Raw genomic sequence first — 144,179 nt, 5'->3', positions numbered from 1 at the left:
AAATGTCAGAAACAAATGAAATGAAAAAGTACTTGGAGATGTGTGGATGAATTTATTTACAGTGAAATAAATTACATAACTGTGAATATGTTTTACCCCCTCCCATAGATGTAGCAACGGGCACTATGCTGACATCAGCGACCCAGCCAGCTCTCTGTGGTAAGAACAGGCCTCTCGGATTTTGTTACAGCACAATGCACACCTTAGAGGCTGGAAAATGGTAGCACAGATGGAATCATTTTCCCCATAGAATATTGGTGATTTTAATGAGGCTTGAAAATTGTCACCTTCATAGATGAATGTATTTAACATTTTTCTATTTATTCACTTAAAACTAGTTCTAATCCAGAGAGTTCTTCTTGTCCTTCTGATAGTTTTACTAATCATAACTTCTACTTACATAATTCTAAATGGGTGTGAAAAATTCTTTTTCTGAACTCTTACTTTTACCAACATCCTGAAATAAAAATTTTATATGAAATTGAATTATCATGTTATTAAGCAACTCGCTGAAAATCTCATTTCTAGTATGTCAGAAAAAAAACTCAGATGTTCCCATTTTTGGTTCAGTGAACTTTAAAATATTGCGCTTTGTTTCTCATTAAAATGTTTCAGCTCATTCTTCTCTTATCGATTACCGTAACTTAAATTCCAAAACCTTCTTTTTATTTATTCTACTTCCTGGACTGAATTTAAGTTGGATTCTTTTAATATACTTTGCCCAGTAATTTTCACTTGATGAAAAGAAAGGAAACTTTATATATACGAATAGTATAAATATCACTTTGGTTGTAGTGCTCTGATATAAAAGATAACATTTTAAATGACAGTTTTAAGCCATTTAAGGTTGAAATTTCCATGTGTGACATTAAAATATGTTTTGTTTTTTTGATTGAGCTTTCATCTGATGTTCACATATGTTTTGTTCTCTTTTCTTTATGTCTATACAATTTCCTGGCACATAAAAGACACTCAGACATTTTTAAAGATTTTTTTCTTTTCTTTATATACTTTTATTGGTGCATTGTACTCTCACAACATAATATAGTTCAGAGTGATAGTGACATTCACGCCCACAGCACCTGATGAGCTTCTTCCTTGTTCCCTCCTCACTCCCTCCCTTTCCTCAAACATGTTATATACATAACTATGTTTTCTTTAAAATATGATGAATAGCCAGGCGTGGTGGCACACGCTTGTAATCCCCGCGCTTGGGAGGTGGAGACAGGAGGATCGCGCAGGTTTGAAGCCAGCCGCGCTGGCTTAAGAGACCCTGTTTCCAAATAAAAAGTGTAAAATAGGTCTGGGAGTGTAGCCCGGAGGTAGAAGGGCTTCCAGGAACCCCAGTACCACCAAAATAAAAAAAAAATAAAAAAGTAAAGTGTGATTAATAAATAAATGAATAGGCAAAACTAGAGTTAAGTTTTGCCTGTTTTTAAATTAGCTATAAAATTGTGGAACATGTGCCATTTTTAGCATACATCTTTCGATTCACATTACATATATGAGATTCATTCAGATTTTATTTAGCTATGAAGTTCATTTATTTTCAAGAATAATTGCATGCCAATTTACAAATTAAAACAACTTATCAGTTTCCTGCTATATGTATTCTTCCCATGTGTAATTCTTTTAAATAGTACTGCTATGCATAATCTTGGATATGTCTTTTAATATACTGCTACCAAGATTTTAGTTTGATACGTACCCAAAAGTGAAATTGCTGAATCATAGGTCGTGTGAAGTTTCATATTAGTGATGCCGGCTAGTTTCTGCAAGAGTTTCTCAATATTCACTCTCATTAGCACTGTACAAAATTTACTGTTAATCTTGAAATCTTAGTCCTACCTGTAAGAGTATCGTCTGCTTATTTTTTTTAATTAATCTAATTACTAATGCAGTAAAACACCTTTCCAAATGCTATATACCATGCTTATTTCCTTTTTAATACACTAATTAGCTTTTGCAGTCTTGATTCTTCTAGTCACATTTTCTTTGCTAATCTTTTATAGGAGGCTTATTAAAAATTATAGTGTTTTCTTTAATTTGAAGTTCTCAGCTGCTTTATTCGAGATCTAGTGTAAATAAGCTTTCAGTAACTACTACAGTGAGTACAATAGAGAGATCTTGGGTATCTGAGTATCTGGGCATTTGCCTACATGAAACATAAAACCTTATTAGATATATAAAGTACATTTTATTCATACAGAGGTTCTTTTATTTTATTCACACACTTAATTCACCTTATCTGTGTACCCTCTTTAATTGGAAAATATGTTGGCCTTATATAAGCCATAGAGACTAGTACTCCAGCCTCAGTGTTTCTTTTGTCCTCTTAGAGTTTACTTAATATTTGGCTATTGCATTCTTTATATTTTAATGGTTAAAATAAATATGAAATGATTGACTAAGAGAAAGATAGGAGCTTCCACAGTCAAGCAATGAACTACTTTGGTCACAGAAAACAAGTTGGATCACACAATTCAAGTCCTAAAAGCCATCTCAACCCTCTGTGTCTTTCTAAGAAAATCACTTCTAAAATGCTAAGATGCTTCTCCCAAAGGTGAGCCGTTAAATATCCTTCTAGATTAGTTGATTTGGTTACATGTGGTTCACAGAGGAAAAATAAAAAGCCAAATCATCAGCTGCAATTAAAATACAAAGATCAAACAGAAGAACAAATCCCTTAATAATTCACCATATGCAAAAATTAAGTCCACTTTGATTTTCCCAAAGTTGAAATTATTTATACCGTAGCCAAATAGAGCATAGAATAGAAACCTTTTTTGCCACATTAATAAAAGTAAGTGGCTTACCACAATTAATTTTATTTTTATAATTTTATTTGTGCATTATGGTTACATATCATCATGTAATTCATAGTGTTGGCAACATACATGCACACAGCCCTTGGTGAGTCCTCCTGGCTCCCTCCCCCATACAAAGTACTGAGATTGACATTGGTGTCTTCATTTATGTCAGTGAAAGTATTGCGTTCATTAATTCCTTTTTTCCCCAGCCCTTCCCTCCCCAAGACCACCTCCCTCGTTCCACTGGAGTTCCTCCTCCATTATCCAAAGTCTCTCTTATACCCCAATTACTCCCTAGATTCCACATATGAAATAAAATAAATGACCCTTCACATTCTGTGACTGGCTAGTTTTATCAACAGTGAAATTATTATAGTATCAATATTTTTTATCTGTTTTCTGTGTTGGTATAGCAAAACCTAAATTATTCTATTGTCCATATTTTCTAATTTACTGCATACTAGTGTGAATCTGGGCTTCATATTTTAGCATTAAAATATAAAAATATGTTGCAAAAATAGCAATAGTATATTTATTGCTCTGTTTAGAAAGAATATGTAAAAGGAAAGCTTGAATATAAATACTTATACATATTTAAGTAAGATATTAAAGTCTTTTTATACTTTTCAATTTTTTTATTGTAACAAAATGTGAGAACAAGTTACTTATGTTCCAAGAAAAACAGAAAAACAATCTATTAATGGTTAGCTCAAATTTTAAACTCATTAAAATTTAAAATTTTAATTATGATTTCACTTTAAATTTTAGCTGCACCTGCAAAACATAACAGATTTATGAGAAATTGGTCAAAACTAAAAATTATTAAAAAGCCTCACTTGATCCATTTATACTATTTGGCAAAATCTTTCACTATTTGTGTCTTATAAAATGAAGTTTGATTTTCAGTTTGAAATGTTGACCAGGGCACATTGCCAATGCATATTAATTTCTCTTTAATGTATATATTATACTCTAATTTCTCCACATAGCATAAGAGTTATGACCTTTATAATTATCATGGCTTTTTTTACCTTTTATATGAGTGTCATTGATCTTTAATAAATTTATCTATTGGATATTTAGTTATTACATACTCATATATATGTAATCCATAGATAGATAGATAGATAGATGATAGATAGATAGATAGATAGATAGATAGATAGATAGATAGATAGATAGATGGATAGATATTGGGGATTGAACCTAGGAGAGTTCTACCTCCAGGTTATAACACCAAGCCCTTTCAAAACAGGGCCTCCATAAATTGCTGAGGACCTAAGTTTGCTGAGGCTGGCCTTGACTTGAGATCCTCCTGTCTAAGCTGAATAGGTACTGGGATTATGGGCATGCACCATGTCTGGCTCCTTATATTATATTTAGCAGACGACTACTCATAATTCCTGATTTAATGTTCTTACATCTAATACTTCTGACCAGAGAGCATTTATTACCTTATATTTACTTAGTAAAATCTCTGTTAATACTATTAAATTTAGAATATATTTTTATTGACCTTCAAATATCTATGCCTATAATTTTAAAAATTGTTTCAAATAAACTAAGAAAGAAATTAATCTATTCATATTTTATCTAGACAATGCTATCTTACTTATTGTTTACACACATTATCATTTATTAATTATAATGTAGCACTACTGTACCTGATGTATGCCAAAAATCTTATGCTCTAGTAACTTCAAAGACTCTGGTTTAATTACCAGGTCTTTGATTCATCTTGTGTTGACTCTTGTACAGGGTGAGAGGTAGAAATTAATTCCATATTCTCTATGTGGATAATCAGTATTCCAAATACAATTTGTTGAAAAGAGTATCTTTTCTCCAACATATGTGTTTGTCTTTTTTGAAAACTTGTCTATAAATGTGTGAATTTTTTTCTTTATCTTTTGTTCCATTGGTCTACATGTACATTTTTATATGTAAAACATATACATAAAAACATGAATCCCATGTTGTTTTGATTACTATAGCTCTGTAGCACATTTGAAGTCAGATATTGTGATGCCTCCAACATGGTTCTTATTTCTAAGAATCACTTTGTCTATTCTGAGACTTTTATTTTTACATATAAAATTTAGGACTGATTTTTTTTTTAGCTCTGAGAAGAATTGGTATTTTGATAGAGATTGCATTGACTTTGTAGATCACTTTTGGTGGAATGGCCTTTAATCAAGAAGTCAAACAACCAAAATACCAGCAAGTATGTAGATAAACAGGAACTCTTGTATACTATTTGTGGGATTACAAATTAGTGCATCCACTATGCAGATCAGTGTGGAAATTTCTCAGAAAACTAGGAATAATCCAGCTATACCACTTCTATCTTACCAAACGGGATGAAATCATAATATTATAGTAATACATGTGCCTTCTTGTTTATAGCACCACAATTCACAATAGCCAAATTATGCAACCAACCCAGGTGTCCATCAACAGGTTAATAAATTAAAAATATGGAATATTCACAAAATGGAATTGTACTCAACAATAAAGAACAAATGGATAGACCTGGAGAATACTATGTTAAGTTAGATTAAACAGTCATAAGAATGAGAAGAACCGGGCGTGGTGGCTCAGGCTTGTAATCCCAGTACTTGGGAGGCTGAGACAGGAGGATTGCCAGGTTCGAAGCCAGACTCAGCTACTTAGTGATACTCTCAGCAAATTAGTGAGACCTTGTTTCCAAATAAAATATAATGTCCAGGAGTGTAGTAGCCCCGAGTTAGAAAGCCCTGGGTTACATCTCTAGTACCAAAAAAAAAAAAAAAAAAAAAGAGAGAGAGAAGGATTATATGTTTTTTTCATATGTGGAAGTTAGGAAGTAATTGGTATACAAAAGAGACTTTAAATAATGGTGAAGAAACCCCACTGGTGCGAGGGAGATGGCTTTGGACAGGGTGACATGAAGGAGAAAGAGAATTAATGAAGAAAACTCTTCCATGGACATTATGTGCATATGGAAGAATACCAATGGCTACCTTCATATCCTGTATGGGAAAGGGGGGAGTGGAGAGAGAGCTGAGGAAAAACTCACCAAGTGCTATGTACATGTATGTCTCCATCACTATATTTTTAAATTATTATTCATTTGTGATACTGGAGATGGAACACAGGGGCATTCTACCTCTGAACTATACCCCCAGCCCTATTTTTTTTTATTCTTTATTTTGGAACAGGGTCTCACTGAGTTGCAAAGGGCTGTCCTTGAACCATGATTCTCCTGTCTCAGCCTCCCAAATGCTGGGATTACAATCATGTGCCACCACTCCCAGCTCACCATCACTATAAACTACATTAAGATGTGACATTTTACTGTACCAATAAAATTATAAAAAATACTACTGATTTCATTTTAAGATTATAACATGCCCATATAATAAAAGAACTTATTATCACCAGGCACAAGAAAGAAATAACAAATGAAAAGAAAAATGTGATTTAGAGTTCCCAAGCCCATACTTCACTTCAGTGATATTTACTATAAAGACTAACAGAACTCAGAAAAGCTCTTATGCTCATGGTAATTACCTATTGGAGTGAAAGTCCATACATTAGGATCCAGGACAGAGTAGGCACACATGTCCAGTTTCCTTACTCAGTGGAATCATATACACAGAATGTTTAATTCTCCTTGCAATGATGTGTGTGACTACAAGATGGGGCATTGGCAATCAGAAAAGTCCACCCAGTCCTTGACATCCAAGAATATATTGGGTCAGTCCCATAGACATGGTTGACTTCTCAAGTCATTCATCTTCAGTCTTCAGTTCTCCTACAGTCAAAATGACATCCCATATAGTAAGCTCTCAGCATAGATCACCCTGCTAACATAACCTATCTAGCATGACCCAAGAAAGCCTCCACAAATCACTTTGCTAGCATGAATTATCTGACCTAGCCTATGGACAAGGGTAGGTAAACAGAGGCCCTGTTAATATTCACTACACTTCAAGGGCAAAGAGGTTTTATCCCAGGAATCACACAAGGAGAAAACCTTTCTTTGACACATGCAAATTTTGAGTAATCCAGACCTGCTCAGTTAATCTTTTCCTGTAAAACAGAAGACCCCAAAATAGTTTGGACCAATATTCAGGGAGTATAATAGAGGTTATAGTTTGATAAAAAGCTGAAATATCTCTTAGTGATATTTTGCAACATTCTCTGTTTCTAGGAAATAAACTTATTTATAAATCAAACTGTTCTATAGAGCCCAAAGACAGCAGCTTGACCTTGGTTGCTGTGCTAATTGTCATGCGATATCTTGAGACTCATTAACATTATCTTACCTTTCCAGACCATCTGGTATTTGATAGAACTAGATACAAAAAGTACAAATAAAGGATCTTTCTCTAATGCTAGGTCACTCTGACATAAGAGTCTATTCTATTTTCATGCTTCTGCACATACAGTAAATGCAAGTATTCATGAACAAAAGGAGACATTTTTGTTATAAAAGGAAAATGAATTATTCACTGATACAGTGCAGCATGGGATTCAGTAATTTTCATTACTTTGATAATAAATATTCCTTAAAATATAGCTCAACTTTAATATACTTTTTCAGGAGAGCATTTGTTAAATGTTGACAAATACAAATGACAAAGGTAACAATGTCATCTTCAGAAATCAATGCTGTAAAATCTTAGATGATGTTTTTATTCCTTCAAATAATATTTATAGAAAGATAAAATTCACTTTTCAAAAAATGTGATGAGTGGTTATTTGTGAAATTAATTAAATCATTCTAGCTATCAAGAAGCTCATTCTGATAGTGCTACTCAAATTCCAGGTGTATCCATCATTCTTGAGTATTCTGAAAGTTTGTTTTATCAGAGAAGAACATGCTTTCCAATTTGATGGAGATATCAATATTTGAAGGTTACAATATTTTGGTAGTCTTACGAGCTATGCCGTTTACTATTATGGTGACCAATGTTTTTCTAGGCACTTTGTACTAACGTATTGTGTAGTTAACAAGAGGTAGAATAACAGCATAAAAATCAGTTATGGTGTATACCTGATTACTGAGATTTTAATGCTAGATGCCTCCTTGTTTAATGCTAGATATCTACTCCTGGATTAATGTGAGACACAAAGATCTATATGCATATACTCTGATCAGTGCCTTATCTCAGATCTTCCTGAAAATTCTCTTTCATTTATTTAAAACTTGCACCTTCCACATTATTGGCAACTACCCAAGACATTTCTCATTGCTCAAGATTTATGGTATATAACCTCAGTCTAACTTTCCTTTCCCACAAACTTGATTATTTAAGCAACATGCTTGCAGCTCTATTAGGAAGATTTTGCTGTATAATGTTCCTCCCAAACTATTGAAAGTGGGGCTATGTCATATCTATAGTCTATTTCCAGGGTTCTTGTAGTTCTTCTGGAATAACCTCTATAAATTCCTATGTATGAATTGAAGTAGGGGCTCATATATCAATAATTGGGGCCACACTTTCTTAATCAAGTCTCGACAATCCTACAAATTTCTGCAATTCTTCCCCAATACATATTACTACCTTTATTCTTCTGCCACCTAGAGGGTGAAGAATAGAGGTGGGCTGTTTTAGGAGACCTAGTTGACAGGTCAGAGAACCAAGGGATATAGAAGCTGCTAAATACCTTTCTTCCAGTTATATATTTGAAGACCAGAAAAATAGCCATAGGACCCATTAAGAATTAAATTTAGACAAAAGATCCAGATACAATCTGAGTTTGATAAGCTAGCACTATAATTGGTAGACTTTTGAGTTCCTTTATGTTAGAATAACTGTAGTCACTGCATCAAAGAAAATTTCAAGATGTTAGTACATTGCTCTTTATCTAATGTACTGTAACAACAGAAAATGACCAGAGGGCCCTTTGGAAAAGAGTTATGGTATATTTTACTAGTGCATGTCACCATGTTTCCTCTAAAGGGAACAGCCTCCTGGTCCATCACAAGCTTATGGGACTTGAAAGTGCTTGACATTTATAAAAGTGTTGGCAAGTTCATGGTAACTTAGCAAGATTCTGTTTCAAAATATAAAAAGTATAAATAATGAAAGAACTTGGGAGGCTGAAAAAAAATTTTTTGAGCTTTGCAGGTTTGAGGACAGTCTCAGCAACTCAGTGAGAAGGAAATTCCCTAATGGATATAAAGTACATTCATAAACATACCAAAGTCAATCAGTAAGCCAAACATAAGAAAGAGGGAGGGGGAGGAATGGGATGGGAATTAGGGAAGAGTTAAATGAGTGATGTTTGCATGTATGCCTCTATCATCTTATACCACATTAAGATGTGCGACAATAATGCACCAATAAAAAATAAAATAAAAGCATGTCTTTACATTAGAAAATAAATTAAAAAAACCAAAAAAATTCTAAAAGACCTGAGGTAGAGCTAGAAAATAGAACTTCTTGTGTACTATTCCCAGTATCACAATAAATAAATAAGTATATAGGGCTGGGTCTGAGCTCAGTGGTACACCCTTAGGTTCAATCCCCATTACCCCCACAAAGCACACACACACCATGGTGATAATTATAGTTGTCTTTCTGCTCCCCAGATCTTCATATTATTTATAACAATCTAGTTTTCTGCTCCATTACATAAATCCTAAAAGAACAATAATATTTTCACAATTTGCAAAAGACTCTTGTAGATCAGGCCATATCAATTATAGACTCCTATTGCTGCACACGGCAGTGATATTGTGTGAAATATCTGATATTCAAATGATGCTGTCCCTGTTATTTCAAAGTTCTTTCATAATCATTCATATTAAAAGAGCCTAGAATCATGAAAATTTTTCACCATCATGCATAGACTATAAGAAGCCAATATGGCCTTCATCAAAGCACCACAAAATGCCTTAGTAAAGAGAATGTACCCCCAGAAACTGTTGAGGAACTTAGTCAAGTGGTTGACACTTAATCTGACAGAGAGAATTAATGTTAACATCTCTGTTGAACTTCCTGGACCTTTGCCTGACATTGTAACAGATGTCCTGGTGCTAACACCATGTCCTAAAGTCCACTACTCAATTCCAACTTGATAGCAAACTGTTAAGGCTGTTCCTGGCATATCTGCAAGACCCAGAATTCTAGTTATGAGTGAGTTTTCTATGTCCTTCAAATATTTTTCTCAGACTTATATTCCACGTATTCTAACCTAATATTTTAAGACCAACTTGTGTATGTATTTGGGATTAGATTTTCTATGTGTGCAAATTACTTCAATGGATTTTGGCCATACCCTTAATTACCTTATACTTTAATTTACCTGTCTGGAAAAGCATAATTATAAATAAGTTCCTAACACATAATGGTAGAAGTAATGGTATTAACTAAGAAAACACATGTGAAAAGACTCAGAAAATTGACTTTAAATAGTAGGCATCTATTTTGGGGTTCGAATGGGTCCTCTGTAAAGTTTTATTGAAGCACTCACTCCCCGTAATTGTACATGGGATCTTATTTGGAAGTAAGGTCTTTGCGGATGGAATCAAATTAAAATGAGGTCATGCTGGATTAGGCTGAGCCATAACTCAATGATTCCTTAATAAGAAGAAGGAATTTGGAGAGGGAGGAACAAGGCCCACAGTGAGGAGAAGTCCCCGTTAAAGTACAGGAAACACAGGGGAAGGTCATGAGACAACAAAGGCAGAATGATGTATCTATAAAGCAAGGCATGCTGGCAGCCAGAAGTGGCTGAGAAGCAGCAAGCACAGCTCCTCCCCTACAGACTGCAGAGAGAGCACAACACCAGGCCCCTGCTGTCTGATTTGGAGCCTCCAGAAATACAGGAGAATACACATTTCTGTTGTTTAAGCCACTATGATTGCAGAGCTCTGTTACAGCTGCCTTGGAAAAGACTATGACATCCAAGAGTGTTAGTCCTTCAAATTACCCTCTGAATACAGAAAGGGGACTTGGGGTTTTCTTTGCAGTATTTCATGGTCCTTATTAAAATAGAACTTATCAAAATATAATTATTTGCATGTAATATTTCTATGGCAGGCTTAAATTATTTCACATTCTTAAACCTAAACCCAAAATATATATGTTATATAATACCATATTTTAAATTACAGTTAGCATTTAGTTCTGGGCACTGTGTTAAATCTTTTATACATGGTATAATATGTATACATTATATGTACTCATATAATGAATAATGTCACTATTTTAAAAGTAAGAAAATTTTGACATTGAGAGAATAATATTCAAGCTTTCACATGATGGAAATAACAGAAATGTGATGAGATTCTGCCTCATCCTTTTAATCAAAGCAATAAGTTATCTCAAGGAAATCTTTAAGGCATAGTACAAATAAGATAACAACATTCAATGATACTTTATTGATCTGACACTGAAGGCTTGCTTCTCTTATATATAACACAAATTAAGTTCCTTTATTCTCCTCTAAATCAGAAAGTTTCAAATGCTATTATTATCTTAATTATACAGATTAGAAAATAAAGTATATAGAATCTTAATTTACTCAAGAAAATATGACTAGCAGGTGACGATTCAAAATAAAGATTTAAGAAGAAACAGACAAAGAAGTAGAGGCAATGAAACCCATTACCAGACCCTACGCACTTGCTATGAACTCACTTGATACCAATTACTCTTTTTCTCACATCAACTTTACTTGCATAGATTTCTATTCCATGGTTAGTCCCTTCTAGACGGACAGTTACAGGAAGATGAGAGATGTAGCTCTAGGGTCTAGCAGTGTGTCCATGACTTTTATCTGGCCCAGATGCTGAAAAATAGGTGAATCTCAAAAAATAAGTGCAGTGAGGAGGGCATGGTGGCAAACACATGTTATCCCATTACTTCGGAGGCTGAGACAGGAGGATCTGGGTTTGTGGCCAGCCTCAGGTACTTAGTGAGGCACTCTACAACTCAGTGAGATCCTGTTTTAAAATAAAGAACAACAACAACAATAACGGCCACAAAAATTCAGGCTGGGGGTGTAGCTCAGATTGAATTCAAAATGCCTCTGGGTTCAGTACCTCCCCCCACACACACACGAAGTACAGTGATGGCTATCCCTGGTTGGTGGTTTGAAAGAATGGGGAGATATTGGTCACAGAAGATACACTTTCACATTCAAAAGGAATTGATTCTGGAGATCTCTTGTACAATATAAATATAATCATATTGCTTTTACTGTTTATGTGAAAATTTATAAACATAGATATGTCTTCACCCCCTACAAATGATTGTGGCAATCAGTATAAAATATATTCCTATCTCAAATCATCACACTATATACCTTGGATATGTACAATTTATATCTGTCAATGAAATAGTTTAAAAAGAAAAAAGAAAACTTAGCCACTAACCACTAAATAAACTAAAAGTTGATAGTCATTGATCTTTCTCAAAAAAATTTTTTTTTTTTGGTACTGGGGAGGGAATCCAGGGACTTTCTACCTTTGAGCTACACTCCCAGACCTATTTTATATTTTATTTTGAAACAAGAAACAGGATGTCACTAAGTTGCTGAGAGCTTCACTAAGTAGTTAAGAGGCTGACTTCAAACCTGAATGATCTCAGCCTCCCAAGTCCTGGAATTACACCCCTGCGCCCCCTTGCTTGGCTTCTCCAACACATTTAACAAGCTGTAGCCAGGCATGGTGGCACAGGTCTGTAATCCCAGTGCTCAGTGGGGGCTAAGATAGGAGAAATGCAGGTTCAAGGACAGCCTCAGCAAATAGTAAGACTTGGAAATCTAAAGAGACCTTTTTATTTTATTTTTTATTTATTCATTTTATTTTATTTTATTTTTTGTTCATACTGGGGGTGGAACCCAGAGGCTTTCTACCTCCGGACTATAATCCCAGAACCATTTTATATTTTATTTGGAAACAGCGTCTCACTAAGTTGTTGAGAGCCTCACTAAGTAGCTGAGGCTGGCTTCGAACCTGTGCAATCCTCCTGTCTCAGCCTCCCAAGCGCGGGGATTATAAGCGTGCACCACCATGCCTGATTAAGAGACTATTTTAAGGCAAGCAAGCAAACAAATAAACAAAAATCAGGGCTGGGGTATAGCTGTGAGGCTGACAGTAGATTACCCATGGGTTCAATTCCCAGTACTGAAAAAAAAAAAAAAAAGTTGCTTTGCTCAAATAAATTGAATAATGAATACTTCAGGATTTTGACACAAAATATATGGCAATTAAGTTTGACAGTAGAAAGAATATATGAACTTGGTTTGTCTGGAACCAGTACAACAAAACTTTTGTGTGTATGTGAAGTGGATAGCATTTGAAATTTGGCTGGGGCTACTTCTCCTGTTTGACATTTCACTGCCGCAGACGATACAGAATTTTTTTTTTAGGTCTCTGGCATTAGACCCCTACATTCAAGTAGCTCTGTTGCTCTGTAATCATCAAAAACATTGACTTCCAAATACTGTTAAGGGAGTTGGTATGAATGCTAGTTTGAAAATCACTGAGACAGAAGGCAATGGGCTTCCATGAAGCAGGAGCTTCTCGTGATCAATTTGCCATTGTCAGACAGTGTTTTCTTTGTATCTTATTCTCATCTTTATACTCACACTTTGTTTGAATTGCCAATGAGAATGAAATATGTGACCCAAAAAGAGAAAAATAAAATGCTTCTCGCTTAAAAAATATGGGAAGGAAAATGTAAAACTACGGTATAACTTAAAACAGGTTGTCTTTCTGGAAATATTTCATAGGCTAGTGTTATCTCGTGGAAAAGGCCTGTGATCATTTTTACGAAGTCTTCCAAGCTAATCTAAGAGGCTATAAACTAGAAACTGTGAATTTACAATGTGCTTAGTAACTTGTATTTGTTAAATCATAAATTGAACACTGAAAAATGCATGTGTTACATTTATAAGAATTTGAAATTATGTTACTTAGAGTACACTGGATTCCTGAGTTTTTATCAAATCAAACTTTATTTTTGCTGCTTGGGAATGTATTGATAAAGTGAGAGAAAAATAATCCAAAATAAAGGGCCAAAGGAATAAATTGTATGTATTATCAAAGGAAACAGAAAATGCCTGCAAATTACAGCATCTATAGACAGCTATGTTTGCAACGCTCCTTTGACCATGCCATGATATTTGCCATCCATGATTTTGCTATTTGTTCTTATTACAGACACAGATGGTCCAGGTTGATCTTTAATTTGCTAGGCTCAAAATAAAATATTGTCCTCTCCAGAGTTTAACAAAGGTTGCCCAATGTGAGAGTTTAAGACATTCTAAATAAATCTGTTTCACACTTCAATTTAACCAAAGGCTGGATATAAAGATTAGCACTTTCTCTTGGGTCGTCCCAGCTGCTCGGACTTAAATACCTTTATTTCTACCACTCTCCTTTATTCTGGTAGAGTTGTCTGTCTTGAATCATTGAGAAACTCAGAGAGAGAGAGAGAGAGAGAGAGAGAGAGAGAGAGAGAGAGAGAGAGAGAGAGAGAGAGAGAGAGAGAGAGCTATTTAACCTTTACTTAAAATGGCTTCATAACCCTAATGGAATGTTTTTTAATGAAAAATCATACTCAATCATATACCCTCTTTCTTTTCCCTTTCTTTGGTGTTGATTTATTTCAAATGGTTCTGTTTGGTTAGATTTATATTTTATTTAATACTATTCCTTTTTAACATTTTTAATGTTATAGAATAGAGGCTTAATACCCTTAAGATAATGTAACCCATTGATATGAATTCCTTGGAACAACATACAGAATTTGATTTGAATGATAAAATTATTTCAACTATGCATGAATAATTTTTAAAATGTAAAAACAATAAAGAAAGTAGATTTCTGGATGTTCAGACAAGTCAGGACTGGAACACTATTTCAGTAATACTGTGGCCTTGTTTTTAGTTGTAAATATGTAATGGAATTATACTGATTTATTCAATATATTTTTCATGGAAATCTGTTAGGTTCCAGGAGCTGTGTGAAGTGTGTATAATAAATAATGAGCAATGTTGTAATAATCAAACAAAAATAGTTTAATATCTTGAGAAATAATACATAATAAAGAGGCTGATAGAGAATAAAAAGCTTACCAAGTTCAAAATCATTCTATAGATGAATAATATAAAATAGAAACCTAGGAAATATAGAAAGGGCACCAAGGGAAGAGAAGCTAACTTTTGATATGCAAGAAAGAAGTACTTTTGCCTTTTTATTTAGGCAAATGAATGTAGAATATTTTGACAGTAGAATATTTTTTTAACTTTAAGTTGTATTTCTCAATTTTACCTTGTATTCAGTTGTGGAGAAGCTTCCTGGAGAAAATGGTTATATCTTTTATCTTTCTTTCAGTGTAAATAGCCATCTGAAATTTTCTACTAATGGGCAAACGCATGCAAATATACCTCTAGAAACTAGATTAAAAAAAAATTGGCAGCTGGTAAAATAGTATAAGTGACAAACCTGATCGCAGATATAGAATAAACTGAAAAGGTAACCCCCTTTCTCCCTCCCTCCTCAAAACACCCTGCAAAAGCGTACCTCCCACACCACTGCTCTTACCACTTATTGTCAACATGATTATTTTTCAAGCTTCCAATTTCACAATTTCACAATGATGTGTACTTCATTTAGAATTACATCTTTTCTAGTAGAATTTATTCAGATTCCTTTCCACTGAGGTGGATTTTTCAAATCATGTCACATGTGATTATTTTCATAATTGTTCTATCTATTATTATTCTACCGATATGTAGTAACCTTTACACTTCACTCACAGTCGAGACAAATGGTTCTCTCACTCTACAAATTCACCTCTCTGTCTATACCACACAACTGTAAATAAAAGAATCAGCATAAACAAATCGAGTGGAAAATAATTTACACAGATGACAAAAATGTAAACTTTTTAACAAGTACCTGGACTTTGAATGAACTTATTTATATGCTTTTGTATATACTTGTCTTTTAATGGAAAGTACAAAAATTTGCAATTTCCCCATCTTACAATGGACATTCTTTTTACAATGAAAATTCCTTTCAACCTTGCACATGGGAAGAAAAAATAACTAAATAGCCTCTTCAATACCATTATTTTCAATCTCAAAAACATGTAGTCATGCCTTTTGTTACCATATATTATCACCCTAATAGTATAAGGCAAGGGAGACAGGTTATTTGGATTTATGCTAATTTATAAATATTTGTAAGCATTCAACATGTAACTTGCAGTTATGGGCTGGAAAAGCCACACTAACATACTTTAAAGCTTTCACAATCAATGGTAGGTATGTCAGGTAATGCATGTGTTAATTAGCTTCTTTGAGCCATTTTATACTTTATACTTATTTAATTAGCTTCTTTGGGCCATTTCACAGCATATACTTATTTCAAAATATCATGTACATAATAAATATATATGATTTTAATTTTTCCATTCCACTGAACAGTAAAGAAAGCTAAAACGTATTATCTCATAATTAGAAGGCAAATACTTACAACCTGAACATTAAGCTTGTGTGACAATAGAAATTACATTAAAATTTAAAAATATGTATGTTTGTTATTATACTCTATGTTCTTTATTTGACATATTGTGATTTACTTTTATTCCAAGATTTTCCAATGGATTTTAAACTTGATCTTGAGAACAGTATATACAAATTAGTTTAAAAAAAAGTAACATTGAAGCCAGTTATGGTGGTATACAAGTGTAATTCTAGTACTTGGAAGGCTGAGACAGGAAGCTCACAAGTCCTGGCCTAAAGCCTATGTGTGATATATCGAGCCTGACTATTGGGATTTCTAAAGTCTTTACCTTTTAGGCTTCACAGGGAGAGCTGGCTCTCCCACTCCACACTGGCTGCAGCAAGCATGGGTACAGTAAAGGATTTCCCGCACCCTGGTAGTGTTCAGAGACCTCCCCAGGCACCTCTTTATCAGGGGGAAGAGAGAGGAAACTTACAGATTTCTTTTTCTCACTCTGATTCAATACTTAGTACTTTTCTACTTTTAACTGTCCTCTTTTCCTCTAGACCCTTGGTCCATAAAATTATAGAAGCTACTAGTTCAGGTCTCCCTTAGTAAGGATGCTCTATAAATTGGCCTTAATCTCCCTGACTATTGACCTCTGTGCTGTTCTATGGGGGAAAAGGACCAGGGAAATTGGAGCATTTATCCAGCTTGTCTTCCTACTGATACTGTTGTAATCAGTGATTAAAGTCTCGGCTGTGCCTTTCACTTTGGGTAGGTGCTTTAATCAACTATTCTGACATTTGCTGCTTGGCTTTCCCTAGCTCAGCCCAGTCCTTGACATACTTTGTGTTCTCTATATTTTAAAGCCAACAACCAGGCTAATATGAAACAAACAAATCCCAATGAGTTAGTGTTTTACAAAATACTTTATCACATGACAACACAACCACATGTAATATCCTGGACGGAGTCCTGCGACAGTAAGGGCATTAGATAAAAAGTAAGGATTTCTGAATAAACTATGGCTTGTATTTGATAAGAATGCATCAAGTCCAAGTACAATGCATCAATTATTCTCTAATTGTAATAAATAAATAGCACTAATAGATGTTAATAAAAAAAAACAAAAGGCAGGTGTGGAGTATTTGTCAACCCTCTATACCATCTGTTCACTTTTAAGTAAATCTAAAAGTGCTCTAGAAAGTAAAATCTATGGATAATGAAAATGAGTAAATCCGCTGTACTTGAAGTAACATAAATAAGTCTACTTTCCTAAAACTTTTATTGTAGATAACATAATCATATTTACATTTGACGTGCTAAGTGCCTCCTGTGAGAGCTCCTTTGTTCAGTGACTTTATTACACTCTGGATTTGCCAGCTTTTTGTCACTATGATGAAATATCTGATGGAGGCTACCTACTACCTATGGAGAAGAGAGGTTTATTTAGTTTGCTGTTCTGGGGGTTCAAAGTTCAAATGGCAGAGGGCAGGCTCTGCAGGAGGGCCACCCTGTCACTGTGTCTTCACCTCATGGCCCAGATAGCATTGGCCAGAGTGCTCTCAAGAGCAAGAAAGTGATTACACTTTGAACCAGAAGGCTCAAGCAAAGAATAACTATGCACAGGGTTCCCACCCTCCGCCTCCCAATGACCTAGAGGCCTCCCGCTAGGCTCCATCTCTTAAAGGTTCACACAACCTCTCAACACTGCCAACATGGGAAGTCCTCAACCCCATTAAGGGGACACAAACTTTAGTGTACTCTTTATGAGGTTTATATGCAAATTAAGTAAAATTTATCCAATGAAATATTGAAAAATACTAGGAGTAATACTAGTATTTTGCTTTTGCTTTTGATTTTTTTGTTATTGTTTCTAAGAAACTTCTATTTTCTGTTCTAGAAGTTTACAGGAGCTATTTTAGATTTTGCTGCTATTTTTAAAATACACTTTGTTCTCTTTTTTGGGGGTCCTGAGAGTGAAACTCAGAGGCATTCTACCTCTCAGCTACATCCCCAGCCATATTTTTTATTCTTTATTTGAAACAAGGTCTCATTGGGTTGCAAACAGCCTCATTAAGTAGCTGAGGCTGGTCCAGAACCTGAGATCCTCCTGTCTCAGCCTCCCAAGTGTGCACTACCACACTTAGCTCATTTTATTCTTTTTTTAAATAAACAAGATAGGCATATAAGTAGATGATAGTTGGTAAGATAGATAGACAGATGATAGTTTTGTGCTATTCTTCAGACTGAATACTTAAATAATGCCACTGATAAGAGCATTATATAATTCTCAAGAAAGTATCTACATAATTACAAGTCTATTTCATGGACTTCATAGACTATGAAGATTGGAAAGCCTTTTTATTTTTCATATGATGAGGCTGAAAGTAGAAAATATAAAGTCTTTGTTACCCAATATCACATAAGTAAGGAATGAATATGTTTTTTATGACTAGATTCCCTATAAAAATGCCCTCCACACTGGGAAATTCATAAACATCTAAGTATAATATAGCCATCTGAACTATGTCTTTGACCTTATCTACATCCAAAAATATGGCACTTATTTTATCTATACTAATGAAAATGGGTAGAAATAAATGTATAACTTTGAATTTTGTGGTTAAAAACTACCATTATACATCCATAGAATTTTGCATTGCCATAAATTATAAAATTACCTATTAAAGTTAAGACTGGAAATTAGAATGGCAATGAAGAAGCTTTAACATGGATTTCTGAAAATGCCAAATGTATCTTAATTAAAAGCAAATAGAAATTTTGAGCTCCTAATATCTTCAGCTTGATTAGTGTGTATACTAGGACTTAAGCTGTAAAGTACATATCCAAATTTGAAGACGTTTTCAATGAGCCTCTATTACTCAGAGGAATCATTGCTATATCTAGCTGGATCAACAACATAAGCCACGCTTCAGTCATAAAGATATTATACAATCGGGAATATATATTAAGCACAAAATCTACTTAATCAATAAAATTCACTAGTTGTGAAAAATCAGTATCTTGAACATTTGTTTTTACCAAAAAGATATGATTAAATCCCTAAGATATGTAGTAAAATTGGAAAAGCAATTTTATACAGACAAATGTGTAATAAGCTGTATTGTTAACATGTTTTGAAAAAAATAATGAAAGGCTACAATTAAAAAGAGAATAAAGATAAAACGCATTCAACTGCCATGTTCAGATAATTGGAAAACTTGAACACTTATTCACTGTCATTTTAATCCTGACAGACACATGCTCCATGATGCTCAGCTCAAGGGAGGCCTATTGAGGAAATGGCAAAGGATCTTGGTAAATTCCAATCTTGATTGACAGAAATCTCTTTGCTTGCTAGTGATCTACCCAATGTCTAATTCTGTGTCTTACTACATATCTATTCTGAGACGTGGGCATTTTCTGTTATCAAAATAAACAGCTGAAATTGACTAAAGGTTCAGCTTACATGCAATTTGTTCATCCAAATACAACTTCACCTTGCAAATTCTTATTAAAACTAATCATACGTTTGATGTTCAAATTTACTTTTGAGTAAAATGAAAGAATCTTTTGAAAAACTCTATTTTCAACATTTGATTTATTATCTTTTTCATTGACTCTTGTCTAAAAGTACACTGAGACTATTTGCATTTCTTATTTTTAGTCTCTTTCTGTAAAATACATAAATTCCTAAATAATATGGAAAACTGAATTATCAGTATATGCTTAAAGTGCTTGTGTTCTCCAAAGAAAGTTTGTTTTCTTATATAATATTTTCAAAAGCATTTTAAGAAATGAGAAAAACTAAATAATACTGATCTATATTTTTGTCAGTTTTTTGGTTTAAATTAAAATTTATCTCAATAACTTATTTCCTAAAGTCTAGCTCTCTAATTGCATAACCACACAAAGCATAAGAAAACAATGCAATAAAGACAGACACTGTATATACTATTCTGACCACATCTAAGGATCCTGTGCATTGTTTTTGAAAGATATATTCTGTGGCCGGGGATAGCACAAACTTCAGCAAAGTCAACTTATCTTGATCTCATGCCCCTTTTGTTCTGTGTTTCTCTATCTTCTTCTATTATTATTTTCTGGTTTCTTAGGGCTCAGCCATCATTATATCTCCCGACCTTTAATGACCCCTTTAAAAAGTCTCATGGACTCTTTCAGTTGTTTTTGTGAGCTTTTTTTTTTTTTTGTTATGTGTTCCATTCTCTTTTATGTGTTGAGGTACATTTTCTTTTCCGCTCTGCGGTTTGCTTTCTTCTGCTGTCTTGTTATTTCTCTAAGGCCTCTCACTGGGTTCCCTTTATACCCACGCTTTCTCCCTGTGACACTGCCTAATCCCTGGTACTCCTTCTTCTCCTTCACTGAGCTACTGCTGTGCTCTCCCTTTCTAGACAGAGACTAACTCCCTTCATGCTATTTTTAAGACCTTCACTGAAATGTGCACCCTGATGCTTGGTTTGGCACTCTAATCCTGCTCCTAATACTTGGAATTATGACCATATCTTAGAGAAAAAAGATGAACTTCTCAGATAATGATCAAAAAATAAAAATATAAAACCAAAGGTAAAAACAAATCTTTTAATTCAATGTAAAATCCTGTTCCTAATACTTGGAATTTGACCATATCTTAGAGAAGAAAGATAAACTTCTCAGAAAATGAAAAAAAAAAGAAATATAAAACTAAAGGAAAAAAATCCTTTAATTCAATGTAATTTTTTATTTTCTAAATTAAAAATACTAAGGTATAATTAAATGTTACCTAGAAACATGCTCTCTACAGTAATTAAAATGAGATCAGAGATAGTTTGGTCGTTCTTTTCAGTTTTGTTTCTTAACAGTGCTGTTTGTATTTTACTTTGGAAACCTCCTTTCAACACACTCTGGGATGGCGTATGTGGCCCTTTCAACTGGCTGCTCTACCTGTCCTTCCAGACATATGAGGAGAGTATTTTGTTCCATGAACCCATCTTCAGGTTGATGAGTTGTGTCCTTCATTATTTTTGGACCCACATAATTCTTAAAAATATCTGTTATTCTCTGTGATATAAAATAATAAATGTCATTGATATCCTAAAGGACATGATCAAATGAGATTAAAAAGCCAAACTTACTTAACTTTTATAAATATTATTATGATTAGCTATTGTATTATTGATAACTAAGGCATAGTCATAAGAGAGAGATAAAGAACTGGGTAAAATTGTGTGTACATATATTTTGTTATATGTCAAAGTATGCATTCAGTGTTGAACGTTCATATGGGCATGTATTAATTAATGATGAGGATATTTTCTGAGAATTGGGTAGTTGGGCCATTTCATTATTACGCACATGTATGTACAAACCTGAGACAGCTCAAGCATCTCAAAGAGATATCATCTGTGGAATCATCATCACCTATATGGTCTTTTCTTGACAAAAAAAGTATTATTATGCAGAGTATGGATACATTCTCGTGTGTTTTTAATGTGTAAAGCTGTAAGTATATATTTTGCACATATTTGATAAATTATATGGAATGCTTCATAAATATTCTGTCATGTATACATAGGGGTAAGGTTAATTTATTTATTTTTTATCTTATTTTTTGCAGGTCTGGGGATGAAACCGAGGGGCATTCTACCTCCGAGCCATACCCCCTGCCCTATTTTTATTCTTTATTTTGAAACCGGGTCTCACTAAGTTGTGGAGGGCCTCACTAAGTAGCTAAGGCTGTCCCCAAACCATGATCCTCCGGTCTCAGCCTCCCAGTGCTGGGATTACAAGCGTGCGCCACCATGCCCGGCTTAAGGTTAATTTCTTTACTGTTATTATTTTAGAATATATTCTGCAGGAGAAAATAATCTATGTAGTTTTTCTATTTTTATAATTACCATTACACCAAGAAATGTTTAATGCTATTAGATTTTTTTTTTTTGTGGTACTGGGGTCCCTGGACACCCTTCTATCTCCGGGCTATACTCCCAGACCTATTTATGTATATTTTTTTATTTGGAAAAAGGGTTTCTTAAGCCAGTGCGGCTAGCTCCAAACCTGTGCGATCCTGTCTCCGCCTCCCAAGCGCTGGATTACAAGCGTGTGCCACCATGCCCAGTGCTATTAGATATTTTAAGACATGATTATTAATAACTGAGATTAAATTACCCTGCCCTCTTCTATTTTTCTCTACTTTAACATGGCTGTGTGTATTGCTAACGTAAAAACTAATTCTGTAACTTCCTAAGTTTTTTTAAAAAATATGTGAGGTGGTTTCATGAAAGAAGGAATGACAGAGTTAATCCATGTCGGGGTGACTTATCTCAGAGAAAGTATCTAACTTTTCTATCAAAAATTGCTTATCTTTCATACTAAGGTCTCTCATCCACTTCTTCATAAAATATGGACACTAAGACCCCTCCTGTTTTTTTTTTTAACTATTTTGGTTAAAGCCTTAACAATGAGGATAACATATGAAAAATTTCCTTCATACCTAGAGCTAAATATAACACCATGATAATTACAGGGAAAAAGATTTGGAAATAATCAGCCTGTCCTATAGTCAAATTGCAGAGATTAGCTGACATCATTTCCTAACCTGTTTAGTGGCAACTGATAAAGTGTTCTCTGTGCCAAAATACACAGCAGTTTGGTGAAATAGTTGTAGAAAAAAATTAGGAAAAGCAGGCAATGAAGTGAGAGGGAAAGGAGAGTGAGCCACCATGAAAGGCTGTGGAAAGTCTTTCGAGATAATGATGATGGAGATTTCATTGAATGGCACTGATAGGTCAAAGAAGGTAAAATACAAAAGCGACCATTTGACTTGACAACATTAACACCATCGGCCTTCTCAGTATAGTATTTCATTCTTAAATATGTTAATTTAAATCAATATTTTATTAGGTAGTCTTCATTTGTTGTTGTTGATGTTAATGGATAGCAATAATGAGACTGAAGTTCAAACCTCTTAAGAAATTAATGATGCAGTTCTCTTTGCATTATTTACCACTTTGTCTTTCAAAATTATTAATACCACTAAAGTATCTCGAAAGGCTCGACTACTACAGCCAAGGCCTGGGATTTCATAGAACATACTTCCTTGCTTTCTGTATGTGAAGGAAGTTGCTATAGGTTACAGGCATGGGAGAATTTCCATAATCATTCTGAATTCCCATTAAATTTCCTCCTTCTCCCTAACTTTGCTCTTCCTCAGTTTCTTCTCTAACTCTTCCTTGCCTTCCTCCCTACTTCCGGTTTTAAAACTTTTGCAATAATGGAGACTGAACCTAAGGGTATTCTACCACTGAGCTACACTACCAGCTCAGTCTTTTCTATTTTTTATTTTGAAACAGGGATGCCCTAAGTTGTTGAGGCTGGCCTTGAACCTCCAATTCTCCTGTCTCAGCCTTGCAAGTGCTGATATTATAAGCATGTGCTACAGGGCCCAGCTCTTTTTCCTTTCATTCCTTACTTTCTTTACTCTCTCCTACCTTGTTCTTCTCCCATGACACTATACAATTCTCACTCCTCTTTGTTAATAAAGTAAAATGAGTAACTTTGCCCATTACATTTCCAATCCCTCCCCCGTTTTTTCTTTTATCAACCCGCTCTTCCTTTCACAAATTTTGGAAACATATCCAAAAATGAATATGACTTTAAATGCTTCACTCAGACTGTCTGAACGCTATTTTATTTTTATGAGATACAGAAAAATATTCTTTTTTTTTCTTTTTCCTACCACACCACCCTCTACATAAATACATAGGCACTTTTATAATCAGAGCTGTAATGCCACAGGGAGCCAATGTGTTGGAAAATTAGACCTACTACCACCCAGTGATATCAAGACAAATAAAATTATTTTATACTTCTCCCAGTAACCCTTGTAGCTCAGTATCCGCACTTACTTCCTTTTCCTTCCTTGAAACAGTGATAAAATAATAAGGAAAATGAAGGACAATCCTATTTTGTGATATATAATAGTTTAGAAAACCTGAAGTTTTTCACTACATTATGTAGTAAAATCTTTCTTACCTTACATACGGTGGACATGGTTCAAGATTGGGCTAATTGTTACATTTAGCTGATGACATTTCAGCATTACTCATAAAGGACAGAGAAAACCAGCACTTAGAGTAGAAAGTTAATGCTTTTTATTTATGCTTGGTATATCTCAGTATTTATTTCACTTTCTACAGATTTTTAGTTTAATTGTCAAAGTGGAATTTTTTTTAAAATAACAAGTCCAGTGTGGTCTACTGTATATCAGAATTCTTGTTTTTCACTTAGTAGCCAACAAGTTCATTTTTGCATGGACACAAAGCATAGTCTACTGTTCGTGTTTAGAAGTCTATATCCTGAACCTCAGTTAATAAATTATGCCAATAATATATATTCTTATGAAAGTTATGTGACACAGTTCTTATTATTTAAGTCTTATATAGAACCAGTTATATTACCTCCTAGGATTCATAATTTTAAGAGTTGAAAATAAAAGCTAGATTAAGTTGAGCAAGACTCTGGGTTACTCTAGCTATGAAACTTTAGAATTATGTCTTGTACAGGTAAGAAACAGTTATCACTGTCAGACTCAAGGATGTGTCAGATACAGCTCTATAACTCAATAACTGCACATTATAACTCTGGCAGAGATGGAATGTGGCAGAAAAAGACCTGTCTTTTTATTTAAAATTGTGAGTGTAATAATAAAAGAGCTCCATGTGGACATTTCTTTCAAATAAGCTGAATATACTTCTTAAAAAAGACAATTTTATTAAATATTTATTTTTCTTAGACTTAAAGTAAATTCCATCTCTTTAATATAAAAATTTTGTTTTTATGTCAATCTATCCATCCAAATATGTTGATTGATTTTGTTATTCTCAAGGATTTCCCATCAGCCTAATGTGTGTGATATACTAATTTTACATAAAATTATAATGGTAAATATAATACCATATATGCTCAAAATTTATTTTAGAGACAATTTAAGAAACATAAATGTCAAAAATTAATGGAGAAAGATATGTTAGCCCCCATACATTCTGCATCTGTAAAAACAAGGTAATATATATTTATTTATTAATTCGATAAGTATTTTATTTTAATATATGCCATAGGCGAGTTTCTCTTTTTTCCTTCCTTCCTTCCTTCCTTCCCTCCCTCCCTCCCTCTCTCTCTTTTGATACTGAAGGTTGAACCCAGAGGTATTCTACCTCTGACCTATAACCCCAGTCCTATTTTATTTTATATTTTTTATTTTGAAATAGGGTCTCACTTAGTTGCTGAGGCTAGCTTCAAATCTGCATCCTGTTTGAGCCTCCTAAGTACTAGGATAACAGACATGTGTTCCCATACTTGCCTCTGCAAGTCATTTTTCAAGAAATCATAGACAACAGGATAAATATCTATTCTCATGGAGCTTACATTCTAGATGGAACAACTAGGTAAGAAAATACACACCTATAACCCCAGTACTCAAGAGCCTGAGACAGGAGAATTATAGGTTCAAGGCCAGCTTCAGCAAGTCAGCAAGACTATCAGCCATCTAATAAGTATGTTTCAAAATAATAAAATAGGGCTGGGAATGTAGCTCAGAATTATATTATTCCTGGACTCAATCCTCAGTACAAAAAAAGAAAATATAAAATATATCATGTACACTCAAGTTCCTAGAAGAAAAGTATAACAATATGATGATGACAAATTGAATTCTGGACAATAGCCAATGTTGACCAAATGAGAAACCACCAGAATTCCCATTCACCGCTGGTAGGAGCAGAGGAAGGAAAGTCATTTGGAAAACTGGAGGGCATGTTTGACTAACACTGAGCATGTGCTAATCTGAGAATCTGTGAACTCCATTCCTAAACATTATTCCATAAAGAATGAATGTATATGTTTACCAAAAGCTATGTAGTAAAATGATCATAGAAACATAAAATGTATTGGCCCCCTCAGAAAACAAATAAATGCCCACTAATAATAAAACAAATAAATGAATCATGGTTACCCACATCAGGGAATATTATACAGTGAGGAGAATGATTAATGAAAAACTTCATGACCCAAAGGACAACATAGTGGACCATCCTAGTTTTAGAAAATACTAAAGTCAGTCATCCTAATCCATATTTTAAATGATAGAGCATTATCATGTTGGGGGTATAAAAGGTGAGTGTAGAAAAAATGATGTGTTGTTTACTGATAATGTTTAGTTTCTTAATTCGGATGCTGGCTGATGGACATGGATGCATCATGTGTCTCTGACCATGATCTTGCCAAAAGGTAGCTTTCTGCTTTATTCCATAGTGTGTTTGCCAATAACTTCATTTTTCTACATCGTGGAGCAGTGGGTTGAAATGTCTCTTCTTTTCAAAGTCTGAGGAGGTGATTTAATCTCATTAATGCTCACAACAGGGGGTAAATAGAAAGTGCTCTTGAATAATGAAGCAACTGAGATGAAGTAGGATTACATTCTGGAAACATGAGCTGGTACCACAAATAACAAAGAGAGCCTCTGGTGTTCCTGAATTCCAGTCTGTGGATTTAAAAACCTACTGACACTTGAAAGCGTGTCCACATATTATTGGCATGAGGGATTATTACTACCACTTTTAATTTCAACCTAACACCAGGTTATATGTGAAAAGTAATGATCTTCTAAGTATAGAAATTCAAAATTGGAATGACTCTATCCTCTAGATTTACAATAAGATCAGGGCTAATTATAATATAAAATATGTTTTATATTATTTTTATTTCTTTCAATTTTACCAATAACAGTTATTCCTGGCATTGCTTTCCGTTAGATATATTGACATTGTATTCCTATTGCTTGGAAACTTTTCTTATACTTTATGTTTTTCGAAAACCATATATGTCAAAATCAATTTGTGTTAAGTAAAAACAGTTTTGCTTTTTAAGATTATTTACTGCAACTAAAAATATATAATGGTCTAAATTGTTAACATAATAAAACAAAATTAAGAGAATCTGAAGATTACTGGGGAAAAATATATAACCAGAATTGAAAGAAATATTGTTTCTGAAAAACTGAATTCATGCCAGTTCTTCTAAAGTCAGATTTAAGGATCTGTACATACAATATTGTGTCAGATTATACTTGACTAACATCTCTATAGATAGCAAAAATAATCTAAAAGATCTTCAACAAAGCTATTGTGATAGCTGATAGTTACAATTAGTAGATTTAAATTTGTAAATATTTAAAATCATTAGCCATATAAATAATTAAGTAATTTTTATTATTAAAAAGGCATAATTAGAACTTTTGTGCAAAATTTGTGGCATATACTTTGTATTTGATACTCTTTGGTCTATGTAGAATAATAAAAAGAATAGTATCAAGTAATAGTTCCAGTAACAATATTTATCCCTCCAACTAAGCTATATGAAGCTTGACGACAAATGTTATATTTAATTCAAGTCTGTGTCTTTATGATGTGCAACACTTTCTACCCACAATAACTAATTAATAAAAATATGGTTAATAAATAAATCTACACCTGTATGAATGAATAAATACAAGTGCATATAGAGTAGAATGTTTGCTATAGAAATATTTTTATTTTTTATTATTTTTTATTTTGGGGGGTACATTTTAGTCATACATCTTAATAGAGTACAACATGGTAGAGGTATACATGAACATGTCACTCATTTAGCCCTTCTCCAATTCTTACTCCATCCCTCCTCCACACTTCTCATGTTTGGCTTAATAATTGATATGTTTGGAATAAAATCATGTACATTAGAGATTTTCCCTCTTCTCCCCTTACATTACCCTCAGTTAAGTTGCCTTACTTACTCATCTATGGTTTCTCCTTCTTCATTTAGAGTTCCTCATATGAGCCTTTTTCTCCCTAGGTTCTGGATATTAGGAATAGCATCGATTTTTTTCTTTTTGTGACTGACATCTCATTTATAACAATGTTCTCTAGTTCCATCCATTTTTTCACAAATGACATAATTTTGTTTTTCTTTATGGCTGAATAAAACTACACTGTGTACACATTCCATAGTTTTGTAATTCATCCATCTGTTGATGGGCATCTTGGCTGGTTCCATAGTTTGGCAATGGTGAATTGTGCATCTATAAACATAGATATGCATGTATTATTTTGGTAGTTTGGTTTCCATTCTTTTGGGTAGATACCCAGAAGTGGTATTGCTGGATCATATGATAGATTAATTCCTATTTTCTGAGAATCCTCCATACTATTTTCCAAAGTGCCTGCACTAATTTTCAATCCCACCAACAAAGTATTAGAATTCCCACTTCTCCACATCTCACCAGCATTTGTTGTTACTTATGTTTTGAATGATTGCCATTCTAGTTGGAGTTAGATGAAATCTTAAGGTAGTTTTCATTTGCATCTCTCTGATTGTTAATGATGTTGAAAATATTTATACATCTATTGGTCATTTAAATTTCTTCTTTTGTGAAGTGCCTATTTAGTTCACTTGCCCATTTTTGACTGGGTTATTTCTTTTTATAGCTGTGAGCTTCTTGAGTTCTTCTATATTCTAAATATTAGTCCTCCATTGGATGAATAGATGGCAAATTTCCCCCCCATTCTGTCAGCTCTCTGTTGAGGTTCTTGATGGTTTCCTTTTCTGTACAGAAGCTCTTCAGTTTAATGCAAATTTATGGTCAGCATACAGAAAAACTTCTGATGTTTTAAGATTGATTTTTATCAAGACACTTTCCTGAATTTATTGATCAGTTCTATAAGCTTTTGGTTGAGTTTCTTGGGTCTTCTAAGTATAGTATCATGTCACCTGAAAATAGGAATAATTTTAGTTTTTCTTTTTCTATTTGTACTCCTTTGATTTTCTTCTCTTGTCTTATTGCTCTGGCTAGAGTTCCAAAGACTATATGCAAAGAAGTGGTGATAACAGACATCTTTGTTTTAATTTCTTGTGCTTTTGAGATCTTGTTAAGAAAGTTTTACCTATGCCTGTGTGTTCAAGTGTTGGAATTATGTCCTCTTTAAGAAGCTGCATGGTCTCTGGTCTGATTTTCAAGTTTGTTTTATTAATCTTGAATTGACTCTTTATAACATAAGAAAGTGGAGTTTATTATCATTTTTCTGCGTTGAATCTGTAGATCACTTTTGGAAGTATGGTCATTTTGATGATATTTATTCTGCCTACCAAAAAACCTGGAAGATATATTTATTTTCTAAGGTCCATTTTGATTTTTTTAAATGTTTTATAATTTTTTGTAGAGGTCTTTTACCTCCTTGGTTAGGTTTATTCCTAAGTATTTTTATTTGTGAGATATCCTGAGTGCAAGTGTTTTCTGGATTTCTTTTTTTCAGTGGATTTATGGTTGGCATACAGAAAAGCTTCTGATGTTCTAAGATTGATTCTATTTTATACAGACATTTTGCAGAATTTATTAATCATTTCTATAAACTTTTTAGTTAAGTTTCCTGGGTCTTTTAAATATAGTATCATGTCTCCTGCAAATAGAGATAATTTTAGTTTTTTGCATTCCTTTGATTTTCTTCTCTTGCCTTATTGCTCTGGCTAGAGTCTCAAATACTATATGCTAAGAAGTGGTGATAATGTGTATCTTTATCTTGTTCCTGTTTATAGGGAGAATTCTTGCAGCTTTTCTTCATTTAATATGATGCTGGCTGTGGGCATATTTTATATTACTAATATGATGTTGAGATATATTTCTTCTATTCTGATTCTCTGGAGTGCTTTTAGCATAGATGGGTGTTGGATTTTGTCGAACCTGTTTTCAGCCTCTAATGAAATAAATGATCATGTGATTTTTGTCTTTGGTTCTGTTTATAAGTGCTGAATTACAGGGATTGTTTTTCATATGTTGAATCTATAACCTGAAAAAATTACTGTAGCTTACCCATATTTTTATTAAGTTACCTGGCCCTATATAACTTTGGAAATAGCAGACTCTTAGATGATGGATTAAGAAATTATAACATTTTTATCTTTTTATCTTTCCTTTGTGTGTGTGTGTGGGTCTGGGAATGGAACCCGAGAGCATTTGACCTCCGAGCTATACCCCCTGCCCTATTTTTTTTATTCTTTAATTTGAAACTGGGTCTCACTAAGTTGCGGAGGGCCTCACTAAGTAGCTGAGGCTGTCCACGAACTGTGATTCTCCGGTCTCAGCCTCCCAAATGCTGGGATTACAAGTGTGTGCCACCATGCCTGCCTGTCTTTTTTCTTTATCTTCCTGAAGGCCACAGATGACAAAATTGGATGCCTCAGTGATTATATCAAAAGCTAATTTAACTTTCAACCAGAATAAATATTAAGATACAAAATTTTAAGACTATGTAGAATATAATATAAATACTTTTTTTTAGAAAAAGTTCTAATCTCATATGAATAACAAAGTAGAACCACAGAAATAGATTAATTATCTTAATTATTTTTAAATTAAAGGAATTCCACACTTCACACTGTCACACTTTATAAATGAATTTAGGAAACATGATTAAGACCTGATATTACAGAGTAAATATTATATTCTTCATAAATTTCTGTTGCAAATTAAATATGAGAAAAATTTGCCACTAAAAAAAGAACTAAGGAAAAATATAAACAATGTAAAATTATATATAAGTAATATAATCAAAATTTCTAAAATAAAAATGCAAAGTATCTGTTGGATGTTTCTGTGTTCACATCTTTCCATATGTGTGTGCTAAGATTATGTATTTATCACAAACTTTAGATACCCCACTTTTGTCTTCAGTAGACTATTGTTAACAACTGATATCCTAGAACTTTGAAATAGGGTAATTTACTGTTATTGTATACATTTGGCTGACTCTACTATATATACCTATATAGTAGATTTATGTATATCTACTATATATATATATATATATATATATATATATATATATATATATGATTTTTAGAACAATAGTCTTAGGAAGAGCATTAGTGGGGGGCCATGAAGTAAATTCACCTATAAAAATCGATGATAGTGAGTGAGGGTGATTAAAAAGAGCTATGTAGAGAAGCTCTTTTGGGAAACAATATATGAAAATAACTTTGGGAAACACTGCATTGGGAAATGGTAATGGTTTTTGAAAGGAAATAAATATGAAAATTAAGGTAAAATTTACCCTTTTACTAATTTAATACTTTTAAAATTATTCTATTTTGAGAATGGCAATTCCCATGACGCTAAAATAGAAAAAATTTAAATGTATTAAAAATCCATCATAAAATTTAAAAAATCAAAAAGAAAATTTAAAAATTGAGGTAAATTATAAGTATATATGCAAATAATAGTATACATACTAACTAAGTGAGATTAGCCAGACTCAGAACACAAAGATTTATGTGTTTTCTCTCATAAGAAGAAGCTAGAGAGAAATTTCGAAACAAAAGGTACTTCAGAGAAAGAGATATTTCTAGTAAAAAATTGTGGAAGAAGATTAAAGGAGAAAGATAGGAGGAAGACTTGAGGAAGCAAATAGTTCAAACAATATTATGTATACGTGTGAAATTATCAATACCAATCTCAACAGTATGTACAGGGAAGAAAGTAGGATCTGGAGGAAAACACCCCACAGCTGTGGGCATGTATGTCCCCTTCACTCTGAGCTTCATTATGATGTATAATGTACCAGCTTCATTATGATGTATAATGTATAATGTACCATTATGATGTACCAGGAAGAGTATATCAAAAATAGTAATTTCCAATCCTTTATATACAAAGGGAAGTATATACATGTAAATTTGAAGAGTGAATGGCAACTAAATGAATCTATAAAATCTATTGGCTAAAATTACATGATAGTATATGACTACATTTTATGACTTTAGGAAGAATGTGAACTGTTCTTATGACATTGACATATATGTTATTCCAGGAAATTATATATTTTACTTAGCAAAAAACAATAAAATAATAGTATTACTCAGCAGCATAAAACAATAAAATAGTATAAAGAGAAAAAAACCAAGTGAAAAGAATTCCCACCAGCTTTTCCATCTTAGAAATGGGAACGGTTGTCTTAACCCATCACTCAGAGCTGCATTTTCGAGAGAAAGGAAAAATGGAGTGTTTGCGTGGGAATTTGATGGTACCATTATAAAAAAAATGAAACAAAATGTAAGCTTGACAATTTTGTGATTTCCCTGTGAGACTAGTAAATCCCTTGAGAGAGATAGTTAAGCAGCATTTGGTATATGGAAACATTCTCTAGAAGACTGTAGCCAGAGCTCTGATAACATGCATCTTATAACTAAAAGCCAGTGACTGCTGAGAGTCCTGCAGGTGTACCACTTACACATCTTCATCACATAATTATAAAATCCAAAATTGGGTAATGCTTAGTGGAAACAACTCATACCAAAGGAAAAAATAAGACAAACAATTCAAAATTGTAGCAGCACTATAGCATCTCTATCTGATCACATACAACTTGAGACACCCTAGAAATCCAGTAGATAACACATGTGTATATCCAATACATGAGGAGAAGCATGATCTGAAATAACTGAGCTAGTGGTGACCAAGTAACAGGTATTAGAAGGTGAATAACGTGGACTCTTGTATAATATTTGTTTTCTACACCATTACAACCATAGTATTGTCATTGTTTTTGAGTTCCATCCATTTCCCTGTAAATGTAAGTGTGTTTTTATTTATGGCTAAGAAAAATTTTTTAAGAATCACAAGATGGCTAGTACATCCTTATGCATTGTCTCGGGAGGTATTTATTTGTTTTACTTTTATTTCCTTTACCAGCATTAAGATAGTTTTCTACTATAAGTTATATCCACTTTTCATTCACAATTACATTAGGAATGATATATTCGGGGAAATCATATTTAAGGGGGTATCTACTATTGGGCACCTTGTGCAGCATTGGGTTGTATTCTCATATCCTTTAAAATACATGCGATCATCAAAACAGAATTTCAAGCTAGTTGTGATGGTTTATACCTATTACCCCAGCTTTCTGCAAGGTTGAACCAAGAGCATTGAAAATATATGGCTATCCGGGGTGACTTAGGAATACCTTGTCTCAAAATTAAAAATAAAAAAGTCTGGGATTATATTTAAATTGTAGAACACGCCTAGGTTTAATCTCTCTCTCCAGCCCACCCCTGTACAAAAAATAGAATAAAATAAAAGCAAAACTTCACTGTTTCTAAATTTACGGCAGTATTCATTCAAAATGTTTATGTTGACGCCTTACCCCCAATGTGCTGCTGTTTGAAGGTGGGATTGGTGCCTATTAGAAGAGATGAGAGAGCAATGGTCTTTCTCTTAGTCATATGAGGAGACAGTGAGAAGAGGGAGACTACAGCAGCCAGAGAACCTCCATGGGACACAGGATCTACTGCTCCTTGGTGACAGACCCATCAGCATTCAGAACTGTGAGCAGCTGAGTGCACCATGGTACTTGAGAGGCTGAGATGGGAGCTTCACTGGTTCAAGGCTATCTAAGCAATTTTTGTCGAGATTCTTAGCAACTTAGACCCAGTTTCAAAACACAAAAAGAAAATTTAAAAAAGGGACTGGGGTAATAGCTCAGAGGTACAATGCCCCTGGATTTATTATCTTTTTCTGTTTTTGCAGGTCTGGGGATGGAACCCAGGGGCATTTGACCTTTGAGCTACACTCCCTGTCCTTATTTTTTATTCTTTATTTTGAAACCGGGTCTCACTGAGTTGCAGAGGGCCTCACTAAGTAGCTGAGGCTGTCTGCAAACCACGATTCTCCAGGTCCCAGCTTCCTGAATGCTGGGAATACAAACGTGCGCCACCATGCCCGGCATGCCCCTGGATTTAATCTGCAGTATTAAAAAAAAAAAAAAAAAAGGTATACTCATTCGAGTCATCCCCACATGCCATCTTGGCATGGGGCTGTATTTCTATTTTCTATATTTCTATCTTTCTAATAAACTTCTTTAAATCTTCAAAAAAAAACACTGTGAGAAATTAATGTTTAACTACCCAGTCAATGCTAGTTTTGTTATAGCAATTCAAACTAAGAGTCAGTATAAAATGATATCTCCTATAGATTTATTACCTCCCAGAGTTCTTACTATTACCATGATTTCAACCTATGCAAATTTATTTTTTATGACAAAACTGTATTTAAATATTCAAATGGAAGGTTTGGTTGTGATTTATTTTCAACCATACTGTCATTAATGGGTAACTTACTCTCATGTAATCTGGGTGGCTAGCTAATGCATGCTAAAAAAAAAAAAAAAAAAACCACTGATTTCTTCAGTTATCTTTGGCTTCTCATATTAGATTTTGTCAACATATTATTCGTGTACATAGTTCATTTAGATTACTACGTATTTGTGGTCCCTCCTTGTTAGACATGTCAGACAATAGCCTTCTGGAACGTTCAACTGTTCCAAATTCTCAGGTCATTTACTTACAATAATGCATCTAATCAATCATTTCACTTGACAATTTGTATATAGGATTCTTCCTTCATATGAGAGAAGATCAATGAATGGAGAGATATTGAATACACGCATTAATCTGCTAAACTATTTTGCTTAGGGCTGGTCCTGCATGTAACAGTGTATATTTTTCATTAAGTAGAATAATAAAAAATCAAATGCAATTAACTGAACTAATAAGAAGGGACAAGATAAATGCTATATCGTAATAGAATTCCAATGCTAACAACTTCAAGCCATCGCTGTCTTATTTGTGGACTAAAGCAAACAATGTTTAGCTAAAGAACCCACTAATGGATGATAAATGTTTCTTATTAAATTAGATGAAGGAAAATAACAATGTTTAGTTGTTAGCAAGTTACCAAAGTAGAGGGGGGAAAAAGAAACTTTGACAAGGATATTTTTTTCTGGATGTTTATTCTATAAAGATGGTGAATATAATTACCCAGAAAATGGATTTGTCTATTATTTTCTTTAATTTTATATGAAAATAGTTTATGACAGGGGTGTTTTCATAAATGGATAACAGGTATACCTATGCAATATATTTATGTGTAATATATATGTTATATATATGTATATATACATATATATAGCTCTTAAGATTGTTTTTGAAGATTTCACTTCTCTATAGTAACTTTATAGCCTTTATAGGTAGCTTTGATTAAAAAAAAGATTTGTGGCAGAGTCTTAAAAACCAAAAGATTTGTTGCTTTTTTCCTTCACTTACTGTATTTATTTATTTATCTACTTATTAAGGATTTACTCCAGGGTCATCTATTTCTGAACTATACCTCCAGTCCTATTAAAAAAAAAAGTAGGGTATTTCCAAGTTGCTGACGGCCTCACTAATTGTTGAGTCTGGCCTTGAACCTGTCAAGCCTCCCAAGCCACCACACCCAGCTTTCTTTATTGAACATTACTTTTTATAATTTTTATTTAATTTTTTTTTGTGTGGTACTGGGGTTCCTGGAATCCCTTCTACCTCTGGGCTACACTCCCAGACCTATTTTTATACTTTTTTTCATTTGGAAACAGGATCTCTTAAGCCATTGTGGCTGGCTTCCAACCTGCTCGAACCTCCAGTCTCCGCCCCCCAAGTGCGGCGATTATAAGCGTGCACCACCACGCCTGGCTACTTTTTATAATGTTTTTTATATAATTATTTTCTTTATGATATTTATCAAATAACCAAATATGTATCAAATAACCAAAGAGAAAGCTGAAATCTTCTTAGCACTGCATCCATGAATCTGCTTTTGTGTATAATTATATAATGAATCATAGGATGAGGAGACTTACAATGTCTTCTTGCTAGAATAGGATCTAAGCTTTCAGAATAGGACAGACCATATTTTTCCCATTAAACAAACTAAAAGAGAGCTCATGAATGATCTTTGCTTCCTTTCTTCCCTTAGGCTTCTGGAAGTTATGAAGAACTAGGACAGATAAATAGGAATTTCTTTCTATATGGCAGAATAGTGACTAACTTCTCATAGCCTCTATATTTGCATCATTTCAGACATGCTCTGTGCATAGATATTATTATCCCTTTGAACCTCACTATGATGTTTAAGTCCAGTGCACCAGTAAGTGATTATTAAATAACACAAAAGTTTGAATAAGCACAATTAAATGTTTACAAGAAAAATTCACATAAGCAAATATAACTTTCTATATTCTGAAATTACCAATTTTAAATATATGCATTAAATTCACTTTAAAACATAGTGTTATCATGATTATCTTTTTCCTGAAAACTTATTCTGAATTTTAGTGTGTTAAGTTTTGCTTTACTTATTTAAGTGTGTCTATACATACAATATGAGTATTAGCATTTGTTCTATTTGAAAATATACTACTGTAACAAGAATTTCCATGTACTAGATAATATTATTGACTCGTAATCTATCTTTGATCATGTTAGGTAAGCAATGTACAGAAAATTAGCATTTTATTCCATTGTAAATCGAGTCACAATATAAATGTGATATAAGCTTTTTTTTAATATTAATGAAACTTTTTTGGCCAAATACATTTTGCTATATTTACATATGTTTATATTTAATAAAACAGCATCCAATTTTTGTCTTCCATTATTATTTAATTTGACTATTACTTTCTATTTCTAGTTTTAAAACATTTATATGATAAATATTTTCAACTATAATTAAATAATATTTAATTTATTTTATAACTTTAAAAATTTAGAAAATTTTTCCAATGCATTAGTACTTAATTTACATAAAATGTTAGTGTCATTATATGGTTATGTGTAAAGTATTATGCAAATATTTGATTAATCAAATAACTAAATATATGATAATATCTGATAAAATGTGAGAGAAAACTTGTGAAAATAAATTTCCAACTTTAACATTAGCAAGGCTTTTCAATTTTAATTACAATGAGATGTTCATGATAAAAGTAATATTTCATTTAATTTTTCCCAGATATTTGCAAATTGTTTCAACTTTTTACTTTTCAGTATTTTTTTTTTTTTGTCTTCTCTGTATTGGCTGCTAGGAATCAACTTTTGGTATTTATCACAATGAGAGTGGGTGTTTTAATCCCAATTAGTCTGGCTCTATATATTATTTTCCGTAGGATATAACAATGTATCCTCCTGAGATACATTCTCCAAGCGTATCTTTTATCTCTTGCACCTGTGGGGACTCTGTGGGAGGCAGTTTAATTCTATCATTCCCATAAAATCAGAGAGCTTCCATCCCTTAGGTTAAATATTAAGTAAATCATTAAAAGGATAAAGACATAGAGCTTATGCTTACAAGATTCAGCGCATAAATAAACATGAAGAACTTAAATGGGAAACCCTTAGGTACTTGGGCTGTTAGGGAGTATTTAACAGTAAAGCCTGCTAATAACAAAGAAAAGTTCTTTAGAACAGCAGGGTTGCCTATTTTAGCCATTCAACTGAAAAGTGTTCTCGACCAGCCAAAACTAAAGTGTTCTGCAAAAACTGTCCCTATAACCAGGGCAGGGATTTCGGGAACAGGAAAGGAGATAGAAGGGAGGGATGCTTATCTTTAAAGAGATGAAGTAGGCCTTTTTATAGGCCAAAGAGTTAAACCCTTATAATTTTAGCATTTATGTGAATGTGTGCAATGGGAGTAGGCACAGAAATCCTCCAATAGAGAGCTGTTTTACATTCCAGAAAGAAGATGGTTTTCTTAGAGGTTTGATTCAGTGGGATGGAATTATTGCTACTCACATAAGCCATTTGCAGTCATTTCATAAACACAAAAATATAGAAGGCAGGTATTCTTTGATATTATACCACTTAGAGATAGATTACTATGTGATACCACTTAGAGATTTTATTTTATTCCATTTTAGAGGTGAGAAACTTGAGACATGAGTACTTTTTGTAGGGTCATGAAATAAGTAGAGAAGAAAACTCTTATATTTGGCAGCATGATGGAGTAAATGCACTGGGCTCCCTCACCCTGAGGAACAAGGAGATTCTGGGTAAAGTGTACCCTGAAGAGTTGCTGTACTAATATTGCTATCAGGGCAGGACAATATTTTAGATCACAATTTCATGATTAATTTAAAGGAATTAAAATAGCCATTGAAAACCCAGCAAGGACCACATTTACCCACAACATTCTAAGAAGTGTACACAGAAAAATCAAAAGAAAACTGGTGCCCTTAATTATTGGAAATAAGAAAATGCTGAAAGTGGGATTTCCTTGAAGATAAAAGCTAACATCAAAGATGGTCAGATTTTTTAAATTATACCTACATAAATTAATACAAGAGAGCTCATAAGTTATGCAAACAAAGAAAATTTTAAGCTATTAAATGATCCATTAAATTTTTTATCTAAAGAAAGATGAGGTAGCAATGTAAAATCATAAGTATAAACCATAAAAATAGAAAATACTGTTATAAATTGGATTACCAAATGATGACACAGTTCATCAATAAAATTTTCTAATTCTCAGCCAACATGTATCTAATAAGTGGCTTCAAATTACATAAATCAAAAAATGAGAGCACTAAATGGGAAAATTGAGTTATGCATCAGGATATGAGTCTATCAATAAAAATTTTCACCCAGTAATAGGAAAAACATTGATAGGCAAATATAGGTCCTGAACTCAATAATTATAAAATCCATATACTTATTTGTACAGAGAATGTACAAGGGCAAAAAGCTTTTCTCCAAATACCGGGTACTTGTTTCCCTGAAGACTAGATTCTTAAGCCATTATGCAATGATGAATAATAATGAGGTAAACTAATTAAAGAGCAAAGGGTTCTAAAGTACTCATGTATCAACTAAAAATCATCATGGAAATTAAAAGTATTTTAAAATAATACTACAGAGAAACAAAATCGTAAGGAATAATGCTTGTTTATCAAAAGGAATAACTAAATATTGGCAGAGTTGACCACAAAGAAGAAAGGCCTAAAGAGAAATTATAGATCTATTATTTTTTTCTATTCCCCTGGTTTCTCTCTCTCTAATCTCATCTCTTCCAAATGATCGCAGCCACTTTATTGCTATACTCAGAAATGACTTTCAATTTTTATTTTATATTATTTTATTATACTCAGTGGTAAGATGACACCCCTAAGAGGAAACATATACACATGCAGACATTTCCCAGGCACACATACATGCACACACACACACACACACACACGCACACACACACAAGCACATACACGCACAAAGAAAGTCTCATTGTAAACACTCTCAACAACAAGAAAACAAACCAATTTAAATCAAGCCAAGAGCTTTAACAGACATGTGACCTGAGAAGATATTCAGATAGCAAAGAAGCTCATGAAAAGGTCCACTCATCATATATCATCAGAAGTTATAAGTTAAAACAATGTGATACCATGGCATACTTATTAGAATAGCTTAAATCTGAAATACTCACAACATTAAATGTTGATAAGGTAGCGTTGTGAACTCCCTAAGGATTCTGTTATTACTCTTAAAAAAATTTTGTAAAGACTAATATATGCATTCCTTATTAGATTTTAAAAACCAAACATTATTCTAAGCAGGAATCAGTAAAGGATGAGTGAGGGCTTCTTAGAAATTTAAAGTCAAAAGGAGCATGGTTTCTGAAAATTTGCTGCAAATTATTTTGATAAGAACTCTGTATGACCGGATATATGGACATGTTAGAAAGTAGGATCTCCATCGCCTTGTCCTGTATTTAATCCCATTTTTATAGTTTTAAAAGAATTATTTGGAGACCACTGAGCTGGTGAAAGAACAAAGATACTGCCATCTTTATTTTTATTTTTTTCCACAACCATTTAGGGGATACCGAAGGCTGAGAGGCATCATGGGGCTTTTGAGGGTCTCCTTGTTAACAACAGGGAAAGCGTGAGCTTTGCAGAGAGTTTTTAAATAAGCTTTAACGGGAGCCCGAGTCATAAAGATGGTTACTGGTACTTTTATTCTATGACAACAATGTTATTTCAAAGTTTGTCCTACCTGATCCCACACCTCTGGATCTACTAGTCCATCTTCAGGGAACCAAAGGCAGGTGTCTACGACCCAATCTAATAAGTTTTTTTTTTTTTTTTTTATAATCTGCGGCTTGTCAGAAGCTCCCCCATGCTTAAGCAGACTGTGAAGCAAGTCACATTAATATGATTTATAAGATGAATTCTTCCCCATGATACCTGACCTAAAAACATAAAATAATGTTATCCCTTTCAAACTAGTCACGACATAGTGGTTAAAGGGGAACAAGTGACTCACTTAAGCTTTGAAGTTTCCACAGAAACTGTGGGGCTTTCAGTCCCACACCGAGCCTCTGTGTGATGGGCCCCACTTATTGGTGGCTCTGGTGGACGGTGCATATTCCATGGTTCCGCCATGGAGGGTTGCTGCTCCATTCAGCTGCCTAATAATTACTCCACAGTTCCTGCCGCAGAAGGTTGCTGCTCCCTGTAGCTTCCTGATGATTGTTCTGTGGTTCTTAATGTGGAAGGTCACTACTCTAGGGCAGCTCCCTGGCATTAGTCTTTCTTGCACTAAAATGACACGAAGCCTGATGAGATAATTTTAAAAGAATTTAATAATTAGAGGGCTGGGGAGAAGATAGAGATTAAAAAAATACCCACTCCTCCATAACCACCACCTTACTTTTATAGAAACTTTAGACAAGGCATCATAAAACTTAATCAAAAACAGAAGTTAATAATTGTCATGAGTTACAATAAAGAAGATCCATGTGGCAGGCTGGTGACAATCTTGGAAGAAGGAGGGATTAGACATTACTGGGTGGAGAAGACATCAAAGGCTGAACCTTAGAGATTATCAAAGAGTGCACCTCAGAGGTTATACCAGTTCCCTTGGAATTTGGCCACGTGCAGACAATTCCTACCTAGCCAAATACCATGTATTCAAAATGAGCTGGTCCAAGATGATAATCTCCCTGGAAGTCCATTCTAAGATGGCCCCCAACAAGAAGGATGTGTAGCGACAGTTTCTCAGTCTTTTCTATACATAGAGAAGGCAAACACTGTATAGTCACATGGAAAGAAAATTTGGGAATTTTTACAAAACTAAACAAGCCATTACATATGGCCCACAATTGTGTTCCTTGGTATTATCTAGAGGAATTTCAAACCATTCCTCTACCCAAAACTTAAAAGTTTACATAAATGTTTTAACAGTTTTATTCTTCAGTGCCTAAACTTCGACGTATCTAAGATGTACTTTAATAAGTGAATAGATAAATTGATACCTTTAGACAATGGAATATTATTTAGCACTAAAACGCAATAACCTATCAAGCCATAAAAATATGCAGTAATTTTAAATGCATCGTACTAAGGAAAATAAACTAATCTGTGGCGTCTACGCCCTGTTCGATTCTACCTGGACAAACTCCTGAAAAAGGCAGAACTGTGAAGACAACAAAAAGATAAGTGGTTGTCAGGGCATTAGACAGGTATTCAAACCCACAGAATACACACCGAGAGTGTATGCCAATATGAAGGATGGACTTTGGTTATGAGGCATCAAAGTAGATTTATTGACTGTAACAAATGTACTCTGTGTGGGGAGATGTTGACAATGGAGAAGAAGGCACATGCATGAGATATGAAGGCTATGAGAAATCTCTGGGTCTTCCTCTTAGTTTAGCTATATATCTAAAATTGCCCTTTTAAAATGTCTTCATAGCTGGATGTAGTGTTGCACGCCTGTAATCCTAGGATTCGGGAGTCTGAGATCAGAATATCATGGTTCCCAGAAAGCCTGGGCTACTTAGCAAGGCCATTTGCAACTCAGTGAGACCCTGTTTCAAAATTAAAAAGACTAAAAAAAAAAAAATGAGGGGGCTGGAGAGGCAGCTTGGAGGGAGAATGCCTATGGGTTCCATCCCCAATGCGGAAAAAAAAAGTTTTTACAAAGGATCAAACAATCAAACAAAACACTGCTTACTCTTCTCTACATAACATTTTATCCTTTTATACTCTATTAAGTTCCACTTTATTTTGAAATACTAGATATGACCCAGTAAACTGATCTGAAAATATGCTAATATGCTGCGATTCTTATGCACAACCCTTCTAAAATCACAGCAGCGAAAGCCCTACAAGGTAGCACTCCCTCCTGTCTCTCCCACTCATTCCCTTCAAAGCTGTCACTCCAACAAATTGTTCCTCAACCTCCTATCTTCATGTTCCTGCATTCCAAATTTAATCACACGATCTGACTTTCTAATCCTACATCTACGGAAGATGCACTGTGTTACTCTGCTTTCTTCCCGATATTATTTGGATGGAGGCCAAAACTTACCAGATTAAACTTTATACCTATTTTATCTTTGTACCCGCATCCCTGCATTTACATTTTCTGAGGCAAAAAAAAAAGTAACCATTCTTGGATTCATAAAATTCAAAACCATCAAGATCTAACATTTCAACAGTATAATACCAAATGATGGCCTTTTGTCCCACTGAATCAAGAAATTAGAGAATTTCTCATGAGAAGAACTCAAAGGTACTACCACAAACTTATGAGTTCAGTTATAAATACATAAGAATGTTACCTCAAATTATGGGATTTTTCTTAATTAAATTAAGAAAACAGAGACCTCAAATGAGGACAAACCAAAGGTTCCACCACCATATCTACCTGCTTATTTTTATATACAGAAATAGACTGCCTTTTTTTTCAATATTCCCTGTAAGCAGGATACTCGTTATCTGCATGACACACCTGACTTATAAGCACTAACTTTCCTTACCTGACAAGTCATAGGTTTTTATCAGGTTTTTCATTCCTCCAACAAAGAGTGTCTGGTCCTTATTCAATTCACAATGAGTATTTTTTAATAAATGCATGTAATTATTATCAGTGATAGTCTACATTTAATAAAATGGATACAGGGTATATTATCATTTATTGATACTGTTCATAATCTCTACGCACTGAATTTTTCAAATAAAAATACACTATCTGAATATGCACAATTTGGCTCAAGCATTATTTATCCTAATTTTAGGAAAGATAAATTGGTACAGTGAAATGCCCACTTCATTTGAACATTTTCCCTAGAGCTGTCTCCTCAGCTAATTTTAATCATGTCATAGCAGGCAACCAATGTGTGGTATCTATGTGAATGGGCATACAACTTGTATGCATACATACGGTTTTATAATTTAGAATTTTTTGAGAATATTGCAGTAAAATTATGGATGTTCCCATCATTTGGGGTCTAAACCTGTAAATTATATCTTGTTTCCTGTCATTTCAAAGGAGATAATTAAATTCTAAGCTTATTAGACAGGGGTAAGTCATAAATTGTCATTCAAAGAAAATCTGGTTTTGAAACAAAAGACATTGAGAAGTTAAAAGAAGAAAATGCATTCATATTATTTAAATTGTCATTTAAAATATTTCTTTAAAATATGATACATACTACTTATTTTCTTATACTAATATGGAGTACAAGAAAATAATTTACCATCAATCAAAATAATAATATATTAACTGATGCATGTTCTATACTCATGACCAGTGGATTTTTGGTACTAGAAATTGGGCCAGAAGCATTTGATCTCTGAAACACACCCTTTTTATTTTCTGTGTGTGTGTGTGTGTGTGTGTGTGTGTGTGTGTGTGTGTGTGTTTAGTTTTGAACAAGTTCTCACTAAGAAATTGCTGAGTCTGACATAAAATATGCAATTCTCCTGTCTTAGCCTTTCAAGTACTAGCATTACAGACATTTACTATTGTGCCCAGCTCCCCTCGCCCCTCTCTCTCTCTCTTTTGCTATGGATAATTTTGTGTTTTCATTGACAACATGGTTTATATTCAGGGCTGAAAAATCTAGTGGTTTGTCAGAAATATTTTTGTTTCTCATGCTATGATAATAATGGATAAGATTCTTAATAATTCTACAGATTTTTGCCACTATCATTTATTGTTTTATTTATATATTTCTACATAAATATAAAATATAACTATTTTCTTTTTGTGTGTGTGTGTGGTACTGGGGTTCCTGGAAACCCTTCTACCTCTGGGCTACACTCCCAGACACCTATTTTTTATATTTTTATTTGGAAACAGGGTCTCTTAAGCCAGAGCGGCTGGCTTCAAACTGAACCTTCGTGATCCTCCTGTCTCGGCCTCCCAAGCACGGGTATTACAACCATGCGTCACCACGCCCGGCATTAAAATATAACTGCTTTTAATTAATGAAAATAAACTACTAGGCATCATTCAAATTTTAGAACATGATATAGTTTTAGTTTGTTACTCTTCTGAGTTTTAGCTCTCTTTAAAATAATAATCACACTTAATGAACAATAATATGTGTGCAAACTTTGCACTTCTTTCATTTAATTGGATTCTTGGGCCTCAATGATGTTATATTTCCTTTTCTTTTTTGTGATATTTGGGATAGAACCCAGGGGTATTGTACCTCCAAGATACAGCCCCAGCCCTATTTTTATTCTTAAATTGAAACAAGGTCTCACAAAGTTTCAGAGAGCCTCACTAAGTAGCTGAGGCTGTCCACAAACCGGAGATCCTTCTGTCTCAGCCTGCTGGTAGAGGGATTACAAGCATTTTCCATCATGTCTTGCTTCAATGACATTTAAGGGGAAAGAAGTGAATATATTTTAATCAATGAAACAAAACATTATTTGTTTTTTGGTGTATATTCTTAATCTACTTTTTCAAATTAATCTGTAAAAGAGGGAAAGAGAGAGAGAGAGAGAGAGAGAGAGAGAGAGAGAGAGAGAGAGAGAGAGAGAGAGAGAAAGAGAAAGCGCGCAAGTTCAGGAGGAAAGTATTTCACTTGCCTCTACTGAATGTCCTTGTGATTACTTAAATACATATACATCCAATAACACAAATAAGAACACACATACATACACACTCCCAGATTGCCTTGTCTAGTAGACATTGCAATTCATGTTTGAATATTATGAGTAATGAGATAATATTTCCTCTTCTTAACCCTCTAGAAAGTATTATTACACCATTTCTAGAGTTTCTACCTAGAAAATGCAGGTGCAAAAGTCTACCTCAAAGTCTACTTTTAGGTAGAATTTTTCACATGCCTGGTAAATACTATTAATATAGGCTAATGAAATATGAAATGACAGAAGCAGGGAGCTTAAATTTAGGCTTTGTTTGGAGTCAATGCATCAAACAACCTGAAACACATGAATGTTGAATGTGACCTGGTTATAAGCATCTTAGTAGATTGACCATCAGGATTCATTAAAATGCTTTTTTGGCCAAGATAATGTCAATTTTCTCCCTTGCCCCACTATTTAGTTATATTTACAAGTTCCTTTTTTCAGTATGTAGACTTTTCTGAAAGAAAAAGTCTGCATAAAGAATCTAAGCACAGCCAGGTATGGTGGTGCATGCCTGTAATCCTTGTATTTGGGAGACTGAGACAGAAGGATTATAGGTTCCTGGCCAGTCTCAGCAACTGAGTAAGTCCCTCTGCAACTTAGTGAGACCTTGTTTCAAAATAAGAAAAAAAATAGGGCTGGGAATGTAGTTCTGAGGTAGAATATCTCAGGTTCCATTCCTGGTAATACACACACACACACACACACACACACACACACACACCCCAACATTTATACATATACACATGCAGAAACACAAGCACACACTTTGGCCAGACTAACTATATATATTGTGATAATCTTAATAAATTTCAAAAGACCTTTCTTATAATTTAAGGCTTGATGCTTTGTATAAAGTTGTAATTATTTCAAGGGATACTTATTCAATATTCATGTAGCTTTTATAATCTACTTTAATTATAAAGTCTGTGTTTCTATTACATTTTTATGAAATTTATAAAACTGAAGAAAGCAGAAATTTAATTTCACAGAATCATTAATTCTTTGTTCTAATATGTCCTCCTGATATTAACTTTGTATAAGGAGATGATGCTAGTGTGTATGAATGTGTGTGTGTGTGTGTGTGTGTGTGTATGTGTGTGTGTGTGGCTAACTTGCTAGTTTGCAAGCAGCATAGTATTTCATAAGTTATAAATTTCACCATTAAATTAATCATCCTTTCTCTTTCTTTTTATAAACTAAAAAGTATAAAGTGTATTATGTTAATGTCATCTTAATATATATGTATAACTGTAGGTTTAAGTCATACTGTTTAAAGAAATAAATTAAATATAAGATAATATGATAAAAGATTATAATCTGAAGAGGGTTATATAAATCTGAAAAAAAATAAGCATAGACATGATAGCTTGGGGATTGCGTTGATGTGGAACTCAGCTAAAATTTACACTTAATTTTGCTGTATTTTTTAGGCATACTTTCTTTTGCACTTATAAAATGTTTACATCGCTTTTATATACCAAACTTTAAGTACCACACATACCAACACCATCTGGGATATTCTTTTGCTACTCCTTAACATTTTCTTGAAGTATAATCAGAAATTCACAACATAACTAAATATGTATCTACATGCCTATATGAATGCATAATGCCTCGATTTGGGAACAATGTACGATATTTATATTTCCCCTGAACTTTAAAAAATAGCCTACTTATCTAAACCGAATCTTAGTTTATCCCTTTACAAGTAAGAAGAATCATAAAATACTTCAAGTGCCTTAAAATGAAGTCATAGCACACCCAAGGAGTAGGATGTGTCTAACATCTCCTTAGATAGAGAATCTTCTTTGAACACACCTGTGCTCATAAAGTGGAACACACCTGCTGCCAGCTAGCTTAGGTGAGCTTAGATTTCATATTTATCACTTTTGAACTCTTATAAAAATAAACTAGAAAACAGGATGAGCTTCTGATACTAGCATGCAGTAAGCAAGTGAGTTATCTGGATAGCCAAGAGAGAAAAGTGAAGATACTCTGCGTTGAGGGTGAGATCCCTGAACAGCGTCTGCTGCTATTCAGTCTGCTACTGAACAGAGTCTGCTGTGTGTTGACCCTGACACTCTTATGGTGCAGTGCATGTTGGAAAGGTTCATTTCTCACAACTGCTTTGTGGCATGCATTCCCAGTATATTAAGATTGAAGAAGCTATGTACAGCATTGCTTATCTCCTACTAGATAAATACTGCTAAATACTACACAATTTCAAAGAACCCTCTAAAACTGGTGCCAGTTTTCAGGACTACAGTCATGACTTCATGACATTCCAAGTTATGGTAGCCTTGTGGTCATGGAAAGTGTGTAAAAGTAGTAAAAAGAATTTTCCAGATTAGAAGTTTTTTTTAATAAACTAAATTCGTTAATTAATGCCTTCAATGTTCAATATTTGTATCAGCAAGTGAATGTGAGCTAAATATATCATACATTATATAATTTATAATCATGTAAATACAGTATAAATTATTAAATAATATAATATAAATATTAATGTATAAATATTATTTGATACAAATAATATTTAATATAGTATAAATACAATAAGATAATATAAATGTATAATTTATAAATATGTGTATTATTTTTCAGTCTCCAAAAAGCCCACATTTTATTTTCTTTTTCTTTTTTTTACAATTTCTCAAACATTCAAATATGAAAAGGCAGTTAGAAAGATTGATAATATTTGTGTAATTTCTTAGAAAACTGGAACTATATCCCTATAAATACATGGTTTGTTTTTGTTCTTATGTCAAAATTCTAATGATCCTTTCATCTTCACATGGGAAACTTGCATGGGAATGCACTTTTCCTGAAAATTTTTTCTTGATTCCTGAAGGTTTAGGACTATAACATGTACCACATCATCATTTCATTTATAACATTTTCTTCTAGATGGATTTGAAGCTTAGCCTCCTATTCTAAGAGAGGAAATTATGAAATTGAAGCAAATGTTTCAATAACAGTAACAGATGTTTATTAAATAATTGTTATGCTCTGGACTCTATGTAAAGTGCTTTGAGTAGATTATTATAACAATCTTTAGTAATTATATTATTATGCCACATCCTTTTAGAAAATACTTTATTTTTAGAGAAGTTTAGGCTCACAGTCAAATTGAGAAAAAGTTACAAAGATTTCCCACATACTACCACCCAACATATGCAGGGGTATATTGGCTACCATAGATGAACCCACACCGACACTCCATAACCAACCAAAGCCTGTCTCTACATTAGAATTCGCTCTTGGTGTTTCACATTTTACATGCTTGGATGAATAGAGGGACCACAGATGTTTTTAGGGCACTGAAAATATAATACTATAGCCAAGCATGGTGGCCCACGTTTGTAATCCCAATACTTGGGAGGCTGAGACAGGAGGATCACAGGTTGGCAGCCAGCCGTAGCTACTTAGTGAGGCCCTCCACAACTTACTGATATCATGTTTCAAAATAAAGAATAAAAAATAGGACTAGAGGTTTAGCTCAGAGGTAGAATGCCCCTGGGTTCAATTCCCAGTACCACAAAAAAATGAAAATATGATACTATAAAATATGATACTATAATGATAGTATTTTGCCATTTTGCCTTTTTGCCAAGCATCCTTTGTTTAGATGAGGATATGGAAGCTTACAATAAGTGTCTCTTAACTAAGTACACTTTACTAAAAAATAAACTAAGCTGTGGAATCTTTAAAAGCAAAAGTCTTTTTGCAGTTTTCTCTTAAGAAATCAGTACAGATGCAGATGTATATATTTTCAGCTTTAATTTTACAATATTTTTAATCACACAGTGTATTAGAATTCTTATTCTAAGACCACTGCTTCACTTGGCTAAATATGCAAGAAAGTGAATGAGATCCCTGGAAATAGTTACAGAATCTTAAAAAATAAGTAGCTAAACCTAAATTCACAGAATTTGGTTATTATGCCATAAGTTTTGTCTTGAACTTAAAACAAATTTGATTGGTAGAATAAAGCATAAAACAGTTGGCCTCAACTGGTGATGAGTGATAATAATCACAGCCATATAAGTTTGTGATAAAAAATCAGAGCCAGGTATGGTGGCATATGCCTGTAGTATCAACACTTGGGAGGATGAGATAGGAGGATTGCAGTTTCAAGGACAGCCTGAGTAAGTTAGCAAGACCCTTACAGCTTAGCATTAACCTTAGCCAAAAAGAAAAGAGCGTTAGAGGTGTAGGTTGAAGGTAGAATGTCCCTGGGTTCAGTTCTTAGTACCCTGCCCCCTTAAACACATACACACACACACACACCACCACCACCACCACCACCACCACCACCACCACCAAAACAACAACAAGTCAAAATAATTAGTCTATTTTCTGTATCGCTTAAACCCTCAAAGGATAAATGATGACACAGCAGTTCATAGAATAAACAGATGCTGGACCAAGCATCTAATTTCTTCTTCGTGAGGTAAATTTCAATTAGGAACATTCTACACCTATATCATTTAAAAAATGTGCTAATACTTTTAGGAATAAAAAAATCACATATCTCAAAGTGTATGCATATATGTGTTTCTTAAAAAGCACAGTAAAAGACAAGACACTTTTAGAATAGTTTGACATTATTAAAGAGATAATTCTGAGGAATCATAAATATATTCCAACTATATTAAGCCACTTTTAAAAATTCACTAAGACTTGTAATTCATTTAGAAATTAAAAACATTTAAGCCTCATATTTATGATTGTATGCCATATGTCTTTATGAAAATTTTATCATTATATATTTGAGAGACATTTTACCATGTCTAATCTAAAAAGATTTATTCTGTGGTTTGGTTTGATGTATTGGGTGCTAGGAAATTTGGAGTGTTTCTTAAGCCTTCTGCCAAGAATTTAGTTCAAAACTTAAGTGATGGGTAGAAGTAGATAACTTTACTTTTGATAAAATACTGGTCTGGCAAAATTATTGCTCAACCAATAATACTGTAAAACTTTTGAATTTGATATTCCTAATACCTGGCTAACTCAGAGTTATACTGTCACCTGAATAATAAATTATGTAGCAAAAAATGTTATGAAACTTAAAGTATTATAAAATGTATTTGACTTGTTATTAATAAGTTTATGTTATTTGATTTAGAAGATAAGTATTTGCTTTCATGGTATCTGAGTTAGATGCTAAAAATATTTAGTAGATAATAGGCCTCCTGTCAAAATTCATCAGATGTCCTTTGAACCAATGCATTTTCAAATTCATATAATCTCCTCCTGGGCTGATTAATTGAAAACCATTCAGCTGAAATATTGTTGCTCTTCCCCCCTGCATCACTGTTTTATTTACACGATTTGATCTACATAAGGTAAAAAACATCCACTATACATACTTCAAAAGTGGCAAATATAAGTAAAATATGTCTATATATTGAAGACCTAATTAATCAACTAAGCAATCCTGAATAAAGTAATAAACATAAAAAGATGTTTTTATGTTTTTCTTTCAAATAATCTGGAGATTTATATTTATTTATTGTCTGTTCTAACAGCTTAGAGGGTACACAGAACGCCTACAGATCAATACAACAATTTACAAACCCATCAGAGTATATGAAGGGTAGTCATTGAAATTACACAAGCACTCTTATAAGAAGCTCATTTATTTATTGATTGATTGATTGATCGATTGATTTGTTGCGGGTCTGGGGATGGAACCCAGGGGCACTCGACCTCTGAGCTACACCCCCTGCCCTATTTTTTATTCTTTATTTTGAAACCTGGTCTCACTGAGTTGCAGAGGGCCTCCAGTAGCTGAGGCTGGCTGCGAACTGCGATCCTCTGGTCTCAGCCTCCCAAATGTAGGGATTAGAAGCGTGTACCTCCATGCCCTGCTAAGAAGCTCTTTTAAATCTAAATAATAGATTTCTAGCAAAAAGAAGGTTTGCCAAAGTCACATTTCTTCATATGTTTAATTACAATTTCCTATGAACTACAAGGTAGAAAACATTTTTTTTTCTTAAAAAAAAAAGCAATATTCCCAAAGAGTCATTTTAGGTATTATTTTCAGGCTTGTTCAAACATTAACATTTCTAGAATGGCTTCATATAAAAGTCAGTAATAATATATAGTAATCTCACTTTATAAATCATTAACATGGATTTTATTGAGGTTTAATCAATTGCCTAAATGGCAAATTAAACTGATAACCAGATTCTTTATTTCTGATTCATTAATCTTTTTCCTATATCACATTAAATATCTCTGTCCAATTGTACCTTTGACAAATTACATTTAATGTATATTGGTCATCTTGAATGGAGAAAACGAACTTCAGCATGAAAATGGTATAAGCAGTGCCTGCCCAAGAAATTCAAACCTTCATGTGTAGCATTTTAAGTAGAAGAAAAAAGTTGAATAAATGTGGAGGACTAAAAACCATAGTAAAGAAGTAGTAATGTAGAAAATCCAGTAGTTTATAGAAATGTACTATACTAATTTACTACTTTGTCCAATATGTAAAAGTTCAAAATTTTCAATATGGAAGAAATTACAATTTCTCTAAATATGCAATTTCCTAATTATTATTTTTGTATAACAATTTCAAAAGTGCAGCAGTGATAAATTTTGCAGTGAAAATTCTTAGATAAATTGTTTTCTGTTCAAAGATATAAAGGCAGCCATCTGGATTTATTTCCTATCACTCAGAAGGATGTACCAAGGAACCATTAGTAGAAAATAAAAAGAAGGGGAGAAAGAGAATTAGAGAATAAACAAAAAGAAAGGAAGAGAAAAAGGGAAGATAATAAGAGAAAAAAAGGATGGGATGAAGGAAGGAAGGAAGGAAGGAAGGAAGGAAGGAAGGAAGGAAGGAAGGAAGGCCAAAATTTTCAAGAGATCATCAGTACCAAAATTTTTCAAAATATATGGTTATCACAGAAGACTTTTGGAAGACTGTTAATTGATGGAAGAGAAAGGATGAATTCTTGCAGTACCTATGACGGGAATGCAGTGGAAACAACTTGAAATGTCTCTGCAAACAAAGCTTATGAGAATCAAGATTCACAGATACCAGGCTGAGGGTGAGTTGTGTGTGAGAGATAAGAATTTGGGAATGTAGCCATAACTCAAAGTACAGAAAGAGATCCATGAATCAACTCCCTTAAAACCCAGCCATACATTACTAATAAAGGTATGAAGTAGGAAGAAAAAAGAAAATTAGAGGCAGGACAGGAAGTGAATGACGGAGGGGCTTTTCAAAATATATTAATCATTGAAGTATCCACCAAGTGACTGGGGAAAACCTTTGAAACAAGTATGTATAGACTCATCAATATTGTAAAATTTATAATACCATTGGTGTACATCTAACACCTATAGAATTTGCATAGAATAATATGCGTTACCTACTCAATGCCAGGATTGCATCTAAACTATACAATTGTATTAGTACCTTCATTTTTCTAAATGGGAATAGCATTTATCTAAGAATTTTTAATAAATAGAGCAAAATACTAGATTTTTTATATGGGAGCATTTAGAGTTGGAACAATTGTTAATGAAGATCTCTAGGAGAAAGTAAGGCAAAACAAAATGATCCGATAAAATGGCTAATTATAATAGCAGGGTAGTGGACACATGAAGTATGAATGAAAGAAAGAAAAAAATACACGTGTAGTAATCATTATCCACATGAGGGCATTTAGCCTTTGGCTGTGAACAACATTTATATAAAGGTATTGAAAAAACTATTGATTTTCACACTTTATATTTGAGCTTTAGACTAGTAATTCTTAATCCTGACTTCAAATGATGTCTTAAACTAGGTTGACTTTGAACTAGAATGACTGGTATCAAGGCCTAGAAATAAGCTTTCTTATAAAAGTACATCTGGTTTCTTATGGAGCTGAGTCTAAGAAACAAACAGTGACATATAATATAGACAAAATATAGCTATCAAACTTTAAAAGTTTCAGAAGAAAAGGTGCATGAATATTTAAATGATAAAGAGAAAACTAGGGATGATAGAAGCTGAGAGTTCACAAGTGAGGAGGTAGGAAGAAAAAAGGGGTCATTGGAGGAACTCTAGACTAGGAAGGAGAAACCATAGATGAGCAAACAAGGTGACATAACTAAGGAAGTGGGGGGGGCAAAAGGGAAGTGCTTGATTGATTCACAAACATCAAATTCATTCCACTAAGCCAAACAGGGAAAGGAGGGAGGGGAAGGGAAATGGGTGGGAAATGGGAAGGGCTAAATGAGTGATTTGTGCATGTATGCCTCTACCATCTTGTACTCCATTAAGATATATGACTACAATGCACCGATATAAAATTTAAAAAGAACATATTAAGATGTTTCTTTCCTGCTAATTAAGGAATATAGAATGTAAAATAAAAGTGAACTCACTGTTTAAGGCTCTTCATTTCCTGTGTCTGTCTTGATTGGTCAAGATTGCTGAGTCCATTCTGAGCAGTATCCTCCTCTACAAGTTGGTGTTAGTTGGCTTTCTGTCACTGTGACAAAATACCTGAAAGAAATAGTAAGAGGAATAAAGGTTGATTTTGGCTCCTAGTTTCAGAGGTTTCAGTTCAGGATCCTTTGGCTTCATTGTCTTAGGACTGGTAGTGGAATAATATATCATGGCAGGGATTGCATGGCAGAGGTAACTAGTTATCCAATGGAAGCCAGGAAGCAGAGAAAAGGCCAGGATACCAATATCACCTTATCCCAAAGATATACCATTCCTCTCAGTTATGACTTCCATTAAACCAAAGATATATACAAATGAATTGTTCATTTTTCTGCTGATGGTTGCTTTGGAACAAATGTTTCTAATTTTATACTTTATTACTTACTTATTTCTAATTTTCTAATTTAGCATTTACTTACAAATATATTATGACTTCTAACATAGTATAATTATCTTTACTATTAACAAGACAGGAATGAGGCAGGGATATTGATTAATAAGGAAAGAGCTCAAAGGTCAAAAGAAATATTGTCTAAGTGAAATTCCAAAATTAGCTGCAGAATAAAATGACTAACCTGAATAAGAAATAACCTCCTGTCCAAATAATAGAAATTCTTATGGAGAAAACTCCAAAAAGAAAATACACTTTTAAAGCAGTTAAATTTTCATGTAGGGCAACACTTCAAGTAATGATAAGGGACTTCTATTTTAAAGCTGTCTTGCTAACAAAAATGTAATACTCACTAATTTATTTTTCAAATTTCTATGAAAAGTCATTCTATCTTTCTTCACTTCTAGTCTCACTTTAAATATTGTGTTTCTGATGGCCATATTACATATCTTCCTTTTATACCACTGTCTGAATTTTCCCTGAGAATCTAATCTACTATGATAATTTCCAGTTTCTCTTTGGGTGCTAAAAATAAGTCTCTTTCAATTCTCAACCTCTCATTCTTCTCTCAAAATTTCTAAGCCCAAGTATTCTTTCTATATATTTTTAGGCATGTCAAATTTATTAAATTCAGAAATTAACTACTTTACATTCTGTACCCAAACAAAAGACTGGCAATCAGAGAGCTGCAAATTAAAACTACCCTGAAATTTCACCTTACTCCATATAGAATGGCAATCATTCAAGACACAAAAAATAACAAATGCAGTGAGAATATGGAGAAGTGGGAACTCTAAAACATTGTTGGGATTGCAAATTAGTGTAACCACTTTGGAAAGCAGTATGGAGAATCCTCATTTTATCCAGCAATACCACTTCTGGGTATCTAGCCAAAAGAAAGGAAACCAAACTACCAAACTAATGCATGTGCATCTATGTTCATAGCTGCACAATTCACCATTGCCAAACTCGAACCAGCCAAGATGTTCATCAACAGATGAATGGATTACAAAACTGTGGGATATGTACACAGTGGAATTTTACTCACCCATAAAGAAAAACACAATTACATTATTTACAGGGAAATGGATGGAACTGGAGAACATTATGCTAAGTGAGATTAGTCAGTCACAAAAAAGAAGAAATCAGATGCTTTCCCTAATGTGCGAAAACTAAGGAGAAATGGGTAACAGGAAGAATTCTAGATGAAGAAGGAGATCCTATAGAGGAGCAAATAAGGTAACCTGAGAGGATGGGAGGGAGGAAAAGGAAAACTCTCTAAAGTAGATGATGTACTTAAACATATCAAAGTCAATCACTAAGCCAAGCATGGGAAGGAGGCATGAGGAGGGAATGGGGTGGAAATTGGGTAAGGGCTAATTGGGTAATGTGTGCCTGCATATTTCCACAAGTCTTTTATCCCATTAAGATGTGTGACTAGAATGCACCAAAATTTTTTAATTAAAATTAAAATTATAAAAGATACTAAGATATTTTTTATTCCTCCTGCCAAGTATTTCCCAATTCTTTTTTTCTCTCCATTTACTACTAGCAATACCTTTTCCCAGCCATCCTTTCCCAGCTCATCTGAACCAATGGAAGGACTTTACCTAGGTTTCTGAATCCAATTTTATTTAAAACTTGCTCAATCATTTCTCATTTGCAAGCAAAATAAAAATAAGATTTTAAACATCTGTATGTATAGGTGTGTGATACACACAAGCATGCACGCACAATAATTTGATGTAACATGTAATATAGGAAGGCTTTTAAAAATATGTTTCAAAAAGAAAGTTCCCATTGTTTTTCACATAGGCCTTTAAAAGAAAGGCTCTTTGCTTTAGCTACCCTCAGCTTTAGTTCCTTTGGAATAATCTAGCTCAATATTTACTGCAACTTTTTAAAAGTAGCATAGCATTAGATGTTCAAAATGTCCAACATTAAGGAGATGTTTGTTTCTTTTATAGATTGAGCCATTTTTCCATTGGCATGCAGGCAGACATTTCAAATTCACTCTACTTAAGGAGGTGCATTATCTTATTATTTAAGTATATGTTTCGGTGACATTAAAAAGTACCTACCCTCATGTTATTAATTATGTAAACACAATCATGTTGTGATAAAGATCATTTATCAGCCAGTTTTTTCCTCTGGACAATTGTCTAATTTACTTGACAAATAGATATAAACTAACATATAGATATTCCAGGCTTAAAGGGTGAAAATCTCTGTGTTTGTGGGCTCCAGAGTGTTCATATTTAACCATTTCATACGATCAATTTTATAATTCCTGAGTCTAGGTAAAACTATTCTAGAGATCTTCTATCCAGTGTGCAGTCTGTGGAAATACAGCATCATTATCACTTGGAACCTCGTTAGAAATGAGAGCCTCAGGAGGCCCCTCTCTCCTATCAAAAACCACATTTTAACATGTGTGCATGCTCCTGAAATTGAAAAGCAATGACCTAGATGTTAATTTAGATTCTTATACCTCTGATATTCATTTGGACAGATCTATCCTTAAGATTTCTACTAAAGTACTGAATCTTCAGGGCCTACTGATAAAAAACAGTGATAATAAAATTATCAACATTTTATAGCAGAAAATTGAGAGTGGGAAAACAGAGTGCTAGAGAAGCCATGTCACTTATACGATCTCAGGTTTATCTTTTGGCTTCTTGTCATAGCCTGGGAGTGATTATGGATTTCAATTAAAAGCATAGGAGGGAGAATTTTTTCTTGAAATAAATAGTATCAGGTCCAAAGCAATGAAGCAAAGAAGGTGTCTGGATTACTCTATAAATATAAAGAGCTCAGTATTCCTGGAGCAATAAACACGACACAGATTTAGGGGGAAAAATGAGTCCTAAATGCACAGATTCTAAATATAATGTGATTTTTGTAGATCCCTAAATAATGTGAAAACATATATTGATTTAGGACAAAAGAAATGGAATTAGTGGATAAGTTTTGTGTTTCCTACAATGGGAATTGAAAAAACAATACTGTTTTGGCCACTAGCCTGTGAAGTAGGAAACTGGAAATCAGTTAAGAACATATTTACATTATTTGATAGAAGAAAACAAAGGCTTGAATTAAGGCATGGAGAGCAATGTAGTAGAAAATTTTAATTCACAAATGACATTTAGTGACAGATACAACCTAATTGGTTATAGAGAAATATTTGAATCTAAAAAAAATGTCTTCATGGAAGGATTACTTCTCTGGCGTGCTTAGGGTAGAACCAGACTGAAGGCAGAAAGGAGAAATGATGCACTTGGCCCTGCTCATGTTTATCTGACCATCTCTGATAAATCCAATGTGCAGTGCAATTCAGGTCAGAAACTCAAAGAAGAATTAAACCTGAAATTATAGGTGTGAAAACTATTAAAATTTTCACATTAAAGTCATGGATAATTCCCTTCAGCGAGAGATTTTCTTCAGCAGGAACATGTTAAAAGAGAAAACTGGAAGACTCTCAAGGAGTATAAACAAAGTTTTCGCTGAAGAAAAGATGCAAAAGTAACAGAGTAAAAATGATAAGCCAGTGGGTTGAGTAATGAGTTATAATTAGCCCTGCCTATGAGGATTAGTCCCAAGACTTCTAGAGACAGACATTACTAAACACCCTCTTCCCTGAACCTCGATAATCCTTTCTAGTTTCAAAACCAGATGCTGCAAGTCAGCTCATATTAACAGAATTTTAAGGAAAGAATGAGAATGTATAACAAAAAAGTGGAAATTGTAATAAAGGTGATCTTTTCTAACAAAGATACAAAATCACAGAGAAGCTTGCAGGCTTCCATTTTTATTTTAACCTTTATATACCTTTCTATGTGTTTCACTCATATATGAAACTAGTTTTAGTGTTTCTCCTTTTTGAAAAATCTTCCCAGTGAAAAGTAGCCAATTGGATTATATGGTGAAACCATTGACAGCCAATGGAGAATGACCAGCTGGCCTTCACATTAGGTAGTAAAAGACTGAGCTCACTGCCCACCCAATGTGCTTGGGGTACTGGTTTTATATTGGCTCCATACCCTTCTGCACAGAAGTAAACTGCCTTGCCAAGTTAAATAAAAACTAATTAAAATGGAACAGAATAAATTTTAGTTTGCATTTTCTTTCCTATACTAAGAAGAAAATATAGCCTGTTTAAGAATAAGGATTATAAAGATTAAAGTTGGGAGGTCTTGCCACTAAGTTTAAAGTGAAAATAAAGAGATAGAGGAACACATTTTGTAAATGGCTGTAGGTAGAGCTTTTTTTCATGAAAGCTGCTGGTAGTTTTTCTTGATTAGAGTCCTGTGGCTGGTTACCTGTTGAGAATGCCCAATTCTTGATACCCACTCACAGTTAGACCTAGACTTATTCAGCAGAAGAATATTTCTACTTCCATTTGTGTTTTGCAAAAAATCGTCAATCAGGATTTGATAGCAAACAATATCATTTTGTATATAAAATTGCAATTTCTAATGTAAAGAGCTTAAATCCAAATCTTGATTCTTGAAACATTTGACCCCTATTTGTTATGCCAACCTTTCACTGAATGAGGCTTTAATTATTATATTATAGTTAGCCTAATCAGTTTCAAGTGGTATCTGTTTTCTCAGATCAGGCCACAGAACAAACACTATTAAGTACCTGTTATGCCATTATTTTTTTTCCTCATGTGAGAAGGCTTTATGAAAAGATGCATTATGCTGACACTAAGTTTTTTGTAAAGTTGCATTTTTATATTCAAAGAATTGTTTACCTCTCATTGAGACTACAATCCAAATATCCCTTTAACAAATAGAAAAAAAATGAATTTTTTATTAGATCCTGCAGGCTTCTTCTCTTCATTTCAACTAGTCAGTACATTTAGGTAAAGCCAATGTGTTAAAATTATTTGAAAACTGACAGAAGTGCAAACTCTTTTTTCATAACTTTTTTGCTAACAAAGTAAAACTAGTTCATTATATAAAATTCAACAAATTTCAATATATAATCTCATTTATTTCCCATTAAATCATCTTGGCTGGTACCAAAACAATCTGGCAATTCTTATTCTATTGTCCAACTCACTAGAAATACTTACTTTTCTAAATTCTCTGTGATTTTATAATTTACAGGAGATTCTCAGAACTCATGAGGATATTCTTAAACTGTCCAAACACAGAAATCTTTGAGAGCACATAATTAAAATGAAAAAATAAAGTGCAAGTATGCAAGGGCAGAGGTTAAACTACATAGGTCTCTCTGAAACCTATGTATGTTTGTCTGTCATTTCTAGAAATAACAGAATTGGGACCTAGTACTCCTAGAAGTAACTATTGCCATATTTATCCTTTACAAGAAATAGATTTCGAGTCCACAAAAATCTTCCTATCTCTCTGCTTGGGAAGGAAATCATACTCCTTGGCACTAATTAGGTGGAAGGAGACAGTTAAGTTAGCGGGTTGATGTAACTCCTACAATCCCAGTTCTGCTTCTGAACTACCAGCAAACAAAGAAGCCCTGCAGTCTCCATTCTTCAAGTACTCAAGCAGGGATGCTGAATAAGGAAATGTGTCTACTTGCCTGAATTATTCACACTGATTGTGTCTAAGACAGAAACAGAAAGACAGGTATACAAAGAATCAGGAATTCTTTATGCTTTCAGGCTAGGTGTGATATATGTATACAAAACAGAAATTCTGCCCCTCTTCTCTCTCTCTATCCCTTCCAAGAAACCCACTTTCAGCTTCCTAATCAGACTCTGCTGCTATGGACCAGACAAGATCTATTCTTATTTGCTTTTTTTTTTTTTTTTTTTTTTTGCCATGTGGTCAGATGGCCAATGACACTCACTTGGGTCTGAGGAGTTTTACTTCTAAAAGAATTAGCCAGCTGAGTGTGTGTAGTGGCCATGCCTAAAATCCTAGTACTTGGGACTGAGGCAGGAGGATTGCAGACTCAAGGCCAGCCTCAGCAACTTAGTGAGACCTTATTTCAAAATAAATTTAAAATTAGGCATTCAGAGGTAGAATGCCCTGTGTTCGATCCCCCGTTACTCCCCTCCCAAAAGAAGAGCTAAATGTTCTCACTTTTATATTTTAATGCTCACTGCTGTTAAGCTGATCTTTTGTTTGTTTTTTCTTGGCCTTTTGACTTTTAGTGCTTAGTTTTAACTGAGAATATTTTTCTTCAACTACTTTTTTGCTTACTGCTAAGAATTTTTAAAATAGTCGTGAGCTACTTAATTATACTCTTCTGCAACAAAATTTGCAGTACCACTATGAACGGTATTTCAAAGTAAATTAATGATTTATGTTCTGAGCGACTTCTTTTGCAGAACTGAAACAAAAGTTAAACTAGCTTTTGTTTTTGCAACAATCATGAATATGTTCTTGACTCTTGCTTTCCACCTGTCATTTTATGTTGAAGAAACTGCCCCATGGAATTGGATTATAGTCTCCTGGAGGGCAAGGACCTGGTTGCTTTTATTTCTGTACAGAATTGGCAAATGTTTTGATATATACAATTTTGCTTTTCTGATGTGCAGATCAGAGGAGAATCAGCTAATATTTAGTAAGTGGCTGATTGCTTTGTAAATGAAGCATTTTCCTAAGTTCCGATCTTTTAAAGCTTTCCTTCTACCTTAGGTTGTTTTATGGCCACTTAGAAACTGCCAACATTGATGATTCAGTGGTGATTTCTTGCTCATCTAAATATTTTTAAGAGTTAAACTGCAATTATTAAGAGTTTAGTGTGTAGCTAGGCATGGTGGCAAATGCCTGAAATCCCAGTACTTGGCAGGTTGAGACAGAAGAATTACAGGTTCGAGGCCAGCCTCAGGAATCTATTGAGACCCTCAGAAACTTAGCAAGAGCATGTTTCAAAACAAGAAATAAAGAAGGCAGGGGTTATAGCTCAGAGGTAGAATGTCCATGAGTTCTGTATTCAGTACCTTCCCCCCCAAAAATAAGTTTGTAATTTAGTTGACTTTTCACTGAAAGTGTAGGAAAAAATTCTGAACAATAACCTTACAATATTGTAAACTTTTTCTCCTATAAATCCCTATACAGCATTTAATTTGTATTCATGGTCAATAATTAGATGGCTATAAAAACAATTTTATAAGGTGGTTTATTCTCATCTTTTTGAAAATGTGGCTTCCTAAAGCAAACATTTTTTATAACAGTGATAATTTATGTGATTAGATGTTTTCTTATACTAGGTCATGAAATTAATTTTCATCTTAATTAGTGCCCACAGCTATGATTATATTAATAATCCATTTAGCTAATTACATTTCTCTAAGTTAGGTATACTGCATTTTGGGCACTGCTGATATGCCAAGGTCAGTGTGTGTCCTCATCAGTATCCAATAACTAATGTAAGACATAGTGAATAAAATAGCTTATATTTGCAAGTCTTAGATTACCGACATAGTCATATTTCCTTTGGTGGCCCATTATACTGTCCTTGTGAATCTCAGTTTCAAGTCCTTTATTCCATGGCTGAAGGGTTTATTAGGCCCTAACCACCTGATATAGGCTAACCACATTCACAGAACACTAATTTGTTAAAGAGGTCAATAGATTCATTTTGCATGGGAATTATAACTACCTACATAACCTTCCCTTGTTTCCCATCAATGTATCTTGTCTCATTGGAGATATATATATATATATATATATATATATATATATATGTATATATATATATATATATATATATATATATATATATATATAAATTTGGGGAGCCAAGTAAAGGTCATGAGATTGCTTTGAAGAATATGAAGTTAAAAAAGTATCTTTAATGAGATTTAAGCAAATTTCATACAAACCATCATTCTTCAAAGGATAGGAGTAGATAAGGCCCCACTTCCCATTTTAGATCAGCTATGTAATTAGTATGAAAATTCTTTTAAAAGCTCCAGTCCCTATTCTTGTAGGAGATTTTTAGGAATCAAAGCACCACCTTTTATTTAAGAGCCTGTATTATGACTTTGTAACCCCGGGTCCAGGTTATAAAGGATCACCTACAAATGAAAGAATAGAAGTTTTGTATTGTTCAGCAAAGGCTATACTGCCATTCTATCTTAAAAAATCTCAATTATTTTCAAAGGCCATTTTATATATGAGAGATACAGTGGGTGTTAATATAAATAATATAATGCTTATATATGTTAGATATATAACAGTTTTATATACTTCATTTTTGCTACAAGTGGGCAGAGAAGGGCATGGTATACTCGTGACTTTCAGTGTGAAGAGCCTGCAGAGACCTTTCTGAACCTGTGAAGCCCACAGCCCAGTTTGCAGAAGATCTTTCACTATGTCTATAATGGCAGGATTTGCAAAGTCCTGCACTTTTTAATGGTTTCTGAGAGTCTAAAGAGGGAAAAGATGGTCATTTCAAAGAAGTGAAAGGAAACACAAGTTATTTTAAATATGGAAGGAGGGTAAGTAGGAAGGATAGAAGGGCCTATTTCCAAAGAACTTGTCAAATTCAAATTTTTCATGTGTGTATGTGAGCGTCCTTGTTCTATCCCTTAATTCTTGATTACCAGATAAATATGTATTATTTAATTAATTAGCAGCACCTAAATATAACTATAAAAACAAATAAATTAAAGCATGAACTTTGCATGCTCACCAAGCAAAGTGCTTTGAGCATGCCTGTGACATTTGAACTGAATTTTCAAAGTCTTCATAAACTGGGGGCATTACATGCCTCTGATCCCAGTACTAATGCAGGAGAATTGCATATTCAAAACCAGCCTGGGAAAATTAGTAAGATCATGTTATTTTTTTCCAAATAAAAATTGAAAGGGCTATGGGTGTGACTCAGAGGTAAAATACCCCTAAATTCAATCCCTAGTATGACCAAAAAAAAGGTAGTCTGAAATTTAAAAAAAGTATATATCAAGGGCTGCAGGGCAAACTATTTCCCAAAAGTCCACTATGAATGAGAGAGAAGAATATATGCTGAAAGTTAAAATGAAGACCTACTTACCTAGAGCAGAGGAAGGCTTGTGCTGGTGGGACTGGGGAAGCTATGAGCGGGAACTTTGATGAACTGCTAGAGGCTGAGTTTTGAGGTTAGTGTAACAGCGAGAAATTCCTGAAGGCTATATTTTTGGGATGAGATGAGGCGGGGTACACCTTTGTGGTCTTTACCTCTGGAAAACACCCAGAAAACAATCTGGTTCAGAGTTAAGTTAAAATAATTCAGAGATCATTTAAGAAAAATCTGTTCTCTAGTAGTGGAAAGGTAAGAGAATCTTTGTAAAATATCCCCTGAGATTTTTTAATAAAGAGGGGCAACTTTCCAGGAGAAAAGAGTTTTTCTTTTGTGGATTGAACTAAAAGAGGAAGAAAAAAGGCAATATCCTTCCAAGTTTCAAGAAAATAGACTGGAGAGCTGGGCACACTTGTAATCCCAACATTGGGGAGGTAGAAACTGGAGGATCATGGTTTGCAGACAGTCTCAGCTACTTAGTAAGGCCCTTCACAACTCAGTGAGACCCTGTTTCAAAACAAACAAAAAAAGGTAAAGGCTAAAAAATAGGACTGGGGGTGTAGCTGAGAGATAAAATGCCCCTGGGTTCCATCCCAGTACTGCAAGAAAGAAAGAAAGAAAGAAAGAAAGAAAGAAAGAAAGAAAGAAAGAAAGAGAGAGAGAAAGAAAAGAGGAGAGGAGAGGAGAGGAGAGGAGAGGAGAGGAGAGGAGAGGAGAGGAGAGGAGAGTGGGAGGGAAGGGAGGGAGGAAGAAGAAAACACATGGAAAAGCTGGAGTCAGAGACAATGTTGAACCAATTTATTTTATTTTATTCATGCACTATAATCTCACATCATAACGTAGATCATGTTGACATGGGATTTAATACTAACAAGAGATTCCTCAAAAGTAGAATGATGTATCTTAGAAATTTAAATCCACAAAAGGATTGACTAAAATAAAACTATAATAATTTGAATATAGAACATAGCATAAGATAAAATATTTTGGTTCTGGTTTTAATGATATTAAAATATCACTATTAGCTTAATATTAATTTATTATTACTTCCATAATGAGTATTGTGTATGTAAGATAATACTAAAGTAAAATTTGCTTACTCTTGATTTGGGTGATTAGAGCATGTGTATATTGTGGGGGCAAAATTGTGGTCATTTTCTCTTGCCCTGATTATGTCTCTGTCTCTGTACATGTCACGCATTCAGTGCATCAATTGAATAGCAAGTATCAATACTAATTTTAAAAATTTAGCTCTAGTTCTTTGAAAAAAAATTATTTCTCAAGAATTTTTTACAAATATTCAAAGACAGATAGGCAGAATGCTTCTGGGAAATTGGAGCCATAAATTTGAACAGACTATGTCAGAACTTCAGGCGTCCATTGTCGCGATCAAATCTACCCATGTGAAGATTGCCTCAGTACAACAATGGATGGACCTGATACAGGGGACAGTGGGCTTCTTAAGAGATTGGGGTGGCGTGGCATTCTGGGCATTTTTTGCTGGTGGTAGTATGCTGTGTCCTGGTTGGATATATCAGGCGTATTCGACAACAAACTGTGCAACAACAGCACATGCTGGTGCAAGCTCTGGCTGCCCTTGAAGCTGGCTCATCTCCTCACATATGGCTCAATATGCTGGATCGGTAGTCAAAGATGGGTACGATCGTCCCCGGGATCATATCAACCTAAGACAGGGGAGTAATCATGCTATTGCTTTCCCGATGATGGGTAAGAATGATCCTTGAGGTTCGACAACCTAAGACAGGCAGTCCCGAGCCTTAATTTTAATAAAACAAAAAGGGAGAGATGTTGGGGCCTGCTCGGCTAGACCGGGATGGGTCAGTGGCTCAAGATGGCGCCTAGGTATATTGCCAAGTCACGAGGCTCATGAGGCTGGCGGTGCCCTGAGCCTGCGCAGTAACCCCTATCAGGTGCCCTACAGATGATCAGTGACGCAGCACCTTGTGCTACCACCAGCCCACCTATGAGAGGGTTAGAAATGTGCATACCCTAGCTGTGGGAAGCTTAGCGTTGGTGGAGTGATGAGGGAGGGGTTATGAGACTGATATGTATTTGCCTGCTGTGCGCATTGAAGGGGAAGCATTAAAGAGGAAGCATCATCAACAGACTCCGCGTTTGTGTCTTCTTTCCTGGGGCTCTGCAGGTCGGAGCCTTAGGGACGGGACATTGGTCAGATTCACACATGACATCATTAACATCATCTTCTGGCGATCTCATATGAGTTCACAAAGTTACAGGGAAATATTTTACTCGATGTGCCTGTGAATAATTGATTTGGTTTGTTTTCCTGTCTGTATCATTCATGCGATAACTATAAGATTGAGGGAGGAGAGAAGACTTGGGAACAGGAAGGGTTAAAAAAGGCTAACTGTAGAGAGAAAAAAAAACAACAGGGAAGTTTTGTAATATATAAAGGTAGCAGTGGCTGTGGCTATAGTCACAAAGACTATAGAAATCTGAACAAAACTTGGGCCCCTTCTGTGGGCTGCATTCTGAGGACAACTTGTGTAAGCAAGGATGGGGGGATGAGCAGACAAGCAGGACCAGGAGTTGAGAACCCACCAGTCCAGGAGATAACAATTCAAATTAAGGATTGGAACTGGGCAAAAGACATTCTTTCTCAAAACACAATTGTGACCAATCATAAGAGTATATAGAAAACCTCAATAAGAAACTCACCTCCCAAAAACTACTATGGTTATTCTCTTTTGGGGCCCTCTCCTCCCCCTGAGTAATAGAATTATTTTTTATTTCTATATTTCCTTGACTTAAAAATAAAATTTCATATTTCTACATCCTTCATTAGTCATTGGACTTCATTCATCAAAATCCACTGGATAGAACCCAAAAAGGGAAGATTCCCCGTATTTTTTGGAAACCAAGATGGAACCATGAAGGAAGGAAACCAGTAAAGAAAGGATTTGGATACATAGTGACCACTCATATCTGTATCCTTTGCTGAGATCAGTATGTTGTCAGTGCTGAGTCTCTAAATGGGTCAGTGCCAGGAAATGGAATATGGCCCTGATATATATAGATATGTATATATTTAAATCATTTTAATTAGAATCTCTACATTGAGCTGTTATATAAAGTTCAGTTAATTTTATGTTCCAAGCCATGTCTTTTGGAGAAGTAGGATTTTACAAGTTTCTGGATATTGACAGAAGACACAGATTCCTGGGTCTGAGACAAAGGCATTTCTTTTCCACCCTTACCCAGCAGCATGAGTTCAATGCTCGCTCTTATTCTCTGGTTGCCCCAAGTCTCATAAGGTCCACAGTGAAACATAAAATCACCCATCTTTTGCTTGTAATCCCAGCATTTGGGAGGCTGAAACCAGAGGATCGAGGTTTGTAGACAGCCTCAGCCACTTAGTGAGGCCCTCTGCAACTCAGTGAGACCCTGTTTCAAAATAAAGAATAAAAAAATTGGGCAGGGGGAGTAGCTTGGAGGTCAAATGCCTCTGGGTTCCATCCCCAGACCCGCAATAAAATAAAAAATAAAAATAAAAAAATAAAAACGCCCATCTTTTAAAATGGAGTACAAATAGGCAACCTAACTGAGAGGATTGGAGGGGGTAAGAGGGAAACTCTCTCAAGCACATGATATACTTAAACGAACATGTCAAAGTCAATCACTAAGCCAAGCATGGGTAGGAGGATTGGGGAGGGAATGGGGTTGGGATCGGGTAAGGGATAATTGGTGGTTTGTGTATGTATGTCTCTACAAGTCTTTTATCCCATTAAAATGTATAACTACAATGCACCAACAAAATTAATAATAATAATATTAGATTAAACTAAATAAAACATTAATTTAAATGAAAAAATAAAATGGAGTACAAGCTGTTCTGATTTTACTTCAAATGGACATACTATTCTTATATGTACTAGACAGTACATAAACCTGCCTTTTCTCATACAAAAATTCTCACAACAGCATACCAGAAGACAGGAGCATGTGTTTAAAATCAGACAGACAATCCATCTGAGTATCCAGGTTTGTTTATTTATTTATTTATTTATTTATTTATTTATTTATGGTGGTACTGGGGTTCCTGGAAGCCCTTCTACCTCTGGGCTACACCCCCAGACCTATTTTATATATTTTTTTATTTTTGGAAACAGGGTCTCTTAAGCCAGCACACCTGGCTTTGAACCTGAGCGATCCTCCTGTTTCCGCCTCCCAAACACGGGTATTACAAGCATGTGCAACCACGCCCGGCTGAGTATCTAGGTTTAAAATACATTTAGTCAATGTAAATTCATTTTACATGCATTGTACATTCTGGTAAGAATAGACTGTTGACCTCAAATTGCTCAACTTTGCAATTGCTAACAGGTGCAAGCTAGAGTCTATAACATTACATGAGTGTCTTCAGTGGACCAGCAGTGCCTTCCACATCACCACTATACAGGCTGCACTACTACAGAATTTTGGGGTAATGTTCTTAACAGGTTTTGAGAATGTGTTTCAATAAGTTTTACTTAGACTTTTTTAGAAAACTTTTATTTTGAAATGTCATGTGGCACCTAGTCTAAAATCATGATCAAGAAAATTCAGATTCGGTTAAATATATCCTCATAGTATATCTTTCACAACTTCACCAATGTTTATATTACAATTTCAGCCTCATCACAGATTACCTATTTTCCAAAATAGGCACAGTTTCTCAGATTTGAAATCCAGTCTCACTGTCAGTCCATTCAAAGTAAAATATATACAAATCCTGTGGGAAAATTTCTTTCATCTTATGTGATATTTTTATACTAAAAATAACTCCCCCATAAGGGCCAGGCATGATAGCATATGCTTGTAATCCCAGTACTTGGGAGGCTGAGACAACAAGATCATAGGTTTGAGGCTAGTCTCATCAATTTAGCAGGGCCTCCCACAACTTAGCAAGATCTTGATTAAAAATAAAATATAAAACAGGGCTGGAAATGTAGCTCAGAAGAAGAATGCCTCTGTATTCAATCCCCAGTACCTCCACCAAAACAAAAACAAAATTAAAACAAACAAACAAAAACCCAAAAATTCATCACTTCACAAATTTCAATAAACAGCTCAAAATTATTTATTTATTTACTTATTTATTGTGTGATGAGGGAAAGAGGGGTATTCTACCTCTGAGATTTACCCTCAGCCCTATTTTATTTTTAATTTGAAACAAGGTCTCTCTAGATAGATGTGATTCTGACTACATCCTGAGGCTGTCCTCAAACCTTTGATCCTCTTGTCTCAACCTCCCAATTACTGGGATTATAAGCATGCACTGCCATGCTTGGCTAAGACCTCAGTATTATGAGAATTTTCTCAATATATTCTTGCCACTCAATGAGTAATAGATGATCAAAAAATTGTGGGCCCAGCCACACATAACAGCTGACTATTTAACTGATCCTAAAATGTGAGGTCTCTCAGTGAGGGTCACAAGTTGTAATTGTATGTGTACAGGCACCCACTTATGCAAAAAAGAGTAAAAAACAGACACATGTGCACATCAAGAGAAAGAATGAGACAAAGGGAAAAGGAGAGAAAACAAAAGTTAAAATTAAAAGCATTTGTCAACAGACAGAGGAGACAAAGGGAAGGAAATTCCCTTTTTCCCTGGGGAGGGAAAAATGAGAAATGAAGAGGAAGGAAAAAGTTCAAATAATGCTATAGCAATTTGTGAAAATATTGCTATCAATCTCACTGACATGTGCCAGCGCAGGGGGGATGGTGAGGGAGCTACACCAAGTGCTATGCACATGGATGTTTGTATCACTTTGAACCTCAATATGATGTGTAATTACAGTGTAATAATAAAAAAGTGTCTCCATAAATCCAACTAGTATCCTCTTCTGCACATCACATTTGAGTAAGCCTGTTTTTGTATCCTTCTTGTATCTTTCTGAATTAGCACCTTTCTATAGCTCTTTCTCCATAATACTATTTTAAATCATGCTTACTTATGTTACCACTTCAGAATTAGTTCAATATGCATTGATTTTCTTAGGAGAACATAAAAGGAATCACAACAATGAAAATGGCCCAGATACAGTGGTGGGAACCAGAGCAGAAATTCAAAGCTGGGTTAAATGTTGCTTGAATTCCCAGTGGAAGTAGACTACTCAGGATAAAATCTGTTGAATGACACATGTTTCTGAAATTTACAACATCTCATCACAGATGAGCCTCTTGAAGTGAAACTCAAGTGAATGGAAGAAATACAAATGGATGTTAGAACCTATATACAGACAACAATGAAGCCAACAATATACCTTAAGATTCTGAAAAAGGAACAGATGTTGGGAACAACATAAGACAAAACTTGAGAGTAGTGCCTGAGATGCAAGGTTAAAATGCTCGAGGTGCATGAAGACCAGAGAATATCTCAAAAGTAAGTGACCTGAGCTAACAGAATTTGTGCATCCATAAGTTTTCCTAAAGCAAAGCCTGTTGTCAAAGCAAATCATCTGCTCCTGGAGCATACGGATGCTATAGATTTGGTTAGGACCCCATCTATTTATCAAGTGCTCGACAGCCACATCTCCATCATCTCAAATCTGAATGTGCTATGAATGTTTTCTTCTGCGATTGTACTCCTTTTTACATCTAACCAAATCTTATATAAGCACTTGGAAATTGCTAATCCTGTCTCTAGAAAATGGCTCCCCATAGCTCTGCAACTTTTGAGAATGTACTTCCTAATAATATTTCGAGTGTTTCTTCCATGGCATGAGAGTCCTCTTCTCTAGTTCTCCCCTAACCGATTTTTTTTCCCTTTGAGGTATGGTACACCTATCATTTTCTGTGACCCCAAGCTATTCATACCTCCTCTGATTTTTTTCAGAATCATTTTTAAAGCAGTAAGATCTGGCTTAAAGTTATTGATACGCCTTTATCTATGTTCAATTGAATCTAATTTAACCTCTGAAATCTGGAGTCCCTTTGAACCACAGGCCTTGGCTCTTTAATGCTTCAAAACTTTCTTGTTTGTCTCTCATCATATCTGGAGATAAAAGTGTTTCCTAAACCATGATTTACTCTTCATCTGAAGTACTATACTTTATTTTTTAACTCTTGTTCACATGTCCTAAGTTTTACAGAAGGTCTTAGTATATATGCGCGTGCACACACACACACACACACACAATCACAATTAACTAAAAGAAAGTCTCATTGAATGATATTTACTAACATTAGATATTATATACTTTATTATATAATTTGGTATTTTTTTTTATTGTATTCTCATTTCTTAAAATGAAATCCTAAAATTCAGTCCCCTAAGCTGATTTGCCTTTGACTAAATAATCCTCCTCCAGCATTGGGAAAACAGTTATGAATCATGAAATTTTTTTCTTCTCTCATAGGCTTCGGCACTGTTTCAGACACAGCCTGATTTAGATGAGCTAAGGTTGTCATTGCTAGAGCACATTTTAGCAATGTGGGGTATTTCGGTGTTTTTTTTTTTTTTTTTTTTTTTTGCTTTCATGAATATTTTTCTGCCCAAATACACAGTTTTTCCCCATATTTTTACTATTTCATTTTAATAAAGCCATCCATGCTTTAACACATAAAACTACAACCTAGCCAGGCATGGTGGCACATGCTTATAATCCCGCGATTGGGAGGCGGAGACAGCGCAGGTTCGCTGGCTTAAGAAACCCTGTTTCCAAATAAAAATATAAAATAGGTTTGGGAGTGTAGCCTGGAGGTAGAAGGGCTTCCAGGAACCCCAGTACCACCAAAAAAAAACAACCTACAACCTATATCTTTATTAGATAGATATATCATTGGTACACAAGGTGAAAGACGATGGTTTCTGAAGGAAATTGATGGCAGATATATTTCTCACTTCACTTTAGGAAATAGTCTTATTGTGGCCTCAAGTAGAAATTAGCATATGAAATCATAATGAAAAGAAAAGATGGAAGGAAGGAAAGGAGAGTGGAATGAAGGAAGAAAGGAAGGAAGGAAAAAGGAAGGAAGAAAGGGATTCTAAATCAAGCTCAGAAACTCAACAGAGAAACTATTAAGCCCATCAGATTTTGATGTTGTCTCTATTAATCTTTGTGAGAAAAGGAATGCGTTTATATTTGTTGCTATATTTCATCTGTGTGGTTGGAACAGATGATATGTTACAAAAGCATGAGGATTACTTTATTTCACTGTTAGGTAAGAGAAATGAAGTGAGGCTTCGAACCATTTACCACTAAATACAGTGAGTTTCACAAAGAACATTATTAAATGTCACATAGCCATAAATATTGCTTAAAGGAGTTTGTTATGATTAGCTTTGTGGTTTCAGTTTTTAAAAAGTTCTGAAAATTTTATTTACTTGTCCTATCATTAGTAATATGTAAAGTAATAAGTAATGAACAAAAATAATCTAATAAAATAATTAAATAACAAAGTAATAATGAATGAGGATTACATTTAATTTTTGTAAATTATGTTTAAAATAATGCTATTAATTGTATTCTTATAAATTTACAGGCCAATTTCTTGTCAAATATGATTACATCTGAGTTGCTTTGTGTGATATTACTGAAGACAAACATATAAAGGAGATTGTTGACATGCCACTTTTTTGTTCATTGTGGTAAACATTTTCAAAGTTATAATTATCTGGAGAAATTATACTATTCAAAGTTTTTTGTGTATTTTGTGAGAATTTATTTAGACAAAATTAGCTATCACAAACCTATATAATGATCCCAACCAGTACTAAGTGAACAGAAGAGGTATTGGTTATCTGGTTACTGTAGCATTAAAAACACTATAAAATGTAGATGAGCGTTGTGGCACATATTTGTAAGCCTAGTACTTAACACACACACATGCACACACACACAAACACACACACACACACACACACACACACACATATATATATACACATACATACAGTATAATAATCATTTAAATAATTCATAATTTCATAGTTTGGGCAGAGCTTGGTGGATAAAGTTTGTCCCTTCTCCATGTGATGTCATTCGGGACTATACAGCTGAAACTGGCAGACGGATTCCAAGATGGCTCCAGCATGCCTTGTATGTTAGTACAGTCTGCCAGATCTTTCCACATGAGCCAATTGGTAGACATGGCAGGTACATTAAAGAGCAAACATTCCAAGGACAGGTAGTCAGTCATGATGCAAAGCTCTAAAGGCCTGGGTCTGAAAACTGCCCAAATGTCATTCCCATGTGTCCCCGTGGGGAAGTGATCCTGATGAGAGGTGTGCACCCCACATCCCTATGGCAAGGCCATATGAAAACTTCCTCAAAAATTATAATGTTCTCATTCTCTGTTGGATCAACTTACACAGTCCATTTTAGAAATCATATAAAGAAGACAGATAGAATGAGATACCATTAGAAAGCAGGAAACCAGCTGGGTGTGATGTCATACAACTATGATCTCAGTATTCAGGAGGCTGAGACAGTAGGATTTTAAGTTGAGGCCAGCCTGAGCAATTTAGGGAGACCCTGTTTCCAAATAAAAAAAATTGGTCTGGAAGTGTGATTCAAAGTACAATGTCCCTGAGTTCGATTCACACACACACACACACACACACACACACACACACACACATACACACACACACACACACAAAAAAAAAAAAAAAAAAAAAACTCAGAAAACCAACGGCCAATGATTAAGGTATTGTAGTGGTCTACACATAGTAGTGACATTGACAGTATATATGGAGAATAAGAGAATTACACAAATATTTAGGAAGAAAATAACAAGATTTGGAGATTTATTGTTTAATAAACGGGAGATAATTTTGAAATCCAGGTAAACTGAAATGACTATCGCATTATTCATTAACCTAGCTATATTTTATAGGATAAGTATGATTTGGGGGAAACAAGAAAGCTAGATAGTGTGTTAGTAATGAACGTATTTAGTCTGGAGTAGTTTTAATAAATCTAGATGGGGAAATGAAAAAAAAGTGCAATAGAACTTAATAATTAAATATTTGTATTTGGGAGTCATCACTGTTCAGGTTGTAGATAAAGTCTTATGAGCAAAGTTTCTCTCAGTGAGGTTATATCATGAGAAGAAAATAGGAGTAAGATTAGAAAATTCAGAAGCACCCTGGTTTAAAGGCATGACTTAAAAAGGAAAAAAGATTCCATTTATAGAGAATGAAAAGAGATAAAACTAAATACGATAGGGGCATCATAATATCTGGGGCTGAAAATAATCTAGAAAGAGTTACTGGCTCTTTATAGTAGAAGGCCTTCACCAGCTTCTTAAGACATTCACATTAGGTTCCTTGAATGATGAATAAAAAGAATAAATATCAACAAGTACAGGAAGAAGTGGACCATATGTTTCTTTCTTTCTTACCTTCTTAGATTCACTTTGTTTTTTGTCACCATTTAAACTGCATTTAAGAGAACACTTCCTTTTTCTAAACAATAAGCCCAAACCTGGGGCAGATTCTTCATGTTTTCTAGCATAGTTAAGGTTACAGTAGATTTTACTAAGGTTTGTATATATATTCACCAATATGCAACTATTTAATTTGACTTGGAATTTTTGACCCCAAACAGAAAAACTTCCCTCCTATTATGCCGCTTCTGTGTAGCAGAGAACATTTTTATTCCCAATACAAGAAATAATTTCAGAAATAATTCTTCTCAAAGATTCAGAGGTCATTTGAATTTTATCAAAGGCCCACCCCCTCAAGACCAGGTTTCCTACACAAGGATCCACTTAATGACTGGTCCAGGAGATTTTTACCTCTGTGTGGCTCCAGGAATAAGTCTACTCAAAACAGCACTGCCAACCTTGCCCATAGGACTTCCTCAGAGCTATCTCTTATCATTAACAGGTACTAGCTGGGCATAGTTAGTGGTGTGTGCTTGTAATCCCAGTTCTTGAGAGGCTGAGGCAGGAGGATCACAGGTTCAAGGCCAACCTCAGCAACTTAATGAGGCCCTTTGCAACTTAGTGATATCCTGTATCAAGATAAAAGAACAAAATAAAAGCTGTGGGTGTAACTCAGAGATAGAATGCCCTGGATCCTAGTACCGCACACAAAAAATTAAAAGGAATTTATAAAACTCTCAGCATTTGTGAATTAAAAATTAAAATGACCTGGTTTACTGGCACAGTGTACCTAGGTCAGATACATGGTGTGTGACAGATATTGTAATATAAGTTGCATTGTCATTGGTGACACAGTTTAGGAATTGGGGAGTAGCTCTTGGAAATTATGAGTAAAACCAAATATAATCTGCCCCAATTTATAAAAATTGGGTTTATACTGAAAACATTAAAAATTGCTCACATGTAAAACAGAGGTTCTGGGTTCATAATTTGACAAAGTTTTTCACACGCACCAATAAATGTCTAGCAGGATTTGGAAGCTAATTTTTGGCAATTTAATCATGGAAAAAATAAATCTGTGCCTCACAATATCTCAGATACTCTTTCAGTAAGAGCCAACAGTATTATCAAATTATTGTAATAACATTTATACTTCCTGGGTTCCAAAAATATTCTTTGGGGAACTGTATCATCCCATGGTGGAGAGCCTATGCCTTAGAGCTTCAGTCTGTTAGAGAGCACAGCAAATGTTTTACCACTAAAAACGGGGCCTCATCAAAAGCTTCTATATAACAATTGTGTCCTAACTCAGGAAAACATGTTTAATATTAACTTCAGGGATAGACAAATATAGGAAAGGTTATAAAGGTACCCTTATTGAGGACACAGATGACAACCAGTAAGAGGACATGCAATAGAATGATGGGAAAAAGCTGGCCATCGTGGTGCACGCTTATTATCCCTGCACTTGGGAGGCTGACACAGAAGGATCGCACAGGTTCGAAGCCAGCCTCAGCAACTTAGTGAGACCCTGTTTCCATATAAAGTATAAAATAGGTCTGGGAGGATAGCAGGGAGGTAGGAAAGCCCCTGGGTTTCAATCCTAGTACCACACACACACACAAAAAAAAAAGAATGGTGGGGAAAAAAAGATTTTTGTAGGTTAATTTTGAGCCAGCAAAGACGTGTACAACTCATGCATACAACTTATACGACTTGGTTGCTAAGAAAAGAGAAGCTATATAGCAGACATTTTTTTCAGATCTATTGGGAGAAGGCATTACTAATGGAATTATATTTAATGATTAGTAAGTTGTATTTAAATAATAATGTAAACATGCCATGAAAAGCATGTGCTCAATACAAATTTAAATTTCACTCAAAATATTGTATTTTCCATGTAATAATAAATGTCATATTATTTTAAATTTATGCCCAACATTAGCTTGAGTTTCTTTCTTCTGTGATTTTGTCTGTGTAACACTTCCACACCCTTTGTTTGTTCTGTTCTTTGGGTCCAAAAACAAACAAAAAAAATTAAAATGGCATAATGAATATTATTTATTTAAGCTTTAGGGAAAAAACTCATTTACAATTTGTCAAATTCATTTTAAATTGTACTTCTCACTTTCAGAGTCATTAACAAGCTTGTCAAATTTAGTATCATTTACAAAACTGATGAGCAGATTTTCAATTGCTTTGTACAGATTATTAATAACTATATAACTCCAAGAATAGATTAATTCCCAGAAATGATTCTTGTGTAACTTGACCTTCTAAGGACAAATCAATAATAACTCTCCTGATTTTACCCTCTTTTCAACTGTTCATTAAGCAGTAAGATTGCTTACATAAATATCATCAATGTAAGTGATAAGCTAGTTGATTATACTATTGGATCTACTTTAATAGAGAGCTGTCTTAAAGATGCCATATGTATTACATTCTTATCCATTGTCTGTGTTAGAGATCAATATTTTGCTTACATTATCTTATTTATTCTTTACAACTTCATGAGCTGGTTACCTCTTTCATGTTCATAAGTGCAATGTAAAGCCAGAGATGGAAACTATTTAGTCTGAATTTTGAATATAAATTACTTTGCAAGCTGAATTCATAAGCAAACAACACCCAAAGTATGCTCCCTCAGATACGATTAAAAATTTTAAAGTTCATCTAATCTTTTGCTTTTTTGTTATAAAAATTTGAAAATGTGGACAGGAAAAAAAGAAACAAGACAGAAAGAAACAAAGATAAAAATTACTACTCACCCAATATATATTAGGTATTTTCAGTAGCTGTTTATTCATTTTTCACTCCATTCTTTTCTCTGAGAAACATATATTTTAAAAGCTATTTTCCATAGAGTCTGAGCTTTTCTCTCATTATTTATTAATAAACAATGCATTTCATGATGTGTAGTATCGAATAAAATGATGAGTAAGTCCACTGTTAGAAATATTATTACAGGATAATTTTAACACAATATGAACCAGAGAACAAAGAACTTCACCCATCCTAAGGGTAGGAGAGCTACCCATGAGCAAAGGCTATTTAGATACTTCCTTGCTGGATGGGCTGGGGTTAATAAAATGTGAAGACTTTTATTGCTTGGCTAACTTAGCACACCATCTTGGTCTGTTACCCAATGGACACCTCAACGAAAATTTGAGGTACTTTTCAAGCCCACTTGCCAGTAGAAATTCTCATTAGGTCCGGCACTATGAGACAAAGTCAGCTTTGATGTTCTGGGGAGGCAGATTGTGGCACTGTCTTTAGAAAAGTTTATCCTCTCTAGTTCAGTTTCATAAGAATAATCTTTTCTATACCTTCTTCCAGTGAACAATCTTTTTTTTTTTTCTGTCTCTCTCTTTTGAGAAAGCCATTTGAAAGTGTTTCAATCTACTTTTTTATGAACATAGAAACGAGTCCCTAAAGAGATATAGAATAATACAATTTACCCACAAAGGAAATTAGAAATCAAGAGAATGGGACTTCCATAATCATATTCTCCTTTCAATTAATTGTATATTATTTGATTGGTAGGAGTATGATGAAGATATGTAAAGTCTAGGGAGAGACTGCAAAAGCCAAGCATCTGTCTTTTTCTGTCATTTAAATAAGGAACAATGCGAGGGTGGAGGTGGACTTTTTGTAAATTACCTCTATGGAAACAGTCATTTTTGGGTTTAGGAGAAAAGAAATTCAAATGAACCTTGTTTTAGTGCAAACTGAAGTAACTCCCAAGTGACATACCACAATAGTAAGTGAAATTAAACCCATTAGATAAATGGGAAAAGCAGAAAGCAAGTTATTCTTTTGTAGAATTGGGATAAAGCATAAATAAAACACATTTGTTATTTGCAAGTTGTATAAATTGTGTTTATGTCCTAGCATCATTTTCACATTCTTATATTTGAAGATGCAAATTATTCAGAGAATTTAATAATTTTACTTGCAGTGGCACATAGATGTTCACATAAACATTTAATTGCTGTTTAAGCTTTTCACAATAGTTCCTTGTATTTGATATAAGACTAGAGGATAACTTGCAATCTATGATAGTCCTTATTTTACTATGTGTTTTATGAGTCGTAAAAATTTGCTAGCATGTAAAAGAATCTCTGAATTAAATATAGTATAGCTTAAAATTTAAAGCTCATACAAGGTTCCAAAGCCAATATTGCAGAAAACATCATACAATACTTGAAATTGTTAACCTAATTTTGGAAGGTATTTAGGTGAATACATTTTAAAACTAAGATACGAGATTTGTCCTAGATATAAGCAAAAATGACATATAATGGCATATGTAACAAAGGCTTATAGCATTTTTAGACACACTAAACGCACTTTAATATTTGCTATATAGGCAAAAAGATAATTTCTTTTATCTCTTTAGCATTTAGTGAGCTGTCAATAGCCATGGGTCAATGATTCATTTACCATAATAGTTCAACACTGAACTAAATGGAATATATTGAACTATATTTCTAATTAACTTACTTTAAAGGTGATATCATCTGGAAAATTATTAAATTGAATTTTGGTAGTGGGGCATGTTCACATGCAATAGAATTTTAACAATTTATAGGAATGCTACTGAACTTCAAATGCCCTTTTAATAAAAATAATTAGTGTGTCTTGTGCTTTTACAAATATTTTAATATAGTTAGTCCATTCCAATTTTAAAATCAATCTAAACATTTACTTTTACTACAATCTAGACAGTATCAATTAGTTGATGTTTTCACATTATTTTTTAGTAAAAATGCTTTGCTTATTACTCATTAGAAAATTTCATAGGAAAAAATAGAAATCAAAATAATAATCATAAAGAAAAAACCATAGGAGACAATAAAAATTTTTGTTTAAAAGACCTGGATATCTATATAATGATACATTTTCCTCTACTTATTCATAGGGATCTAATGAAGTAATTAAAGGTAGGAGATTCAAATTTCCATTTTAATTTACATCAAAAAGTCAATTTGAATAAGAAATACTCATCAAAATCCTGAGACAAATGAATTATTTTTCTTCTTATTTATTTTTATAATCTCTATCCAATTAAACAAAATAATAAAAAAAACTCTAGAAAATAATATAAGAGCTTTTCTCTTTTTTTGTTGAGCAATTTTCTCTAAATTGGCAAACTTCCTTATAAAAGAAAACTTAATATGAATCTGACAAATAGTGATAATTAAATAATCTAACTGCTCATTTTTATTTGTACACTGTGGTCTCAAGAGGTTAATTTCATAACATATTTTAACAAGTTACATACCCTGATAAACACCATATTCTACGGCAAGCGTTTATAGCTACCATCTCTACCAAACTTCTGAAGTAGGTTGCAGTCAGAATTCCATCACAATCCTGAGCTAAAAGTTTTCTTGTCTCAAATAAAACGCAGTCAAGTGCTGTACCAATCATTTGTATTGACTGTGGCTTGGGATTAGACCTAAGTCAAATTTTACATCTTGTCAGAACCCACAATCTTGCATATGACACTATACAACCTCTTGAGAAATATTTTCACTCAGAGAAAAAAAGTTATTTACTAAAGTAATCTGAAAACATTAATTTGCAAACATTTTGGCATATAATGTTCCAAAATTCCATACTTCATTGAAAAACTGTAAAAAATATATACCTGGGATGATTACCAAATGGGTTTCTCAAACTAACTCAACTATAGAAAAAATAAAATATGCATGACAAAATGTACATAAAGGTGTTAAACATGTCACTTACCTAGACATAATAGATTGACATCACAATCATTTCTTTTCACTCAAATACATGTAAAAATTCCTAAACTAACATAGAAGGTAATCAATGTTTGGATATATATACAGGGTTACTACTATTACAGGGTAAAAAGCAAGCCAGCTTGATGTAGCACAGATACAGTGCAGAAAAACCAAGCTTTGCTTTGAATTCAGAAAGAAAAACACCTAAATGTTTAAGGCAAAGATTGGAAATGAGATCCAATTGGAAGAGCTGAGACCTCAATAAAAGATGAAAAGATTAAAAAAAAAGGTTCCTATCTGGCCCTTTGACCAAAAGAAATGTCAAAAAGTATATTATTAAGTTTATTATTATTATTTTGCAAGGGAAATATTTATGTGAAATAACAAAGCATTAGGCCTTTGACGTCCAAACTCATATTTCCCGTATTGTATAGAAAACCAAAAACAAATGAGATGTGGATGTAAAAATCACTCACAAGATGAACAGCTGAGAAGAGTAATCCCAGTGGAAGTCTGATCCTTGGAATGTTCTCATGGAAGGAAAGGAAGTATGATTCATCCGCAGAAAGGAGTAAGTAACTGAACGCACTAATTCAACTGGCTACATTTGTCAAAGAAAAACACAGTCTAGAGCAAAGAATATTCATTAACTGGCAAAGCATCACCACCAAAATATATGTTTAAAAAGGCAATATTTGTAAATAGGAAATCATTAGAAACATTTTTAGAGTCGAGAAGAACATCACACTGTGGTGATTATATCTGGATGTCCATAGCAAGTCACAGCATCATATATAAGACATGCAATTGTGTATGCTAATTTTTAAAATGGAAATCTCTAAGCATGTAATTTTATTGATATTTACATATACAGTAAAAGTGTACAATTTTTCATTGAATTTATTTGGCTCCAATTTATGAGAGTACTCCAAGGAGGGAGTCAGAAGATAGAATGAAGGTAAAAGGTTTAACTGTGTCTGTTAAATTTTATTTCATTTATTTAAAGAGGTATCTAAGCCAGGCATTGATGCACATCTATAATCCCAGTACTTGGGACGATGAGACAGGAGGATTGCGGATTTGAGGACAGCCTCAGCAACATGGGAGATTCTCAGCAATCTAGAAAAATCCTATTTCCAAACAAACAAAAACAAATTTTATAAGGAATGGGAGTGTAGCTTGGAGGTAGAATGACCCTGGGTTCAGTCTCCATTACCACAATAAAATAATACAATAAAATAAAGAGAGATCTTAAGTAAATAAGGGAGCATATTACTATCACTTTTAACTCTATGGTGTTTTCATGGGTGTCATGATTTTCTCATCTCCTATGTGGTAGAATACTTAAAAACTGAAAATTGTTAAAGAAGATTTTGTACCAATATGTTATTTGTCCTCCAATAACATGATTTGGACTTTGAGCAGTATAATATCTTCCTGCCATTAACAAAAAATGACTCGTAACAATAAGTTAAAAAAAATCGATTTCAACAATGCATGTCATCCCCCAAATTATACTTTATTTTAAAGTGGTTAATCTGGTTCTTTTAGCAATTAATGCCAGTTAAAGGCCATACCTTATAAATGAACTTATCAGTTTGAGAAAAGCTTTTATGTTTGTGCATTTAATAGGCATGAAACAAACCACACGAATAGATAATCTGTAAATGCTATCAAGTTATTAATTATTAATATACAAATTAAAAAGGAGAACATAGAGAGGACATGGAATCGATACTTGATTTCTACTTCTGAAATTTGGTATCTATCTGTCCCATCCAGGAAATAAGCACGTAGAGGTGGGGACACACCATAAACATCTGATATTTTAAGTATAAGTAGTTTTATGGCTATTACTATTTACAGAAATGCTATGAATTCATTAATTTGCATCAGATTCATAGCAGGTACTCAGGTAGTAGGATCTTCAATGGTTAGTTTCATTGATTGTTAAATATTTGTAATATTACCCTTGTCTATAAGCAGTTATATTTTTGAAGGCAGCATTCAAAGGAAATTTAATAATATCCATGTTATTTCTTCTCCATAGATTTTTTCACACATAGATAAGGAGTACAAGTTTTGGAACACTGAAAGAACCATACCTGACAACTTTCCTGCCACTCTGGTAGAAGAATGATGGAAATGTCTATGTTTCTAGACTTGGAAGAAAATACTGGGCTATTTAAAGAATTCCAATTTGTTAAATAATGTTTTAAATAATTGTCTCTAACCAAATAATATTAAAATTGGAGAACACATAATAATAAACAAATGACAACTTTGAAAGTTGTTTGTAACCATTTCTAAAGTTAAAGACATTCCCTTCATAATACATTTTGTATTTTTGAACTTTGATTTTAAAAGTCTCTGCTAAATATTAAAGATAACAATGTCTGAGAAAGTTTAACAAACATTTAATTTTTTAGTATATTTGCATGCATTTATGAAATATTGTTATTTGTAATAATAGCATATTACTATCGTATTAGTTGATGTGTTTATTGTATAGCACATCTGGGGAAACCCCGGGATCAGGGCTATAATATTCTTAAAAAAATCCCTTCAGTCACCCAGAGGGCTGGCAAAGACATTTGTTCCTTAACTCATCAGGAACATGTCTCTAAGAGTTTTATAAGTATACATTCTCTGCACTCACCAAAATTTCTCTAAATAAACATGCAGGCTACATTTTCAAAATAAATTGATTTTGAGAAAAACTCTTGGGGCTATGAGATCACTAAGTATAGATTTTATAGGTAATGTCACATTTAACTTGACTTAATATTATGTACATTAATTTTTCTCAGGATTCCAATAAAGCCATATTTCAACTGAGCCAACTTATTATTGTTTATGCATATCACCAAATCTAAATTTTTCATTAAAATGTATTCCATTTCACTGACAGTACAAACCTACAATACATACGAAATAAGTATTCTAACACAGAATCTGAATTTTCAAATAATAGACCTCTGAGCATTTGTCTTAAACAAGGAAAGCCTTGTGTTCTTGTAGTGTAATTAACTAATGTCAGGAATATTAACACTGGCAGCTTCACATGTGAAGATGTGGTTCTCACTAGATGACACATTCTTATAAAGTCTTTGACATTAGTTATAGAGAGCCATTTTTTATTAAAACTGGGATTTTACTCTTTTTGAAATCTAATTTCTATCAGTTATATCTCTGACTTCTTGAGGCCATGGTTAATTATTGTAGCCCAAGTGGGATAAAACTAGCTTAAAGGTTATTTGGCAATATTTTTATAGGAACCTTTGGCTTTACTGTGCAAATCGATTTAGGAAGAACTAATGAACCTGTAGAAAGAACTAGCTTGGAAAGAATTAGGACCGTGTGAGTAACTTTTTCCCAGCAAAGAAAAAAACACTTGCATGAAAGAGATTCATGATAAGATTTAAGATGACAAATGTTTATGGATAACATTCTAAATGGCTGAAGTCAACTGTGCTATAAAACATCTGGCAGATTTAAGTCCTAACTGAAACGCATATGAATTATTGCCATTTAATGAACTATTTAATGGACCCATGAAAAAATTATTTGGCAAAACAACTGGGTTTCAGCAAAAAGAATCAATCTTCCTGAGAAAGCAACCCAGAGAATATTTCCTCACCCAAGTATGAATAATATACAGAATCAAATGACATATTCTTGAGTTTCAGAAAACAAAAGCCACATTTGTAATGTGTAAATGAAAGATATGCATGCCGGGGTCAAAGATAACACTTAGCAGTGTGACGGAGGGACATCCCAATCCGCGGTCATCAATCTCCAAGATGAAGCGGCTCCCAGGAGAAAAGGAGATGTAGACTTGTGGAAGGCTTTGGAAACACCAGTAAAGGAATGGTGAAGCAGGGATCATAAAAAATAAAATCAATGAGTGGAACTGGATTACATTAAAAATTTCAGACAATGATGAGATATATTGTAGATCGGTGTTAACACTGGAATGTATTGTAATAAAGAGCTCAGTGGAAGACAACTAAAATCCTTGTTTTCTGGGATTTTCAGTTATTATAGATTTTTGTGATTATTTTCATGTAGCAAAGCAGAAGGTAACAATTACGTAATGGAAGCTTGAATTTCCTAAAGAGAGTAATGCTATTGACTTACTTAGTTAGTGGTACTGGAGCATTCTCTGTGCTATACCCCTAGACACACACACACACACACACACACACACACACACACACACACATATATTTTTAAGTTTGAAACAGGGTTTCACTAAACTGCTGAGGGTCTCACTAAGTTGCTGAGGCTGGCCTCAAACTTGTGATCCTCTTGTTTCAGCCTCTCAAATACTTGTACTACAAACATGTGCCACCATGCCCAGCTCATACACGTTTTTAAAAGAGAAGAAATGCTTTTCTCAACTATATAATAATATTCTATTACTAAGATTGTATTTTCTGTGTGTGTAGTGTGTGTGTGTGTGTGTGTGTGTGTGTGTGTGTGTGTGTGTGTGTATGTATGTATTTCTGAGGAGTATACTATGGGCTACACCCCCAGAAAAATTTTACTCATTTTGAAGCAGTCTTGCTAAGTTGCTAAGACTCGTCTTGAACCTATTATCTTCTTGTCTCAGCCTCATAAGTACTGAGATTATAGACATGTGATATCATGCCTTGCTTTAATTTTCTTTATTTTTAAACTAAAAACAATAATAACAACAAAGATAGATAAATAGATAACAGCAAATGAATGAGTGTGCAATAATTATTTGTGTGAAGGAAAATCATCTGGGTTGAGGGCATGACATTCCATTGGTGTTCTATGAATGTTCCTGATGAAGCTGTGATCTGAATGCCCAAACACACACATCAATTTAACTATATAACAGTTCTAGGCTGTACAATCTGGAATTCAATATGTGACAAAGTTCTCCTACTAATTAGGGTAGAAGCACATGGTATAGTGTCACACAGGTGTGTTGCTGAAACGTCTGTTACTGATCAGCTAACTTACAAAGAGTGTTCTACTTAAAAAACAAGTATCATATTCATTCTTTTATAAGACTCAAAGTCTAGTACACAGAAAAAATAACTAATTATAATATGTATATATTGTTGGTTATTTGGAATAAGATGAAAGAAAGTGAGAGAAATAATTGCTTCATTAGGCACAGGTCTTCACAGCTATTAGATGGAGATAACTCATATACAAATGTCCAAGCATTATCTCCACACACTGCATGGATTTGGGCAGCTGTCTGTTTCTGTAAGTAAAGTTTTATTGAAAGATAGGCAAGCTTAAAGAACAGAATGGAATACTTGTGACAGAAATGGCATGACTCTAGGTAAGCAAAATACTTACTGATTCGTCCCCAAAACCATTTATTAAACTCTGCTCTCCAGAGTGCCAGCTTGTGTTGGTCAACATTGTTGGAAATCTCAGGTTTCAGTTCATGTGAGTCTCAATCTAAGAAACTCAGATTATAACAATGGAAAGCAGGAGAGAGCAAGGCTCTGTTCTCACATCTTGGAGGCCAGAATCGAAAGAGAGAAAGCAAGGATATTAAAAAAAAAATGTCCCCAAGGCCACACTGCCATGGGTCCACCTCTTCTATCCATACCCCACCTGCCTAGCTCACTTCCCAGGAAACCGCGATTGAGTCAACTCTGGGCATTGATACTGTGAGCCTCTTCAGGGTACACTTTACAGCCAACCATAACACAGCTCACATATTTCACAATTAAAATTACTGTGGTCCTGTTTCTCTTTGTTGTGAGCTAAAATGGAAGCGCATCTTTTCCTACAGTGTATATTCATTGTTACCATTATGTAAGCTGCTCACAGTGAAGTGTCAGGGATACAGGCCAGAGCCAGACAAGCAAGATTCAGGGTTCATAATTTCTGCCTCCCAATATTGGAAACAATAAGAAACAAGCAGGCACAGTGCAAATAAGACCATTTCAGTCAGTGATTTGAAGAATGGAGACGTTTACAAAAGGACCAAAGGATGGAAATTTTGTGGTAGAACTGGAGGAAGATGCTGAGGTTGAATACACGTGGAGATCTTTGCTGCAGAGGTGATATCTGAGCAGCAACATGGGAGAAGCGTGTTCTCCACACAGGCTTTGGGGAAGGGACTTCCAGGTGAAGAGAGTGGCGATATGCCAGACATAAACACAGGAACAGGCTTGGGAGGAAGGAAAGGCATCTGAAGAATAATGAGGGAGAGGATCTTGGTGGTATTGAAAGAGATACAGGTGGGACACAACAGGACCTCATCAAGAGCTTCTTCTAAGTACTAAATGAAAAGAATTAAAGAAACAATGCTGGGTACCAGGACTTAAGTAAGGAAGAACGCTCAGTATCCTGACAACTCATTTTTTAATCTTTGAGTTGATAATTACAATTATGGATCTTTTTCTTTTGGCTTCTTTAAAAGAAGAAAAGGGGTGATATTTTGTGGGACAAGATAAAATAAGGGTAAGGAGGGGCATAGACAGACTCTTCAAAAGAGATCCCATTTGATAGTCTTTCTGTCCTGATTCCCTTTGCTATAATTCCCATTATCTAGAGACCAACCTTCCTCCTCAGCCCACGCAGTGCACAAAAGCCTGAGCTGTCTAAGAAGCCCCTTATTCTTTAAAGTGTTTCTGCTAGAGTGGTGAAGATCATTTGTTTTTGCTGTGTGTATTCTTTTAAAGTGCTCTCCGATGACTGGGATTTATGTTTATGAAGGCAAACTATTGTCTCCAAATGAATTGTCAGATCCCTTGAATTAAATATATTCGAAAGCAACAGTTCTTTACCCAAGGACACTATGTTCCTTCTATATTCTGTTCTCTTTGTGTACTAGCTTTACTAAGACATCTCCTCCGATAAAAACAGACCCAGCACTTAGGGAAAATGGATGGGCAGGGGCCTAAGTTGATCTTATTTAGCCAATAATATCAACCTAATGGACATATATATCTGCATATTGTGACATAATCTAAAAGTTACTAAATGAGTAGGTCTTGAATTTTAATGTTAGGTTCTTCTATTAACTCTCTTTATGAACCTGAACAAGGCAAATGAGGAGTCTCTTACTCATATTTTATTTGTATATATATTAGGAATTGTAGCCATATTTAATATTATTAATATTAAATTAAATATTTAATTTGTGCAGTATTAATGGATTTAGAATAATGATAAAAACTTAATGAAGGATGTATTGCTTATTAAATCAATGAGGAAAAACATCTATAGTACTCTATTAAATATATATTTAATAGTTATATACTTAATAATTATAAAAATACATATAAGTATTATAATTATATGATTATAATTATGTAATATATTATATATGTATCATTAAAAACAGGGTCTGAGATGGATGCCACTGGTCCAAGTTACTGATGTTGAATCTCAATTTAAAGATATTTAGAAGAAGTTTCAAGCCCTAGTAAATTTTGTGTTCATGATATATGTATAGTTTGTCATAAAATTGTCCCAATTTCTGTTTGCATGATTTGTATTACTCGCTTTCTTCATGCCCTTGTTCAGACACAAATATTGGTCTTACTGTCATGACACTGGTTCTTTCCCACAATACTTTGTGCTCTCTTGTTCATGAATACAACACCTATGTGTTTAGCTCCTACCTGGATGGTCTTCTATGATGACTATGTATTCTTTATTAATGACAATAGTGTGCACTCCACCCTGTCTTCATCTATCAGACATCACACACCTCATTCTTTTATATGACACAGAAGCTGTGCCTTCCCAGTATGTCTGCAACTAGAAAGAATGTTCCCTTTAAGCACTATCTTACATAATTGATTTTCAGTCTGCCGGGACTTCCCATCTTTCCTCAAATACATAATTGTGTCACCATGACTTTTTAAAAATATCTTTCCTAGAATATCCTAATTTATTATTTATGTAATTCACAGTAAAACTGCATTTTCTCAACAGAAAAAAAGAGTAAGCTGTTTCTTGCCTCCCAACCCCCAGATCTGTGGACCCATCTTCAGATTTCTCTGAACATTTTGTATGTAATTCTGTGATAACACTTCACTGAAAGAACCTACCACTTTTATTGCATTGTGAATTAATTGAATGCATACATTTTTTAAACATTTTTACAGAGCCAGTGTAACTCAGTGCACTTTTTATCGAAACTAAGGTATAAGTAATTATCTTTTAAGAGCTCCATGTCTTTGGTAGACCCTTAAACTGAAGATGCACCATGACAGTGTCTTCCTTGTAGACTCCTTTCTGGTAAGTCTCTGAACTTGATTAAGAGATTTTCTTTCACTTCCCAGATATTATTAGGAAAGATGTTAATGGAGGCCTGCCTGATAGATGCTTGCATACTTGGAGTTATCATTTGTAATATTCTTTCTCAGAAACCAGTCTGCATGGTGTAATGAAACTCAGACTGGAATAATGAAAGATGAGGGGACATGTGGCAAGAGACCCTGGAGGATGACAGGTCATGTATGGAGTTCACCTGAGTTCTCAGCTGATACAACCCACGGGGGCAACTGCCGCTATACTATGTCAAGCAAAGAACTGCCTGGTTGAGGCCTGTCAGCCCATAGACCCAACAAATAATAAATGACTTGTGAAAAATATCTTTTGGAATAATCTGCTACAGCAAAAAACAGTAAAACAATACTTAAAAATCCTGCCTAGGGAATATGCAATTTCTTGTATCATACTTTATTTATGTCTTTGCTTTTGAACTTTAATAAAAATAATAATCTACTTTTGTAACTTGGGGACATTACTGTCACACTTGATAGAATAAACATTTTAAAAGTGACTCCTATACTTATAGTCTCTGAGAATAATCACCTACTATAACAAACTAATATCACCACTGCAGTACCCAGATATAATGATCCAAGATGTTCTAGACAGTACATTTTATTTAAAAAAAATAAAGAATGTTGGAAATTTGTATGCATGTTTATAATCCTAGTACTTGGGAAGCTTAGATCAAAAGAGAGCAGGCTCCAGACCAGCCTCCACAACTTAGCGGGATGCTCAGAAACCTAGAGAGACCCTGTTACAAAACAAATAAAAAATAAGGGCTGTAGTTATAGATTGGGGGTAGAATGCCTCTGGGTTCAATCCATAGTACCACGAGAAAATAAAATAATAAAATAATCTAAAACCCAACAGATGGTTTCATCAACAACATCAAGAATGAGCTCAAGAAACGTGTATTGTGAGAGTCACTATACATTACTACATTTTCCCAAGCAGCACATATATTTGTTTCTGACACATGTGTCTCTATTTCTTAGTTTCATCTTTTCTTCTCTATTTCTTGTCACCACTTTTCATTAAACTGGATTTATCCTATTTGCCCTTGAGTCTAGGTCTAAATTTCTATACTTCTCTGTCCTTTTATGTGGTCCAGGAAGCCATTCACTCTGGACTGTATCAGTGAGCTGCCTTGGTCCTCTAGAGATGGAGAGAAAGCCAGGAAACTGGTGGTGGCGAACGGTGAGGCTCTCATTTACACCGCCACACCCCTTCCTTCTGTAGACATCACTTGACAGGAGGCCAATTATCAGGTATCTCCTTGTTTTCAGAAGCATTCTAGCTCCTTGCTGCTATAATGCCACACTGTTAGTAGCTTCAGGGTATTATATTTCCATGAGTTTCACAACTGAATTGTAAATATGACTGATAGAAAATTCCTCCCAGGTCACTCAGACTTGAATATGCCATCCACGTCCTTCCTGCTCTCTTATTTACTACTTTACTGTATTTTCCTAAAGCCCTCTCAAAGAAATGTTTCAATCCAATTTCAATCTTGATACTTCTAAAGAATTCAAATAGGTGATATTCCAAGTCATAGCCACTAGTGGTTCCTCAGTTACATTTTACCATGAGTCAATACTACATAGGGCCATGTTATCCCAACAACATGAAGGGCTTCCCCTTTATATGTCATGTAGAATTATAAATCCATGTTCACTCATGAAAACTTGGAAAAATAATAGGAATGCTGCAGAAGTAATCCACAAAAGAAATCCTTATAAGCTATTTTCTTATCTTTTTAAATTTTTTTCTTCTCTCCCTCTCTTTACTTTTCTGATTTAGAAAGAATGCAGAAGAGTATTCACTTACCTGTCTCAGAGATCATTTTATATTGTGAGAGTTTTATTTTTTTTTAGTATTTCTGATTCTGCCAGAGAACAGCTCAAATGAACAATGTTTTTATGCAGTCGCAGTCACTGTTTAGTTGACAAGTTCCTTCCCATTGACAGTTTGTTTTAGAAAAGATTTCTTATCAGATGAAGTTTCTATTACTCTTCATGTGCTCTGTGAAGATTCTACAATGAATGAATAACCTATGTATGTTTTATTAAGGATATGAGCAGGTCAAAATCACAGCTTCTGAGAATATGTAATGTGTGTGTGTGTGTGTGTGTGTGTGTGTGTGTGTGTGTGTGTGGTATTGGGGATGGAACTCAGGGGCATTCTACCTAGCTGGGGGCTACACCCCCAGCTCTATTTTTTTTTATTCTTTATTTTGAAACAAGGTCTCACTGAGTTGCAAAGGGACCTCACTAAATAGCTAAGGCTGTCTGTGAACTGCGACCCTCCTGTCTCAGCCTCCCAAATGCTGGGATTATAAGTGTGCACCGCCATGCCTGGCTAGAATATGTAATTTTTAAGGAAATATAAAAAATTTCTGTAATTGGAATTAGGATATTCCTATGAACCCTTGTTTGGTTATTACACCAGAGCTGGATTAATGTGTTAAGAACATTTATGGATATATCACCATGCCCAAAACATAGGTCATCATTTGTTCTCTACTCTGTAGATCTAGATATTTAGGTCTGACCCAGATAAGGAATTTGAAGGAAATTTAATAGTATTTATTACTATTTGTTAGAATAAATTTCTCTATGACATTAGGAAGTCTCCAAGTACTATATTACTACAAGTGTAATAAAAGAAAAAGTGAAAGTATGTAGTTTTTGAATGTTTTTATACATTAATATTTAATTTTTTATTGGTGCATTGTAGTTATACATTTTTTTTTGGTGATACTGGGGTTCCTGGAAACCCTTCTACTTCTAGACTACACTCCCAGATCTATTTTATATTTTATTTGGAAACAGGGTTTCTTAAGCCAGTGAATCTGGCTTCAAACCTACACAATCCTCCTGTCTCCGCCTCCCAAGCACAGGGATCACAAACGTGCACCACCATGCCCGGTGTAGTTATACATCTTGATGGGGTATAAGATGATAGAGGCATACATGCACACACCACTTATTTAGCCCTTCCCCAATTCCCACCCCATTCCCTCCTTCTTCCCTCCTTCGCATGTTTGGCTTAGTGATTGACTTTGATATGTTTGTGAGTGACATCATGTACATTAAGGAATTTCCCTCTTCCCCTTCTCATCCCCCTCAGTTAGGTCGCCTTATCTGCTCATGTATGGTTTCTCCTTCCTTGTCTAGAGTTCTTCTTATGACCCTTTTTCTCCCTAGCTTCTGTTTATTAGAGAGAACATCTTATTTTTTTCATTCATTTCACCCCAAATCGCATAGTTTTGTTCTTTTATATGGTTGAGCAAAATTCCATTGTGTACATATCCTAGTTTTATAATCCATTCATTAGTTGATGGATATCTTGGCTGGTCATGTAAGTTTAACTAAAAGCTATGTTTCAAAATAACTTTTGAATTAAACTGTATATTCCCCTAACATAGAGTCATGTAAGAGTGTTTTGTTCCTCTAGAATTTCATTCATTAAACACATTGAGTAAACATTTTGTCTGTGAGTCAATTGTAAAGACCAAGGTTAATACAAAGAAAAGACAATGTTCTATTTATGTAGTCAATTAAAACAGCCTAAAATTTTATAATAATTGAATATATCCTATAATAGATATCCTTGTTTATTATGTTATAAAAATTTCTTTTACAAAATAAATTACAATTGGTTATTGAAACTGGGATTAGGCCATCAAATACATTGAAAAATACATACTATAAATTCTTGAAAGTTTTTAAAAAATCAGGATTAGAAAGCATTTTGTTATAAATTCTGCCCCAGAGGCTACTAAGAAGAAACAGAAAAAGCTTTTTTAAAACTTGTTTGTATATTAGTGAAACTTTCTACAAGTAGATAGGCTAAATCTAGTAAAGTGGTATAAGCCTATAATCTCAGTTTTAGGAAGGCTGAGACAGTAGGATCATAGACTGGAGATCAGCCTGAACAACTTAGTAAGACTCTCAGCAAACTAGTGAGACCCTGTTTCAAAACAAACCAACAAAAATTTAAAAAAGGCTGAGGGAGTAACTCAGAGGTAGAACATCTCTGGGTTCAATGTTCAATATCTCACATACACACACACACACACACACACACACACACACACTCACAACACACACACACACACACACACACACATACACACACACACACAGGCTGATTATATTTCATCCTGTGCTGCCATAATATTTGCCCTTAACATGATTATAATTTTTAAGTTACTTTCTGCCTCTTTGTTGACATATAAGAGGAACAAAACAAAACATATCTGGGATGGTGATTTAATACTAAATTGTTTCAAAATAAATTAGTGTTTCTACACCTATTACTAAGAAATCTTCCAAAATTGCATAGATTTCAAATCTAATTTTCAGAAACGAAGCTGTATTTACCATAGAAATAATTTGTGCCTAAGCAATCAGGAGTCATTCAAAAAGAAAAATTAACCTTACAGGAAAAAATTCACAGAGAAAATACAAAAATATAAGCAGGAAAAAAAAATCAGTCCTGATCAGGGAAGTAATGGGTGAGGTCAAACTGATTATTTTAGAACCTTCTCTAGTGCCTCCTGGGAAGAGGAGAAAAAGTAAAGAATGAAAATGAAGAGGAATTTTATCAAAATCATCTAAAATACTAAGATACTAAGTCAGCCCTCAGGTATAACCCAAAATATGGACCCTGTGATGACGCTGTATTAGTCTGGATGTAGTCAGGAGGGAGAAAAGACACATTAATTTGAAGAGAAAAAAATTAGTCCTAAAATCATAAAAGAAACTAGATACAAACCAGTGGTCTCTAACATTATTATAGAAACTGAGGACAAGCTAGTACATTTAATTCTTGGCCAAGACACAGGACTACAGAACTCAGAAGTTGCACATTTGACTCAAGGTTGGACAAGGATTATCACCATGGCTCTAGTAATCTGTGAAGACTGATGTGAGATTGCATTTGATCTTTTATTTTATTTACTTATTTATTTTTGTCATACTGGGGATGAAACCCAGGGGCATTTGACCTCTGAGAGACATCGCCAGCCCTAATTTTTTTATTTTTTATTATTTAAAACAGGGTCTCACTAAGTTGTGAAAGCTAAGTAGCTGAAGCTGTCCAGGAACCACGATCCTCCCGTCTCTGCCTCCCGAATGCTGGGATTACAAGCCTGTGCCACCACCGTGGCTGCACCTGATCTTCTGCAAACACTGTACCATCTCATTTACATAGCACTAGAAAGTCAGTAGTGGCACTCCTCAGCTCAAAATCCTCCAAAAGTTTCCGTTTCGCTTTATATGAAAAAACACAGTTCCTACAGAAGCCCAGAAATTTCTAAATCAAATGTCCAAACTCCAAACACAGCCTTTTACCTCAAATTCCCATTTAACCATGTGTCATGCTGGTCCAGTGTGTGTGTGTGTGTGTGTGTGTGTGTGTGTGTGTGTGTTTGTGTACAAGTCTATGTGTGTGTAGTGTGTATATATGTGTGTATGTTTGTGTGTATATGTATGTGTATGTGTGTTTATGTTTGTGTGTGTATGTATGTGTATGTGTGTGTATGGTTATGAGATTGAATCCAGGGATACTGTGCCACTGAGGTACATTCCTAGCCCTTTTTATTCTTTATTTTTTAAATTTGAGATGGCATCTTGCCTAGGCTGGTCTCAAATTGGTAATCCTCCTACCTCAACTTCCCAAGTATATGCAATTCCAGGTATATACACCACCTTGTCTGTTTATATTTTTATTTGGGGGCTTGGAGTACTCCAAAAGTGCTCTCAAATTAGGAAGTTTTCACTTTAGTACTTGTCAGTTTCTCTGCTAGGAGCCCTATTTTCCAAGATATTTCAATTTCTGTCCAATGCCCATTTATATATAGTAGGAAGCCTTTCATGACAACCTTACACAAAATAGCAGCCACCAATGCCCTTGCTTTCTTTCATTCCACATTACTGTTGCTCCGTCTAGCCCATGAGAAGAGGAAACTCAATTGTTTACTCCTATATCTTCAGTCTTTTAGGATAATGAGCTACTCTTACCAGGACCACTAAGTTAGTGAGGGAAAATAGAGTGTTAAAATAACACAGAAAGCAGAAGAATATAAATAGAATGTAAAAGGATAAGATGTCATGGTTTAGGAGGGCAGGGTGAACTACAAGGTGCTTTATGCTCCAGAGAATATGTGGAGAATATTTACAGCCTTTTTTTTTTTTTTACTTTATAATTCCTTTCGAATAGATGTCTCAAAATTACGTCTAGAGATCCAAAACAATTCATGTGTTCTAGTTTCTTTCAGCACTTGTCAAAAAAGCAGTTAGCCCCATTATAAAGCCTAATTATTTTAAGTTCCCATATTCCTTCTTCTTATATTTCTTACCTTGATTCTGACATTGAAATACCAAAATCTTTTGTTGGTCTTTTAATTCATTCTTTTTAGTCTTTCAATGAGATTTGTGATGCTTCATGCCTGAAGTCTTAAATCAACTAAAGTGTATGAATACAAAACCTGGTAATCCTCTTCCTGTTTGAATTCCTACATTTGGAAATGTCATTTTTTAGTGTGCTAAGCAGCCATCAAAATGATAATGTTTCTTTGCTCTTGAATATATAGCAACAAATGTTTAGAAATTTCAGGTGCAGCCGGGCGTGGTGGTGCACGCTTGTAATCCCAGTGCTTGGGAGGCAGAGACAGGAGGATCGTGCAGGTTCGAAGCCAGCCGCGCGCGCTGGCTTAGGAGACACTGTTTCCAAATAAAAATAAATGTAAAAATAGGTCTGGGAGTGTAGCCCGGAGGTAGAAGGGCTTCCAGGAACCCCAGTGTCACCAAAAAAAAAAAAAAAAAAAAGAAAAGAAATTTCAGGTGCAAAAGATAAGTATATTGATAAAATATTTGTAAATAAAATTCTTGTATTGTTAGAGTTCATGAGTTAGTTTTCAGAAAGAAAAAATTTAATATATATTCCAAGAGTATCTTATGCATATTTCTGATATTAATTATATGGGGTCAATTAAGGATTATGGGAGTTGAAATGAGAAGTATAGAAAGTACTAAGAAATCAAACAGATCACTACTGATAGAAGTAGTATATAAATTTTAATAGATCCTTTGAAACAATATCAAAATTTGCTTCAGTTTAATTATTATTTTTGAAAATTAAATGTTTTATTTGGTCTACTCATATAACCAAAAGAAAAAATAACCTTTTCAATATAGTACAAAATGTTCTCAGATAAGATTGAAAACTTAGTGTATTAATGATTTCCTATAATCTATATATACTGACTTATAGAATGAGACAGAAACTCATATTTCAATTAATTCTCTTCAAATATTTAAGATTATTTCAAATTTAATTATGCATCCAATTTTTAATAAAAACATATGAACACAATTATTTGCCTGTTTATTAGAATGTTTGAGGTATGTAATAAATATAAGCACAACTTTATATTGCATATACTTGATAATCCACATAATTGCTATTATTTTTTGTAATTTGCATATCATTTTCAGCCCCCGAGAAATATGAAATATGGTTGTATCCTTGAAAGTTGCTTTCCTGCAGCTCTGAAACAGTTTCTCACTGGCAACTAAATACTTTGAATATGATTTAATTGCCTGGGGCTATTGGAAGGGCTCTAGATGTAAATTGATAAATGAATTATCTTTATTTTTTTAGCCTAATTCCCTTATATTTCATATAAAAATCTTTAAAAGGTGTCATGACCTGGAACAGTTCCCTTTCATTTATTTAAAGTGTATGTGGGTCATTCATTTGGGAAGATTTTTATTTCTTTGTCAATTTATCTGTAACTTGAATGAGTACTGATTCTTCATGTACCAATGAGTAAACTTTTTATTAGGAATTTGAAGGGAATTATCAAAATGCTTTAAAAGAGCGGGGTCGCCGACGCTGCGTGGGTTGCTGCTGCACGGGCTGTCATCCCAAACAGTAGTCCCAGGACCTGACTTACACCAATGTGGCAAGAAAATCCAAAATGTCTTTCGGAGACCCAGGAGTCACCTCTGCGCCAGACCCCCGCCGCCGGTAAGCTGCCCCAGGGCCCGGAGGTTTGGGCTCAGCTCCCCCCAGCGCCCCCGGGGCTGCTACCATCTCTAGCCGCACCCAGCTCCAGCCAAGCACCTTCTCAGAGGCTGCAGCCTCAAGTCCCAACACAGACCAGGCCCAAGCACAACCCTCAGTGCTATCTGGACCATCTGAGGCACAACCATGAGAAAGTGTGGCCCAATTCAACTTTCCTTGCTAAACAGACTCTGGGAGTACTGCAGAAAATTATCCGGTAATTTTGACCTGCGAGAGTCTCTGCAACACCCACAAAAGGTGCCATATTGAGCCACAGACCCAAAAAGGATTTGGGGGAACAGCAACACAGGCAGCCCTGTGAACTGTCTAAGTGTCTAAGAGTCTGAAAGTGATCATAGAGCTTTAACATCCCAAACTTTGAGAGTAGCCAAACCCCTGAGTGGCACTGTTGGCGTAACAGAAGAGGCACCCACAGAGACACTGGGAAACCTGCAGAGTCCCTGACACAGACCTGCCATTCCCCCAGAGAACCAGATATGGAAGAACTGCCAGCCCGTCAGAGCTTCTGATTGGGCTGCCAGGTAACAGCTCGGGAGCCAGTGGGCACGCAGTGAGTGTCATTAGATACTGCGACAACTGAGGGTGCCAGTGTCAACACAGGGGAACACCTTCAACCCCACTGACACAGAAGGGTGCTTAAGGCATGAAACTTGCACAGAGCCACACCATATGTTAGTAAAATAGTAGGACTGTTTCCTTCTCTCTTTTTTAAATTTTTTCAATTTTTATTTTATTTTTTATTTTTGTCTTTTTTTATTGCCAATTTTTGTTTTATTGTTTTTTTCTTATTTTTTTTGGTTTCTGGGACTTTATTTTTTGGTTTTTCAGTTTTGGAGAGGTTTATTCCTTTTTTTAATTTTTTTCTTTCTTCTTTTTTCACTTTTATTTGGGTTTCTTGTTCGTTTGGATCTTTCACTGAATATCACATGGTTGTTAGGTTGTTTCATTTTGCCTTATGTTTATCCTGTTAATGCTCTTAACCCCTCTTGTTCTCTTCTGGTGTTCAATTATTGTGTTGTCGATTCTGCTGTTTATATTTGATGTATAATAGTCTTCCTAACTTATTTTGTTACTTTAATCATCTGTATGTGAGCCTCCCTCCTACTCTCTCTACAAAAGTCTACAATTCAGACTATCAACTAGCTTCCTTCAAATCTTTCCCCTTGTCCTCCAACTATATCTCTTTCTTTAACACACAAAGTTTCTCACACCTTCATACCTAACTATTCTGATAAGTACAAGAGTCCTACTATCTAACCTTCTCCCATTCTCAACCTGATTCAACCCATTATACCTAAGTTCCTCCACAACCTAATTATATTCTCTACCTTACCTGACTCCTGCACCCATCACCCTAGCTACTCCACCATCACCCAATCATCACCACTCAAAAAAGTACTGCTTACCTGTTGACTCTTCTTAATCCCTACTACTAAGACTGGTCTATACACTATACCCACAATCAATGGGATGTCAACAGAAGAACAGGCCTGATAATTTCGAAAATATGAGAACCAGGAATAGTGGAGAAACGACAAAAGTCACAAATACTGACCTACAAGAAATGCAAGAAGGGGAGTTCCAAATCTTGATTTACAATATGATGAAAGGATTTAAAACAGGTCTAGAGGATATGAAAGATGAGTTAGAAACACTAAGAAAGAATCAGAAAGAGGTCTGGAATGCAATGAAAGAGTCAATAAGTGAAATGAAGACAGCAATAGAAGGAAATTCTGGAAGATTAGATGAAATGGAAAACAGAATATCACTGTTAGAAGACAATATATGCAAAACCAAAAACACGGTCAGCAATATACAGAAATCTTTACAGCAACAAAACTTAAACATCCAGCAAATATGGGATGATATGAAGCATCCTAACTTATGGATAATAGGCATTGAAGAAGGGATAGAGGTTCAGACCAAGGGCATCCGTAATCTCTTCAAATTATTAATCTCAGAGAATTTTCCAAACATGGAAAGAGGTTTGGATCTTCATGTCCAGGAGGCGTACAGAACTCCATTGAGACAGGACCAAGGAAGGACCTCCCCATGCCACATAATAACCAAAATGACCAACATAGAGGCCAAGGAAGGAATCTTAAAAGCAGTGAGAACAAAAGGACGAGTGACATATAGAGGGAAAACAATAAGAATCAACCCAGACTGTACAAACCAGGTCATGAATGCTAGGAGAGACTGGTACGACGTAATTCAGACCCTGGAAAATAATTTCCAACCAAAACTACTTTATCTAGCAAAACAACTATTCAAAATCATTGGGGAAACACAAGTGTTTCAGGATAAACAGAATCTTAAAAAATTCATGAATTCAAAGCCAACATTAGAGAAAATTCTTAAAGAAATAAACCATAAGGAAGAAAAAAGAAGCAGACTTCAGAACCAGAGAAGAGAGGAAGTTAATAAGTGGGCCATTTATGTAAAAAAGAAAGACCAAAGCACCCAATAGTAGACAGAACACCAAATGGCAGAAAACAAAAATCATATTTCAATAATATCTCTTAATGTCAAAAGACTTAACTTACCAGTCAAAAGACATAGACTGGCAATGTGGATTAAGAAACATAATCCAAATATATGCTGTCTGCAAAAAACTCACCTTACAGCCAAAGACATTCACAGACTGAAAGTGAAAGGATGGAAAAAGATATACCATGCTAACAGTGACCAAAAAAGAGCAGGGGTAGCAACCCTGATATCCAACAAAACAGACTTTAAACTAAAACACATCAGAAGAGACAAATCAGGACACCTCCTTTTATTAAAAGGAACAATACACCAAGAAGATATAATGATAGTAAATATTTATGCTCCAAACACGGGTGTAACTACATTTGTAAAACAAACCATTCTAGACATCAGATCCCAAATAGACCCAAATACAATAATTCTGGGAGACTTTAATATTCCTCGTACACCACTGGATTGACCTTCAAGGCAAAATATGAGTAAAGACTCTTTAAAACTAAAAAAAAACCATAAATAAAATGGACCTAATAGACATTTACAGAATATTTCAGCCAGGAACTACAGAATACACATTCTTCTCAGTGGCTCATAGATCCTTCTCCAAAATAGACCACATCCTGGGACACAAAGAAAGTGCCAGCAAATTCAAAAGATGTAATATAATTCCTTGAATCTTTTAAGACTAGAAGGGAACAAAAGTAGAAATCAACAACAGGAAACTCAAAAGAAATTATTCAAATATATGGAGATTGAGTGATACACTATTGAATGATGAATGGGTAAGAGCAGAAATTAGGGAAGAAATAAAAAAATTTATGGAAAAAAACGAAAAGAGAGACACAACCTACCAAAATCTATGGGACACCATGAAGGCAGTATTAAGAGGAAAGTTTATTGCATTGAGTGCCCACATAAGAAGGACAGAGAACCACCAAGTAAAGAACCTAATGACACAACTCAAGGACCTAGAAACTCTGCAACAGTCTATTTCCAAAGCCAGGAGAAGGCAAGAGATCAATAAAATTAGAGCAGAAATAAATGATATAGAGAACAACAACAACAAAAAAAACAATTCAAAGAATCAATAAAACAAAAAGTTGGTTCTTTGAAAAGATTAATAGAATTGATAAACCCCTGGCCAACCTAACCAAAAGAAAAAGAGAATCAACTCAATCAAAATTAGAAATGAAAAATGAGATATCACCAGAGATAGTGAAGAAATTCAAAAGATTATCAGAAACTACTTTAAAAATTTATACTCCAACAGACTTGAAAACATGGAAGAAATTGACAGATTTCTAAGCACAGTTAACCTTCCTACACTCAATCAAGAGCACATAGCAAGCTTAAACCAACCAATAGCAACCAAAGAAATAGAAATGGCAATAAAATTTCTTCCACCAAAGAAAAGCCCAGGCCCAGAAGGGTTTCCAGCTGAATTCTACAAAACCTTCAGTGAACAACTAATACCAATACTTCATAACTTGTTCCGGAAAATTGAAAGAGATGGAACTCTTCCAAATTCCTTCTATGAGGCCAGTATCACATTAATTCCCAAGCCAAATAAGGATACCTCAAGAAAGGAAAACTACAGACCAATATCCTTAATGAACATAGATGCAAAAATTCTAAACAAAATACTAGCTATATGCATTCAAAACTATATCAAGAGAATAATACATCATGACCAAGTTGGTTTCATCTCAGAAAAGCAAGGCTGGTTCAACATACACAAATCAATACATATTATTCACCACATAAATAGAACCAAGAACAAAAATCACATCATCATAGCAATAGATGCTGAAAAAGCATTCGACAAAATCCAACACCCATTCATGTTAAAAACACTGCATAAATTTGGGATAGAAGGAAAGTACTTCAACATCATTAAGGCAATATACTGTAAACCCAAAGCCAACATTATATTGAATGGGGAAAAACTGCAAGAATTTCCTCTAATGTCAGGAACAAGACAAGGATGCCCACTATCACCACTCCTTTTCAATATAGTCCTTGAGACTCTTGCCACAGTAATAAGACAAGAGAAGGAAATCAAAGTAATTCAAATAGGAAGAGAAGAATTAAAATTATCTTCATTTGCAGATGACATGATCCTTTATCTAGAAGACCCAAAGAACGCAACCTAAAGACCTCTGGAGCTGATTGACAAATTCAGCAGTGTCACAGGATACAAAATCAACCTAAAGAAATCAGTGGCTTTTCTTTACGCCAACAATGAATACACAATGAAAGAAACAAAGAAAACAATTCCATTCACTATAACCTCAAAACCAAAAAAATACCTAGGAATAAACCTAACTCAAGAGGTAAAAGACCTGTACAACAAAAACTATAAAACATTAAAGAAAGAAATTGAAGAAGACCTCGGAAGATGGAAAGCTCTCCTGTGCTCATGGATAGGCAGAATAAATATCATCAAAATGGCCATTCTGCCAAAACTGATCTATAGGTTCAATGCAATTCCCATTAAAATACCAGTGGCATTCTTCAGAGACTTAGAAAAATCAATCATGAACTTTATATGGAGGAAGAAAAGACCCAGAATAGCCAAAGAAATTCTCAGCAATAACAACCATGCAGGAGGCATCACAAGCCTAGACTTCAAATTATACTATAGGGCAATAGTAGTAAAAACAGCATGGTACTGGCACAATAACAGATATACTGACCAGTGTATTAGAACAGAAGATACAGAAAAAAACCCACACATCTTTAGTCAATTAATCTTTGACAAAGGGGCCAAACTCATATGCTGGAGAAAAGACAGCCTTTTCAACAAATGGTGCTGGAAGAACTGGCTATCTATTTATAGAAAGATGGATCTAAATCCCTATATCTCACCATGCACAGGAATCAACTCAAGATGGATCAAAGACTTAGAAATTAGACCTGAGACTGTGAAGTTAATAGAGGAGAGCATAGGTTCAACATTACAATATATTAGCATAGGCAGTAACTTTCTCAACAAAATCTCCAAAGCTCAGGAAATTAAAGCAAGAATAAACAAGTGGGATAGCATCAAACTAAAAAGTTTCTTCTCATCAAAGGAAACCATCAGTAACCCAAAGAGGGAGCCTACAGAATGGGAAAAGATCTTTACCAGCCACCACTCTGACAGGGAGCTAATATCCAGAATATACAAAGAGCTCAAAAGACTCTACATTAGCAAAACAAACAACCCAGTCAAGAAATGGGCAAATGAAATAAATAGACACTTCACAAAAGAAGAGATTCAAAGGGCCAATAGATACATGAAAAGCTGTTCTACATAATTGGCCATCAGGGAGATACAAATCAAAACTACACTGAAATTCCATCTAACCCCAGTCAGAGTGGCAAGCATAAAGAAATGACAACAAATGCTGGCGAGGATGTGGGGAAAGAGGAACGCTTTTACACTATTGGTGGGAGTGCAAACTAGTGCAGCCACTATGGAGATCTCTGTGGAGATTCCTAAGAAAGGTGGGAATAGATCCACAATACAATCCAGCTCTACCACTCCTTGGTGTTTTCCAAAAGGGTTGAATTCAGAGAACTATAGCAACATATGCATACCTATGTTCATAGCAGCACAATTCGTAATAGCCAAAATATGGAACCAACCCAGGTCTCCATCAACAGATGAATGAATTGGAAAACACACAATGCAATGAATTGCAATATACACAATGGAATTCTACTTTTTTTGTTCATAAAGAAGAACAAAAAAAGAAGATGGAAAGTCCTGTAGAGCATTATGTTAAGTGAGATTAGCCAAGCACAGAGGAGAAGGTACATATGTTTCCTCTAATATGCCCAAACTAGGGAACATAGAGGATACCAGTGGTACTCCAAATAATGGAGGGGAAATACCAGCAAAGCTTGAATGGAAAGATAGGAGAGGAGGAAGGCTGAACATGATTAATGAGGGTCTATATCCGAATATGTGTAAAATTATGAATATGGCATGGTTACCCTGGAAAATCATTGGTGGGAGGGGGGGAGTGAAAACAGGGGTGGGGGAAAAAAGATACCAAGTACAGTTCAAATGTATACCATTTATGTTCAATAAAAAATTTTAAAAAAGCTTTAAATCACATATTCTAATTTTGTCAGAACTTTGTGTATGGATATAATTTCAAGGAAAAGTTTCACTTGAGAAATAAAGAACAGACAAAATCATGCAAAGATAAATTGTTAAAGTAGTTGAAGGAGGTTAATGGTAAGAGTTTTGGAGGAGAAAAGGAGGGTTGGGGAAGGAAACAGCCATTCTAGCTGGGCATGGTGGCACATGCTTTTAATCTCAGCATTCAGGAAGATGATACATGAGGATCACAGTTTGTGGACAGCCTCAGCGACTTAGTGAGGTCCTCTGTAACTTAGTGAGATGCTGTTTCAAAATAAAAAAATTAAAAATAGGGCAGGGAGTGTATCTCGAAGGCTGAATATTCCTGGGTTCCATCCTCATACCCGAGAAAAAAAAATAACAATTTTTTCAAAAGTGATCTACTGATCCAACACAATACCCATGAAATTACCAAGGTTATTCCTAAGAGACATAAAAAAAATTAGTCCTTAAATTCATTTGGAACAAAAAACCTGCAATAGTCAAATATTTCTCAGCAACAAAAACCATGCAGTAGGAATCACAATACCTGACTTCAAACTATACTACAAAGCTATAGTAATAAAAACAGCATGGTATTTGCACTAAAACAGACACTTAGACCAATGGAGCAGAATAGAACACTCAGAAACAAATCCATACACTTATGGACAATTGATTTTTGACAAAAGGGTCAAAAACATACACTGGAAAAAGATTGTCTCCTTAACAGTTGTTGTGGCAAAACTGGTTAAATGTATGCAGAAAAAATGGAAATAAGCCCCACTTTCTCACCCTGAACAGGAGTTAATTCAAGATATATCAAAGACTTGGAAATCAGACGAGAAACCCTGTGGCTCCTTGAAGAGGGCGTAGGTCCAACACTTTAGCACATAAGCACAGGTAAAAACTTTCTCAACAAGACCCAAAAAGCACAAAAACCTAATAGGCAGATCAATATGTGGGATTGCATGAAACTGAAGAGCTTCTGGACAGCAAAGGAAACCATCAAGATCCTCAACAGAGGGCTGGCAGAATGGAAGAAAATTTTTTCCAACTATTCTTTGTATAGAGGACTAATATCTAGAATATACAGAGATCCCAAGAAACTTAGCACTAAGAAGAGATATAAAACAAGACAACCTAAATGAGGGGATGGGAGGGGGGAAGAAGGAAATTCTCTAAAACACACAATGTACTTAAACATATCAAAGTCAACCACTAAGCCAAGCAAGGGAAGGAAGGATGGGGAGGGAATGGGGTGAGAATTGGGTAGGGGTTAAATCGGTCATGGGTAAATGTATGTACACACAAGTTTTTTTTTAACCCCAGTATGATGTATGAATATAAAAATTTTAAAATAAAAATTAAAAAAATTAAAAAATTTTTAAAAATGGGCAAGTAAACTAGACACTTCACAAAAGAAGAAATTCAAATGGACAATAACTGTATAAAAATTGTTCAACATCATTACCAATCAGAGATTCAAATCAAAACTACTCAGATTTTATCTAACCCCAACTAGAATGGCAATAATTAAAAACACAAACATCAACGAATGCTGGTGAGCATGTGGAAAAGTGGGATTGCAAATTAGTGCAACTACTTTGGAAAACAGTATAAAGGGTCCTTAGAAGAATGGGAACAAACCTACCATATGACCCAGCAACACCACTTCTTGGTCTCTACCCAAAAGAATGGAAACCAAACTAACAAACTCATAAATTCATATCTATGTTCATAGCCACACAATTCACAATTGCCAAACTATGAAATCAGCCAAGATGTTTTTCAACAGAAGAATGGATTGCAAAACTACAGGATATGTACTCAATAAAAATTACTCAGCCATAAAGAGCAAAATTAAGTCATTTGGGGACAAATGTATGGAACTGGAGAACATTATGCTGAGTGAGATTAGTCAGTCACCAAAGATAAAAAATCCTATGCTCTAAAATGCAAAAGCTAGGGAGAAAAAGGATCATAGGAGAAACTTTAGAAGAAGAAAGGTAAACCATAGATGATCGAATAAGGTGAACTAACTGAGGTAGATGGGAGGGGGAAGAGTTAATTTCCTAATGTACATAATGTACATTCATAAACGTACAAGTCAATCAGTAAGCCAAAAAGGAGAAGAGTGAAGGGAGAGGAAATGGGGTGGAATTGGGGAAGGGCTAAATAAGTGATGTGTGCATGTATGCCTCTACCATTTTTTACTCCATCAAGATGTATGATTACAATGCACCAACCAATAAAACATTTGAAAACCAAAAAAAAACAAAGAAACTTTAATTTTGGTTTTAATAAATAGAGCACAACAATGGTATATCACAGGAAAATAAAATAACTATTTTCATTTTGCAGTGAGGTTTTCTGATGCTTCTCTGTTCTTACAGGAAACTCAAGTGCATAATCATTCCTAAAGAGCTCATTTCTATTGAAAAGTATTTTCTTTATTCAGTAATCACAATATTGACAAAATTATGAGTTGGTTAAAGAAATTTTGACTGGGTCTTGAGTCAAGTATGAAGAAGTACTAATACTGGTGCTTGGCACCCACAGAACAAAACACTCTCTATAGCTACTTATATAAGGAAAAAAAGACTTTCAAATAATATTTTTACCAAACTATATATTTTTATAACAAACAGCATAGCTATGTTTAGCTTAACCATAGAAATAATGTCTTCACCTATTTGTAAAACAAAAAAAATTCTATATTTGAATATACCTCTTTTATGTTGAAATGGGTAAAACAATTGAGGCACAGGCTTTGTATACAAAACTTTCCAGTAACTCTAGGCATATTCAATATGAAAAAGTCCACTTCTATGGATAAACATTTTCTTTAATAAGCATTGACAATATTGACAACATTGAAAACTTAAGGAAGCCCAACATAGAAATTAGGACTCATAATATTTTGATAAAATATTTTTAAAAGTCTAGTTAGTATAAAAATTTATACTAAAATATTAAAAAACTTTAAATAAAGAAAAACTGGAATGCATTCCCTTGTGTTCTTTCTACTTTGCTTCAATCACTATTAACAAAACAGAGAATCTGTTAAAAGCCCTCAAGACACTAGTCTTGTGTTAGACTATAAATCTCTCTGCTTAATGTATATAATTAATGTTGGTTTGTATGTTTTTTGTTAGCTCCAGGCTGGAAATAGTAAGGAGAGGGCCTACTCCCCAGTAGATTATCTATTTTAAGATATATCTTGGATTTTTTTTTTTTTTTTGCAAAGGAAGTCAAGTCTTAAGTCTAACAGTCATCCAGATCCACAGGCTGGAGGTGATGGATTGATTATAACTATTAGGAATAATTACTAATGTGGAGGAAGTATGAGGAAACAAAGCAGGAAATGAAAAAATAGCACTTCTCATGTTCTGAGAATAGCCCATATATTTGAAAATATACAATCTTTGTTTGAAAAGAAATTCATAACTTGTGGTATTAAAACTAAAAAAAAAACATCTGCTGTTTGACAGTATATTATTTATTTATCAATGGGATGAAGAGTAAAGACCCAGTTTCTGCCGGGCGTGGTGGCGCACGCTTGTAATCCCTGCACTTGGGAGGCTGAGACAGGAGGATAGCACAGGTTCGAAGCCAGCCTCGGCTACTTAGTGAGACCCTGTTTCCAAATAAAATATAAAATAAGTCTGGGAGTATAGCCCGGAAGGTAGAAAGCCTCTGGGTTCCACCCCTAGTACCACAAAAAAAAAAAAAACCACCCCAGTTTCTTTATTTGCTTTTTTGTTTTGGGTACTGGGAATTGAACTCAGGGACATTCTATTTCTAAGTTGCACTCCCAACCCATTTCATTTTTAATTTTGAAACAGGATCTTGCTAAGCCATTAAGGCTGGCCTCGAACCTGTGATGCTCTGTCTCAGCTTCCCAAATACTGGGATTACAGGTGGGAGCTCCATTTATTTCTTTTTGTCTGTTATATATCTATTTATTTGTCTACCTATTAACCACATGCAAATTAGTAACAGTGTTCAAGAAAATGAAGAGAAATGGAATGCCTCTCCATCCTCTGGTTCAACACAGAAGCTCATTAAGCATTCCCTGTTTTGTCATTATAAATATTGAAATCTGTGTATTCTGGCACATACTTTTATTTTTAAGTAGCAAAGATGCAGATTGATCTTAGACAGCAAGAGATGCTGACGTACAGAGACTGTGTGTGGTGGAATAGATAAGTAGTTTAGCCTTTTTTTGTTTGTTTACTTTAAATAAGTCCCTTAATTTACAAATTAACTTTAACAACAAAACATTTATAGGAACCATGAGCTTTAAGAAAGATAAATAAGGTTTTAGGATGGTTGGTTTACTTGAATTCCCTGTATTTTAGCTGGTATCTTCTCTTGTGTTTCCTGGGATTCTTCATCTGTGCATTTTACTTTCTAAGTGTTCACTGCACGGTTCACTCCAAACTAGTAGCTGCTGTAGGTTGACTTGCCCTTCACACTGTGCAACTATGTTTTTCCTCCCCCTTCTGGTCAGCTCCAGTCCCATGGACTGACAGCTCTCACCTGAAACTAGGGATCCATTTGCCCATAATTAATTAATCCTTTTTTTGTATATATCATCTAGTAAGAAATCTGGTAAAATTGTTTTGTTTGTTTTCCTAGTTAGTCTCTAAACTTCTATACATTTTTAACATTACAGACATATATCTGTTTATCTACTGTGGCCCTTTTGGAAACCACAAACTACTATAATATCTAAGATAATTTGTCCCTCAAGAACTATTATGGCCTATGCTTCCTCATTGAAAATGTATCATAACCTACAGATTCCCTTTGCTAGTGAGTGAATGTACTTCAGTATCAAAGATTTCAGATTTTTACTAAAAAAAAATGTCACTTCATATTTTAGACATATTGTTTTTTACAAAAGAGCAACACTAAATTTCTGGAGCAAGTTTCCATATGCCAAATACTTTTGACTTCCAGTGGAGGTCATTGCTATAATATATGAAGGCCCATGAAAAGGAGACCAACTGATGTCATGATTCAGATTGTGTTCATTCAAATACTCGAATCTTTTAAATTACAACCTTTTTTGATGATTCAAGGATTTTAAAATTTTACTTTGCACTTGACCAAGAAATTAAAAAAAAACAGAGTTGCAAAGAAAGGCCTACATTTAAAAAAATAAACTGTTTATATGGGTGGCTTTTTCTTGTGGTTCATTATTACTAGTGACACATGTATTAATCAGCTTGCCATATGTTGGCACAGCTGTGATGGGTTTATCCAAATCTCTATAGATTTTTCCTTCTTTGCAAAGAAAAATTGTTCAATATGAGAGCAAAGTACCATTGTGCTCTCTGCTAAGACATGGTATAGAGTCAACATATGCTCTCTAACACTTCTTGGCAAGTTTAGCAGCACATTCTTATTTATTTACAAGGTCTTTGCAAGTAAATCCCCCCTTTTCACATCATGGCAAGTTTAAACACCCCTTTTCAATGAGTCATGCAAAATATCCCTTTTCATTTTCTTTTTACATCCTTGGGATCAAATTTGATAATGTATTTTCTCTCTCATAGATATCTCCCATGTTAGCTATCTCTGAATTCATACCTAATCATGATCACTTCTTTATTAATTAGAAGCTAAAATCGTTTTACACTTGTTCCCACATGCTTAGTACATGTAGCATTACTCATGAGAAACGTCTTAGTTCTCCATCCTTTTCCAAATGAGAAACATAATACATTATTTGAAGGAATTATTCAAATGAATTATATATCTGGACACCTGGGTGAAGAAAACCCAACGAACAATAGAATAATAATAGTGAGACAGACAGAGAGCCAGCGATAGCTGAATAGGGTGGCCAAAAGCAAATCTTAGATGCTAAACTTCTTTATCAATAAAAAATAAAACATCTCATATCATTAGAAGAAAGCCTGCATTCTATTTTATCAGTATAACATTGTAATTTTCTTGTATTTTTCACTAGAACAAACTAAAACAGTTTTGTTTGATTTGTTTCTAAGGTTTTTATTCAGTTTTTCTTCTTTGGGGAGTAATTGTCAATATCAGTCAGCCTACAATGTGTCCCATGATAGCAAAAAAAAAAAAAAAAAAACAGTCTTGTATAGAAGCATAACAAGTTACCAAGAAAAGAGAAGGCCAGTAGGCAAGTATGTGGTAATATCCAGAACTCAGAGAATAGACTCCAGCTCAACATGGTCCCTTAGGGTAACACAGTCGACTGTTACCAAAATGATTCTAATTATGTAAATTTGATAACAGATCTTAGCCCACTTACAAGTACAGTTAAGAATCTATTTACTGAGCCCGGCATGGTGGCACATGCTCGTAATCCCAGCATTCGGGAGGTTGAGACTGGAGGATCGAGGTGCGCGGACAGCCTCAGCTACTTAGTGAGGCCCTCTGCAACTCAGTGAGACCCGGTTTCAAAATAAAGAATAAAAAATAGGGCAGGGGGTGTAGCTCAGAGGTCGAATATCCCTGTGCTCCATCCCCAGACCCGAAAAAATAAAAATAAAAAGAATTTATTTACTGGAATTAGTTGTCAGGAGGCTAGAAAGATTAAGTCTAGAACCCAGAGCATCTAGTGCTGAGCAGACTGTTCATTCATCATTTATTCATTAAATGTTTTTGAATGACTACTAGGCTGTCTCCTTTTCAGAGGACTTGATTATATTATTGTGAAAAATAATATTTGTTCTTTTGTATCCTCACCGCCAACCTGTTTAGATTTTCCCCCATTACCATATAGGAATGAGAAATTGTATTGCTGCTGAGAGATGTGTTACATTTTAAAATAAAATAGCACTTCAATTTATGATAACCAAACTATGGAATCAACCTAGGCGTCCATCAATGGAAAAATATTTTATAAAATTATGGTCTATGCACACAATAGACTTCAACTCGGGCATTAAAAAAACTAAAATTATAGCTGGGTGTGGTGACGCACGCTTGTAATGCCCGCACTTAGGAGGCGGAGACAGGAGGATCGCACAGGTTCGAAGCCAGATCAGATGAGCTGGATTAAGAGACCCTGTTTCCAAATAAAAAAATATAAAATAGGCCTGGAAGTGTAGCCCAGAGGTAGAAGGGTTTCCAGGAACCCCAGTACCACCAAAAAAACCCACAATCCCCCCCCAAAAAAAACCCTACAATTATATGACTTACAGGAAAATAGATGGAACTCAAGAATGCTATGGCTAGTGATATTAACCAGTCACAGAAAATGAAGGGCTATGTGTTTTCCTTCATATTTAGAAGCTAGAGAGAAACTTGAACCAAATAAAATCTCATAAGAATGAGGGAAGACTCTACAATAATGGAGTAGGTGGATTCAGAGATAGAGATAGAGAGGGAAGGAGGAAGGGAGGGAGGGAGGGAGGGAGGGAGGGAGAGAGAGAGAGAGAGAGAGAGAGAGAGAGAGAGAGAGAGAGAGAGAGAGATGAAGAGGTAAGGGGAGCAGAAAGAGAAGATGTGATGATAAAAACTATTGAAATAACATGTTGTTTATACAGAAAGTTACTTATATTGATGTACAGACTTTCTTTGAGGGAGGAAACAGGAGGAAACTGAAGGTGAACATATAATGACTGCTGTGTGCATGCATCTATTCGTCACTCTGAACCTCACTCTTATGTCTCATTACAATGCACCAATAAAAAAGAAAGAAAAAAAAAGCTCAATTTTGCAGCCTCTTTTTAAATGTTGTGGTTACACATGATCCTCCTACCATTATTTGTAGCTCCCAATATTAAATAACCTACTGGTAAAACTTCTAAACGAATAGTCATCTACTCTCAGATAAACATACACTTAGGTCTCAGAACAATATTGAATATTCACCTCTTAATGCCTTTCTGGTCTCTCAACTATTAACATAACTTGCCATAACTTTGGAATAACCCTTGAAAAATCTTTTATTAAAATCTTAACCTAAGGTTTTTTCCTAATCTCTGTAGCTGTCTGGCTCTAAAGGGAAGATGTTGTAAACTTTTCTACATTTACTTTATTTAATCTTTAAACTCATTAACTTTATTTTGAAATTTATATTAGAGCTCGGAGCTGGGGTGTTTTACTTCAGGCAGTCAACAGACCTAACAACAGAAAGACAAAATATTTGTGTGACAAAGATCTAGATATTCTCAAATCTCTGACACTGTTGAAAAGGTAAATATATATATACACATGTACATGTAACATGAATAATTATGATTCTTTTGAATATATAATAGGTATATTGTTACATATCAAAATTGTATCATGGAGCTATGTGCCTAAGAAGAGGATTTGCAGACTCGAAACTGGCCTCAGGAACTTGGCAATACTCTCCGCAACCTGGTGAGACCGGGGGTGTAGCTTCAAGGTATTTTAATCTTTGGGTTCATCTCTAGTAGCACAGAAAAAAAGAATATGTAAAATGGGACCATAATTAGAATATGTTTATTTAATACCTGACATCTCCATGTCTCTGTAGAGACATAGACATTTCAGATAACACCCTATAGATTCAGATATTATTTATCAAATATAAGACATATACTAGATATGCCTTTTTAGTTTATTTACTTCCTTATTTCTTAAGGGTGGATAAAAAGGTAAGAAAATGGGAAGGTCATAAAAAGGTTGCATGTGCAAAAAAGTAGTAAAAATGATTGTTTTTTTTTAAGTGTGGGGAAAATCTGTGGATTTTGTTTATCTCTACAGTTCATGTTTCTATTACAATGGGTAATCAAGAGTTGACTACATTGTAATTAGAACTGAAGTTGAAGAAAACACCAAACAATTCACAATTTATATTATAATATAGCTCATCAACCCACTAAATATATATATTAATAGGGCATTCAAAACCATGCATTTGGTATTTCAAAGGAAGCTTCTCACATCTGGAGTGATTTGGGAGACATTATTTAGTGCCCTCTCTGTCTTTCAACTATTTTTGGTGAGTCCTATTTTACATAATATTGCAATCAGCCCTTGAGTAGAAAATGTTAATGTAGTAGAGGGGGGTAATCTTCATCTCTGGACAATTCTACAGAAAATAATACAATCAAGAAAAGAATAGAGATACAAAATTCCAAGGTAATTAGTCAGAATAATAAATGAATGTTGATAAATTTTGATATTATTCAAAAATTATAGGCTTTAACTAACATTTGATTTTTGAAATTTTAATTATTTAAGAGTAGAGTTTTACTGAACTTGTGTATTTTATTTAGTTATAAATATGTCACCTGCAATACTTTGAAGATAATAAATCAATGGAACAGTATGTTTAAGTATTTTTTCTTTGCTACTACAAAATGTTTCCAAATTTACCTGAATATGCGAATGACATTAATCGTTATGTACTTCAAAGTTGAAAGACAGGCAGAAGCTGAAGTTGGTGTGTACTTGTTCTATATTTGGTTTATAAAGTATCAAATGAGACAAATTCTGGAAACTGTATTTGATGCTAAGTCTCAGTAATTTAGATAGCATGTTACTGGATAGATTATTTAGATGTACTTAATAAACAAGGCCATAAACAAAAGGTATCGTTAAGAATTATTTGCTAATGGCAGGAATTAGGAAATTTAAACCATTTTATAGAATGCTAGAATAAGTAGGTAAATTTAATAGTTGAATAAAGATACTTAGTAAAGTATGGAATTAGATGATAGAAAATGGACTTTTCATTTTAGTAAGGTATTTAAAACATTTGTTATAAATACTATGAAAAATGTTAACACAATCACAAATTTACCATAGAAACTAACATCAATTGAACTCACAGTCTATGTCAGGAGGTTGTTTTATTTTTTAATTTGAATGTCACTTAATGTAAACGATACCCTTAGGATGAAAAAAGGTGCCATTTATTATCATTGTAAAGATAAGAAACTAAGAGTAGACTAGAAATAACCCCCCCCCCCAAAGTCTTGGAAGACTGTTCAGATAGAAGTCAAACAGAAAAACCCTGAAACATCTGTGAAGGGCTAGTTATAAGAGGTGGGTGAAGGAGCAGGGCATGGTGGTGCAGGCTTGTAATCCCAGCATTCGGGAGGCTGAGACAGGAATATCCAAGTTTGCAGCCAACCTCAGCTACTTAGTGAGGCCCTTTGCATCTCAGTGAGACCTTGTTTCAAAATAAAGAATTAAAAATTCTTTTTATTTTTTATTCTTAAAAAAAAAGAAAAAGAAGGTGTAGCTCGGAGGTAGAATGTCCCTAGGTTCAATCTCCAGTACCACACAAAATAATGATAATAAAAAGGTGGGTGGGAATAACAACACATCTTGCTTATTTAAGAAAACACAACAAAATGAATACATGAAAAAAACAAGAACACATTTATTGAAGATATATATTCTTCTCAGATAGGTAAACCCAGAAATGAAATGAGCTTCCTTAATAGATAAATGAATTGTTGATTCTTAGAATTAGTCAAAATAATATTGTTGAATATCAGAGTCTCTTTGTATTGACATGAATGTTCATTTTTTTTTCTGGCAGGGGGAACAATCTTCAGTTGAAAACCCAGGGTTTAAACAAATTATTACTGATAAAACAATAATAAATCCATTTCCTTTTTTTTTTGCCATACTGGGCATTGAACCCAGGGGCATTCTACCTCCAAGCTATACTCCCAGCCCTATTTTTTATTCTTTAATTTGAAACAGAGTCTCAATGAGTTGCAAAGGGGCTCATTAAGTAGCCGAGGATGGCTACGAGGATGGCTACGAATAGTGATCCTCCTGTCTCAGCCTCCCAAATGCTGGGATTACAAGTGTGCAACCTCACCCCCAGCTCAATTTCTATTATTTTTAATTTGCCATTTATTTTTACAATTTTTTTAAATTTTTCTCCTGAATATGCCAAGCTTAGATATGTATTTTCTTGCAACAGTAAACTACAGTTTACCAGATTATATCTTATGAACAAAGGTAACTTTCTATATTTTTTCTTTACACTTAAAAAATGTCTGTTTTATAAATATATTTTATAAGGAGTCTTCACTTTTTATATAAAAAAGACTTGGACTATATTTTATTTATTTGAAATTTGTGAATCTCATAACTTATAAAACAAGTCTCACATTTCCTGTATTATAGTCATACTAGATATTTTCAAAAGTACATATTTTAGGGGCCACCACATACTGGTTTAATCTGTCTCTAGTGAAGCACATCACACACAATAATTTCAGCAAGCACACTCAATAAATTACTACAAATCTATATTTATTACAAATTACACATTTACAGCAATTTCCCATGATAACGGGCCCACTCTTGTATGGGTTCCTTATGCATGATAAGTGTCTATTTCGAAATTCTTTCTACATTCAGAATGTAGATTTGCATTTTTAAACATAAGTTCCAGTGTTACATATGCTCATGTAGCAACACATTGTATGAAATTCAAATACTATTTTCATCTCATTACCTTTCATGTTTTGCAAAATGTATTTTCTTCCCCCAAATATTTATCTTACAACTTGAGAACAGATGAACTTTAAGTGGCCACTTGTCATTTGTTACTAAGTATCCTCCATGAAAAACACTGCCCCAGAGGTTAGAGATGTACTTGCCTAGCCTGCTAGAGGCCCTGGGTTCAATCCCCGATGCTGCAAAAAACCCACTAAAACGAGGTTTCCTGCTTGGTACTCGGGCTGTTAATACAATCTCAATTTAAGATTATCCTCAAATTTTGTCTGTCTGTCTGTCTGTCTGTCTGTCTCTCTCTCTCTCTCTCTCTCTCTCTCTCTCTCTCTCTCTCTCTCTTAAAAAGAAAAAAAAATCACTGCCTCAGAGCTGGTTGTGATGGCACAAGTCCATAATCCTAGTGCGTGGAAGGCTGAAACAGAAGGATCACAGGTTCGATGCTGACCTCAGCAACTTAGTGAGACTCTGTTTCCAAAAGAAAAATTGTGCTGGGAGTGTAGTGTAGAAAGGAGGCCCTGGGTTCTACACCCAGTATTATACAAACATGAAAGAAAGAAAGAAAGAAAGAAAGAAAGAAAGAAAGAAAGAAAGAAAGAAAGAAAGAAAGAAAGAGAAAGAAAGGGAAAGAAAGAAGAAAGAAAGAGAGAAAGAAAGAGAAAGAGAGAGAGAGAAAGAAAGAAAAGAAAGAAAGGAAGAAAGAAAGAAAGAAAGAAAGAAAGAAAGAAAGAAAGAAAGATCACTGCTGTATCCTGACATTACAAAATAGTTTACAAATATCTTTTTCTTCTGAGAAGGGACTAATGTATCCTTAACAGGATTTCCATTTAGAATATAAAATAGGTAAACATATTCTATTATTCTTTATTTATAAACACCTATTATTTATAAGTTACGGGGGATTGAGGTATTTGTTAATGCAAAAAAGAAACTTCTAAATAAAATAACAGCAGAGTTTTAGGTAGTTTGTTTAATTTCTTAGATATACATCTAAAATGTTCCCTTGCCTTTCCATTCAGTATTAAAAGTATACACATTTAGTGTGGGCCTTCTTCTGTATCCACCTGTGACAGAAGACAGAAGGGCAAGAAAATGTGCATACGAGAGGGAAGGGAACAGAACTTGTCCTTTGTAGGACAGCACTCCCACGATGATAGGCCCATGGCTGTGATAATGGTGTTTGTTTGTTTGTTTTGGTACTAAGATGGAACCCAGAAGCATTTTACCTCCTAGCTACACCCCCAGCCCTATTTTTTATTCTTTATTTTGAAACAGGGTCTCACTGAGTTGCAAAGGGCCTCAGTAAGACACAGGATCACAATTCGCGGATGTCTCAGATAATGGTATTGATCTAGCCAGTATCACAGAGCCTTCATGACCTAATCACTTAAAGAGTCCCACCTTTCAATGCTGGAGAATAAAATTCCAACACACACATTTTCGGGGATACATTCAAGACAGAGCATTCATGATATAACTGAAAATCTGTATCTTTTTTTTGTGTGTGTGTGACTGGGGTTCCTGGAAGCCCTTCTACCTCCAGGCTACACCCCCAGACCTATTTTATTTTTTGGAAACAGGGTCTCTTAAGCCAGCGCTGCTGGCTTCGAACCTGTGTGATCCTCCTGTCTCCGCCTCCCAAGCATGGGGATTACAAGCGTGCACCACCATGCCCCACTGAAAATCTGTATACTTTGACCTTTCACTTTTCAAATCATTTTACTCTTTTGTATGTTTTATTATTTGAAGAAAGAATACAATTTTTAAGCTCCATTTTAATTTTATGGGATCACCATTATGCACACAGTTTGTCATTGAATAAAACATTATATAGTATATCACATAAACATACACACACACATACTTGTATTATCCATGTAAATGTAATATATTTGACACAAATGGTACAGTATAAGTATATCTACATTCTGTTGTGGTAAATGCAGTTTTAAATTATATATATAATTTTAAAAATTAGAAATTTTTTAAAATTTCTAATTTGAAAATTTAAAATTTGAACAAAAATTAGAATATATATATATATATTCTAATTTTCGTTCAAACTTTCTTCAAAGTCAATTCTATATTAATTTTTGCATGTTTATTTTATAAAACATCTTTACTCAGAGGACCAGGTAAATAAACTGATGTGTGTGTGTGTGTGTGTGTGTGTGTGTTTGTGTGTGTATGGTACTGGGGGTGGAACCCAGGGGTTATCTACCTCTGGGCTATACTCCCAGACCTATTTTATATTTTATTTGGAAACAGGGTCTAACTAAGTTGCTGAGAACCTAAGTAGCTGAGGCTGGCTGTGAACCTGCGTGATCCTCCTGTCTCAGCCTCCCAAGCGCGGGGATTACAAGCGTGTGCCACCATTCCCAGCTCTGAACCGAATTATTCTAAAAAAATATATATTTTAACTGAAATGAAATGATTTCAAAGGCCATGATTTGGAAACACAACTGGATTTCTGAGACACTATAAATGCAATATATGTGCTCCAGGGTCATCAGTAATGAAAGAGGAAACAACTAATCAGAGGGTGATAACAGGTTTATCTTGTGATAAACTTTTCAGGCAACTTAAAAGTTTCGCCTGTTTTCAGGCAGCTGTAAAGTTTGACCAACCAATTGAAAGTGGTGCTTAGAAAAGTGGTGGCAGGTGCAGTAGCATTGTTGGGAAATTTAGTTACAGGCCATATCACAGTATATTCAGTGTACATATATATTCAATTTTCAGGATGAGAAGTGTAAAAGAAAAAGGAATCAAAACCTGCATTAAGACTTTTGGCCTGAACATACAAAGGACCACATTTGCTATAAAGTATAATGTGGTTTAGCACCTAACTGTTAGATATATTAGTTAAATGTATACTTTATTCATTATCAAATGCTAATAAAAATATTGGGTCACAGATAAACACTTGGGGTTATCAACATAATGGATAATATTAAAGTCATGAAATAGGATGAGATAACAAAGGAAGAAGAATATTCAGAATAGATACAAAGACTGTGTATCAGTATTCTAACATTTAGAAATTCCTAGCTAGATGAGGTAGAGCACACTTGCAATCCTAGTACTTGGGAGGCCGAGACAGGAGAATTGCAAGTTTGTAGCAGCCTTAGCTGCTTTGTGAGGCCCTCCACAACTTAGTAAGACCCTGTTTCAAAATAAAGAATAAAAAAATAGGGCTAGGAGTGTATCTTGGAGGTTGAATGCCCCTGGGTTCACTGAGCAGTAGGAAAGAGTCAGGTGTAAATTCATGTAGAAAGCCATTCATATTGAAGAGTACATGTGTATAAATTAAAATTTAATTTCATAAGAATATATTATTTTTCAATTAAATATAGTATTTTAGCCTTTTGTTAATTATACGCTAATGATCCTTACTAAAAGGAGAAAAAAAAAAAGGTCATATTTTTCTACAATTTTTTTTTTTGCTATCCCAATGTCACAAGTGCTTTATAATTATATTTGGCTTTAGGCTTATGCTTATTCAGCCCACTGATGCAATTTGTCATTTTTCTCTGTAACTTCCAAATGCTTTTAACATGTTTTATGCATGTAAAAATTGCAGGACAAGTCCCCTAGGATAGTGAGAACAGATTTTAGAATTACACGGTGAATTTTTATTCCTTGAAATATTGACTTTTCGACGAAGGAAATAATTGTGAAAGCCCTGCGGATATGATATGTAAAATGAATGCCCAAGAAGAACTGAGAGCAGCTCAATTGGAGGTAACTGCTCTGCGCACAGGAACGCAATCGTAAGAGCAATGGGGCCTGTTGTTTTTAGTACCTCACTTACAGCCGTGTCTAGTGCTCTTGCATAAAAAAGTAACTTAAGCTGCTGCTTTCATCGGCACGCACTTGATCGATCACAGACTCACTGAAGAATGATTTATGAAGTCCATGCTATGTTTAGGAGATGTGTGCTATAGGAGAGAGAAGGAAAACTTCATTCTCTTTTCTCAAGAAACCTAATTGTAGAAGTATGTCAAGCAAAATAGAACAAGCTAAAGCAAAAACTTTCAGATTACAGTAAAGGGAAAGATAAGTGTACTTTAGAATGTTTAAGAGAGGTTTCAAAGGGAGAATGTACTTCAGATTTTTTTCTATATGGTTCTTAAAAAAAAATCTAAAATAGGGCTGGTGATATTTCACCTGCATTTCCCCTAATTTGACCAAACAATGTTTATGTCATGACACTCAGTATAGATATTTGCTGGAAAATAATTATGACTTCCAATGATTATGACTCTTGAGTGAAAAGGGAAGTGATCTAGTGATCTGGTGACTTAGATGGGCAGAAGACTATCACCTATGAACAAACTATTCAGGGCAAATGTAATGTTTTTGTTTAGAAGGGAAGGTCCATAGTAAATACATTTAGAGAATGAGGGTTTTACATCAGGTGTTTTCGAATAATACATCAAAACCGTCACTTTTAATAGATGAACATTTTTATATTGACAAGATCTATTGCACTAATAATTCTCAAATGTCTACTCATTTTCCATAATTGTAATATAAATAGTTAATAAGATGAGGTAACAAATAATTTTTAAAGAAATAGGATATAGCAGTGTTAAAAATGTTGCTAATCAACATTTATCATTACATAATTAATAATGTCACTATTATTAAAATTGTTTCAGGTATCCTGATTAAAAAATACATTGTTTTTACTATTTATATATTTTTTAAATTCTCAAGCCCCATGGCTCTGTCCTTATCCTGTTTCCAACCCTGTTCTTCCCTGAATATGGTCTTCCTCAGTCAGCAGACTCGGTCAGTTGTCAACTTTGGCCGAGTTAAGGGATAGATAGATGGATAATGGTAAAGTATCATTTCTTAGCATATCTTGAGGAAGTTCTGGAAGAGATTGGCATTTTATTATTTTATTGGTACACTGTAATCTCACATCATAATGTAGCTGAGAGGGATAGTGATGAACATTCACACAGCACTTGGTGAATTTTCCTGACTCTACTCTCCAGCTCAACCTTCCTTCCCCATACATGATATGGAGATTGGCATTGGTGTTCTTACATATGTGCATAATGTCAGTGAAAATATTTACTCCATAGTCATGGGAACCCACTCTTGTTGCAAATTTGCCTCTCCTATACCTGTCTGTCTGTCTTTATCTCTCTCTCTCTCTCTCTCTCTCTCTCTCTCTCTCTCTCTCTCTTCTCTCTATGTATCTACAAACATAGACATATGGATATATCTAGAGATAGAGAAAAACAGAAAAAGATTTATGTATCAAATATTTATCATATAAATGCAATTTAAATATATAATTATATATGTTATATACATAATATATATATGCTCTACTTCTGAGCTATACCCTCAGCTCTACTTTATTTTGTATTTGGAAACAGGTTCTCACTAAGTTGCTGAGGCTGGTCCTGAACCTGTGATCTTCCTGTCTCAGTCTCCCAAGTACTGAATTGCAGGTTTATTATGAGAATTTGGTATCTATATGGAGAAAGAGAGAGAGAGAGAGAGAGAGAGAGAGAGAGAGAGAGAGAGAGAGAGAGAAAGAAGAAGAAGAAGAAGAAGAAGAAGAAGAAGAAGGAAGGAGGAGGAGGAGGAGGAGGAGGAGGAGGAGGAGGAGGAGGAGGAGGAAGAGAGAGAAGAGAAGAGAAGAGAAGAGAAGAGAAGAGAAGAGAAGAGAAGAGAAGAGAAGAGGAGAGGAGAGGAGATCCTATGGGTTTTATAGTTAGGGAGTACCAAACTACTACATTAACACACTTTAGTAGATATGTTGGTCTGGATTACCACAAAAACCGTGGGGGAAAATATTAGAAACTGGGAAAGACCATGTGTCACTAAGTCAAAGTAATAGACTGTGGTGCTTTATCCAGCTCTGGAGGCTAGCTTGGCTACAGTGCCCATAAGATGGAGATTTCAGAAATGTTACCAGGAAATAAGAGTCCAAGCATCAGGTCATTCTGCACCATGGCTCTGGTAAAGTTCAGGCTTTTGGCAGAACCCACACTGAGTGGATACAGGGTAAGCAAAGCAGGAAAAGGGGTTCTGATTTCCAGCCTAAGGGTTTGGATTTGGGAATTTGAGATAGAAAACCACGAGAAGAGAAAAATAGGAAGAAATGGGGAAGGGGTGCAAGTTAATCGTTTTAAAGATTTGCTATATTTTGCTTCTATATACAAAGATAAGGTTTGCTCAAAACGAAAGGGTCTTATAGTTGAGTGGTTAGGAGTGCTTACAAAATGTATGCCCAGATAAACATCTACCCTGTTGCTCCATGAAAATAAAGAAAATCATGTCTATATTTATATAGTTGAAATGCTTCTAGAAATGTATAGAATGCCTGCAACATACACTATTATGATGTGTATGATGAATTTTCCTTTTCTTTTCTTTTTTTGTGGTACTGAGGATTGAATACAGGAGCATTATGCCCCCAAAATATACCCCAGCCCTATTGTATTGTTTTTAATTTTTGAAACAAGGTGTCACTAAATTTTTGAGGGTCTTGTTAAATTGCTGAGGCTGAATCTGTCATTCTTCTGTCTCAGATGCTCAATTGCTGGGATTATAGCCTCCAAAATGATTGCAGTCTCCCAAGTACTGGGATTCCAGGTCTACACTGCCATGCCAGGCTCATTATGAGAAGTTTTTAGATGTTTAAATGAAGGAATAAAGCAGTGATTAATGGCCCTGTTCTTTGAGGGCAGGGTAATTGACATTATTTCAAATTCTATTACCTGCTGGGACCAATCCTACTTTGTTACTAGAGCCAAGCAGGAGAGAGCAGCAAATTTTTCACACACTCAGCAAAACATCAGCTCCAATTAGTAAACACTTGTTATTTTCTGTTTTTGTTGATTTTGGAAACTTACACCTTCTGTGTCAATGTGACTTAAGGCTTTGCCTGGGAAAGCTAAGACTGGAAACCAAACTATTCCCTCACCACTTGCTTCAGGAAATTTCTGCAGATGAGTCTATTGGAGATAATCATCTTTTCACCTGGGAAAATATACTTTTCAAATAATGGTTTACGTAATTCAACACCATCCCTGCACTGTATCTGCCATTGTATGTGGTGTATGTGTGTGTGTGTGTGTGTGTGTGTGTGTGTGTGTGTGTATGTATGTGTGTGTGTGTGATATTTAGGATTGAATTTAGGGGGCATTTTGCTTCTGGGATATACCGCTAGCCCCTTTTATTTTAAAATAGGATCTCATTAAGTTCTGGGGGCCTGCCTACCTTGCTGAGTCTGGCTGTGAACCTGTTATCCTCTCAGACTTCCAAGTGCTGGAATTATAAGCTTGTGCCACCATACTTGGCTCCATTTTTTTTTCTTTTTTTTTGTACTGGGTCTTAAGCTCAGGTTCATGCTACTTCTGGGCTATATTCTCAGTTCTATTTTTATTGAATTTTTTTGTTTTGGAATTGATTCCTGAGAATTTTTTCTAAGTTTCTGAGGCTGGCCTTAAACCTAGAATCCTCCCATCTCAGCCACCCAGATGCTGGGATTATAGGCATGAGCCAACATGCCAACCTCTAATTGTAAAGCATTGTATCAGAACTCAGTTCAGCTCCAATCACTTGCTCACAGTGACATACTCACTTTAAGACTTGAGGTTATTCCCCAAAGGCACCTACCAAATGCAACTCTTCATGTGCTTCTGAATCATTCCCAAGACTTTCTCAGTTCATTCTATACTGAGTTCTACCTGGTTTTTCTTTGCATATTTGTTTTGAAGGCTGCCTACTGATCGTTTTATAAGTAAAACACATGTCTTGAATTTCTTCCTTTCAACTCTTTCTTCTTAGCTACAGTGATAGTTCAGGTACCTTGCAACCAAGTTTGTGATGTTGATATTTATAAAAGTTGGGGCATATTTAATGTTCAGTATGCTAACTATTTGTGCTACCCTAGAGTATTTTACATCCAGAAACATAAAGCTGAACATGCTACTGTGATTATGCATAAAATGAGCCAACAGAACTCACATACAAGAAGGATCACACAGTTTCTAAAGAGCTGAAAGGTAAATGTGGATTTTCACGTGCAAAAGATCAAAATCCCTAAATGATGAACTACACGCATAATACATAGAAAGAAACCAAGCAAGTAAACTATTATTAGTTATCATGAATAATTCACCAACTACAGCATTATCAATACTAGCAAGAAGTAAATTTGTAATTTTAATTAATGTTTAACAAACCAGAACTATTCTGCTGTATAGAACATGATAAATGAAAAGGATAAAAAGCACAATGTTTTTATCATTTAAGACTATTATTAGAGATCAGGTTTTTAAAAATCTTTTTTGGGAGCTTCTTATTCAGCTCATTTAAAAAACTGAGATAAGCAAGAATAAATTCCGCCACTTTCTTAAATTGAAGTGCTCAAGTCCTATTTTTGGAAAATCATGTGTTTCATTTTATTTTATTTTATTTTTGTGGTACTGGGGGTGGAACCCAGAGGCTTTCTACCTCCAGGCTCCACTCCCAGACCTATTTTATATTTTATTTGGAAACAGGGTCTCAGTTGCTGAGAGCCTCACTAAGTAGCTGAGGCTGGCTTCAAACCTGTGCGATCCTCCTGTCTCAGCCTCCCAAGTGCGGGGATTACAAGTGTGCGCCACCACGCCCGGCTCAAAATCATGTGTTTGATAGTGTCGATCTTTAATTTGATAAAATAGTTTAAAAATGTAGTCATTTATATAATGTTAGATACATTGCATACATAGGTGTTTTTTATAAAATTTAGGAAAAATTAAATATTAAATTAGTTTCTGCCCTATTCTCTGCATACAATTTTTCTAAGGCCAGGAACTAGTAGAAGTTTCAGTCATATATGACCTGTGAGAACTAAAAACACAGTCACAGGCTGTCTGCATTCACATGACTTTAGTCTTCCAGCCAACATTTGTCTAGGAAATGTCTAAGAAATATTTTAGTGTTTACTAAAATAATTTTAGTGTTTGCTTCAGGAATGTCTTATCAATTTATCAAGAAGTATACTGTTTATCATGAGGGTCTCATCCGGGCTCCTTCTGAGAAAAACAGATCACTAATCTTTACATAATGCATCTCTACAAAACTTGCCAGTTTATATCCACCAGTCCTAACCATAATGCCACCAATTTTAGTCCAAGACTAATCTGTATTCTTCACTGCCACATTTAATGAAATACCTTAAAATAGATGACAAAAAAGGTATAAATATTTTGTGACATCTCCCTTCATGGGCACCAGTAGGTACAGTGCAGGGGGCACAAATTAAGCTTTTCTTGTTAACAAGTCATGTTAAAGTATCTTGGTGAGTCAGCAGCTTACCTGGCAAACTTTAAATTCTGAATTGATCAAAATAGATTAAGAAACAGTAGTATATACTCACAATGGAATGTTATTCAGCCATAAAGAAGGACAAAATTATGTCATTTGCAGAAAATAGATGGAACCACAGAATATTATGCTAATTTACATTAACCAGTCTAAGAAAGTGAAGAGTTGTATGTTTTGTCTCATATGTGGAAGCTGGAGAGAAAATAGGGAATAAAAAAGACTTTGGATAAAAAAAAGAGACACCAGTAAAATAGTGGAAGGAGACTAGTGAGGGGTTTGAGGGGACAGGGGAGAAGACTTGATGATGGAAATAGTTAAAATATAAAACTACTAATATCAAACACAATAAAGGGAAGACGGGACTGGATAATGGGAATCCAGAAGGAAACAGTCCATGTACTGTCTGCATGTCTCAAACCCTCGGAACCTCATTATGATGTTTAATTATAATACATCTATAAAAATGCGTTAGAATTTTAAAAATGGATGAAATTTGAGAAGCAGCAAATCAGTCTAATATTTTATAATTTAAAAGTATACGATATACATATACTAGAGACATATATTAATAACACAGATGTATATCATTTCAATAAATTTAGATACAATTAATTCTTTTTTTGCACACTATAATGTCTCCTCCAAGGTAAGAGTTTGGAAGTAAGTTTTTCTTTATAAACTCAAAAAGACATGTCGGAAATACTTATGCGAAAAAGAGTATTAAAATTTATTCACTTTTGTTTTCAACCCTTCTTTTGTTTCAAAAGAACAATTGAGAATACATAAGATCTGGCTGTGAACAAGGGAGTTGCTGCCATTGGAATTAAGATGCACATATGTGACAATTGGAGATTAAAATGCATTTTTGGGGGGAGTATTTTTAAAACCACCTTCTGTGAAGCACTAGTTCTGGGAGACGTTAAAACATGCATGTGAATTTTTTTTTTCTCGAGTTAAATATGGTTAGGAAAGCCCACATGCACAAAACCCTTTTGAGGGCCACAATGCTCATTAGCATCTTCAAGTTGTAAGAGTCTCTCAGTGAACTCCCAGAGTCTTCTAAAGTAATTTGACTTTATAACCCTTTATCAGAGGAACAGCTGTTAGCCTCCTTAAAATGCAACCCAATATACTAGATATTGCTATTTAAGAAACTCTGACCCAGTGCTTAAGTGCTTTTTTAAAACTGTGAATCATATAATTTTAATACCTGATACTGTGTAATTCCTTAAACAACTACTGTGTGCCCATATTCAAGATGCATGATTACGATTCTTCCTATGGCTTCAAACCCCATTGACTGGACCACTCATCATCCCTTGACATCTTCCTTGCATTCAGACAGAAGGATGTGCTAGTCAGCCATACATTGCTATGACCAACATATCTGATAAGAGCAACTTAGAGAAGGAAATATTAATTTGGGTGCATGATTCCCAAGGATCAGACCATCCAAGGCTCTAAGACATCATAGCATCATGGCAGCCAGGTGTGGTAGAATAAAGCCACCGAAGTCATGGCAGCGAAGAGGCCAGAGTAACACATAGTTCTCAAGGCCACAGCCTAAGTGACCTATTGCTCTAGCTAGGCTCCACTTCTGAACCTTACTGCATTGGGGATCCAGAACACTAACAAATGAACTTTTGGGGAACATTGCAATTCCAAACCCTAATATAGGATTTGCTGTAAATATCTTCAGTTGTAATCTGCATGTGTCTCTACTGAAATTTTTATTTTGGATATTCCTGTTTGTATTTGAGAGTCATAAATATCAAGGCAAACCTATCTGATAGTTTTTATCACCTGAATTGTGTTCTCCCTCAAAATGCATTTGTTGGTACTTAACTCCCAAAGTGGTGGTATTGCTGATTACTAGAGCATAACCTTGCTGTGCTGTGGCCATAGGCATTTCAACCAAGAATAAGATGCATCTTATTATAAATTACAAAACATATGTAACTGGCTTCCACTTTAAATAATAGAGACTAAGAAATTATCTTGGAGGTTGGAGCAATGTTGATTCATGTCATATATGTTGAAACATGATAAAAATTATTATAATTAATAACTTGGATTAGAGAGTTTTTTTTTTTTTTTTGCAGTACTGGGGATGGAACGCAGGGGCATTCTACCTCTGAGTGACACTCCCAGCACTATTTTGTAGTCCTTATTTTAAAACAGGGTCTCACTGAGTTGTAAAGGGCCTGGCTAAGTAGTAGCTGAGGCTGTCCTTGCACCACGATCTTCCTGTCTCAGCTCCTGAATGCTGGGATTACAAGCATGCGCCACCACATCTGGCTAGTTTGCTGAATAAATTTTTGCTTTGATAAAAAATGGGGAAATGGAGTGTTAATGTGAGTCAGTTACTATCATACCATGTGAAAAGTGACTACAATAAATTTATAGACACAGAAAACTATTAAACGGTTTTGCAAATAGGAATTAAAGAGAAGAGAGAAATTTCAGACATTTGGAGACTTTAAGATTTACAAGGTTCAACTGATTCTCAACATTAGCATAAAGAGATAAAACTGAAAAGACCTTTAACTAATAAGAAGTAATTAAAATTCAGCTTTGTAGCTGTGTGGAGAGGCACATGTAGTAACACACACCTGAAATCCCAGTAATTGGAAGACTGAGAAAGGAGGCTCACATTCAAGGAAAGCCTCAGCAATTTAGCAAGATCCTGTTTCAAAGTAAAAAAAAAAAAAAAAAAAAAAAAAAAAAAAAAAAAAAAAAAAATAGAAAGCATTGAGAGTATAGCTCTGAGATAGACTGCCTCTAGGTTCAATCTACAGTACTGCATAAAAAAAGGAAGAAAGAGAAAGAAATAAAGAAAAAAGAAAGAAAGAAAGGAAGAAAGAAGAAAGAAGGAAAGAAGCTTTTTTTCTTAAAGAGTGTTGTTACACTCAGTGTTTAAAATGAGCGAATATAATCCCAGTAATTGGGAGGCTGAGACACAGGATCACAGTCTCAAGGCCAGCCTCAGCCACTTAGCATGGTTCTCTGCTACTTTCCGAGACCTTGTTTCAAAATTAAAAAAATAAAGAAAGAAAGAAAGAAATTAAATAGGAGCCAGGTGTGGTGGCACATGCTTGTAATCCCCGCAGTTGGGAGGCTGAGACAGGAGGATCACGCAGGTTCGAAGCCAGCCTCAGCTATTTAGTGAGGCTCTTAGCAACTTAGTGAGGCCCTGTTTCCCAATAAAATGTAAAATAGGTCTGGGAGTATACACCTGAGGTAGAAAGCTCTGGGCTCCACCCCTAGTAGTACAAAAAAAAAAAAAAAAAGAAATTAAGTAGGGATGGGTATGTAACACAGAGGTAGAAAACCCCTGGGTTTAGTCCCAAGTACCACAATGCACACACACACACACACACACACACACACACACACACACACACACACACACTAAATGAAGTAGCACCCAGTAAATTTTTTAAGTTGAGAAATCTTTCAGAAACAAGATACTAATAAACAGATCTTCTTTAAAGATTTTTGGGAATATTCACAGAAAGACTAGAGGGGAAATCATGCTTTAAAATAAATTATAATTCTTGCTAATTATTTTCCAGTTTGCCTATTTAAAACAATTATACATAAAGCCAATTAAAATTTGAGAGTTATGCCAGGAGATTTGGGAAAAATATCTTTGAATGTTTGATATTTAAAACAACCCATTTTACTCACTCTCTTGTGGACAGGGGCAAAAAAATAAGATAGTAGCTTTTTCCTTGTATGTATTCTCATAAGGGAAACAAATAACTTTGTAATTTTCTCCATTAAGATGTGTTTGCTGGTATTGAAATATCTGCTATCCTTTCTACTTGCTTTTACCAATAGAATTTGAAAAAGGTGAAGTTATTTGACTTCCTAATAAGGATAAGTATGTCACCTTTTTTTATAGTCATAATCTAACGACCTGATCATGTAACTTAGAGAAAGGAAGATTTATTTGCTCACAGTTCAGTCCATGTGAGGCCGAGGACCACAGATCTGAGAGCATGGCAGCCGGAAGTGGGGAGAGAGAGAGAGAGAGAGAGCTCATGGGCTGTGTTCCTCCCATCATGGAGGCTGAAAGCAAGAGAGAGCACAGGCAACCTGTGCTGTTTAATGACAGAAATATTGGAAACATATTGCCTAAAAATCTTAGAACTTAGTAAATGTATTTTAAAATGCTGAAAAATTATACAGAAAATTCTTCAGGTAGCATGTGGAAAGTATTTGTTTTAGCTGGCAGTGGTAGGTCATGCTAGTAATACCAATATTTAGGAGGTTGAAACAGGAGTATCACAAGTTTGAGGCCAGCCTCGACAACATGTTTCAGAACAAAATATAGAAAAGGGCTGAGGATATAGCTCAGAGATATAGCCCAGAATGTCCGTGGGTTCAACTACCAGTATAAAAAAAAAATTAGAAAAAGAAAAAGAAATATAAAACAAAAAAAGGAAATTATTTGTTTTATGTCTGTGTGTGATAAGGGTTTATTTGCAGAGATACAGAATCTCAAGGAAAACCTTTTTTTTAGTATGATTTCCCTGAATAAAATTGCATATTTGGTTGTTGGCAGAGCTGACTGTGGCAGAGAACATTACTCTTCATACATCCTCCTAAAAGGACTATATGATTTGATGTAAATAATAAAATCTGAGGGGTGTGACTGCTGACCTCAGATAGAAGCTTTAAGATCCAGCATAGTGTTCAGTGTACTTTCTTTTTTTTTTATCTCGCTTTGTTATCATCAGAACAGTCAAGGTGGGACCCCATCAGTCAAGATACTGATATACATAGACCTTTGATAATCTGTTCACATCATAGACAGAATTTAAATACTGATATTCAATGCTAGTAAAATTTCAGGGTTCTTTTTGTTCACTGCAGCCTAACATGCTTAATGTGAATGTCACAGAAGAAAAAATAATAATTTTAAAACTTTATGATAAGCCGGGCGTGGTGGCGCACGCTTGTAATCCCCGCATTTGGGAGGCTGAGACAGGAGGATTGCACGGGTTCGAAGCCAGCCTCAGCTACTTAGTGAGGCTCTCAGCAACTTAGTGAGACCCTGTTTCCAAATAAAATAGAAAATAGGTCTGGGGGTGTAGCCCGGAGGTAGAAAGCCCCTGGGTTCCACCCCCAGAACCACACACATACAAAAAAACCTTATGATAAATTGTAACAAGCAGAATATATTTGTAATCATATTCAGTCTCTTGTTCAACCACATTTTCAACAATAAACCATATTTACCAGAGAAACAAATCAATAGGGAAATGATAAACTAATATTTTTATTTAATTCAGCTATATTACCTCTGGAATAATTTTTGTCAGAAATCTGATGTGTTTCATAAGTATTTTGTTCTTGGTTAATAATCCTTGCTTAAGTTTATTGGCACCTGGACTGCTTATTACCACGCAAAATAGACCAACTTATTGATCAGCATTAGTGAACATAAATCTCAGCAAGTCCTAACAGTTAATTAAGGAGTATTATCAACAATAACAACAAAAGTACCACAGAGACACCTTGTGACTATGCAGTAAGGGGTGAATTGATCAGGATTAGGTTCTTCCAACTCTGCCTAATTCCAAAGAAAAGACTGGCTCTTGGTTAGCTCTTGAAAGAGAAATTCTGAACCACTGGGATTACCATCTAATAAATGTATTGATATATGTCTTAGACCTAGAGTCCTACTTTAGTAGCTTGACCAGAGAGTATTTGCTGACTTAGAGAAAACTGTTTTTGAATGCCTGAGGTCCTGGGCCACATACTATTAATTTGATAAAAACATAGATGTACACATACTTGGTCTTTTTCCTACCACATCCTACCTACCTATCTGTACATGTTAGTGAAACTGCTACTGATACCTCTATGTATTTTTATTTTTAAAATATATATCTTTTATATATTAGTAAATATTGGATTATATCACAATTTGAGAAATTTTAAATTTCAAATTACCTTTATTTTTTTATCTCCATTAATGAACAAAAAACAATAATGCTGTTAGGTAGCTAGGTAGCTCTAAACAGAACAACAGGGGGAAATTATGGGGCAGATTGCCCCAACCAGTTGTGGTCAGAAACTTTAACCCTATCACATTGCAGCTTTAAATTTCCTGCATGACACTCTTATGTACAATCATAACTACCCTTTTTGAATCTCCAAAATAAAATATATTCAAAAAATAAGAAAAACTCATGGTTCTGTATCAATACCACAATAAATATTCTGCATAAATTTCTACTGTATGTTGGTCCCCTAAATTTGATGTGTATGTGTGCATGTGTGCGTGTGTGTGTGTGTGTATGTGTTTTTTTAATCTATTTTCTAATGAGAACTTTGATATATTCATGTTTTAGAAATTCTCTGGAAAAATTGACCCAATATTAATTTGGGTAGGAAAAAAGGAAGCTTCTTTCACTGGCAGGGCAAAGTTAGGATGTCTCCTGAAAGACTCCAGCTGCCAGCTCCAAGTAAGCTCCCATTTTATAAATTTGTGACAAATGGTGGAAGCAGGCAGGCAGGTAGGCAGGCTTACAGAAGTTGAAATGTGACAGTTAGTGACTTCAGGATCACTCAGGAACTTTGGTACAGGGAGAGCAAGAGGGGAAAATTCCTGAGCAGGTTCCTGATCTACATGACCTTCTATAAGGTTGGAATGACCTTTATCTATCTACAGGTGGTTGCCTATATACATGGCTCTCTGTAGTCTGCTTATATGCAGTGACATTCTTCTACTAGTACTGGAGGAAGGGGTAACTCTTGGCCTTTCATTTTAATGACTTTTATTATTCTACCATATTCATAAGAAGATTACAATTGGAGTGGTGGAATAAGAACTAGAATCGCCATCTCCCCATGGATAAGAGGTCATTATGACATTAGAATTATGGTGCAGAGATCTTGAGTTCCTCAGCCTTTTATTGGTCAATTGGATATTTGAAAGTTTACATAATCTTGTAGCATAAAATATTATATGTATCAAACAATAAAAGTATGGCTAGGGTGATAAAAAGAATGAGTCTAAATTCTAATGTGTAAGAATAAAAGAAGAAATCAATGCATCAATGGAATAGAATAAAAAGCCAAGAAAAAAGATATTCATAGATAATAGATATGTATATGAGTAAACATACACAATTATTTCCATAACCAGTGTCATGTAGATAATATAAAAGAATAAACAGTGATATTAGAGTCTGTAGAGCCCATGGTTAATGTTTATTCCTTGATCTAGCTGAACCTTTGCATCCATTGATCAATATCTTCCCATTCCAATCCACTACAAGTCCCAGGCTTTTGTAGCCACTATATTTCTCTCTGCTTTTTGAGTTCACTTCATTTGCTTGCTTATTTATTTATTTATTTATGTATTTATTTATTTATTTTAATGGTGTTGTGGATCAAAATTAAATCCTCCTGCCTGCTAGGCAAGTGCTCTATTGCTGAACCACATCCCTACATTAGAATTTAACTTTTTCAGATTCCACAAATAAATGAATTCATATAGAATTTGTCTTTCTTTTTTAATTCTCACCACAAAAATATATAAAGATGTGAGGTAAAAGATATATAAATTACCTTGATTCAATCATTGAACAATACAGTCATACATCAAAACACTGTATTGCCCTATAACTATTTTCTTTTTCAACTAAAAGTATAAAGTATTTAATTTTTTAAATGATGCTTATACAACTAAACTTTTAAATTTTTAAAAGAAAAAGTTTTAACATTCAAAACAGTACAATGCAAATAATAGATTTATATGTAAACACACAATGCCATTTTAAAGAACATATAAGATAATATCTGTCATCACTGAGTTATATAAAAATTTAGTTGGAAGGACACAAAAAACCTAAAAAATACTTTAGTCAAATGAACTGGACTAAAATTTTAAACTCCATCCTTTCAAAACATACTTTTAATAATCTGAAAAGACCAGATATAAATTGAAAGGGTATATTAACACTCTAAATCTATCAAATGGCTTTTATCTGGTGTGTCCATAAACTTTCACAACTCAAAAGTAAAAGGGCAAGCCACTCAGTCAAAACAAAGAAAAAAGCTGGAAACAGGAGGAAAGAAGTAAAGGAGGGAGGAAAGAAGGAGTGATCTGTCATCACAGCCTTTACTCAAGGAATTGCAAATTGAATCAACCATGAGGTATCACCTCACACCCACTGGAATGATTATAATTTGAAAGACTGATCAAAAGCAAATGTTATCTAAGATACAGAACAACTGGAACTCTAGTATATAAAGGGATAAAACCATTTTGGAAGAATATTCTACAGTATTTTAAAGGGGTAAAGTGGAGTCAGGAATTGTGGAGCATAGTTGATAGTTGTCATCATAGTACATGGGAGGCTGAGATAGAGGGATTTCAGGTTCAGGCCAGCAATAACAAAGTATCATGACTCTTAGACCCTTCTTAAAAAAATTAAAAAAAAAAAGAGGCTGGGTGTATATCTTGAAGACAGAATTACCCTGGGTTCAGTTCAGTCCCCAGTAACACACACATAACACACACACACACACACACACACACACACACACACACACACACGATAAAATGGAAATTCCCAACATGTAGTTTGCTAGGTGATGTTTTGCTAGGTGATTTCGCCCTCCCTTACAGAATGCAGAATCATAGCTTACCAGATCCCATGGGTGAGGACTTGGAGTGATCACCCCCCTCCACATATATGTGCAAATTAATCTCCAAAGTTTTAGCCATCAACAGCAGCACCACCCTCTGACATCTATGTCTGGCCAACTTTAGTCATGGCAGTCCAGGAGATACTCCAGAAAAACTTTTGGGTAAAGGAACACCTCACAATAATTAAATTGTATCATCTACAGAGGTCTGTTTCTATCCTTACTGAGTAACTGCAATTTAATAATTTTGGAACTTAGTCACTATGTGGTTAACATACATCCTCTATCTAGTATAAACCCAGTGAAGTTTGTCCACATTATCACCTCCAATTTAAGCACCATGATCCTAAGAAAATAATTTTCATAAAGCAATAAACTATGATTCATGATACCAAATTGGACCATTTCCTCATTCTCATTACATACAACATAAACATGTATCTGTCTTCTTCCTGAAATTTCACTCAGAGATATTCACTCAAGTACTATAATATATATCCACAACCATATTTATTTAAAAATATTCCTAGCAATTTTTATCAGAATAGCCCAAATTTGAAGAAACCTCAAATTCTGTCAATAGAGCCATCTATTGATTTCTGTTCTTGTATACCTAGATATAAAAAAGATAAAATTTTCTGAAGTCCCATAAACTCTTTCAGATATACAGTGTAACATTTATATTGATCTCTTTATACTGTTAACTTTTTATATTTGGTCTGAGTAAGCTAAACTGTATCCCAAATAATGTATTACTAAATTTATTACTGTATTTCCAACATTAACTCATTAGCACATGAATAATTATTCATGAAACTGTTTTTACTTGAAACTGTCTTTAAATGGACCTTACTCGATAGAACTTTTATATTCTATAATGTACACTTGAAATCTAAGACAGTTTATCTAAGAAGGTTAAAATGATTTTTATTTATTTATTTATTTTTGCAGTACTGGGATAGAACCCAAGGGCATTCTACCTCCAAGCTTCGCCACCAGCCTTATTTTTTATTCTTTACTTTTGAAACAGGATCTCACTAAGTCATAGAGGGCCTCACTAAGTAGCTGAGGCTGTCTGTGAATTGTGATCTTCTGGTCTCAGCCTCCCAAATGCTGGGACTACAAGCATGTGCCACCATGCCAGGCTAAAATAAATTTGATCAGAGTAATTTTTAATGATATGCACATTCAATCATTTGTAAGAAGTTAGCCTTTTATAAAGAACTCTCAGACTGTTCCTAGACCAGAACTATTCTGTCTATAGAAGAGAATGGATTGGAATGTTACAAAATATACACCCTAGCCTTTAAACGATGAATACAGAGTAGGCAGGTTTTCTTTCATTTCTTCTAGTCAATTCAATTTTTAGTTTCCAGGCAAAAGTATCATAGGTACTAAGAGAATATTTAAATCCTACCGAAACTATCTTTATTTGTTCAAGATTCTAATAGGATTTATACTACTTTTATTTTATAAAATGTTAAAGTAAAACTGGGCATTCTGGTGCACGTCTATAATCCCAGTATTTAAGAGACTGAGAGAATGGGTGCAGGTGCATGGTCTGCCTAAGCAACCTAACGAGGCCCGTAGCAACTTGATGAGGCCTGCAGAAACTTCGTGAAACTTTATTTCAAAATTAAAAATAAATATAGGGCAGGGGACGTAGCTCAGAGAGAGAATGCCCCCTGGGAACAATCTCCAGTAAAATCCCACACGCACAGACACACCAACTATAAAGTATGTATTCAAAGATTTCATTTTCCATAAAGTTTTTTTTTTACCCTCCGTAAGTTATCTAATGTCTACTAAAAGTGTTGTTTGGAATGCAATAGAGTATTTGAACAAAATATTTTTATTTAGGTTTGGTAGTTATTTTCCTATAAATAATATACTGAACCTGAAATTCCTCACACATGATTACTAGGGCTGAGGAAATTAACTCAGTCAATTGACCCTTCTGAAACTAACCCCTTGATTGAGGCCCATAAATGTTCAATTAATTTTCTTTTCAACATCTTTCCTTTGATTTCATTCACCCTTGAACTTATGTGCTCAGAACAACTCTCAAAAAATAATTAGGATCAAAGCACGCCAGAGGAGTTCTCTGTAGCTGAAAAAAGTTTCTAGTTATTTTAAGAATTTTTTTCCTTTTTAATATGGGTTCCACTGAACACTATTATTTACTGTTGGGGGTCCTGAAAAATGTCACTTCCTACATTTAAGTAATGCCATGATTTCCCAGGGAATACTTATATGAACAGTAAAGCTCTGTAAAACTACTGATAATCTCTTCTTACTCATACGTTTTTTTCCTGAAAAGTGGGAGAGGAAAGAAGAAGGAGAGATAAAGAGAGAAAGGAAAAAGGAAGAAGGCAGGATAAAAAAAAAAACCAGTAGAAACGCATTTTTCATGTACAACAGATAAGCAGCAAACTAATGAAATAAATGTTCTATACCTGAAACAACTTTATATTTAATGATAGTTTTACAGTACTTATAATAGCTCAGTGTTTTGGAAGTTTCATGTGTTGAGCAACAATCTTCCAACCATATTCATTAGCCAGACATTTATAATAATCGTATCAGCAGTTCTGCTATACTCTAAATTATGACATTTTGAATACTCTAAATTATGGCATTTTAAGGATATTGTGAACAAAAATCTTTATGTTGTTAAAACATTTTTAATCTTACTAAAACTTGAGTGTATTTTCATATATAACTTTACATATTTGTTTTATGTGTAGACTGAACTCTGTTATAGATATAGAATATATGGTGATATAGAATATATTCTATATAGTGATAATAAAAGCCTATCATGTCAGACTGAATCAATACATTCTAGAAATCAAAAGAATATTTAAATAGAATGCGGTTCCTATTTAGTAACCATGCTGAAATTTCAACAGAAAAACAGAATTGATTCTGGATTTTAAAGAAATCAATTTGTTTACAACTTTCTCAAGTGGCAATATGTCTTTATCTTTATGTTAATTTTAAAATTTAATTTTTGTTACTGGTGATTGAACGCAGAGGCAGTCATACTTCTGAGCTACACCACAGCCTTGTTTTTATTTTTATTTTGAAACAAGGTCCCACTAAGTTGTTAAGAGCCTAAGTTACCCTAGTAAAGCCAATGTTGTTGCACTTGGTGTAAATTTAAATCTAAGTGTCTATCAGAATATTTTATAGGTTAATTTTAAGATCATTTACCGACTATCATTTATATTTTTATTTATAAAAATAAATAATCATCATCTATTACTTTTGAAGACAATTAGATTTTGGAGAGGTCACAGCAACAAAATTGTACTGTTAAACTCTCTTTAGAGGACTTGCATTGTTGACATCAATTGCTGATGAATTTGGCAACGAACTTTCTAGATATCACAGTAGAAGCAATCGAGTAGTCTTTTGTTACTTTTAATGTATAAGAAACCTAGTTATTATAATCCACAAAAGGACTATCAAATAGCCACAGATAAAATAATAGTGTGTAAGCCTTAGATCAAAAACTTATAAATTTGTGTCATAATGCTTATGTAGCTCTTAGCCAGGTACCTAATACTTTCAACATTGTATATGGGTGGGTGATTTAAGTCTCAGTACAAAAATATGTTTCCAATAAAATTCTTAATAATTACTCTGAGAGAAATATAGAGGCTTTAACTTTAAAAATGGATCAATAAACTCCACCAAACTTCCAGAGCTAATAAAAAAAACCAACAAAGTACTTTGATACAAAATGAACTTATAAAAATCAATAGCTTTTCTATACACCAACCATGAATCCACTGAAAAAGAAATGCAGAAAACAATCCCATTCACAACAGCTACAAAAGGAATAAAATATGTAGGTATATATCTTACCAAGGAAGTAAAAGACTCCTACAATAAAAATTATAAAACACTGAAGAAAGAAACTGAACAAGACCTTAGAGGATGATTGACCTTCTATGAATATGAATAATAAATAGTATTAAAGTGATCATACTATTAAAAGCTATTTACAAATTTAATACAATTCCTGTTAAATATCAGTATCATTCTTTATAGAACCAGAAAAACAGCTCTAAATTTCATATGGAAAAAGAAAGACCCAGATAGCCAAAGAAATTCTCAGCAGTAAGAACCACTTCAGCGGCATCACAATACTTAATTTCAAACTATACTATACAGCTATGGTAATAAAAACAGCATGGTATTGGCATGAAAACATATACATGGACAAATAGAATAGACGATGCAGAAGTAAGTCCTCACAGTTATAGCCAGTTGAATTCTGAGAAAGTGTCTAAAACATACATTGAAAAAAAGACAGCCTTTAATATAAGTGGTTATAAAAAAAAGTTGGTTATAGATAGAAAGAAGAATGAAATTAGAACCCAACCTCTCACCCTGCCAACTCAAGATGGATAAAAACAATCTAGAAATTAAACCAAAACTTTGTAATTACTAGAAAAAAAGCACACAACCTACTCTCTTAATATATAGGCGTTGACAGAAACTTTCTCAGTAAGACACTCAAAACTCAGAAAATAGAAGAATTAATAAATGGGATGGCATTGAATGAAAATGTTCCTGTGTAGTAAGATAAACCATCAAAAGTCAAGAGAGCCTACAGAATAGGAATACAAAATTTTGCCAGCTACTCCTCTGATAGATACCCAAGAATAGAATATATAAATAACTTAAAAATATAACACTAAAAATAATAACTCAATTAAGAATGGACAATTGAACTAAGCAGACAATTCTACAAAGAAGAAATACAAATGGCCAATAAATACAATATATAAATCAGCACAATTTGACATGATTAAGTCATCCTCTAACCCCTTGATCACAAGCATGAAAATGTTGGTTGCTCTTCTTTACACCCGTTTTGCTGTGTTTCATATACTTACTGCCTGTAACAGCAACTGCTGAATCAGCATCTGCTGATGATATTCAATGTTCCCTAATCTCCAAAAGATTATGAATAAATTAAAGAAGTGGCATTTTTATATGTAGTAGATCAACAATCCTGACATTTTCTTTTTTTTGTTTTATTGGTACACTGTATGCATACATCATAGTGGGATACAAACTTTTGTAGACATACATGCACACATTGCCCAGTCAGCCCCCACCCCATTCTCTCCCCATCCCTCCTTCCCATGCTTGGCTTAGTGGTTGACATCTAGTATTATAGCAATTTATCCAAAATTAAAAATGATAATTTCACATAACAGTTTCATTTGTCTGATACCAAGCTTTTGATGACTTAAAGATAACATTTCAATATTTCTTTTTGCTTTCTTTCTTACCAGAGAATATTTTTTTCTATTTTTTTTTAGGTGAAACTATCATATATTTATATATTTATTTTTCAGAAAAAAAATCTATCCTAATATGGAATATGGACTCTAGATACCCCAAAACGATCTTGAAAAAGAAAAAAGCTAGAAGATATATATTTTCTGATTTCAAACCATATAAAGCTACAATAATTGAAACAGTGTAGTACTGTTCTAAAGGAAGATATATAAACCATTGGAGTTAAATAAAAGCCTAGAGCTAAATTCTTCTCTATATTGTCAAGTTATTTTTGACAAGGTTTCCACGAACATTTGGTAGTGGAAATAATAATCTTTTAACTAAATATTGTTGAAAAATAATACTTACATAGAACAGAATAAAATTGGACCCTTACCTAATCCATTATACAAATATTAACACAAAATAGATAAAAAAACCTAAATATAAATCTTAAGACTATAAACTTTTAGAAGAAAATCTGGGTCATAAAACCTCACATCATTGAAATTGGCAGTGATTTCTTGGATATGATTTCAATGGCACAGGCAACAGAAGAGTATACAAACTTCCTAAAAAATAAAAAAAATGTATATCCAAAGACAATGTAAACAGAGTTAAAAGTTACTAATAGAATGGAATAAAATATTTCCAAATGCTATATCTGAAGGTATATTAATATTCCAACTAGAAATCCTAAAAATTAACAACAATAAAGGCAAACAATACCATTTAGAGATAGGTAAGAGTCTAACATAAATAATGAATCTCCACAGATAACCAATCTTAGTTGTCTGTTGGATGGAAAATCTTGTTTCTCTGGTTCTGGTGTGTGTTACCTATTTCTTCTTTGTAGTTAATCTCTATGAGTATTTTCTCTAGCACTGGTTTTGAAGACATAAATTCCTTCAGTTTCTGTTTGTCATGGAAGCTTCTTATTTTTCCATCTAATTTGATAGAAAGTTTTGCTGAGTAGAAAATTTTTGGCTGGAAGTTGTTTTCTTTCAGAGTTTGGAATATGTTACTCCAAGCCCTTCTGGCTCTCATGACTTGGTTTGGGAAGTCTGGAGTGATTCTAATTGATTTGCCTCTGACTGTCACTTGGCCCTTTGCTTTTGTTGCCTTTAAGATTCTCTGCTTGGCTTCCACATTGGTCATTTTGACAATTATGTGGCATGGGGATCCTCTTTTCTGATCCTGTCTAAAGGGAGTTCTATAAGTTTCCTGGACCTGTGTATCAACCTCTTGCTCTATGTTTGGAAAATTTTCTGCTATTACTTCCTTGAAGAGATTGTTGATCCCTTTGGTTTCACTTTCTTTTCCCTCCTCTATTCCAATTATTCTTAGGTTAGCTCTCTTAAATTGGGCCCATATTTCTTCAATGTCAGATTCCTGCTGTCGGATTTTTTTTTTCTAGATTAGAAACTATGCTTTCATTTTTGGAATGATCATCTTCTAAGAGTGAGATTCTGTTCTCCATGTGGTCTAATCGGTTGTTCATGCTTTGAATTGAGGCCTTTACTTCATTAATTGCATCCTTTATCTCTTTTTGTCTCTCTCTGAATTCTTTTCGAAGCACCTCTATTATTTCTACAGTTATTTTCCTGATTTGATCTTCTAGAAATCTCTAATTTTCTGTTTTATTGGGTTCTGATGTTGTGGGGTTGTGGGCATTCATTGCTCCATTGTTATTCCTCTTTCCCATGATTTCGGATGTTTGTGCCTTCTCTGGGTTCTTCCCTTGGGTCACTATGACTTCGCTTAAGGTGCTCTGGATCGTGAGTCTGTGGTATCTCTGACCCCACTACTCCTTTACTGGGTTGTATCACAGAGACTCCGACCCAGGGAGTCGATACAGGCTGCTTTAGACTATGGGGGGGTGCCAGGTTGCACGTTCTCTTATGGTGTGATATCTCTGCCACCACCACTCCCTCACTGGGTCAAGTCCCAGGGAATACAGTACTGGGATTTCTCCTCTGAGGCCCACAATTTGACTCACTGTTCTTGAGTTTGCAGATGTAGCTGTACCGGACTTGGTGAATTCACTGCTGCTGCCGCAGGTGGCAATATAGCATCGCTGTCACGCCCTCGGCCGTGAGGCTGGCGTATTTTTTCTTCTCTGGTTTTGAGTTCCACTCTGAGTCCCTACAGCGTGTGCTGAGCTCAGCCACTGGGCGCTTTAGATGTTCCCTGTGCCGAAAGATCCCGCCTGGCTGTTCCACAGCGGCTCACCTCGGCTTGCTGTAGCCATCTGGTGAATTCGCCGCTGCCGCCGGCAGTATGGTGCTGCTGCCGCGTCCTCGGGCGTGAGCCCGGTGTATCTCCTCTGTGGCTCTGAGCTCTGTTCTCAGTCCGCTTTCTCTCTGGAGCCTGGTGATTTTTTTTGTTTCTCTGGTAATGGTGTTTTCTGGCTATGAAAGGCGCTGATTTTGTGGTAATGGAGATTGGTTGTTAGCGGGACTCTTAAGCCCCACTTTTCTCGGTTGCCATCTTCCCGGAAGTCCTCCTGACATTTTCTTACAATTGACTTTACCATGTTTATTGAGCCCAAGATTCAGTTTTCATTTATTGTTATATACTTTTGTTGGTGCATTTTTATCATATATTACAGTGAGATTCAAAGCAATACAAACATACATGCACCCATTACTTGGTATGTGCCATCATTTCAATTTAAACTCAGTTTCTTTTTCTGGAAAGTCATATGTGAATGCAGTGTGATACTTAGCAAGATATTTTCTTTCATTATCATATAAATATATGAGATATAAAGAACCAATTCAAAGCATTATGAATTACTGCCACATATATCATAATAGAACATGCCAACCACAGACAAATGTAGAGCTAATTCTCTCTGTAGCGATTGTTTTGTGGTATAGCTAAGTAGTTAATTTAAGAAACATGTATGTTTTGTTGATCACACCAGGCTTTAATATGTGTAAATGTTCACATATTATCTGAGCTACAACAACCACCTTACAACACAAGATCTTGCTAGCACTCTCTTATATAACATATATACTTTTAGAGAGGATGAGTGGATTTTTCAACTCATAGAGATATTAAGTTTTTAAAAATAAAAGTTTAAGTATAGATAACTTCTTAGGAATTATTACTTGTTTTTAAACCCTGTGGTTTCCTTTTCTATCCAATATTATTTAAGGTATTTATCAACTGTTTTCCCAAGGCATTCCCTGTGGAGGTGGCTACTTATGAGGATGGACAATTGCTAGTCTATATGATATCACTTGATTTAATGTTATTTAAACAATAAATGAAGACAGCAATATAAAGGTAATTCAATATGAGCTACATTCTAACCCCTGATATTCTAAGCATGTTATCCATATCATTAGATATTAGAAATAATGAAATGAAACTTAATGTGTGTCCAACTTAAAAAAAGATGCAAGTACCATTCCTATTATGCCATATAAAAAGCCTTATAATAATAAAATTTAAATTTGGAGGAGTTATTTTCAGAAAAAAATAAATTATCTTTATTGTATTGTTGTTAATCTATACAATAATGTTCATGTCATATCTGATCATCTATGATGTGGCAAAAAAAAGAATTAAAAATAAAGGATGTTAACTGGCCCTAAGACACAGAATCAAGTATATAAATTTATTATGAATATATTTGCTTCTATCACGTCACACAAAATGAAGGAACATTTTTAGAACTGGAAGAAGTTAATTTCCTACCATGATGTTTGAGGTATTTAGGTTATTGGAATCCATAAGCTTATCAGAAGAAGTTGAGAAGTGGCCTTGCTATTTAAAGATACTGTGACCCATGACTTGAAAATGATTAAACTTTCGACTCTCTCTCTCTCTCTCTCTCTCTCTCTCTCTCTCTCTCTCTCTCTCTCTCTCTCATTCTCTCTTTCTTTTGCAGTACTGGGGATGGAACCCGGGGGCATTCTACCTGTGAGCTATAACTCAACCCTATTTTTTATTCTTTATTTTGAAGCAGGGACTCACTGAGTTGCAACAGGCTTCACTAAGTAGCTGAGGCTGTCCTTGAACCGTAGTTCTCCTGTCTGCTGGTATTACAAGCATGCACCACATGTACTAGAACTTTTTCAAAGCTATGCAATATTGATTGCTCAGCTATATCTATAGTAGATACCACAGAATCCCCAAGAAAGAAGAAAGATAATTGTAATGTTTTGGGATCCCTAACCACAGGATTGCAGAATCAGTGACTTTTATTTTTTTTAACTTTATTATTTTTTCCCCTACAAGTAGTGTTACAACTGTGATAGACACAAAACACAACTTCTCTGAATAAGCAAAGATGTTTTATAAATTAGGTACAATATATTATGGTTAAAATGAGAATAAGGGAATGAATAGGTTGATATTTTTTTAGTCATCTCATGCATTTTAGTTCATCTGAAGTGTGTACGCAATCATTTAAGATTGGGTTAGGCCAGGCAGGTGGTTCACACCTGTAATTTCAGTGTGTGGGAGGCTAAAATAGGATCACGGTTTTGAAGTTTGCCTCAGCAATTTAGTAAGACACTATTTCAAAATAAAAGATTAAGTATGTCTGAGAATGTGGCTCAGAAATAGAGTACCCCATTCAATTCCTAGCAACGCACACACGTGTACACATGTACACACGCACACATGCACACTATACAAAAATAGGGTTAGATCAGCATAGTGTTAAAAATAATAAAGCCTGTTCATTTTTCTGATTTTTTCTTAACTGACATATATGTTTACATAATAACCTAAAATTATGTAAAAGAAGTTATCTTCTGAATATTTGAAAAATTTGAATTAAAATAGTGCTAAAGTTCATCTTTAGTGAGACAATATAAAAATCTAAGCAAATATTTTACTTTGAAAATAAAAGATATAAGATCACCCTTTATAAAAGAATCTAATTATTTGTAAAATTAAATGTCATATGTGAGGATTAAATATTATGATTTAAATATCTCTTTAAGAAGTAAATTGTAACATAAATGTTTTTTCCAGATTACAGAATACTATTTTTCTTCTTGCATGGGAATCAACAGAAGTCATCTCCTCTGCATAAATTTGTGAATTTCCTTACAGAAAAACAGCATTAAAGACAATTTTAACCCTCTACGTGGGCAAGTTATCCTTGGATCAATCACATGCATCCTGCTTGGCGTTACCAAGCACACCAGGAGGTGCGGTTATGAAGGACAGTACGATTTCTAGGGCTGGGTGATGTGCCTGCATGTGTCTGTTCACATCCCTATTTGAATCTTTGAAATAGAAATTTAGAACTTACCAGTTAACTTAATACAGCAATTGGATGGCAGGTGATATTATTTTCCTCTTAAAAATATTGTATACTTTTATGGATATATTTCTGTTTAAAAAGAACAATAAAGACATTCAGAATATTTCCTATACATTTATTCTATGACCACTAATTTATGAGAACATTCTGTATGGAGAGGGAGCAAGACAAAAGCAAGGGTCCATTCCAGAGCCTCTGTCCTTAATCAAATGACATCCAGGAGATATGATGGTGGCTCTTGATATGACAGTGGTGTCAGAGCACTGAGAAGTGGTTAGTTTATGGTGGAATTTAAGCATAAATGGTACCAACAAGATGGGGCTAGTGGACTGGATCTAGCAAGTGAGACTCATGGTATCAACTATAATAATCAAAGTGGTTGATTCTGCTTTTCCCAAGAAATCTAGACTAACGTGGGATGTCACTGAACATACATACACATATTGTTGCATCTTCATAGGACTACAGACCCATGAATTAATTTAAATCCATTATAGTCAATGTCATTTTTTATCTTTGGGCTATCCCATGGGGGATAACATTTTACTACCCCAATTTTAGATAAGGAAAATAATACACAGGTCAGTTAATAGTTTGCACATGGTGGGTCAGCCAGCCATTCAGTTGCAGAGCTAGAAATTATACCCAGGGATGATCTCCAAATTCAAAATTCTAACTGCTATTGTATAATGCTTCCCATATATCTTATTGATATTGATATAGATATTTATCAGTTAGGGAGATGGATCATTATAAATTTTATACTAAATATAGCATTTCTGAATTCAGATAAAATTAATAATTTAAACATATCTAATTAAATTATTATAAGCAAAAGAGATATTTTATAAATTCAGTAAAACTCAGTGATCACTAATAATCATAGACTATTACTTCAGAGAAACCTAAATTCTAACACTTGGTCTGTATTATTTTTAAACAATATTAAGCTTTGGTGAAATATAGGACTATAATTTTTTTTCTATGCATCAAAGCTTCTATATCCTTTCCCTTTTTCCTTTCTTTCTCTCCATCTATCTCTCTATTTTTGGTGTGGTATTAGAGATTACACAGCAGTGACATTCTATAATCGAGCTATATCTGCAGTACTCTTTTAAAAATTTTTGAGACAGAATCTTGCAATGTTGCTGAGGGTAACTTCAAACTTAACAATACTCCTGTCTCAGTCTCACAAGTAGCTGGGATTATAGTCATGTGTCCACATAAATTTATTTTTAACTTCTATTTCAGTGTGAAAATACTCTATGTTCATCAGTCTCAACAATTCAATGCTGTGGTTTGAATGTTGCCTCTAGAAATGATGTTGGAATTTAATTGCCAAGGTGGTACCTTTCAGACATGATTAGGTCATGAGGATATAGCCAGTTATCACAAGAGTGGCTTTGTTAAAAAAATTTAGTTCCACCAGGCATGGTAGTGCAGGCTTGTAATCCCTGGGTTTGGGAGGCTGAGACAGGAGGATCGCACAGGTTCAAAGTCAGCCTCAGCTACTTAGTGAAACCATGTTTACAAATAAAATATAAAACAGGTCTGGGAGTATAGCCCAGAGGTAGAAAGTCTCTGGGTTCCACCCCCAGTAACACACACACACACACACACACACACACACACACACACACACCTAGTTCCATTTCCTCTCTCTCTCTCTCTCTCTCTCTCTCTCTCTCTCTCTCTCTCTCTCTCTCTCCATCTCTCTCTCCTCTTCCTCTCCCCTTTTCCCTCTCCCCTTTTCCCTCTCCCTCTCCCTCTCTCTCTGCCTCTTTGCTCTTATTCTTTTGAATTCTTTTGATGTGATGCTCTCTGCTATGTGATTATACAGCAAGAAGGTTCTTGCCAATAACCAGCACACTAATATTAGAATTTCTAGCCTGCAGAAACTGTGAGAAATATTTTTTCTTTGTAAATTATCCAATCTGTGGTATTCTGTTATAGCAACATAAAACAAAGTAAGATTATGAATTTTCTTCCTTCTCTTAATTTTTATGAGGCCAGAAGCTATACCTGTGATTCAGAAGAATATGAGAGGTGATTTACAGGTGATACAAAAATGTTAGAACTTCTAGAAATAATTCC

Source organism: Muscardinus avellanarius, assembly GCF_963383645.1.
Source record: "Muscardinus avellanarius genome assembly, chromosome: 7".
Taxonomy (NCBI): Eukaryota; Metazoa; Chordata; class Mammalia; order Rodentia; family Gliridae; genus Muscardinus; species Muscardinus avellanarius.
The sequence above is the reverse complement of the archived record's forward strand: the minus strand, read 5'-3'. Positions refer to the sequence as shown.